We start from the raw sequence: 144,179 nt of genomic DNA, 5'->3' as shown, positions 1-144,179 counted from the left end.
ACCACTGGAGCCAGGCTCCATTTCCATCCTTAACATAGGTAACTGGAGATAATTGTCTCATAGATTTTCCTGCCAGGTCTGGCTTGGAACTGTGATCCTCAGATCTCTGCCTCCTGAGTAGCTATAATTACAAGTATGAATCACCAGTGCCAGGCTGGATCTTCAAGCAACTGGTCAATATTAAGCAAAGAAGCAACGATTCCTGTCCTTCCTGACCTGACCCTTCCACAACCTCATCTTGTGATTATGCTTTTTTTCTTTTAAACCTAGGACCCTCTGAAGAAGAGTTGCTTTTCACACAGGTGAAGGGCACCTTCCCTTCAAAGAAAAAAGTCCTTGCAAAACACAACTGGGAAACATGGCTACAAGAAAACTGGGAGGACTGCCAGGTAAGGGCCTAGAAAGGCCCATATTCCCCATTATTTAAGTTATGACTTTATTCTACAGGAATTGATGCTTTGAGCATAGCTCCAGAGCACTTTCTAACACACATGATGTTTGCACCTCTGTCTCTTTATTCCACCCTGCTCTTTATTATGATATTACATATGTTGTAGCTTTTAATTAATTAATTGATTGATTGATTTTTGTGCCTGTACTGGAGCTTGAACTCAGGGCCTGGGCACTGTCCCTGAGCTTTTTTTGCTCGAGGCTGGCTCTGTGTCACTTGGATCACAGCTCCACTTCTAGCTTTTTGGTATTTACTGGAGATAAAGAATCTGAAAGATCCTGTCTGGGCTAGCTTCAAACCACAATCCTCACATCTCAGCCTGTTGAGTTGCTAGGATTGTAGGTATGGGCCACCAGTGCCTGGATCTGGCTTTTATTTTATACCATGAAATTTTGTCAGGAAAACATTGCAAACAACAAAGAAGGAAGTTGTTCCATTCAATTTCAGAAAAGTTGTATTTAGAACAGTAGTCTGTTCTAGTGAATTCGCAGTATAATCTGAAGCCCCTTCATGAAGCATCAGGGTAAGAGTTTTGATCACCTGGAGTAGCCAGCCATGTGCACATGAAGCTATCCTGTAACAAATGAAATTTTTCACTGGTGTAGGTTATATGAACTGAGAGTTCTTGAAATCATTGGCCTGACTGAGTTGCTAGCGCCAGAGCTACCTCTGCAATTAGTCAGTCAGACCACTAGCAGTGCTATAGTCATGGGACCACTGGGCTTCCAATTCCAGTTCTAGCAAGAATATTGGTGCAGAATATTGAATATACAACTGGGAAAGACAAGCATTGGGAGCAATAAAAGGCATGAATTAACCTCTGCTCATTAGAGATAGAAAGAGACAGACAGACACAGATGAAGTTAGATGAAGACTTTAGGAAGTCCTCTAGAGATGAAAGTGAATTTGAAAGCTCATTGTGATGTCCCTATGCTTCCTTTGATTAACAGCTTCATCTTGCATGTAAGAGAAATATAAAATTAGAGGCTGAGAAGGAACTCCAGGGCAAAGGCTGGTCTAAACCCCCTCCTTTCAAATAAGAAAAGGAAGTCCAGAAAAAAGAAATTATTCTCCCAAGTTTACATAATCTGTTAGTAGAACACAAAGTAGAGTGTGTCCAAGTGTGATATTTTCTGTTCTTTTAATTGTCAACATTTCAACAAGAATGTATACATACTTATTACTCAAAAATTTAGTCAGGTGTCAGTGGCTTTCATCTGTAATCTTAATCTTAACCCCACCTGGTTTGAACTCAGCCCAGACAAGAAAGTCCATGAGACTCTCATCTCTAATTAACAAGCAAAAAGCCAAAAGTGGAGCTGTTGTAGAATATTAGCTTTGAGCATAAGAATAGACAAGCAAACTAGGAGGATCCTTAGTTCAAGCCCTGGTACTAGCACACACACACACACACACACACACACACACACACACACACACCATACACATTTTAAAAATATAAAGAGTATGCTCAAGGTTTTGACCAACAGTACAATATCTGTACTTTCAAACATGAGAATATTGCAAGACCAATGGAGCTTCGCTAACAAACTCTCATAGAAAAATTAATTAGGAGATAATTGTAAATCAGGAAACTTCTCTAAAGAGATAGCATCTAATATACAGAAGATATAAAATTTTATAATTTCTCATTTTATTTTAAATATCTTTTATAATTTAGAAGAAATGGAGCTTTTAGTATCACATTTTGTAGTATTTAATGTATAGAGCTATCAAGACGTTAATCTTTTTAGAGAGATCATTGTCATGTTTTACTAAATAACAAAATGTATTTCATTAATATTGACAAGGAGATTGTCATTGTGTTTTAGATTTTTTACTAATAACTCCTTTATAAGAGCAATTGGTGGTAGAAGAGAGATTAAAATTTTAGGGTCAGAGTTTTCAAGAGCAATGTAACTGCCAAGTATAGTGTTAGTTTTCTTTTCATCAAAGTTGCTTGATGTTAAAAGATAACATAACATATCCACCATCTTTAAAGTGTATGTTGCCACTTATATATATACACATATATGTACATATATAAAAGACAACATACATGTGTACATACTTATATTGCATGTTATATATTACATATACATATATTGATTTCATCTATCATATATTACATACTATTATGTTGTACATACATACTGACTTCATACTATATATGCTGATTCCATATATATGTCTACATACAGTTCTTTTCATATATATGTGTGTGCATATATACATGTTTCCCTGTTTTTTTATACAAAAGCACAGTTTTATCATTTGAATGATGCTATCTTATATTGAAATCTATGTAAATATGATTTGTGTATGATTCCAACTAAGCCTCCTGATGACTAATCACTCAAACCAGTACTTCTCATAGAAGTCTATTCATTCTGTGCTGCACCCTAACAAATATACGAATCTTTTTGATGGTCCTTTCTCCTCTCTGAAAACCTTGTGTACCTGTGAAAACTGAATAAGTGCTTTTCCTCCTGTACTTGGATAAGCCCTGTAACAGAATTATGAATGTCTGCTCAGATGATTATACAGAGGACAATAGAGGAGATCACAATGATACATTTAAATGTTGCATATACCCATTTTTAATTAATATCTATTTTATTAACAAATTACTTTTTTCCCTTCTTATTTGTTTTTCCTTCAGAATTTGAACATTTCATTTCAGGATTTGGGGGATCTATATCAGGTTGAAAATTTTAACAGGATTCTTCGAAGACTCATTCGAGTGGAAACCCTGTGGTTGGTGGATAATTCACTGATGGATTTAAGTGCCATAAGATTGCCATGGTAACTAGTCATCACATTAAGTTTAATTCTTACCTGTTGAGTGCACCTGACCATTGTCTGGATCTAATCTTTTTCATCTTATCTTAGGCAGTCAGATCTTAAAAATGAAAACTGATGCATAAAAATTTACATATCAAAATGTCATATTTTAGAGGGGGAAAGTCTATCCTTTTCCAAGGTGATAGTTTTCCTACTAATTGTTAGGAAACTGATTTATAATCAGGGACTTAGTGAGCAGAGATTTTGCCATATTTGTTTAGGTATATCCTGGGAAATGCAATGTCTTCACATTTACATTATGGCAAAAGATTGTAAGTGTTAGCTATCAGTATTTAGACATTAGAAGGTTGTCAAGACAAATACTACCATCATCAGTACCACCATTACATTCTAATATAGGGTAAAAGTTGGTATCGGACTGGAAGCAGAAAAAACAAAACACCCAAATTATAAAATTATTATGGTTTCCCTCAGTCACTGGAAGATCTGAAACTCCTGTAGTTAATGATACTTTGTCTCTCAGGCTTGAGAACATGTCTCCCTAAGGCAAACTTGACTTCTGCAGAAGGGTGCACCATCAGCCAAAACTCTGGCAAGCAAGCACCCAGAGCAGACAGGCTGCTCCCCTGTTTATCCCTAATGCAGCAGGCCCCGCCCCTCTGTTCCCATTGGCTGAGCTCAGGTTCACAATCTGCTTGTGGTTGGCTAGTTTGAAAAGGCCAAAATGTATTTACATAAGGTGACTTTGGAATTGCATTAATGGAACACAAGAAATCTCAACATATACCAGCACTGTCTGCTGTGTGTCTTAATTCCATCTTGAAACCAGTTTAAGACAAAACCTTACTTGTCAAAAATCCTCCCTTATCCCCAGAGCAGTTCCTCTTTTCCTTAACAAAAGCCAAGCCACCAGGCAAAAGGAATTTTCAAGCAACATACTTTGATAGGAAAGACAGCTTTTCTCACCAATCTCCCCCCCCCCCTTTTTTTTTATTCTTCAAACTCTTTTAATATTAGTCTCCACATGAATTAATTCCACAACACCCAATTAAAACCATGAGAACATTCTTTGTAGATAGCTACTTCTGCTTGGCCAGGCTCGTTGGAGTGAGCTACTGTAGCAGCCAGAGTCAAAAAGGAATGAAGGAAGTCAAACCTCCATGGAAGGAAAGGGTGAGCTCTGCAATCTGATCCAGGCTGATCCAACAAGGAAAAAACCCAGTGCAGCTAGCTACACCTGGGAGGGGAGGGGATGAGGTGGGAAAGGAAAGTGAATGAATGCACTGTGTGCCTGACAACTCATTCCCAGGTTTGGTCATTTTCAAAACCTCTGAGTCTTTAGAATACTTCCATAGCATTTAGGTCTATTTCTTTTTTTGTTTGTTTTTGCTCTTGTTCTTGATATTGTCATTTCAACTCAGGGGCTCAATCTTGCACTCTACCACTTGAGCTACACCTCCAGCCCTGGTTTTTGTTTTTTGTTTTTTGGGTTTTTTGGTGGTTGTTGTTGTTGTTGTTATTGTTTTAATCAGAGGGGTTTCCAAGCATTTCTGCTCAGGTTGGCCTTGAACCATGATCCTCCAAATCCCAGCCTTCTGAGTAGCTAGGATTACAAGTATGATCCATGAGTGTCAGGCTGACTTTCCTTGTTTTTTTAAATAATGGATTTAAGATGGATTTAAGCAGTGAAAGTAAAAAATTCAAAAACAACTTTGTACCATTACAACAATTTCAAAATTAAATCTTTATTGAAAAGGTGAAGAGCAGGAGGGTTCAGTTACATTAGTAAGGTGATGAGTGCATTTGTTTTGAAGCACTGTTACCCCATCCCTCATTTTCTCTTGCTTACTCTTCCCTACTCCCCTCCCCCCACCAAGTTGTAAGGTTCCTATCCAACGTAGTGTCAAGTGAGTATCAGTATTGCACTACAGCCACAATTTTTTTTAAGACTTAGTGTCACTTGGTGTCAACTTACTTGTAAAACTGGAAGAGGGACTCTTGGAATTACTTGGGATATTGAAGTATGCATTAAATTTATGGACACACGTTGATATAAACCACAATAAAAGACTAGTCACCATATCTATAGCATATCTTGGAAACTTTCAATGAGATAGCATGGACTTGGATCATATGAACCTGGCTTCATTCTGATGAATAGATGCTTGAAAGATTTGCTATTTTATGGGGCCAGAAAAATGGAAAAGTAGGGGAAATAATCACAGTCCTTAAAAGAAAACATTTGACCTAGTGTCCATTGTCTCCAAATATATTCTCTGGGTCATAATTCTCTTTAGAAATGAGACACACAATTTCAAATTCCTCCATTGCAGTTCATATTTACAACTTCCCACCTGGTATGTGAAGACAGATGAACACCATGCATTCATGTCCATCACCTCCTACCTTTCTCTCCCGGAGTCATTGCCCAGTAGGTTTGTGGGTCCCTCTCCCACTTATCCCTATCAGACAGCCACTGACACTGCCTGTGGCCATCTGTGAAGGGGCTATTCTGAGAGAGACAGGAGACAGGAGGACTTGCACTGACAAGTGGGTTATGACTGGTGAGCAGGAAGAGAATGGTATTTAGAAGAGGATGGAGAGAGGAGCTGGGAGCTGTAAGCAAAGGGACTGGGCTTTCATTTACAAAATATCATGGCACTAACATGTTCCTAAACATGTATGTAAACCTGGAAAGGAACTGATATAAAGGTTTTCAGAATTATGACCAGGCCTTCATAAAATATACCTATGGCAAAGGACTTGGAAAAGACAGAGCGAATGAAGCTAATAAATAGGAAAAAGAAAGTGTTCATCAAAACTGTTTTTCTATATTCCCTGTGCTGATATTTTCTCTGGCTCTAACTACATCTTTACCACTAGTAATAATAGTAATTATTATTACATATTACATATTGTTATGTGTATTATATGTTATATATGATACCATATAATATTATACATTATATACTATATGTTATCTATACTGTGTATTCAATCATATGTTATATATTATATAACAATTATTACCAATATCCTTATAAAGTCTAAAGACAACAAATAAGTACCTTGTGTTTCTCTCATGTTGTCAGACCTCAGCTTACATGTAAAGAACTTCTTTTCCTTAAGGCAAGGTGCTAGTAATAGATTTTGACTTGTGCAATTATGGTTTTAGGCAAGAGTACTGAGAAACATAATCTATCAGAAAAATATATTGAACGTAAATGCTTAACCCACTTTGCTTCCCCTGAGGGTACTGTTTAGTTTCTTTTTATATAAAAGAGGAAATTTTTTTCTGATTTAAAATGTTTTTTTTCTCAACATTGACTTTTTCTTTTTGATGTGGAAAAAACAGAAAGTAACTATTTCATTACTCAGAGGCAGTATTTTCAGCAAGTGATATCTCTTTTTTGTTTCCGCTGAGGGAATTATATGAAGCTATTTACTTATTTAGGACACAGCAACACCTACAAATACGCTACATATTTAGCCAAATATGCTACATATTCAGTATGTACATTGGCCAGAAAACCTAATTCCTGAACTCAGCAAGCTTGTGGTTTATGGGTCCTGCTGAGGTTCCTGGAATATTTATTCTAAACATTTCTCATGGTTTCAAAAACCACATGGACAGGAAACATTCATTTCTTCTCTAAAGCTTCATGGTGGTAGTCAGGGAGACGCAGGCTAGGCCTCTGGGTGATGAAAGCTAACCATCTTCTTTAGGAGACCATTTACATTCTGTTTCTAGCTGCAGAATTTTAAATATGAACAGAAACCATCTCACGTCTTTCAAACAACTGCCAAAGGTACCTCAGATTGAACACTTATCTCTGGCTGAAAACCACATTGACACCCTGGATGGCCTCTCCCGTCTGCGGAGCACTCCATTAGCGTCTCTCACTCTCAGGAGGAACCCCTGCGAGTTTCACCAAAACTACAGGAAGCGGTAAGGCTCCGGATGCCATTAGTCCCCTCATGCACTTCAGTGAACCGTATACTTCCAACCCTATTGCATATAGTACACCTCTTGTTTCTTTTACTTAAAAAAAATTATTGTCTGTTTTGATTATCTTTAGTTCACTGTGCAGAGAGGTTTAATTCAGCATATCAATTTGTGAGTAGAGTGCATCTTGATCAGTGTCACACCTTTCACCAGGGTCCATCTCTCCCAATCCTATTCTACCCCTCCAGTTGCCTAGCTCCATTTTCCCACACCTACGTTGAATATTATGACTGTATTCACCCACCATTGCCTTTCTTTACGTGTGTGTGTGTGTGTGTGTGTGTGTGTGTGTGTGTGTGTTGCTTCTGGCTTTAATGCGGGGCTCTTAGTAGGCTTTTATTTGTTTATTTATTTATTTATTGCCAGTCCTGGGACTTAGACTCAGTGCCTGAGCACTGTCCCTGGCTTCTTTTTGCTCAAGGCTAGCTACTCTGCCACTTGAGCCACAGGGCCACTTCTGGCCTTTTCTATATATGTGGTGCTGAGGAATCAAACCCAGGGCTTCATGTATAAGAGGCAAGCACTCTTGCCACTAGGCCATAATCCCAGCCCAGTAGGATTTTTTTTCAATTGATAACAAGTGTTCTACTATTTGAACCAAACCTATTTCCACCACTTGTTGAAATCAGTTAGAAAACACCTTTCATTTTTGTTATGTGTTGAACACTTCCTGTTTATAATATCCTGTACAAAACTTTTACTTCGTCTTTTATATTTCATAAATTATCCTTAGTTCATACCTGTAATTCTAGCTACTCAGGAGGCTGAGATCTGAGGATCACAATTCAAAACCAGCCTAGACAGGAAAGCTTATGAGACTCCTGACTCCAATTAATCACCAAAGAGCTGGAATGAGAGCTGTGGCTCAGGTGACAGAGTGATAGTTTTAAAGTACAAAAGCTCAGGAACAATCCCCAGGCCTTGAGTTCACACTCCAGGATTGGCACACACACACACACACACACACACAAAAAAAAAATTATTCTCCCTTGATTAACTTATAATTATGGTACTGATTTTGTCATGTGTTTGTGTGTGTGTATGTGTATGTGTATGTGTGTGTGTGTGAGCATATGCACATTGTCTATCTGTCTGGATGCTGTTTCTTAGCTTTTTCCATTCAAGGCCAGTGATTTACCACTTGAGGCACAGCTGCACTGTGGCTCTTTTTTTTGGGGGGGGGGGGCAGGGAGGTAATTGAAGATAAAGAGCTTCATGGATTTTCCTGCCTGAGCTGGCTTTGGAACATTTTCCTCAGGTCTCAGCCTCCTGAGTAGTTAGGATTACAGGCATGAGCCACTGGCACTTGGCAAGAGCTTGAATTCTAAACTGGCATTTGTTCCCATTGCCTCTTCTCTGAATGAATATGTCTCAGAGAGCTCTAGATTATCTCTAGGGCCAGTCTATGATTATATGGCTTCATCCACAGCCAGTTTCAATAACAGATATAGTTCTTCCCCTCTTCCTTTCATAAACTGCTGTTTCTCCACCACAACCATTCTGTTTCAGAGGCTTTCACAGTGTTAGGTTCTTCACCTCCTGCCGCACTGTGAAAAATTGTCAAAATCAAAATTCTAATCTTTGTTGTTACTACATAAATCTCATTACTGGAGCTGTCTCCCCTATGACCATGGTCTGAAAGCAAAATTTCATGTCAGTGCTCATAAATTCTCGTTGTTTTTACATAACAGTGAAAATTGGCAGCATGATTGCTTTGATATTGAACTAATATTTAACCATAATAACATTTTGAAGTTTAAAATGATATTTTCCACAGTCAGAGGAGATTTCACTGGACATTTCAACATTACTCATAAGAGAATATATTCCTAGTCATAAGGATAATTTAAGATTATTTCAGTTTTCTTCATTTATACAAAGGATTTTATAAACCATTTTGGTCCCAGCAGAGACATTTTCCTTCTTTTAAAAAATGCCTTACAACAATGATATTAAGAATGTCTGCAAACTGATATGCCCTGAGGTGTCAATATAATTTTGTCTTTCGAATTCATGATGTGGATATAAACTTATGTGGGATGGAGTTTCTCCTAAGTTTTGTTTTAACTCAATTGCATTAGGCCCAAGATGGATGTACACTGCTTTACACTGTATAAAGGTAGCCTATGTTGGCTCAGATTCTGAAAGATGGCTTTGTAAAGAAAAATGTGATGTTTTAAGCAGGAAGAAAGGATTTCTGAACAGGTAAAGTTCAAACTTCATCCAAATTGGAGTTACCTAGTTAGTAACACACACTTTAAATGTGCTAATAGTATTTATTTTGTCATTGAGTATCAGAGCCAAAGATCTGGGCCAGATCACAACAACCCTTTCCATATTATTAAGCAAATTTAGCTTTTCTTGATCATTATCATCTATTTCTGTGACTTCGTTTACCTCCTCCCCTTTGATTCAGATCCTCCCATAAGAAGACAGTGTAAAGCAAAAAAAGAGGAAGGACTAAAGGATAGTGATAATTGTGTAAGCTCCTGTAGGTGGAGGGTAGCCCCTATACCTGGGCAACGTAGTATTGTTTCATCCCAGCCTGGTGTTTCTTAAATCAGGGTAGATAGGAGTTCCCACCATGGAGGACTGAGGTTTTAATCTTTACTCTGTCACATTCTTCTGTTTTGTTTTGTTTTTTGGGTTTTTTTTTTGGCCAGTCCTGGGCCTTGGACTCAGGGCCTGAGCACTGTCCCTGGCTTCTTCCCGCTCAAGGCTAGCACTCTGCCACTTGAGCCACAGCGCCGCTTCTGGCCGTTTTCTGTATATGTGGTGCTGGGGAATCGAACCTAGGGCCTCGTGTATCCGAGGCAGGCACTCTTGCCACTAGGCTATATCCCCAGCCCCCACTGTCACATTCTTCTGATCTTGGGTACATTACTTAAAATAGAGACTACAAATCAACCCAGTTGGGCAGCTGTAGAGATGCAGTGAGATAATGTGCAACAGTGTTTAGCTCTGAGGAAATCAGGCAGACCTTGGGAGCTGGTGTGGAGGCCAGCATCACCAGGAGTTGGCCTAGCAGGTGTGCTGGAAGGTTGAAGCCTGTTCATCTGTGAATCTGAGTCCTATCAATTCCTCTGCTCTGAAACCCTCAGAATTCCCAGTCTAGGAAAACTGATGGACAGAAAATACTGCCACTGAACACTGCCATATCTATATCTATATCTATATCTATATCTATATCTATATCTATATCTATATCTATATCTATATCTATATATCTATCTCCATTGTTGTAAAGGATCTACTCAAAGGGTAGCTTTGTGATCCTTCATCTGAAATATAAGCTTCAAAAGCACTGTCAAACCATGTTGATGGGGCTGGGGATATAGCCTAGTGGCAAGAGTGCCTGCCTCGGATACACGAGGCCCTAGGTTCGATTCCCCAGCACCACATATACAGAAAAAAACGGCCAGAAGCGGCGCTGTGGCTCAAGTGGCAGAGTGCTAGCCTTGAGCGGGAAGAAGCCAGGGACAGTGCTCAGGCCCTGAGTTCAAGGCCCAGGACTGGCCAAAAAAAACCATGTTGAAAGTGAGCTATATAACTTGTGGGCAAGAATGGGAGGGAAATCCTGGGAGAGAGCCAAGGAAGGAGTAACATTGTCTAAAAAGAAATGTACTCATTACCTGATTCATGCAAAGGTAACCCTTCTGTATGTCACCATTATTATAGAAAATTTAATAAGTGCTGGCAAGAAAAAAATATAAGCACAATCCCTTTATCTCTTAGATATCACTAAGAAGCAGGGGATTGCTTCTTTTTCTCTAACCAACTTTTAACTTATAATGAGCACGTTTATCAGGATCTCATTCTGTTTTACAGATAGTCGGTTGACTAAATCCACTCATTGATTTTTTTTTCTTTATAGGACTCCATAAAATCTTGAATGCGAGTCTCTTATAAAAACAGATGGTATGAAGTCTTATTTTGTCTGATCAATACTTAACTCTCTGACAAAATATTTCTTAGATCCTGGAGAGGGCAAGCTACAGCAGGGCCCTCTGCACAGTGAACGTGAGTGGTTCTTTATTTCAGCACACTATAAAGACAAGGAAGAGAGAAGCCAGGGCAGCCACCCTGCCTTCTGGTAACAATTGGCAAAGCCTATTGGTTTATAAAGAGTAAAGGAAAGTAGCATGCTTTTCTTTGATGTAGTTACTTTTTCTTTTTTTTTTTAACTTTTGCTTCAGAGTCTTCTCCTGTTTGCCAAACTTAAAGATGCTGGATGGGATCTTGAAGCAACCAGAAGATTGTTTACCCCAGGAACCCCGTAGGTTTTCAAAACTATGCATTGTATCCTAGTGGACTCTATACAAAAAGAGAACACTCTCCACTGCTAAGAAGAGCTGATGCACACAGTGAATGCAGGACTAAACAACAAATCTTCTACCTCTAAATCATGTTAGGAGAATAATTTGGGGAAGGAGTGGATACAAATATCTGAGGCTTAGTGGACCCTATGCTCAATGTCCCAACTGCATGCCTCAGGCACTGAACGTAAAAGAAGCTACCAACACCACAGTCTGGGTAGTAGATAAGTCTCAATAAAACTCCATTCAAAACAGAAATGTGACTAGTGCAGGCTGCTGATATCTGATCTAAATTGTAATCCCGTGATTGTGTTTGCCAATGCTCATTTACCTTGCCTTTCTTCTCTCTCCTTCCCTCCCTTCCCTCCCCTCTCCTCTCATCCCTTCCTACTTTCCTTCCCTCTCCTCTCTTTTCCCCTTCACCATCTTCTCTCCTCTGTTCCCCTCTTTCCTCCTGCTCTCCTCATCTTTCCTCTCCTCTTCCCTTCTTTCCTCTGTGCTCCTCTCTTCTCTCCTTTCTCCTCTCTTCTTAGAACTCCTCTCTCCTCTTCCCTGCTTCTCTCATCTAATCCCCTCCCTTCTCTGCCCTTCCTCTCCTCCAGTTCCTTTCTCTCCCCCCATCCCCTCCCTTTGTCCCTCCCTCTCCTCTTCTCTTATTTCCCCCCTCCCTTCCCTTGTGAAAGATGCTAACAAGATAATAAGAGAGTGGCTGGTGGCACCTACTGCTGCTGCTTGTAGGATTCTTGATCTTCCTGCCATAGCCTCCGCTCTCCCAATCAGCACAGTTGTGTCCATTCAGGGACCACAACAGTAGCTTGTTCTATTACATGTGTCCCCTCCCTGAATCTGCGAAAGGCAGTGAGTGGATAGATGACAGTTGTAGAAAACTGTTCACAGTTAGCAGAATTATCAGGTAGGATGCATCTGTAAGAGTTTAAGTGCAATGTATTACAACAAAAACGTGAGACGGTAGTATTGGAAACCAAAGTGAAGAGGCAAGAAAACTGAGCAGCCAGGCCATTTTTTTTTTTTTATTGTGTTAGGTAGTTAGAATTGGGTTTTCTGTTTTATTTATTTGTTTATTTTCAATGAGAAACATTCTAACTGACGAGATAAACATGGGTTTCATACTGGGAAGGTCACGAGCAGCCAGTGGATAGATTCATGGATATGGGTCCCAGTCCGTGTATGGCAATATTCCTAAGAGCCAGTGTTGCCATTGCAGTATCTTGTTCTTAGCAGGCAAAGGCTCAGTGGCCAGAAGCCCAAAGGGGATTTGACTTAAGTTTCTGATGTCTATGGCAGAGGGAAGCTGGGTGCAGAATGGCCTAGATCTGAACAACAGTAGACCTAAAATGTGGTGTCTGAGCTCACTGGAGGGGTGGAAGCACCAGCCTTCACCCTGACCACCATGTCCAGTAATGCCATTCTGTGATTTCACCCATGTGTGTTTGTTCACCTACCCTTGGAATTCTTCCTTGCATCTTCTGGGATGGCTGGAGACCCAAGTCATACCTTCACTGGATCTTAGCATGTCTGAAATCACACTGGAATATTCAGAACCAAAGTTATGCCTATTGGAAATTGGAAGCCTAGTTCCGAAAAACGGTGGACTTTGGGGAACAATCTAATTCAACTTGTTATCTCTTCTCTCATTTTTCTCTCACCCTCTCCCCTCCCCCATTCCCTCTCCACCAGTTGTACTGTTGGATTACAGCATAGAGTTTTGTAAGTATTGCTGTTGCATTGATTCACCTTTTACCCTTTATAATGTGTATACATTACCTAGCATACCAAAATCAGTTACAGTGACATCAGGGATAAAACCATGGGGAAGAAAGACAAAATAAAATGGCATAATTTCACATGGTGAGTTGAACATAACAACAATGATAAGCCACTTATTTCCATAGCTTGCAAGATAAATAGAAAGCCTACAGATTGGGAAAAGATCTTCACTGGCCATACAACAGACAAAGACCTCATCTCTAAAATATGACATAGAACTCAAAATTTTAAATTTCTCCCAAACAAATCCTCAAAGAACCAACTGCCCCATTAATAAGTGGGCTAAAGACCTAAAAAGAGACTTCTCTAAAGAGGAAATGAGAATGGCCAAGAGACATATGAAAAAGTGCTCAACATCACTGTCCATAAAACAAATGCAAATCAAAACAACATTGAGATTCCACCTCACCCCAGCAAGAATATCCATTATCAAGAAAAGTAATAACAACAGATGCTGGAGGGGATGTGGCCAAAAGGGAACCCTACTACACTGTTGGTGGGTGTGTAAACTTGTTCAACCACTCTAGAAAGCAGTATGGAGGTGCCTCAAAAGGCTAAACATAGAAATCTCCTATGACCCAGCAGCCCCACTTTTGGGCATCTATCCAAAAGATTACAAGCAAGACCACACTAAAGCCACCAGAACAACCATGTTCATCGCAGCACAATTTGCCATAGCTAAAATATGGAACCAAGCCAGATGCCCCTCAGCTAATGAGTGGATCAAGAAAATGTGGTACATATACACAGTGGAATTCTATGGCTCTTTCAGAAAGAATGACATTGCCCCATTCGTAAGGAAATGGAAAAACTTGGAAAAAATCATACTAAGTGAGGTGAGCCAGACCCAAAGAAACTTAGACTCTATGGTTTCCCTCATTGGTAATAATTAGTACATTTCTAGGATAGTCCTAGCAGAGGATCACAATAGCTAAATATCTGTGTACATACAAGCACATAAGATCATGCTAAGTGAAATGAACTCCAAGTTATCATGTCTAATTTTGAGTCCAGATGGACACATGTAGGCAGGCTCACAATTGTCTGTATGGCTCAGCTGTGAATGATTTCATGGATTAAATAGCTACAACTCTCTGAAGAGTTGAGGAGCACGGGTCAATTTGTATATTAGAAAAGAATCAGGGTGATGGGACTTACTCAGTGCATGAAGAAAACTTACAAACTGCCTCCTGGAGTCCTTCCTGGTGCCAGACAATACCTACACCAACTCTGTGACATCCAGCAGGGATTTCTAGTTCATCTTTGTACAAATTAAATTATTTAAAATATCCAAGCAAACTATGTTTTGTTCTAGCCTGATCCTTAAGAAGTTCTTGCCAATATTGAATTGATGTTAGCTACTACAACTTCCCAATTAATTATTTAAATTGATCCATTATTTATAGTAAATCCTACCTTGTAGATAATTTTTCTTAGCATCCAATTCTTGGGAGTATCCCAATATTTTATCTTTTTTTGTACACTAGAATGTAAATCATTAAGCTATTGTGGGATCAGGAAAATAGGGAGATGAGGGGAGGGAACTAGAGAAAGAACTTTATTCTCTTGAAATCTTTTAAGCTTTCAAAGTAGAATAATCCTAGCATGAATCTCCTATACTAAATTAAAAGAAAAATTCAGCAAACCTGTTTTTCACATCTTTTAGAAGTCATCTACTTTCAATGATTATTTCTTTCTAGAATAGAACAATTATAACTAATTGCTTGTCTTTATATTACCAAACAGTGTTAAAGGATGACCAACATTTTAAAGGGCCAATTAGAGCCATGAAGCAAAATTTCTAATTAGCTTTAGTGTTTGGGAACGGATGCATCATTTTTTTTGAATCATGCTGGTGTTTATTTGTTTATCTACTTTTTCCCCTCTCAGCAAAAGAAGTATATCATTCACGTCCTTCACAATTTTATAAAAGGTCACACCAACCATCTACTGGCACTTTATAAAATCCAAGTGAAATCTGTGTCTTAACAATACTTCTCTAAACTCTCAGAGTCGTTGAGTAATGCCTACTTTCTGGTACTTTCCACTTTATATTTTAGAGGCTACTTATTTTGGGCAATGTCTACCAAAATGTAAGTCATCTTGCTTCTAGTGTGTAGAACTGTGTGGTTTCTTTTTTTTTTTTTTTTTCTTGCCAGTCCTGGGCCTTGGACTCAGGGCCTGAGCACTGTCCCTGCTTCTTCTTGCTCAAGGCTAGCACTCTGTCACTTGAGCCACAGCGCCACTTCTGGCCGTTTTCTATATATGTGGTGCTTGGGGAATCGAACCCAGGGCTTCATGTATACGAGGCAAGCACTCTTGCCACTAGGCCATATCCCCAGCCCCAACTGTGTGGTTTCTTAAGAGTATCCAGTTGAGTAGGTAAAATCTGAGTGTATCTTTCTTGACATTGGATTTCTGGTGTTAGGAAAGGAATTAGTTGTATCTTATAAGTTTCAGAGTCATCATAAACTTCTCCTTGGGAGATGTCATTCACCTTGGACTCCACTGAGCTCACAGCAATACTTTTGAGGTTCTTGTCTCTTCTATTCCATCCAAGGAGATGGAGTTGAATTGCTTCATGACACAGCTGAATTCTCTGTAGATGGGGCTTGCAAGAGGCCTTTCCTGATCTCATCTTTCTATGCCTGAAAAACGTATGACACCAGCTTTTTCTGTCTCTGCTTCTGTCCCTGTCTTCATTTCAATGACTTTCTAATGTTCCTCTAAGGTTAAAATTATATGTTAAATTTATATGATACAAAAAATATAGACATATACTAACCTAGGTCAAGATTTATTATAATATCTTAATTACGACTTAGAGATAGCAGTTACACAGATTTTTAACCTATTGGCATTGTGATCGTAGTTAGGCAAAAAAAAATTCTCTAATCATATTTCATAACAGAAAGTTCTAATATAGGAACTAATGTGAATTTGTATTTATTTTGTTGTTTTGTTTTTGCCATTCCTGGGGCTTGAACTCAGGGCCTGAGCACTGTCCCTGGCTTCTTTTTGATCAAGGCTAGCACTCTACCACTTGAGCCACAGTGCCAGCTCTGGCTTTTTCTATATATGTGGTGTTGAGGGCTTCATGTATACAAGGTGAGAACTTTCCCACTAGGATATATTCCCAGCCCCAATTTGCATTTATTCTTAGATGAAGCTATGTTGTTTGTATTTCTCTGTCTCTGACTCTGTCTCTCTGTCTCTGTCTCTATGTGTGTGTATGTCTCTCTCTCATTCTCCCCCTTCTCGATTGTTTCTACTCTGGAAAACCTTGAGTAATACACTGGGTAGCTAGCTCAGACATCCATCTATTGTCTGCTTTCATGTTTTTCTCAAATTCTTCTTCCCCCTGGCTATGGAAAGTAGTCTTTATTGTGGTTTTTATGTTCCTTCAAAATGAAGCATACTCTTCATCTCCCCTTTTCTATGCTGCATTGACATTCCATATCTGAATCATCAGCCTTTGACTTTTGGTACTTAAAAGAAAGATTTTGTAATTAAAAAAAATTCCTTTTTGCTCTCTCAAGTGCCTAGTCCCAGCAACTGAAGGTGAAGCTCTTAAACTCTTTTGGCTATGTACTTCTGAAACTTTCTTTTGAAAATCAATGCTAATTTTTTTCTTTTATTAAAAAAAATCTACCCCCACCCTAAAGCAATGTATGCTTCCATGTCTATGTGTACATAAGGCAAAAAAGAATCGTGGAAAGTATCTTTTTAAAATGCATCAGTTAGCTGCAAGCTGGTGGCTCACGCCTTTAATCCTAGGTACTCCGGAGGCTGAGATCTGAGGGTCACAGTTCAAAGCCAGCCCAGGCAGGAAAGTCTGTGACACTCTTATCTCCAATAAACTACTCAGAATACAGGAAGCAGAGCTGCAGCTGAAGTGGTAGAGTGCTAGCCTTGAGCTGAAGAGCTCAGGGACAGTGCCCAGGTCCAGAGGTCAGCCCCACCACCGATCAAAAAAAATGCATTATTAACAATAATATTTGCACATTATTTTTCTCTATGAGAAATTGGCAAAAAATGGAGATTTCTCAGACCTGAGTTCAAAATAATCATCCAAGGACTTGGGAAAAAATAAACACCTGGTCTCAACCCCAAGAGATATGAATGGACCCAGAATGAGGTTTAAGGGTCACTACCTTTGCTAAAGCTTGGGTGACTCTATCAGGTGGAGTGCAATCCACACTTAGGGAGGCAAAGCCATAGAGTTGGGTTCTAATTCCATGTTTTGCCTTCAAGTAATGGTGAGACTCAGGATTCATATGAGAAATGTCAGTTCATTTTCAAAGTGTTTAATGAACTTTCCATCTCTGTTATGGTTTAGGTGTGGGATGTCCACCTTAGGCTGATATAAAGGCTTCGTTACCAGCCAGAAGGTGGCAGTATTTTGGGAAACCTTTGGAGGTGGGTCTTGGGTGGGGGAAACGGTAGGAGGGGAGTGCCTTTGCAGGATGTCCTGTCTGTGGCCCTTTTCTGTTTTATTCTTTGTTTCTGGCTGTCACAAAATGAGACACTTTGCTCCTCTATGCCCTTCCTCCATAATATCTGTCCACGACAGTTCAGAAACAATAACAGAGCTTCTCCACCCTGAACAAGCCAGGAACCAAGGTAGATCTTTCATCCTTTTGTTTTGTGCTGGGCATTTTTTTTTTATCACAGTGACTAAAGTATCGCTAAAGCGATATTATTCCTACTGAATGGTTCAGCAAACTGGGACTAATTCATCCAGCTAAGAAGTGTTAGACGGGGCTGGGGATATAGCCTAGTGGCAAGAGTGCCTGCCTCGGATACACGAGGCCCTAGGTTCGATTCCCCAGCACCACATATACAGAAAACGGCCAGAAGCGGCGCTGTGGCTCAAGTGGCAGAGTGCTAGCCTTGAGCGGGAAGAAGCCAGGGACAGTGCTCAGGCCCTGAGTCCAAGGCCCAGGACTGGCCAAAAAAAAAAAAAAAAAAAAAAAAAAAAAAAAAAGAAGTGTTAGACGGAGCTGGCACCAATCTAGATCATATGACCACCAAATCAGTAGTCTTGCTATCTCACCTTCAATATTTACAGCATGATTCTATCATGTTTCCACTTATATGCATTCTCTAAGTACTCTAAGTGTATTTTCTTAGTCAGGATGGAACTTACAATAGACCTAGAAGGGAATTGCTGCTCAGCTGGCAACATCAACGCCCCAAATAGTCTCATTCACTTTACCTCATGCCTAGACAGGAAATCCATCACCATCATCATCATCATCGTCATCGTCATCATCATCGTCATCTCCAGATCCATAAAGCCCTGCACTGCTATTCCTTAAGTTATCCTTTGCAGTAGACTCTTAGAAGACTTGAGAAATTCAAGGACCTGCAGAGAAGCATTTCACACAAGAGACACAAGAGGAAGGCAAGAGAGAATGGGCAGCATGGCATGGGGCTGATTCAAGATGAAATGTGAAAATACAACTTGATCTTCTATAATTTAAAGAACCAAACAAAAGTTTGTCATTGAGACATATTTCCAAAATGTCCGCAACTCAGTATTTCTGCTGTGTCAAACACAGGCTAATTTAAGATTTAGTACTGTAGACCTGAACCAATCATTAGAATAAGTTACCTGTCCTTTATGTTCCAAGAGAGTAAAGGTTTTGTAAGCTATTAGACAAAGAATTACCATATGATCCAGATTTCCCGTCTAGGTACCAACCCCAAGGAAATAAAAGCACACATCCCAAACTTTTATAGAATATTTATAATAGCCCAAACTAGATACAACACAAGTGCTTACCAACAGACAGATGGATAATCAAGATATAATATACTTATATGATGAATGAAATTGGGAGATACTACAGGATTCAGTAGAGATGGGTTCTATCAGATGCATGAATTTCAAGGCACCAAATTCAATAGAAGAAACCAGTGATAAAGCTCCAATCATATGGCTTCAACTGTGTAAGATGATTAGAACCAACAAATGTATAGAGACAGAGGATCAGTGCATGTGCAGGGTTAAATGGGGAAAGTAAAAATAAGAACAAGATTCCTTTGGGGGAATAGTGGAGGTGATCTAAAATTAACAGGAGAATTTTATGGCATGCAAATCACATAGCAATAAAGTTGTTAATGAATAATATGTAGACATGGGAAGAAAATGATTGGGTACATGCAGTACGATTTTAATTGAAGAGCCTTTGTGATAGGAATATGTGAGTTTTAAGGTCTGCAGCTTTGCTGTAAGTTAAATTTAGGATTTTAGAATGAGGCAAATGATGACACTCCATGAAAGATTATTCCAGAACTCTTTGGGGAAATCATGACTAACAACATTATGCCCAGATATTATCTACAAATTCTGTAGTCTTAAATTCAATCAAAATACAGGACCTGAATGGCAAAATAGTTAAAGCTCTATAGTCAACCAAGGATTCTGATTCACAAGTTACCAGATTTTGGCTCATTATCTAGGACAGCTACTTGCACTGTTATTGGGGGGAGTGAGGGGTAGTAAACAGAATTTTAGTCTTACTCACAATGAATGAACCCTGGCATAGTGTGCTGCCCCTGGATTGAAGGTGTGAGCTGTGAAATGAGGATGTTCACTCCTTTCACACATCTTTTAAGAAAGGATGTGCCTGATCTAACCACACAGGCCTTTGAAATATGGGCACAGAGGCAGAAACAGAGGAGCCAGAGATCTGACACCAGACCTGCTGTCATCTTTCAAGGTGGAGGAGCAGCTTCGTAGGGTTAGGATTGACCCTTGAGGACATGCAGCAAGGAGGCCACATCTCTACTGTCTCCAGGAACCAGTAATCACCGGGGCAGGCTAGAAAGCATATTCTTCTCTTGAGAATGCAGCCAAACACAGGCCTTGAATTTAGCATGATAAAATCCCAAATAGGTAGCCAAGCTGTAAACTTCTGCCTGGACTTCGGGCTTACAGAGAAACATGATCTCTTAGATGTACGTGGTCTAGTGGTCAAAAATTGTGGTAATTAGTGAGGAAGAAGCAGAAAACTGTCAAGAGTGTGCTTCCCACACTTAAAAAAATGAGAAAAATACCACTATCTACTTTATAAGACACTTTGTCCTTATCAGTCAAATCAAATAATAGTAGAAAACAGCAGGGTTTTGGATAGGACATGTCTCATTTAGGTTGGCTCTGGTTATGATTATTATTGTTAATGTTACTAAGAACAGGCAGGTACATCAAAACCTCACAAAGTAATTAGAATATTGTACAATACATCCATAGCAAACTTAACTTACTTTTTATTCATATGATACCCAGAATATATTTGCATACCCAGAGTATGAACAGTATTTTTTTCAGAGCTGAAGTTTGAGCTTTTATGCAAAATCTGATTCCTCTCCATGGTGCCTTTCTTACTGAAAGAAATCACTCTCAGACTTTAAATTCATCTCAACCTACCTGTCAAATTTTGATGATGGGTGGGAAGTGGTGCAGACAGCAGGGAATGCTCTCATTAATGTCGCTAGGACATAGCATTTTAAAGTGTATATATTGACTGTAAAACTGAAATGTTTCTGCCAGCTCACAGAGCCAAGGTGTTATTCATATGACAGGACAAATGTGACCAGCCAGAATGAAGTCACCCTTATAAAAGGGACTGAAGAGCTTTGTGTCAATGAATCCCAGCTACAGATTACTACTCGGCAGAGCCAATATCCATATTGTAAAGCTGACATTTTGCAAATGTGAACTTGTGCATATCTGGAACAGTACAGCTCATGAATTCTCTGGTGGAGTTGTCTCCAGCCTGGAGGCAAAGGTCTTGCCAATCCTTCCTATGCTGGTTAGGGAAGGCTAGCCTGATCTTCAACACTCCATTGTTGCTGTTTGTGCTTCATCAAGTTACCAAACTTCCACTTCTCCATCCTTATTATTATCAAATGAGGGCTGCATCTACTCCTGGGCCTCATGGTTTATCAAAATTAAAACAACTTCAAAAGTATCACAGCATTTTTAAGCAATTGAAATGAACAGAAACATACCATCAAGATATGGAAAAGGCATCATCTTTTCCAATGGAAAAGATGATCTTTGCCTCTGCCCTCACATGCCTCTGCCTCTGCCTGTGAGGGCAGAGGCAAAGATCCCCAGAAAAGCTACAGAAATTGAAGTGCTAGAGCAAGGGAATTGGAACTTGCCTTCTCAGGCAAGATCAGCTGCCACTTAGCTGTGTGGCTGCTTTTGAGGAGAGGCTATTTCATATTTAGTGAAATTTTTGCTCCTAAGAGCACCAGGTTTACAATTTGTTACCAACAGATTGAGGTGATACAGTATATACTCAGTAAGTTAAAGACTTGTGTAGAGTTTCAGCTGGGTGAATATTCACTAAGTATAAAAGAGCATGAAAAACACCACAGGATCTCCATAACCTGAAATGGATTACTGCATGTACATGCATTAATACAATGGAATGGAATCATCTATCTTTAAGATAGCTCCAGAGCCAAATTTAATCTTCCTTTGGTGAAGATCTCAGTATCTGCATGATCTCTATTAGGCTATTAAAAAACATAGCATGAATCATTTCTCTACACTTTGGTTGTTGGTGCATCCCAGCCTTGCCCTATTCCTAATCTTACCTCATCTTAATCCTGAGTTTGTGATACAAAAGCAGAGGGATTTTGATCAGATGTGAGATTTGTATTGATCAGTTGCCTGGTTCAAGCATCCAGGACAGAACACAGTATATAGAGGGAACTATTGATGTTAGTGTTTGAATTCACATGTACCATTATTTCTTAGGAACATTTTACTCACTGGAACAACAGAGGCAATTCTTTCTACTTGACAGGGTTTGTTTGAGTCCTATATTCATTTAAGTAAAGTACATAATACAAAATAGACTTGTAAAAATTGTAGCTGCTTCATTTTCTTCTTCCTTTCACAAATGATATATTCTAGACTTGAGTCTATTCTGGGAGAGATGGGAAAAGGGAGATGACTGTCTCCATAATTATTTTAGGATTAGAGATAGACATATTCTATCTAGTGATTATACTAGACAGCTGATTAATTATAACACAAACAAAATATGTTGTCACAGCAGTAAGAAAATTAAGCAAGGTAAGCAATAAGAGATTGGAAACAAGGATTTAATTTTGAGATCAAATTTGGAGCCCAATTAAGTTGATGTAGAAAACTAATATTTCATTCATCTCGCAAAACATCTCTAGGCTTGCTAGTGATTAGCCACAACCTCTTTTCCCATCTCCTCTAATCAATAACTGTCATTGTGTTCTTTAACAAAGTGCCAAAGAAACAGCTCAATATACTCCAAGAAGGAAACAAATCACATCTTGTCAGAGAAACCTGATTCTGGATTCCGCCCCATAAAGTAGTAACATAGTCTGACCTTTAAAAATACATACTTAAGAATTCTGGTAAGATCTTAGGATGAAAGGTTATTCCTTTGTCTTAAAAACTAATTATATTCTTTAGAAAGGAAGTTATGCCAACTCATGTCAATTTATAACTGAGAATGCCTCTTTGGTCATTATAATGGGGAAATCATCAGTCATCTGAAGATATAATTACCTGAATGTTCTCCTCTCCTTGATCCTATTTTGATTTCTGAATATTGTCAAATTCACTAAAGTTACAGGTCTTTAAGTTAGTGCTAAGGTACTTCACGGTGACATTAAAAAAATTCATAAGGGATCTGGCACTGGCGGCTTAAGCCTGTAATCCTGTCTACTCAACAGGCTGAGATTTGAGGAGCAAGGTTCAAAGCCATTCTTAGCAGGAAAGCCCATGAGACTTGTATTTACAGTAAAAAGCCAGAAGCAGAGCTCAAGTTGCTCAAGTGCTCAAGTGTTGCTCAAGTGACAGAGCACCAGCCTTGAGCTGAGAATGGCCCAGAGACATGTGAAAAAGTGCTCTACATCACTGGCCATAAAAGAAATGCAAATCAAAACAACATTGAGATTCCATCTCACCCCAGTAAGAATGTTCTATATCAAGAAAACTAACAATAACAAATGTTGGAGGGGATGTGCCCAAAAGGGAACCCTACTTCATTGTTGGTGGGAATGTAAACTGGTTCAGCCACTCTGGAAAGCAGTATGGAGATTCCTCAGAAGGCTAAACATAGAGCTCCCCTATGACCCAGCAGCCCCACTTTTGGGCATCTACCCAAAAGACCACAAACAAGAACACACTAAAACCACAAGCACAACAATGTTCATCGCAGCACAATTTGTCATAGCTAAAATATGGAACCAACCCAGATGCCCCTCAGTAGACAAATGGGTCAGGAAAATGTGGTACATATACACAATGGAATTTTATGCCTCTATCAGAAAGAATGACATTGTTCCATTTGTAAGGAAATGGAAGGACTTGGAAAAAATTATACTAAGTGAAGTGAGCCAGACCCAAAGAAACATGGACTCTATGGTCTCCCTCATGGGGAATAATTAGCACAGGTTTAGGCTAGTCACAGCAGAGGATCACAAGAGCCCAATAGCTATATCCTTATGAACACATAAGATGATGCTAAGTGAAATGAACTCCATGTTATGGAAACAACTGTTAGATCACTGTTGTAATTACATTCAACATGCCATGTGAAACCATAGCTCCTATTGTTGATGATCCTCTTGTATCCCCTTCCTGTGGTTGTACCTGTACTATCACTGTATCTTATCTGAGTACATTGGAAATTGTGTATACTGGTATTAGAACTAGGAAAGTGAAAAGGAATACCAAAATCGAGAGACACGGGATAAAAAGACAAACGTCTACAAAAGCAATACTTGCAAAACTGTTAGGTGTAAATCAACTGAACAACTCCTGGGGGGAGAGGGAAAGGGGGAGGGGGAGAGGGGAATGAGGTAGGAGGTAACAAACAGTACAAGAAATGTTTCCAGTGCCTAACGTATGAAACTGTAACCTCTCTGTACATCAATTTGACAATAAAAATTTTAAAAAAAAAAACATTAAAAAAAAAAACGCAAGCAAGAGCATCAGGCTTTGAGTTCCAACCCTAGAACCAGCACATGCACACACACACATACACACTCACACACACACACACACACACTAAAGCAAAAATTCATAGTGGTGGTACCGACATATTTAACATTTTAAAAGACAATATAGTGATATTTGCCCTTTGCCAGATGCTCTATGAATGGATGTACAGACTACATAGCATTCCTTTAGATGTCATCCTAAGACAGGATTCAGGTTTTCTATCATTTTTGTGTCACCATGCCAGATTCATACAAAACTGCGTTAGACCCAGAAAGAAGGATAGAGGTATAACTTTTTCCAAGTCCTTCCATTTCCTTACAAATGGAACAATGTCATTCTTTCTGATAGAGGCATAAAATTCCATTGTGTATATGTACCACATTTTCCTGATCCATTCGTCTACTGAGGGGCATCTGGGTTGGTTCCAGATTCTCGCTATGACAAATAGTGCTGCGATGAACATTGTAGTGCTGGTGGCATTACTGTGATTTTGTTTGTGGTCTTTTGGAGAGATACCCAAAAGTGGGGCTGCTGGGTCATAGGGGAGTTCTATATTGAGCCTTCTGAGGAATCTCCATACTGCTTGCCAGAGTGGCTGAACCAGTTTACATTCCCACCAACAATGAAGTAAGGTTAGTACAGGTTTAGGCAAGTCATAGCAGAGCATCACAAGGCCCAATAGCTATACCCTTATGAACACATAAGATGATGCTAAGTGAAATGAACTCCATGTTATGGAAACAATTGTTATATCACAGTTGTAACTACTTTCAACGTCCTATGTGTTTCTGTAGCTTCTATTATTGATGATGTTCTTGTATCACCTTCCTGTGGTTGTACCTACACTATCTCTGTAATCTTATCTGAGTATATTGGAAACCGTGTTTACTGGTATTGGAAGTAGGAAATTCAAAGGGAATACCAAATTTGAGAGACACAGGGTAAAAAAAGAGAAACAACTACAAAAGCAATACTTGCAAAACTGTTTGGTGTAAGTGAACTGAACACCTCGGGGGGGGGGGGGGAAGGGAAAGGGGGGGAGGGAGGGGGGTATGAGGGACAAGGAAACAAACAGTACAAGAAATGTATCCAATGCCTAACATATGAAACTGTAACCTGTCTGTACATCAGTTTGATAATAAAAATTTGAATTAAAAAAAATAAAGAAGATGAAAGCCAAAAAAAATGGAAAAAAAAGAAGGATAGAGGTGACTGATTTGATTATTGGGACATACTGATGAGTATTCAAACAATGCAATAAAATACTTTAATTTCAATTTATGTATAGCAGTTTTCAAATGGCTCCCTGGATGCTAGAACACAAGTCCTCCCTAAGATGCTTGGACCAAACTACTTAATACTGTCAGATCTGTCTTGTAGACAAAGGCTACTGCTAGAGAAATCTACTGAAATACCGAGGGGCCCACTCATGAGTGGAGAACATTTGGTACCCCCTGTACAGCAGCTTTCGTCCAATTTGTTATTAGGCTTGGATCAATGTTTTATTTCGAAGGCTTTGTATCATCGTCACCTGCCTGAAGGGGCTGGGAAGACTGGAGCTCCCTTTCATTGAAGCAGAGAAAGTTAAAATAAATGTGAAGCCATTACGGTGGTTTTAGCCTAGTGGGGAGTGCTTGCTAGGACTCCTGTAATCTACTTGTCACCTGAGGACAGCCATCTGTTCTTACAATCTCATTTGGCTACAATCTCATCTCTTTCCATCAAAAGAATTTTGATGGTGGATAAAATCAAAATGCTGTGGGGTTGCTTATTATATGTGCATATTTATAACAATATAATTATATACAGATATATAAGATGTAGATACTGTTATTATTTGGACCCAACATACGACCGACCGTGTAGATTTTTTTTTAACTTGAGAGGTTTATAACACTCAGAAATCAGTCTGTTCATGGGTCATTTACAAATGAAGTAGCATATTCCAGAACAAATACCTAGACTAATGCTCACATTAGAAGGCATGAAAGTGTCTCAATTGTGGTGAAGAATATCAAATTCTCCTCTGTAAGAAATATCATACATATTATTTCTACAGGTGATATATGAAGTACGTATTTAAAATTGAATGTATAACTATTTTGTCATAGAGTCAATATGCTGTTTTTCTGTGACAGGGAAAATATTGATTTCTATTATTCTTCAATAAATACAGGATAGATAGAGAATACTCTGGTTTCATTAAGAGTAAAGCCTTCCTCAACTACACATCTCTTCTGCAGTCTTGATCCCATTTACATAGTATTTTTCTGCCAAATGGCTTCACTCAAAATTCTTGGGAGAAAAAATAATTGTAAGACTTGACACAAGAGAAACATATTTTTATATTCAGTTTTCCAAATTCCTTTTTTTCTTTCTTTTGCCATAATCAGAAAAACATGTGGAAGTCTTAAATTTGGGTGCAACTTATCAGAAGGGGCAGGAACATGCATTTCATATGTCATCTTTAAGAAAAAAGAAGGAATAGATTGACAAAAGTGACTGTATTGTATTTCCAGCAGAAGAACCAATATCTAGCTTCTGCATGAGCAATCCCATGGTGAAATTAAAATCATTCATCCCTGTAGCTATAAACACTAACCTTCCATGCCTAAGGAGAAAAAAATATAAAGGAACTTTCTAGAGCAGCTTTACAAAATAATGAGAAGTGGGAATTACTCCTGGTCTATTTTTTTAGATGGTTGGTTTCATAAAAACAAAATAATTGATGTGCCAACCTGAATGTTCAAAAGTCTAAAAAATTCTTCACAAAGCCTACTAAATAGACAATGACGTATCTTGTCGTCAATCAGTTTTTAGAAAGAGTTATATGTCTTCATTTTATAAAGCATTATATTAGTTGAAGACTGCAAACAGGTGAAGTAACAATGGCGTTGTTAGAACATTCTTTTCGGAAAGAAGAGGCAGGGTTGTAAAAAAAAAAGTGACTGAGTGTTTTGTTTAAAGGAAATAAAGTGTGATGCAAAAGGAAAAGCCAACATTTCCATCACTGCAAGCCTGTAGTTTTTGTACCCTAAGACTGTGATCTAACCTACTGTGTGTCTTGAAGGATTAGAGTAGCTATTATAATATGAGACAGGCAATGATGGTCAAAGCAAAGGCAAAGCAAGTGGCTGCCTCTCTTGCATCTGAAGTCCCTTTGACAGAAGTTAAAATGAAACTTTCTCTTGATGATCACAATCACAATTTTTGCCACATTGGCACTATACTCACGTGCCCTACAATGTTCCCAGCTTAGGTACAGTCTCTCCCTTCTCCATAGAACAACGTGGAAAAGGTGACATTGATCAAGATGCATTGCATTCATTAAATGCTTTCTTCAATGGCAACTTCTACTTAAAGATAATAAAGTAATTATTTACATAAAAGAAAAAAATGGTTTGTTAAAATTACTTTAGAGTAACTGAACCCCAAATAGAGATGGGTAGCAAAAAGTTGAAGCTGAAATATATAGTAACTTGGAGTCTTTGAATCTAAAGTTCCCATTTGAGATGGAATGAAATAGACATGGAAAGACAGCAGAAGACATAAGGGCAGAAGACAGTCTGAGCACGTGTGAGTAGAGAGGAATGAGTGGGAGAACCAAGGAATCTAAGATAATATGCAAATTAACAAAACAGCTGATGGGATGGGATTAGCCACCGGGTTTTCTAGATACCTGGTCAGATGTGGTGAGAACCAATGCTGGGAATGTGATCAAGACTTCTAGGCTGTGCAGATAAACCACAGCAAAGCCACAAACCAGCCTGTGCTTAGCAGGCAGCAGAGCTTTGAATGGTCAATCATCTATTTTTACTGTGTTGGCTTAGAATCAAAATGGCTTGACTTTACCAATAATTGTTCTTTCTCTTACCCACTTCTAACCTAAGCACAGCACTTAAAGCCTTGGCATTCGATAGGAAGCTTGTGCCCGTGGTGTATTCAGAGCAACAGCTCAGAAGATGAGGTGAGAAAATGTTCTGGGAGACCACATCTGAAGGATGGAAGACAAGGCTAGCTTGAAGTGAGAGGATCACTTCAAAAATTACAGTGTTACTGCGTGCCAGTGGCTCACACCTGTAATCCTAGCTACTCAGGAGGCTGAGATCTGGGAATGGAGGTTCAAAGTCAGCCCAGGCAAGAAAGTCCATACTTCCATCTTCGATTAACCACCACTAAAACAAAAGTCAGAAGTAGAGCTGTGGCTCAAATGAGTGTGGAAGGAGCATAAAGAAAAAAATCAGGGATTGTGACCACACCGAGTTCAAGGCCCAGAACAAGCAATACTAAACAACAACAACAAAAGATTTGTTAAACACAAAAGAAACTAGACTTTGATTTTTTCTTTCTGCATTAAATATGTTGTTTGCTTTTTCTCTGGCTTTGCATTGTCTGTCTCTCTCACAAATCACATCCTGTCTTCCTTCTTGCTTTTGAAATGTGTAAATTAAATCCAATTGAACATGTTTGATTTTATGTTTAGCTACCTACAGGACACTAGCACTGGTAATACTGAAGTATAAAAAGTAAAAAGCAATCTCTCGAAGAATTTATGATCTATTCAGAAAGAAATATGCTAATTATACTAATTACACTACACTTGGGAACCATAGATTAATCTTCATTTAAAACAAATAATACAAAACACACAAAAGTTATCCAAAAAAAGGAAACTAAAAGTATTTTCCCACATTAAAAAATGTTACTCACTTTGACTGAACCCAAATGAAAATTAATTGTAATTTGGAAATTCTTCCAACTTGAATAAACTGGAAGTTTTTAATTATTGCTCATTTGAGAACCAATTAGATAAACGTACCTGAAAGAGTAGGAGACTTAGAGACTTCTACAGTTAATTAAGAAGAGAAATCACTGAACACTCATTATAGTGTAAAACTGGATTTTGGTTGTTTTATTTTTTTTTTTTGTTTTGAAGTTGAATAGTCAGTGAGGGACAAGGTAACAAACAGTACAAGAAATGAATCCAATGCCTAACGTATGAAACTGTAACCTCTCTGTACATCAGTTTGATAATAAAAATTTGAAAAAAAAAGTTGAATAGTCAGAAAGCAGCATTGCATGTCAAGTTATAAATATTGCTATGAGAATAAATATTGCTATGATAATATTTTTAAGATAATATTGGCTTGAAATAAAAAATTTCAATACCACTTCAGCTAAATAATAGGTTATTCAAAACCCCAGGAAGCCAAGTACATTTTTTTTTAACATAAGAAGAACTACGACTGCATTTCTTCTGGTTTATTGATATTCCTATGTTCTAGTATAAGGAGCTTTAATATCCTGTACTCCAACCTCTGATGAAGAACTCATGGATGTTACTCGGGCAGGACCACCACCAAATCTTGGTGGATCTACCACCAAGATTATGGCCCCTGGCCCTGGTAGTGCTGGAAAACAATTTAATTTCTCTGCCAGTCTCAAATGAACTCTTTCATATTTGTAATCATCACCACCACCACCAAACAAGTATTCCTGATGCTGTTACTATGTCAGATTAATGACACCATCAATGTATTGATCTAATTTTATATTCAAGAAGTAGAAATAGTCCAACTAGGAAGTATGATGGAATTCTAGCAAGTACCGTTGTTGTTGCATATTTTGTGGTTACCAAGATGGAATAAGTTACAAATCATTGTAACAGTGGCTCATCTCCACATGTGTTGAATGTAAGCATTAATAATTATGTATACACATAAAAGTTGCAAGAAAGAAAAGCAGAGATACAAAGGTACACCCTTCAGTCCTCCTTCCTGCAAGATCACAGCATTGGTTTACTCATTTTTCCTAACAGCCCAAAGCCAACATTTAAAAACATTTCACAAATCAAAAAGTAACTCAATATGAAGCTCAGTGTACAACTGCTCTACTGAATGACATTCTCTATTAGAAGATATGTCAACATATTGAAGGTGTTTTCATACAATGTTGGCAACATGCATATTTATTACTTTTTTAAACAAACCTAGACAATGTAGAAGTGAAACATAATTAACGACAAGGAAACATGAACAAAGCCTTCTCTTTCGCCCAAGGTATGGTTTAACAAGATTGGTAAATTTCATTACATAACAGTTCATTATTATATTCACATTAAGTATGCTCAAAGGAAATTCAAAATAGGACATAGAGAGTTGATTTGTTTCTGTTCCCTTTCAACATTTCTTCTGACATGGTTTTGAAATAATGATAAGATTTTGATTTTAGTTAATAAAACTAATCTGTCTTCTGGAATGAACACTAGAAAAATTTAAATATACTAATAATGCAGGGGAGAGTTACCTTTGCACTTCAGAAATTTTGCACTCACAGTATAAATGCAGCTATCACACAAGAAGAACTGTTTGATTTAGTAAAGATACTGTTGTCTTTCCCTCCCCTGTTTTGAAGAATACTGGCAGGACAGCTTGCTTCAGCCTGAAATGAAAAGGAATCCTGTAAACAGCCTTACAAAAAGACAAATGCTAGCTGCAGAAACTTTGTATAATACAAAAAGCGAAAAAGATAAATGACGATTATCTAGCTATTAGTAATAATTCAATACAATTTCTTTTTTCCTCTCTCTTTGTATCTCTGTGTCTGTCTGTTTGTCTATCACTCTTTGAAGCCCAGAATTCAGGTCTCTACTTGGCAAGCACTCTGTCATTTAAGCTATGACCTCTAATCCCATTTCTCTCATTATTTTCTGAATAGGGTCTCACTGTTATTTATGACTAGATTGGCTGGGACCACTGGTCCCCTAGTTATGTTTCTGTCACAGCTGGTGTGGCAGGTCACTAGTACTGTAGTGGGCTTTTTTTAGCTTAAGATAGTGTCTCAATGTCCCAGGCTGACCTCCAACATAATCCTCCCATTCTTCACTTCCAAAGTAGATGCATTACAGGTGTGAGCTAACAAGCACCTCTTTTGCTGGTATTGGTGATTAATGCCACATTCCCAGCCCCAAATTTCTTTTTTTTTTTTAACAGTGTCACCTCCTTCCTTATTCCCTCCCAGTTTTTCTTTTTCCTCTTGATTTGCATCCTCCACAAGTTGTATAGCTCACTTCCAACCTAGTGTCTAGTGGGTTTCACTGCTGCATTGGCTCACTCGATGTCCCACCATTTGTGAGTTTCCCCTCCTCAAATCAGATACACTTATATACAAGACAAAGGTACAGAAATCAAAAATATTTCATAGTCATCAAGATGCTGGGTCTCTACCTGGAGAAAAAAAACCTCACAACTGGTTTCACCCTCAGGAGAAGATATTTACCTGTATCTAAGATGAAGGGCCTATTTTATTGGTACCAGTCCTGGTCCTTGAATTTAGGGTCTGGGCACTGTCCCTGAGCTTTTTGGATCAAGGCTGGCCCTCTACCACTTAAACTGCAGCTCTATTTTTAGTTTTTGAGGGGTTAATTGGAAATAAGACTTTCATGGACTTTCCTGCCCAGGTTGTCTTCGAACCATGATCCTTGTATCTCAGCCTCCTGAGTTGTTAAGATCACAGGCATGAGCCAGGGGTGCCTAAGTAAGGATCCTTCTTACTAGAACAGATGATGAAATCTAAAGTGCTGATCTAGAAATCTGATTTTTCCAGATTTAAATCCAACACAGGTGCAAGTTTGGGAGTTTTTAATCCACTATTTCAAGTTGAGCAGTATATTTGAAATATCATTCATTTCACCAATGAGAAATAACCATGAAATGTTTCTTATGTTAATTAACTCATTCCTTACTGAAGCAATATCTCACACAGTGGTTAGACACTCGTGGACACTGGATTCCTAGTCAATAGCTCCCAAATATTAACTAACCACTTGCTCACTGAATACTCATCATTAGACTACTTCCCAAGTGTCTTCAGGTTGTAAATAAAAACGAAGACATAAATATTAATCATGTCTATGATAAAAGATTTAAAGGAAGGTCAAAATAACTAAAATATCTCTCATCTGCTATTACAAAAATTAAATGAAGTAACATGATATCTTGAGACCCCCAAGAAAGTTCTAGGTATTATTTTAGGTTTTAGGAATATGGAATTGAGCAAGAAAAATCCATGTAACCTTGAATATGACATCTACAGTGTCTAGTCACTGTGCTCCCAACAAATTATTCTGTTATAAGGGACAAATAATTGATAATTCTGCTGCCATCAATAAGCTACTGGTGATGATGGGTTATGGATTTACTGTACATAAATGATCATCGCTGCTGATGATTACTATGTATGCAGTGTTACATATACACAAACACCAAAGACACACAAGCATTTTTTCTGAACAACACGGTTGGCTGATAGCAGTATTCAGAAATGTGAGTATGGAGGAGCTGGCTTAACCCTTCTTTTCCCTGGCATTTGAGCGAGATCCTATGACTTTTCCTTCTGTTCCTTACTCTTCATTTTTAAAAATATATATTTCCTTAAAGAACATTCTAGAAACTGATGGTATTAGTTGACATCTCTAATACCAAAGAGGACCTTGGGTTGTGGATCTCACGCAGCAGAGCAACTTGAGCCACTGGTTTCTGCTACAGGATCTTTCCCTACACAGTGGTTACTTGGTGTGGGAAACCTTTGGTGTTTCTGGTGGATTACAGCCCACATTGTATGAAGTTCAATGTATTGCTGTTTTGTAGATCACTTTGTGGAAGGACTCAGAATTCTGTCATGGCCGTGGGTCTTTCCGGGCCCTTCTCCCAAGACCTAAGCCTCTCCCATATTAAGTGGGCTGTTCTGGGTTCGGTTAATTTCGGAAAAATAGGCAAGAACACGACTTTTGGGGGGAAGCTGCTCCCATTTTTCTCACTATCTTTAATATCATTTTGCTTCTATATTGAGAAATACCTGTGTTCTTACCACACACAAACACACAGAAAATACTAAATATATCTGGTGTGAGGACAAACTAATTAAATGATTGTAATTTTTGTGCAAAAAAGAGGTATGTATATAAGATTATAGGCCTCTTCATTCATGAATCATTAAATATATACATATATTAAAATATTATGTGGTATGCCATATATGTTTAATTTGTCAATAGAACGTTAACAAAACAAAGAAAAAATCAGTGAGACATCCATTTCCTATGACTGTACTTCTCACTGGAATGTAAACACATTTTGTCTCTGTGAATTATCAATATATGTCCAGTGCCTAGACCAGTGCCTGGCACAAAGTGGCTGTTTAGTAAATATTGGCTGAAGTTACTCTGGAAGATATTATTGGTTATATCTTCTTTCTTTAATCCCTTTCTCTTCTCATCCTCCACTTCGTCCTAGAGCAGTCGTGAATGCTACCTCCTCATAGAATCCTCTAGAAAGCTTTAACCATTTCAATGCTTTGGTTCTACTCATACTAATGAAATCAGAATTTCTTGAAACAAGTGATAGGCACAGGTAAGCTGTCAAAGCTGCCCAGTTGAATCTAAACCCCACTGAGAAGGTCGGAGTCACAGATACATGGTCCTTGATTAATTACCTCTGCATATCCCCTCCATATATGTAGAGGTTTGATCACTTGCTCCTTGAGAAACAGCTTTCCAAACTATGGAGATACCCTTAGGGAGAAATCATCCAATATGCTCCAAAATGCACCCACATGAACAATATCATTTGTTTTTTAAGTTGTCAAGTGAGGAAGGTAAAGAAAATACTATCTTCTAAAACTAGAAACAAGCTGAATCTTAATGATTTCCTCCACGGATAGGAAAGGCTATTCACAAATTTTTTTGTCTGTTGTATGAATTCAAATGAGCAGAAAAATGGTTTCAGTTTATCATTTATTTATAGAAATATGTCAATATATTATGTATATGATATATGTATATATACACATATACATATAATATTTATATGCATATAATATATACACATATGGTATATGTATATATGTCAATACATTATTTCTATATGTATATATAGAAATAATAGAAAAACACAAAGGGAAATCTGAACATTGGGGCATCAGCCATTCCTTTAGGAAATATCCACTAATAATCTCTTGAGTTCCTATAATGTTCAAGCTATTGCTCTAAAACAAGTTGAGCTTTTCCTGAAACTTATTTTGCAAAGTCCCTGCTCTTTTTCCCATTCATGGGTTCTTGGTGCTCTCTGGGCCTTCCTTTACCAGGCCTGGCTTATACCAGTGCTAGAGGCACCACAAAAAGTACAGGTCTATTCACAGTGTCCCATTATTTGAAAGACTTAATTTTCCTTAAAATTCCTGTGTCCTACTTTCTTCACACTTTAAATATTGTCTCTTTCCTCCTCTAACAGACACTTACAAATGGCTCTGTCAAAAAAATATCAGCTCCTTTCATGGACCCCCAAGTTAACTAGAAGCCGTTCATGCCTGTAATTCTAGCTACTCAGGAGTTTCAGATCTGAGGGCCATGGTTCAAAGCTAGCCCAGCAGGAAAGTCCATCAGACTCATCTACTGTCAACCACCAGAAAACTGGAAGTGGCCCTGTGGCTCAAAGTGGTACAGTGCTAGCCTTGAGCAAAATAACTCAGGGACAGCACTCAGGCCCTAAGCTCAAGCCTCACAACCAAACAGGGGAAGACAAAAAGGAGTAGACCTCCTGGCCTTCATTTCACACCTGTCTGTCCTGAGAAGTTATCCTGCAACCACCTTGTATTCGAAGGACAGGACTGATCAATAACATCTTTCTGAGAGATTAAAACTGCCCCCGGGGACAGGAACCGTAGCACCTTAAACACTCCCACAGAGGAACGATTACTCATGATAAGGATGGCACACCCGGAGCAGGAGGCGTCATCTGGTGGCAAACAGATTACTCTCCTAGGGGGACATCAGGATTAATAACTTCTAAACCCTTCTGAGAGCCAAAACTGAGATAATAACCATCCAGGTTACACAGTATCCGGACCAGCTCAATGATATACAATTCTCTTCCCTCTGTCTCTTTTTTTCTTTACTTTGATAAAACCTAACGCTTAGTTCTGTAGCTCAGAGCTGGGCTGTGATGCTTATTTGCTTCATCCTGTAGTATTCCTTACCACCATAAACCGCATTCTCTACCTTTCATGCTGGCTCATCTCTTTATTTGGCCTATTGGAGTGATCAGCCAGATTTGTCATATGGAATTGGTTCTTAGGACTCCTAAGACTCTGTCTATACTTAGCTCTGCTAAATTTTAATCAGTGTGTTTTGGCTCCTTGAAAACAGATTGAAACATGCTAAGCAATAATACCCTATTAACCACTGGGTGAATAAAGCTTGAGGACAGAGGTCAATTTTCTTCTTAATCTTCTCCTAGAAATCCCACTTGGTATCTCTAATGTACTAGAAACTATTTTGTTTTCCTCCTTGAGGATGAAGAGATCCATTAAACTCTCATTTTAGGAAGTTGGGAACATTTGCTAGAATTACGAGAGATAGTTTGAGCCACTGAAGAAATCTCACTTGAACAATCTAATGTCCATAAATGGATAGCATTTTCCTGAAACAACCAATAAAGATGCTTCAAGTCAAAAGTCATCAGTGATGAAAATGTAGGCAAAATAGGCACACTGTTCTAATGATTTTTTAGGAACAGACTTAATTTCCTCCTGGAGAATTATGACATTATTAAAAAGCTAATGAGATATCAACCATCCTTAGAAGCCTTTAATCCCAAGGATTTATATTACACAATTAAAGTCATTAAAGAACTTTAAATCTTCATAGGCATTTAAATTGACATAGAAATGATAAGGACTTTTGTTTTCTATGTAGTTTCCTTGAAAGAATTTGCAGAACTACAGATTCTAAGTAGAAATTTAAGACCAATAATTTACATTATTTCTCATCTTCCAACATATTTTGGGGGGATGCTATATACTGTTTCTTTGCTTTCTGAACATTTATTGTAATCTTAAATATTCTAATAAGACATGAAATGAGTTGGATGATCATATACCCACACTTGCATGGGAAAATCCTGTTTTGTCATTCATTTCTCCTTTGTTCTGAGTTCATTATCAGCAGCATTCCATGACTCTCTCATAACTATCCTACTTGGGACAATAAATTATATAGTTCCCCTATTACTTTTACCTGAACATCATTTAACCTAATGTTTCCCAGCCTTACTTTACCACAGAGGCTTCTATCCTGTAGCATTTATCACCCTCCCCGGAAAATGCTGTTTTATAGCTTTTCCTAATTAATACTTAAGATAATATCTGCCATTCATTTAATTTTATGAGAATTTATTCTTGTCCTTTCCTTGATTGTGACATAAAATTCATATGTAGGAACAGATGTAGGCAAAGAAAAGAAAGACATATTGAGGCATGTGGGAGAAGAGCAGCAGGATGAATCTTGTCTGTTTTAGGTTGAAAACACAGTTAATTGTAGCTATGGAACATCTGGTCTACCTCCTTCAAGGGAGCAGAGCTAATGCAGCTGTACCAGAGTAAGCACACTGGGTAGATTACATCTGCAATCTGTAGCAACAGGTTTTGCATGTCCTTACCATAAACCCTAAGTCCACTTTCTCCTACTACCTATTACCTGTCACCCTCTCTCAATGTTACTGAGCAAAACAAAACTCTAATGACCAATATACTGTGGGAAAGTTACTCTCATGGACCCACATACGTTTCCATTCAATGTCCATCTTGGCTTTGCCAAATTGGGGAAAGAAATCATCATAGTTTGACAACTTCACTTGTTCTACAGTATACATTTTTGTCTGTGGTTGCAGACATCCAAGAAAGTATGGCTGGTCTGAGACATCAATGGCAACAAATGATTCCTCTTTAAAGACAGACACATATAAGCCAGCTATGTTCAGTAGCTGTTCTGTTTTGCTTGGGCCAGTGTCACTGTGGAAGACAAGAGAGGGGCTTCAGAACTTCACAAGGAATTATTCAAACAAAGAGCAACCATTCACCATACCAACATCATCAACATTGTTCAGACTTCTACAAGTTTTGCATGATTCTTTTTGATTTGTTTTATTTTGACAAGGTTTCACTACATATCCCATGCTGGCCTAAAGATGGATCTTCTCATGAAGTTCTCTTTCAGTTCTGCCTCCTGAGTCTGATTCAGTTTTAACAACAAACTCACCTTGAGGATGTCATTACATTAACATTGATATTGTAATAAAATAATACTTGTAACTCAGGCTCAGAAAGACAGAAGGCATATGTTTCCTCTGTATGTGGATATTAGATCCAAAGTATTAAAAAAACACACGAAAACATGTACATGGCCATATACCATATGTATTCACAATAAAACTGACTAAAGTATGGTATACACAAGGATAGAATTCCATAGTACAATCCCTTGGAACAGGTAACAGTTTAACAAAAAGAATACCAGGAACCTCAAACATGTCTTATCTAAAGGGGCAGAGATGAAAGAGAGGAGGGTAGACACAGAGAAACAGATGTGAGAATGCAGTTGTAATACTCAGGATACATACGTATAAATGGAATTAGGGAATGTTTGTGGGGGGATCAGAGCTATTGGGATGGAAGGGAGGTAAGGCAGGAAGATAAAAGAGGTAGCATGATTGAGATGCATTGCATTCATAAACTGACATGTTGAATGAAACACAGCAATTTAAATGTCACAAAAATGATTTCAAAATAAGAAAGTTAATTGCAACTTTAGAAGAGTTATTTATGACTATCATGTTACCCAGAGTTCTCTAGAAGCCATTTTCTAGAGTCAGTTTGGTTCCCCCACAGATTTTTCCAGTGTTGTACTATACCATGCTAATTAATTGTTTATACTGATTTCCCTCATGAAATCAGCAGGTACCATTCTAAACACATTCCATGCACCTATTCATTTAGTTCTCCAGACAACCATCTGAGGTTGATACAAATATTACTTCCCTTATTTAGATCTGGGGAAACTGAGGTGCAGAATTTACTAGTTTGTCTAGATAATGTCTTATCTAATAAGAAATACCCCTGTCTAAATATAGTATACTATGTTTTTATTTAAAAAGGTTTTCAGAAGTGCTATATATTTTATAGCTTCTAACATCTCATGTTTTCCTTTAGGTACTACAAGAGAGAACAATAAACATGAAAAATATTTTAACTGACAGTAACATTTTCACATAAATGAACTATCAATATTCTAACGAAAATGTGCATCAGGCAAATGAAAAGTTCAATAACTGTTTCAGGATTCTTTCTGCTAGAGTATGCAGAGATTGTGCCAACATTCCCTAAAAGTGGTTAAGTAGTGAGTTGCTTTCTAATTCATTACCCTGTAGATTTCAATAAAAAATAAACAATACAATTCACATAAAATTAAGTACTACTTCAAATACATGAATATGAGTTGTATATTCTGAGTAGCATTGATAAAAGTGTTAAATTTTTTCATTGCAAAAGTTAAATAGTCCCCCTTCTTATCTCAAATTTGTGTCTACCCAGGCACCTGGAAATAGATTGGGTCTTTGCAGATAAAATTGGATAGATTAAGGTGAAGTTGTACCGGATTTGATTAGGTCATAGGACTCATGTCCTTATAAGAAGATGATTATGTGTCAAGACAGAGATGCAGAGGTACACAGGGAGGAAGTCAAGATGGTGACTGGAAGGAAGGAACTGCAAGCTAACGCATGGCAAGTGTGGCCATCAACCACCAGAAATTAGGAGAGAGGTAGGGAGACAATTCTGCCCCTTACAATTCCAGAGGAATCAACTTTTCCAACACCTAGAGTTTAGATATCTATCCTCCAAAGCTCTGATATAATTCATTTCTATTGTTTTATGCTCACCCTTTATTTGTGATAGGCTATTATGGTGGGCCTAGGAAATTGATATGCCTATTAATGTCAAATTTTAATACTTGTTCATTATAAGAAATTCCTAATACATCAATTATTTAGATAGTAGTATGAAAACATTTTATGAGCAGCACCATTTCTATTTTAAACATACATGTTCTTAATTTACCTAACATAATCTCTCTTCAAAGCCCTACTTGAGTAAACTTAAACTTTGAATAAACAATGCGGTTCTTTGTCATTACACAGTAATATGAAGCTAGTAAAATATTTTCTCCATTACCATGAATAATGGATTGTTTCATTCCTACCTCACAGATTATGCTTTAGTCTTCTCATATTGTAAAATTAATTTTATTAGAACCCTTGAAGAAGAATGAAAGCAACTTACTTTCATTTTTTTCCCCAACAATGACCTTGCCTTTTCAGTTGTTAATAAACAGTTTGGGAAATAATTTCCAAAGCTGCATTTTATGCACTCATTAGTTAAATATGAAATGATTGCGTACTAAATGTGGTAATTATTTTATGAGCAAGTTAAAACAAAGACATTGCTAAGGTCAGGTCTGATATATGAAGTCATTATGTAATGATAGCCAAACATTTCAACCATTATTGGCTGAAAACAGTCCCTCCTTTTGTATTCTCAGAATCTTTGGATTGAAATAATAGACAAAAAAATAATATATTTATATTTTGCCTTTAATATAACTAGTTACCAAATGAAATTCTGAAAATGTCATGTAATTACATTTAAAAATAATGACAGTATTAATTGAATGTAATGTGTGGATGTATTTTTTCTCATTTTTTTAGTAATATATTGACTTCCTAAGAAATATCAGTTAGTAGCTTAGGTGTTTTTCTAAGCTACAAGGAGAAATATATGACTTTAACCTGGTACCAAAGTGATATTTGGTGTGTGAACTTGTTTGCAGATATTTGCACTGGGGACTTAAGTACTCTCTAATCACTACATGAGTCTTCTTGCTGTTGGCATAGCCTATTGAATGAAGGGTATCCTGGAAGTGAATCTCTGGGTAAATAACACAGAAAGAGATAGGAGACATGTGTAGGATGAAGGTTCCAACTGTTTTATGCTAGCCATGAAAATGACAGCTCTTTAATTTCTTATATGTAAGAGAAAAGTATGACTATTATTTCCCAGCAGAAGAAAAAGACATAGAGAGGCAGTATAATAAACAAATGAGGGGGCTGGGAATATGGCCTAGTGGTAAAATGCTCGCCTTATATACATGGAGCCCTGGGTTTGATTCCTCAGCACCACATAAACAGAAAAGGCCAGAATTGGCACTGTGGTTCAAGTGGTAGAGTGCTAGCCTTGAGCAAAAAGAAGCCAGGGACAGTGCTCAGGCCCTGAGTCCAAGGCCCAAGACTGGCAAAAAAAAAAAATTAGTAGATACACATATGACTTCTCTTCAAGTTTCAGGCTGAGGACCATTATCAGTAAATGTTCATATCTCCATTCCACGTGTGGCTCTGGGTCATTAATTTATTTCAGATTCTCAACTTTGTTCCAAAAAATACAATGCTATGCAGTTTTAACAATATCTGTGTAAAATTTTATGGTTCTAAAAAGTTTGGTATTAAATGAGGAATGTCTTCATCACATAAATAATTACATTATATAAAAAAGTGTGACCTCAACCTTTTCTAAGTCAGTTTGTTTGAACTGTCATCCCATTATGATATCAAACGAGATAAGGTTGGGAAACCATGGAATAATGCTGGCCAGTGTCCTGCTCATCCTTTCCATGGAAACTTGGCTCATAGCAACAGGACCCCAGCTTGGTGTCCTAGCCTGATAGTGTAATGAAAATGCGCACTGGGGTGGGAATGCAGGAGGCCAAAGCCAAGTTTTCCTATAAGCAAGGAACACATAATTCTTCAAGAACTAAGAAAATACCAAAAGGCTTAAATCTCACATAGGTGCTCTGTCCTGTGTATAGACAGAAATATTAATTCAGCTCTTCTGCCCTCAAAAAATCAAAGACATTTATAGACATGGTGCTGCAGGAGGGAAAAACAGAAGGACATAATTGGCCTTGTGGTCTCTCCTCCATTAGCTTTGACTGTGCCTGGGTAAATGGAAACCACATGAGTACAAAGAGGGAGAACAGAAGAGTCTCTAGGGACCGTTAATGGCCACTACTAAGTAGACGTGTGGAAAATCAAGGTAATAAAGTATTCATCAAACCAAGATGAGGACACTGTTGGGATGTAACTGACACACATGACATAGACCCTCTTCTCCCTGGGTAATTAAGACTATGCAAAAATATCACCATTAAATATCCATGTAAAATATTTTTATTACTCTACTTACAGCTAAAGGTCAATGAAGTAGACAACCTGTTGTGCAATGGCTCTCCAGTCTGTGGCCCTCCTTCTTGTTTTCCCTCTTGAAGCAGCCAGCATCTTGTAGCTCTTTATGCCAACAGTGCCCCAGAGCCAAATCCCAAGGACTCAGTGTTATACATTTTGACTCTGTGGAAAGATGGCTAACCCACATCACGCAGAAAGTGAATGATGCCGAGGGGCTGGGGATATGGCCCAGTGGCAAGAGTGCTTGCCTCGTATACATGAGGCCCTGGGTTCTATTCCCCAGCACCACATATACAGAAAATGGCCAGAAGTGGTGCTGTGGCTCAAGTGGCAGGGTGCTAGCCTTGAGCAAAAAGAAGCCAGGGACAGTGCTCGGGCCCTGAGTCCAAGCCCCACGACTGGCCAAAAAAAAAAAAAAAGAAAGTGAATGATGCCAAGACGTTATGCCTCATGGAGGGCTCCAAAGAGTCAAGTTTAACTAAGAGAATTCAAAATATTAGTAAGTTTAGTGAGAAAAAGAGAAAAACCTAAACTAGAGAGTACATGCTACAGATTTTCATTGATATTTGTGGCCACCCAATGTGAGAAAACCAGGGTGAATGCAAATACCAAGGCCCTAGCCTTGGCTATCTTATGTTATAACTAATACTATGTAAAAGGAAAACTTTAATGTGTGTGTATGTGTGTACATATTATACAAATACTCTTCCTAAGTTAGAAGTGAATATTTCATTTTGCAGTCACCTCCACTGCCCCCCAAGTGAATTCAGTCTACTGTTTGTTTTTTTATTAAACTTTGTTCTTTATTGTCTAAGTATGTACAGAGAGGTTACAGATTCGTATTTAAGGCAGAGAGTACATTTCTTGTTCAACTTGTTACCTCCTTTTGAAGTGAAACACATTCCTTCCTCTTCTAAAAGCGTGTCATAGTCCACAGTACACCAACCTAGTTTCACTTTTGTTCACCAGCTCTTCTTCCTTTCAGTTACCTTCATAGAAAATAACAGCTTCCGCAGCAGTTTTGGTAACAGGAAGACCACCACTGAGTTGTCCAGTAAGAAACTGTTCAAACTTAAACATTGGCCTGGCAAGTACTAAGGTCACAGTTTTTTTCCTCTAGGTTTCTAAGAAGTGTTTGAGTAATAGTTTAGGTAGACACTGCTTATGAACAGGTTTGTGAGCTTAGGTTGCCGTCCACATTGTAAATCAATAATAAGAATGGTTACTATGAAGTACCGCCCCTTTCCTGGCAATCACCAAAAATAACAGAAACAAGAGGCTGAATGAAGAAGCTGCTGCTTTTGCCTTGTGGTTTTTATTTGCTGGTATTCACCTACATCTTCATTTTTATTTCTTTGCACCACTGGAGTCTGAATTCAAGACCTTGCACTTGCCTGGCTGGTGTTCTTACCACTTGAGTGTCATGCCTCCACCCTTGCTTTTTGCTTGTTATTTTGGAGATGAAGTCTAGGAAGTGTTTCTGCATGGGCTGGCCTCATACTATGACTATCCAGATCTTAGCCTACTGAGTTTCTGGAATTACAGACATGAGCCACAAGTGTCCTCCTTACGTGATTATTTTATGTCTGTATAGCATATTGCTTCATGCCTCAAAAGTTTTATGAAGTGCCATGATGCAAATCTGAATGAACTGCTCAATTTTCTAGGTCTAGGTTTTCTCTGGGGCTCCCTGGATTGAGTGAGTGGTGGTGAATTCACAGGCCCACTGGCCTGTGTGGCCATAAGTCATAGAGAAGGCTGCACAATCCTTTTTTATTTAGCTCAGATGGTTATTATGTTTTCCCTAATATGCTATTAGTTTCCCTTAGGTCAAATCCATTAAAGGTAAAACTTGCCTGGTTATTTTAAACTAAGAATGCGGGTGGGACTGAGTCATCTTTGCTTACTATTCTCTGATTGGCCAGAACTTAATTTTTCTTGCTAAGCAGACTGTTTCAAATCACTGGAGATTTAACAACAAATCCTGCCTTTAAGTGCTTTAAATAGTTCCTACATGGAAAGATCTGATGCAGGTCAGCTACTACAGAACAAACTCGAGAGGAGAAAAATGAAAACTCCACCTTTCATCTTCAGGTCTCTAAGCTAAGGAGTAGTTCCAAGCTTCCACATGCTCAATGAGACTGAACGTAGAGGCAGAGAATAGAAGCTGTGAAGCTGGATGGGTCTGAAGAAGATTCAGTGATCTTCAGCCCCTACTTGAAGGTTGGTCTGATTAGTACTTGAGCAAAGGAAGGCACCAGAGCCCAGGGCAGTTGTTTAGCTGTGGGAAGCTAGATCTTGGTGCAGCTGCCCGTCTCCACAGCTCACTACGGAGATAGGTGTAGATAGACGAGTAACTTTGTGAGTCACTCACCATTACCCTAGCACAATACTTCAACCAACACTGCCGTAAACTACAGTAAAACATGAAGGCCAGGGGACTATTTGTAGAAACTTTCGTTTCCTTTATATGTGTACTCATATTCTTACAGTGTCATGGTATATTTGTTTCTTCTACTCAGAAATGGAAGTAATTGAACTGCCACATGCTCTCTTTGGGGATTCTATGTGACTCTGTAAAATCCAGTTTACAGGCTTGAGAAACATTGTTTGGAGGCAAAGCAATTGATTGCTTTATGAGCTTCTGTCTCTAAGAACAGAGATTAATACAAATCTCGACTCGCACAATTCCCAGCTGCACTATTCTGAAATTCCCCAATGGGAACCTGGGCAAGACAACTGTGTCTCTTTTTCAGCATCTGTAATTAAGAACAATGGAACTTGTTGAAATTATTTTAGGAAGGGCAAGGAGTGAGAGTGATAGAGAAGAAGAATGAAGAAAGCAATGACACTCGGCTTGTACAATTAATGTATGTGGGTTCAAAAAACTAACATTGCTGTCCTCATATAAAAGTGAGTGGGTATGCACGGACAAATGGAAGCTTACTTAGGAAGTTAACACTGTGGTGTCCTAATCAATGGACACACACTTCAGATGTGGCCAAGCAAAACCAATTTTTCTTTTTTTGGTTCAGGTCCAGTGCCTTGAACACAGGACCTGGATGCTGTCCCTGCCCAAGGATAGCACTCTATCACTTGAGTCACAGCTCCACTTTCAGCTTTTTTAGTGGTTAAACGGAGATAAGAGCTTCAGAACTTTCCTGCTCCAGCGGATTTCAAACTGTGATATTCAGATATCAGCCTATGGAGTTGCTAGAATTACAGAAGGGAGCCACTGATGTGGGCAGCTGATCCAATCTTGAAAGGGTCTCTGGGTTGGGATTCAACCCTGGCTTAGAGGTTAGGATCATTTGAACACTTTTAAAACCAATTTAATAATGCTATTTTTAATGATCATATAATATTATACCTCTTATTTTGGCCTCTTTTTATGTGTTTTGGTACATAGATAGATATAGATTTGTTCACCCCAGAATCAGACCTTAGCACCCCCAAAATTTCTTTTATATACTCTATTATTTTGAAGTCATAGTGTTCTCATAATCCTTAGTCAAGGCTATTGTGACTGGTTGACAAGCTTCTTGAAATACAGTACCCAGTCTTCCGGAACTTCTGCTTCAGTTAGACGCAACCAGAGCCTGTGACCTTTTGACAAAGTTTACTCAGTGTGTTAATTAGCTTTCCGTCTCTCTGCCTAAAGATCTGAGACAGTCGGCTTATAAAGAGGGACCACTTATTTCAGCATAGAATTCATTCAGTCCATGGTCCCTAAGCCTTCGGAGCTGTGGCTACCTGGTACAAACATTTTGGCAAAACAAACTTACAGATCTGGTGATGAATGAGAAGCCGAGAAAGACAGGAAATGGCAGAGGTCCCAACATCTCCTTCAAGGAAAACCTTGCTCACCTGATTTCTGCCTCTTAAAGGCTTTTGGTCTTCCTGAAGACTCAAACCTGTGACATAGCATCTTCAGAGGTCACTCCAACCCAGACTGGATATGGGGATTTCATCAGAGCACACACTGCAGCAGCTGCTACCACCAGTGCTTCCAGCTTTCTTGATTGTCACCTCAAACTAGCACTATCTACTTAGACACCGTGAATATTAAGGGATATTTTTTCATTGAGGAACTTTGGAGGAAGTGTTGTATAGACATCTCTACCTTCTCAGCAGGAAGTAGGAGGACCTGGCAATCTCAGCATCCTCAGCAGGACAGAGTCTCTGAAGGGAAGATGTAATCATAGCCTTGGACTAGAAGTTTCCAAAACTCTGTTCCTAGGGTATGAGAGTAAATCCTTCACGCCTCATGACCTTCTAGAATGCCTATGAGGGCAGGTGTTCTGACATCCACGAGCCTTCAGAAGACTATGGACAGTCTGTTTCTAGTTCACTGAAATGATTTTCATTGAGGAGTTGCTGGCCTTCACTTAGTTTGCTCTCCTGTTCAGATGCTGGGGCAGGAATGGTACCCCTTTCACATTAATTTTTAATTTTTGCATGTTGGTTTTTGTGTCAGTACTGGGGCTTGAACACAGTATCTTCTACTCTTTCTTGCTTGGCTTTTTTGTTCAAGGCCGTTGCTTTATCACTCCTCCACTTCTAGCCCTTTTATGGCTAACTAAGAGAAAAAGAGTCTCAGAGACTTTTCTGCCCTGGCTGAATTCAAACCTCGATCCTCAAATCTCAGTCATCCATGAACAGCTGTGAACCTCTGGCATCTGTCTGAGGTCCATCCATTCTTTTTTTTTTGCCAGTTCTGGGGCTTGGACTCAGGGCCTGAGCACTGTCCCTGGCTTCTTTTTGCTCAAGGCTAGCACTCTACCTCTTGAGCCATAGCACCACTTCCGGCTTTTTCTGTTTCTATGTGGTGCTGAGGAATCAAACCCAAGGCTTCCTGCATGTTAGGCAAGCCCTCTACCATAAGTCACATTCCCACACCTACTCCCCCCACCCCCCGCCCCATCCATTCTTAATATACTCATTAGTCACACAACCAAACAGGCCAAAGCAAATATGCAGCCTGTGTGCAAAGCACAGCATGGGCACCTAGAGATGATAGCTGGACTGGTCCAGTGGAATGCAGACCATCTGTCATGAGGGACGCCCAAGGAGAAGGAAGACCTGTCCCCAAATGGTTAGTTCATTTTTAAGAGTGGGATCCAGGCATCACTATTTTAAAAACTCACTAGATAGATAGCCAAGGTTGAGCTGCTACTAATATCTGCCAAAAGTCATGTAATAATGTGGAACAAATAAATCTGCTAACATCCACTCAATTCATTAGGTTGAAATCCATTATCCCCCGCTGACCACATCAAAGCCTGGCTTGTCAGAGAACAGCTGATTCAATGTCCAGGTCCATTGCCCTGCTGCCCTGTCTTTACCACTGTCCTTTCTACTTTTGAGTTTAAGCCTGCTCAGATGCATGAGTCATCTATTGCTGTGGGCTCTATTACTCCCGAACCCACATGAGTTAATATTTATGACCTCATGCTTTGTGTGGGCCATGAATAATCTAGGATGAATAACATGAGTGGCTTTGGCTCAGGGCTTTTCAGGAAGTTGCAATCACTGGCTTGACTGGAGCTTGGAGGATCTGCTCCTTGCTTACTCCTTGCTCTTGTAGCGGTTGGTTGGAGGCTCCAAGATTTGGGTTGATTGCTGGTCAGAGGCCTCAATTCCTTACTGAGAGGATAGAAGTCTCCTTATCAGGCTGTTTGGAGAATTTTGTGACACAGTACTTGGATTGCCCAAGAGTAAGTGATCCAAGAAAGATTGCACGAAGGGAGTCCAATTATTTCTTGCAATTTGTCATCAGAACCCCACACGGTTACTTGATTGAATTTTATTTGCTTCAAAATCAGTACATGAGTTTAATCTACACACAAGGGAAGGAGAGCTACTTAGATTTCATCTCTTGAAGGGAAGACAAAGATATTGTGAACTAGTTTTCAAATGATCAGAAAAAGTATCTGGCTAGGGTAAGTGAGTATAGACGGTGTTTTGATTGCTTTTAGTTTTTAAAAGTCTCAGTCTACTAGGATGTAAAAACTTAACAGAAATCAAGTACTTAGTAAAAAAAATCCAAAACTAAAAGCCTCTTATCCAAGCAACAGTGGCTCATGCCTGACCTGTCATCCTAGCTACTCGTGGGCTTGAGATATGAGGATCACAGTTTGCGAAGCCAGCCCAGCAGGAAAGGCCATGAGACTCTTATCTCCAAGAAACTACTGGGGGGAAGCCGGAAGTGTGGTGGCTTCAAGTGGTAGAGCACTAGCCTTGAGCAAAGAAGCTCAGGGACAGCACCCAGGTCCTGAGTGCAAGCCCAAGAACTGGCAATTGGTTAATTAATTTTTTAAAATCCTGTCCTAAGCTGATACACAAATGTGACTGTAATGAATGAATGAATAGGCACCCCTTCTAACTGGTACCTATGCTTTAAATCGTAAAAAGAAGGGCACACCAGATCAAAAGATGCCATCTCATCGTGTTCTAGCTCATGTTTTCTAATAAAACTGCTGTGTAGAAGGCATGTTCTTTCTGGAAAATGCTGGGTAGGTGTTAATAGATAAACAGAAATGTGTTAGAAGATAAACAGAAATGACATTTAATTTCAAGCTCCATTAGTAGCCTATGGGGAATGGGGAGTACAAGGTCAGCCAAGACGTTAAAGGACAAAAATATTTCATTTCCAATTATTTAAAAATGGCATACAAGTACAACTGCTGAGGTGAGGTCCAATGCTTGCCAGCTAAAAATGGAAGGAATTATAACAAAGGAATAGAAAGCCTGAGTACCTGAGGACCTCAAACTCCTGTATTTTCCATGGAAATTAATGTTTGCAATCACAAGCTTTGGACTACAGAGATGGAATGACTCTAGTCTGTGGCCCCACAGTGGCCTGATCTTGGTTATAGAAATCTGTTATTACATTGAGGCTGTGTTCCTTCCTTTATGGCAGCTTTCTCTATAGCAGAAGAGTTGAGTAAGTTCAAAAGAGGCCCAAGACCTTGAAATACTTCAAGAAATACTGAATGGCCAGTACAGAAACAGTTTGCCAATCTTCGGAGTCGAAAATGAATGGAGACAGACCAGAATTCATAACTTTATTACAATAATCTCTAACATTTTACTACTAATTTTCTGGGCCTCAACTACAGATCTATGAAAGAAGGTGATAGGTGGAAAAAATGGTACGTAATTACTTATTTAAAGTTATTAGAGTTGGGTGATATGACTAAAAGTCAAAAAGTATTCCCTTTGTCACGTCAATACTGTCATTTTCCATACAAAATTAGAATGCTCTAGTCAGTTTTCTTTAGTGAGTTTAGAAAGCTCCAACCAGCTTAAAAGGGGGGAAAAAAGGAAGAAAGAGAATTATCAGAAAAATAAAATCAAATGAGGTCAGGAATTTCAACAACACTTGCTTTCATTTTTCCTGGGATTTGAATTCAGAGGCTTCCTTGATTGCTTTTTTTATTCTGGATCTTTTTTCTTGTTGTTGTGTTTGGCATCATTCTTTCCTGCTGGAAATGTGTGTTTCCTCCATGAGATGAGGCCTGGGAATCCTGGCATCTCTAAAGGTAGTAGGGCTACTCTGGGACAATGGCCCCTTTCCTCCAACCATCAGTATGGCCCAGACAACAGGATACAAAGATTAATGAACAGTCCTGTGGTTCATGGGATGCTGTGAATAAAAAGCAGGAAAGGCAATGGTGTGCTGTTGGAAGGACAAATGGATGGAAGCGCAGTCTACACCACCCCAACGAGTCCTCTTAAAGGTCAGTCCATTAAACAAGGAATTTCAGAGGCTATTTCATGGAGTCCTCAACTTAGGCCTCTGACTAGTCATAATTGTTTAGTAAGTATATTCGGATTTTCAAAACCTATCTGGTTTTTACAACTCTATTTACCTATTTCTTAAGAAATTCCCTAGGCCCAAGTGATGCATCAAAGACAGATATACAATGCTGCCACTTCCTCCCTCTTTCTTAGATCAATGCCTATTCCTTGGTTCCTCCTCAGACACTAAGCTTGACATAACACTTCTTTCTGGACACTCTTTAACATTTGTGGGTACACAATTTAACATGTACCTTCTTAGTTTATGAAACTTACAATGAGATGCTGACCAACGACCCATCTATCCCTGAACATATTTGAAACTCATTCTCCACTCTAACATTCATTGGTTGTAAGAAGTCACAATTATTCCTATTCCATTTTCACAGGTAAGGTATAAGATATTCATTTGACAAGTACCTATTGAAGATTCACTAACTTTAATAACATCACTGTCTAGCTGGGCGTTGGTGCTCACGCCTGTAATCCTAGCTACTCAGGAGGCTCAGATCTGAAGACTGTAGTTCACAGCCAGACTGGGCAGGAAAGGCTGTGAGACTCCAACCACCTAAAATGCAGAAGTGAAGCTGTGTTTAGTGTGTATAGTGCTATCCTTGAGCTAAAAATACTCAGGGACAGCACACAGGCCTCATGACTGACAAATATAAACAAATAAACACACAACATGACTGTTTAGGACATGAGTGAACAAAAAAAAATAGCATGTCTATCTTCTCAGAATCATGGAGTTTATAGACAAGTTTGTGGACTGCTTCCATACCTTGTGATATACAAGAAATTTTATAGATGTTATGGGATGAAAAACTTAGTGGCAGCTGAGACCCAAGAGTGGCCTGGCTGGTGGGGGAGGGGGGAAATGGGGCAGATTCTCCCTGTAGGAACTGTCACAGCAAGGACCCAAAGCAAACACACAGGCAAAGGACAGGCAAGTTCATGAGGGTTGAAGAGTATTTCTGAGGAAGGTGGTGTTGTAAACACACCACACTGCAACTCATGAATTAAAGGTACTACTCATGAATCTTCAGGTGGCAAGTTATTTCCAGCAAGGTCAAATAAAAAGGGAAAATTGTTGCCTCATTAACCAATCTATGAATAGACTTTGCTGGCAACTGATATGGCAAGATATAAGGAGACAAGAAAGTGCCACAACTCGCACCTCTGCTTTGGCTTTTTGCTTCTTTCTTTTTATGAGGTAGATTTATTCTCTACTTTTGTAGGCAATTTTCATCGAGTGCATGCACACAGAAGGCTGTTCGCTTTGCTTCAGACTGCAATGTTATATCTGAACTAATAACAGACTGCAAAATTTAAAAGATTTACCACTTGGTTTTTTTATGGCTTTATTGACTATTACCAAGTTTCAATATGTTTCAAATAATTAAATACTACAACTGAGACATTAAAAATACAAACTAATTTACCAAAATAATTGTATTCTGAGCATTATGTACAATATTATACATTTTACATTACACAGGGGGTTTTTATACATAAAGGTAAGATTTGATTTATGATTATTAGAAATCCAAAATATGTTTGAACATACCATTTCTAGGCATACATACACAATAGCTTAACTGGGCTAATCAAAACCATACATAAGTGTGGTTATTAAAAAAATAAAATTACAGTCCTGATAATGGTAGAAAATGAAACTTTTTATTCTTTTCAAAGTACTATTTAAAAACCATACATCTATGAATTATATACCCTAATCCTATATATTTAAAAATATTTATGCCTGCAACTGAAATATGTCTATTTCAGAGGGAATGTTTGGCTATATTGATTTTGTTGTTTTTAAGACATAGTCATTAAAAATGCCACATATATAGGCAAAGGGCAGACAAATTCCCACAAAACAGACAAGCGAGAAAGATCTGTCCTATCACCGTGTACCCAGTTTGCTATACAGCTGTGTAAATAATCACTAAGTTGTGCAGTTTAGTTGTGCCTTCATTTTCATAACTGTGATCAATGGTATTTATTCAGAGGCACAGGGATGAAGGGAGCAGCATCTATTACTGTGGAGAACCCGATGTGGGTAAGTGACTTCAGAAAATAAACGTACTGGGAGTGGGTGATCAGAGAAAAGCCCATACACACGCTAACTCAGTCTTTAAGCATGTCACCAGTCCTTCAGAAAGTTGAATATGTGGAGACATCCTATTTGAACAGTGCATGCCAGATTGGGTCATTGATAAGTTTTAGTATCATCCGGCTTCTAAATGCCATTCCTCTCAAGAAGAACAATGGTGATTTTTTTTTTAAAGTAACCCAACCATGTTTCTAACTGATCTGACATATTTGATAAAACAACTTCTATCCAAAATGGCTTCCCAATGGCAAGGTCTCATTCAAGAGACTTGTGGGCCAATGAAAATTCTACCAGAAGAGTTACACTGGGACACTGGAAGAGCACCAGTTAGTGAGCTGGCCATTCTCCTTAGTTTGAACAGCATGTTACAAGTACTCCGGTTTTTAAGATCCTGTATGTTATCAAAGGCAACAGAAAGCTAAATCCAAGAGAAATGAGATACAGAGTCAAGGCTTGCTTTCTGGTATTTCTTATTCATGTTTGGTTTGAATATAAAAGACATCCTAACCTAAGTTATCAAAATATATCCATAAAAATGTATGAGCGTTTCTAATACAAAAGTTACAAAAGTCTAAATCCTTAATTATCTTTGCAATTAAATATCCTAGAGTTCAGTAGGCAGATTGATTTTAGAGCAGCTTGAGCAAACGTGTGCTGGCTGAGCCTTGTCTGGAAGCAGCGCTCGGCTACATTTCAGCCCTGCGGTGGGGTTTCTCGGCACCTGCGGCCCCGTCTTCTTCCTCCTCCTCTTCCTCCTCATAGTGCTCCTCTCCACCTCTGAGGCGGTTGTCTGCTCGAACTTCTTGTTCTTCTCTTTCATTATGTTTCTCGTCCACCTTACCGTTGTAAACAAACAAACAAACAAAAACACAAGAAAAATGAAGAGATAGAATGTACCGTAATGTACAGCTGCTCATGGCAGCTGCCAGTGGCCCACCCCATCCTAGCCACTCAGGAGGCTGAGACCTGAGGACCAAGGTTCGAAGCCAGCCAGGACATGAAATTACATGAGACTCCCATCCCTAGTAAACCGGCAAAAAAGCCTTAAGTATAGAGCCATGGCTCAAGCGGCAGAGTGCCGGCATTGAGCCGAGGACCCGAGTTCAAGCCCCAATACCCACACAAAACAAGTGTAAAATAGGATGCAAAGTCATCCTTGTAAGTTAAGAAAAATGATCCTTCAGGCAGCAGAGCAATAACCGCTCTGCTCTGAAGGTTGACAGAACTTCTGCTAAGTCCAGGTAGGTGTGTTAAATTCAGGATCACCCCAAAGGGTCAGGGAAAGCCACATGGTAGAGCTTGCCCCCCATGGCACATACAAAACTCCTGTCCAGCGTGCATGCCTTTCCCACCCCCCCAAGCACGCAATGAAAAGATGCGGCCTACATTTTCATCATTTTCACCGTAAGTCTCTTCAGCATTGTGCTCCAGTTCCCGCTTCTTCTCTTCAGTCAAATCTTCCTGAACCTAAAACAGACCACAGATCCTAGGTCATGCTCTGGACACTGAAACACGTGCACCAACATGTCTGGATTCCCCAAAAGTTCATTCAGTACTGTAGCACCAACGGAATGGAACCAAAAATAAATGTGAAAGCAAGATGGAGGTCCCACATTTGGCTCGTCCATTTAGTGTAAAAGAACATCTGAAACACTTCTTAGAGAAAACACTGAAGGGTGGCGTTGGGAGAGATATAGCGGGGAGAACGATGGAATGACACCGACGTGGATCAAGATGCACTGTGGTTGAAACCCCTTCGTACGTTAAAAATACAAAAATACAATACAAAGTAAAAAAAAGCCCAAACCTAGGCAATCCCTCTGTCTATGTAAGGAGTAAGGTCGTTTTTTGTTTGTTAATTTGTTTGGGAATGTGGTCTTACAGTTGCCAGGCTGCCTTCGAACTGCTGCTCCTCCTGCCTCAACGTCTTCAGTGCTGCTACTGGAGTGTGCCACTACTCTCGGGACACCATTGTTTTTGTTGTCAGTCTCGACCACATAGCAATACAAAATGACTCAACCTGTCTCAAAGCCGTCCCCAACGCTCAGAAGTTATCTCAATATTGACACACTGGCAGCTAGACTATTTCTTCTTCTTTTATAAACCAAATTATTTTTAAAATTCTAGACAGCCTACCCTGTTACCTTCACTTATCACCCGTGTACATCTCTAAAAGTACTGCACATAAGTTACCACGCCGGATGGCATGCTAGCTTCTGACCTCTGGGCCACACTTACACCTGGAAGTCTTAGTAAAGGGGTTTGATGTCACTTGTCCTTATCCTGGGCTAAACAAACACCATGAGTTACCTGAGCTTCCCCCCCATTCTTTCTTTCTTTTTGCCAGTGCTGGGGCTTGAACTCAGAGCCTGAGCACTGTCCCTGGCTTCCTTTTTTGCTCAAGGCTAGCACTCTACCACTTGAGCCACAGCGCCACTTCCGGCCTTTTCTGTTTATGTGGTGCTGAGGAATCAAACCCAGGGCTTCATGCATGTTAGGCAAGTACTCTACCACTAAGCCACATTCCCCACCCTTCCCCCCATTCTTTTTCCCTCCATGCTATCAAGTTGTTGTGTAGGGAGCTCCGTGCTCTGGGTTCAGTTCTGTGGGGCTTCATAGCCCTCCAGCCCCCACATTTTCTATAAATGGGAATTATACATATGAGTGAATTCCAGCTCAGATGGAAAGCCAAGGGTGCTTCCAGAGGCGATGCTAGCATTTGGTGTTTCTCTTCCATCTGGGGCACACCATGTCTGTTTCTCTGCCTGTGCTTGCCCAGTGAGCAGGGCTGGTGACAGCTGAATCCTCCAGGGTAAATCCCCTGACCTCTGCTCACCCCGGATACCACCCACCATTGACAGCCACTTGAATCAAGGGAAGATTAATTATTCTAATTAAAAGTCACAAAGACGATAACTTTCTAGTTTCATCATACTTTCTGCCCTCATTTCTAAGGAAATCGCCCTTAATGGCTATCCGTTTGGTATACTTAATAATGACATTTTAAAAAATGAACTGGGTGAGCTCTAATTATGACTCAAAATAAACAGTCATGAAGCCTTCTGCATGTCAAGTTTGAGTGGTGTGTAATTCCTCCAGGCCACCTTGCACCTGACTTCTGGCAAGCCCAGCTCTGCCTAGAGATGAGGAGCAGAGGCTTGAGAAGAACTCAGATTCCCAGGTTCCACCACACATGAGCCCAAGGGGAAGGCAGGGTCCAAGGATTTGTATCTTTCAAAAACTCCTCGAGGTGAGCTGGAACCAAGGTTGAGACCACAATCACTGAGTAACAACAGATGCTGGGTGAATCCCAGGAGACTCGCCCAGCTGTGAAACTTCTTCTCTACCCTTGGAATCTGTCATCAAGAACTTAGCTTCTTTACCAGTTGCCACGATCATCTTAGTCAGCAACCACTGATGTAAATGACTTGTTTATTTAAAGAGAATCCACAAATGAATATTCAGTAACTTTCCAGCCACACAGACACATTAGTTTAATATATCTTTCATGTTTGGGACTAAAGTAATTCAAAGCCATCTTAAAAGTAGTCTTAGAAAAAGAACAAAGTGCTATGGTAATTCTAGTTGATCTTTAAAAGATACTTAAAGTAGTAGCCTGAAGCCAAATGTTTGATGATGGAGCTGCACCAATTGTGTCATGTGTCACTGGCAGCAGCCTTTGACAATCTCCTGCAAAGCTGGCACTGTGTGTTGTCAACTATATTGCAACACTCTTCCTCCTCAGTCCTTACTTTCTCCATGGAACTCTGAAGCTGTAGGCAGTTTGGAGAAATGGAGCCTGATAAGTTTAGTAAATGGCCAAAACAATGTGAGGCGGATCACTGGATGTGAAATGGGCTCGGTCAAACCTGCCACACATAGTTAACACCCTTGTTTTCCACATGGAAGATGTTACGTGAGTGGTCACGCATGGGTGGTGGCTGGCAGTGTTGGTTACAAGGATGGCCATCCCCACTCACGGAGCAATAATTAACAGGATGGTTTTGGCCAATCAGAATCGGTCAATGGAGCCGTGTGGGAATGTGTGCCTGTTTGGCCCCAGGAGGTGAACAAATAACCTTGCAGGGCCCTCTCCCAGGTGTGCCAATTCAGTCAATTCAGTCAGGGAGAGGAGAGAAATCCTGAGGTTCAAGAGAGATCAAGGATAGACGGGGAAGAAGAGGCAAGAGGGGTAGGGAAATGAAAGTCTTCAGATTTTTCACTCTGAATAAAGTATTTTCCAGCACTTTACCCTCTGTCTTTTACAATTTACTTTGCACTAAGGCAGCACTCTAGTGGGGGCTGTTTATGACGTGCACTGTTTGCTCAAAAGTAGATAAAATGTCTAGAATAAAAGCAATGTGGGAGGCTATAATGGCAAGATGCCGAGGAGAGCTAAAGTAAAAGAAGGGAGGGGTAATTTACCCTTGGTAAGTCTGCTCTGACACTTGGAGTTAAAGGAGACAAAGCAGGGCAGTGACATCCCATTTCATTGCTTTCCCAGAGTTGCCACAATGTCCTCTCCCTCTATAAACTCTCTCACACACAGACACAGACACACAGACACACACACTTACAAACACCATAGCGTGTCTTTTCCAAGCAGTGGAAAGATGTCAAAACTTATCAGCTTAGGAAAGATCAGAAAAAGACAACACAGCTAAAGCAGTAGATATTTGGGGGACAGAGAGAAAAGTTACTGGGGGAAGAGAAAAGGCTTGCTGGCCTTCCTCTCCCCCACCTTCCCACAAAGGTTCACCTGCAGCAGTCTTGTCCTGTAGGTGGGGCTGACAACTTGATTCTATGCCAGAGAGAGTTAAAAAGTGGAGATGCAGACATGGTTATAAGAATTCTGGGTAGGGAGCCATCAAGGATAAGAGCATTCAGATCTGGGTTTAGGGGAGATCACTGTCAGTTCAGCAGATTTGAAGAGGGAGGAGTTGGAGGGGGGGTGCAGCAGGGAGAGGGTGTTGAATTTAGGCTGCACTGGCCCAGAGCAACCACCTTCTGCCTTCCACCTCCCCTCCTCCCTTCTTGCCTCTCCTTCCTGTCTTTCTATCCTCCTTCCCTCTTCGATCTTGGGATCTCTCTTCTCCATCTTAACTGAATGCGATACAAAAGTAAAAAAGGAATCAGTAAATATTGATTAAATTTTTATGTTCCCCCTCTTGAATTTTTAAAACAAAGCCAAGGTTGAATCTTTTCTCCCTTCATCCATCAACGATTCCCAGTATCTGACACAGGGAAGCAAAATAATATTAGTCTAGACATCCTGTTATTCGAGAAGCCAAGATGAGTATCTTTACTTCTTGCCAGATGTCTTAATATTTCAGGCTGCTGCATTCTCTAATGACATCTCTCTGCTAAGATGATAAGACAGCTCAAGGTCCTGATGGAGATGCACAGCAGGATGAGAGGAGAGAGGATGCAAAGATCCAGTCCAGGAGAACCCTGGAAGGCCAAATATCTTCCGGATTTGAAATTTCTAATCCAGAGAGGGATTTCGTTCCCCTGTTCTTGTAATCTTCTAATCAAATGTCCATTGCCATGGTCCATCTTCTCCCCAAGCCTCCCTTTCCTATCTGCCTATGTCCTTTTGACCCCTTCCATGGGAGGCATGTTGGGGTCCACCTGGCTCAGTGTGGTTCAGGTTGGCAGAATGGCAAGTTTGGATCAGTCTCATGCATTCAAGTTTCCTACCTCCTCTTCTCCTTCTTCCTGGTACTGCTCATCAACATTATCCTCCTGCTGGTCTGGATTCCCTGCCATCTGTTTGGACAAAAGGGAAAGGTCACATGACTGTTTGAGATGCGTTTCTTATAGTGACAGTAGATGAGCACACCACCTTCAAGAATACACCGGAAACCATGACAAGGAAGCATTTCTCACACAGAGCACAGGTATCCCGGTTCAGGCAACAATCCCCAATCCACAAGCACAGCAAATCTCCTCTCCACACAGGCAAAGATTAGCCTTTTCCATAAACTAACACCTCTGGCCATGAAAGAAATGCAAATCAAAACAACAGAGATCCCACCTCACCCCATTGATAATGGCCATTATCAAGAAAACTAACAGTAATAGAAGCTGGAGGGGATGTAGCCAAAAGGGAAACCTACTACACTGCTGGCAGGAATGTAAATTCCTTCAACCTCTCTGGAAATTAGTATGCAGGTTCCTCAAAAGACTCAAAATAGAGCCTTTGACCCAGCAATCCCATTCATGGGCATTTATCCAATATACTACAAACCAGGCCACACTAAAGCCACCAGCACAGTTATGTTCAATGCAGCACTGTTTACCATAGCTAAGATATGGAATCAACCCAGATGTCCCTCAGTGGATGAATGGATCAAGAAAATGTGGTATATATACATAAGGGAATTCTATGCTTCCATCAAAAAGAATGGCATTGCCCCAATTCATAAGGAAATGGAAAGACCTGAAAAAATTATATTCAGTGAAGCCAGGCCCAAAGAAACAGGTTATATGGCTTCCCCTATTTGTAGTAATTAGACTGTGCCTATACATCTTCAAGTAAACAAAATAGATGGTAGAAGGCCAAAAAAAATTACATTTGGACATGATAAATTAGACAGGACTCTTAACCTTCACATAGTGAGACCAAAGTAGTATAACCTTAAGAGAGGATAACAAGGGCTCAAAAGCTATATGCATATGATCGATGATGATTATTGAAATGAACTCCAAGTGGAAACAAAAGGTTTTTTATTTTACCTTTTGCCGTCCTTTTTATTCTGATTTTTTCCCTTTTGTCACTGTTTTTGATTTCTGTACCTTTCGTCTTATTTTGTTAGCTTATCCGATTTGGGGAAGGGAAGGGGAAGCACAGAAAAGGCAGGATAAAAGGGTAAATAATTCAGCAGTGATACGCACTAGACATTATGTTAGAATTGAACTATACAACTTGGAGGTCCCGTAGAGAAAAACCTGGGAGGAAATGAGGAAGGGGGTGATCCTGTTCAAAAAGAAATGTACTTGTTACCTGACTTATGTAAAAAGAATTTACTAGAATCCTCAGGTTAAACCCCTGAGTGGCGTCTGCTTACCACCAGATGCTCCTCCACCTCTGCACGCTCTTGCCTTCTGTCGCTGTGCTTCTGTTCTTCATTTTCATCTGGCAAATTATCTTCTCTTGCTTGCTCAGCTTCCTCAAATTCATCTTCGCCTTGGTTATTGGGATCCTCTGCCGGATTGATATCCTCCACCGCTGCCCTCTGTCAGGTGTTAATAAAAAAAGCCCCCGCCACTTCAAGACTGAGATTAAGTTGAATTTCATTTGAAAGGCCACACGGGCAGAAAATGACTCTGCTGGATTCTGTAGACCTATCTTCACCAAATATCTCATTCTCAAAAGATAAAACCCCTGCTTTCTCTGTTAGTTTCAGGAATCAGAATGACATATAGCAGTGTTTCCTGTCTGCCAATGATTCGAATGTAGTCCTCAAGGCTACTAACAAGCAATTGGAACCACACTGAACAGATCAGAAACACAGAAAATAAAAGCCAGAGGGTCAAGTAGAAGGGGAAACAAGTCAGGAGTAATTAAGATGGTTGAATTAGATGAGTAAATAAAAGCTTTCCTTGCTAAAAAAGAGTTTTATACGGGTGAACTTGACTTTGCCAGGAATAATTGTACATGTAAGAAGGTGAAAAGTAGATGATGAGAAGGAAGATCGACACCAGAAAGAACCCTCAAAGAATCAAGACAAGAGGGCTGGGGATATGGCCTAGTGGCAAGAGTGCTTGCCTCCTATACATGAGGCCCTGGGTTCAATTCCCCAGCACCACATATACAGAAAACGGCCAGAAGCGGCGCTGTGGCTCAAGTGGCAGAGTGCTAGCCTTGAGCAAAAAGAAGCCAGGGACAGTGCTCAGGCCTTGAGTCCAAGCCCCAGGACTGGCCAAAAAAAAAAAGAAAAAAAAAATCAAGACAAGAAATGGGTGAATTCTATAGTAAATGCCCTACTTGTAGCATGGAGCAAATGTTTTTACTAACAAACATTACCAGCTGAGTGCTGAGGGCTCATGCCTGTAATCCTAGCTGCTCAGGAGGCTGAGATCTATCTATACCCTGCAATTTTGAAGCCAGCTCAGGAAGAAAAGTCTGCAAGACATCATCTCAAATTAACCAGAAAAGTATCAGACAGGAGATATGGTTCAAGTAGTAGGGCACCAATTGTAAGTTAAGTAAAGCAAGGTCCTGAGTTCAAGCCCTAGTATTGGTACAAAAAAAGAAAAAAGAAACCAATGAAACTGAGATGTTGCATTGTCATCTTTGGCAATAGATTATGCAAAATATCCCCCCAATCTCATCTCTGAGGAGGAATTTTCCATTACTGTTTCCAACAAATGCCCTTCAAAGGCTCAGCTGAGGAATTCTTTCAACTGTCCACTTCAGCCGCGAGGTAACACATGCACAAGCCAAGGCGAGCCCAGCACGCAGAGGCTGAGGTGGGCAGAAACCGCAGTACTTGTGGGCATCTTCTCCCAAGCCCCAGGTCATCTCCAGGACACCTGGTGAACTGGCAGCTGCTTCAAGATGTGAAAGCCACATAGCAGGATTTGCTCTCAGCATTCTCAGGCAAGGGGATTCTACATTTCAATTCCCTCCAGAGCCTTGAACGTGTTCAAGAGCTCAGGATAGCTCAGCTGATCTATTACAGCACAGCCCTGGCCACTGGCTTCCTTCATTCAAGTGCAAATAACGCTCTTCTCAGCAAGGCCAAGTCTTAAGACTTCACCTTCACACCTACCTAATTACTCTACAGCCTTTTGCCATATAGGATTCTTATATGTGACATCAATCATTTCTGTGGAGATATAAGAAAAATACACCTTCCTCTTCAGGAAAAAAAACTTCAAAATATCTTCTTCTACAGTGTTCATGAAAATGCACAGACTAGCTCCACGTCCAATCAAGTGGTCAGTATGTGATCATAGCCTACAAATAAAATGGTTAGGACCCAGAGGGAAAGTGAGACTAACTACTTCTAGTTGAATGATGGTATGTTAGCTGGGCGCCAGTGGCTCACACCTAGAATGCTAGCTTAGCTACAAGGCTGCGATCTGAGGATTGGGGTTTAAAAACTGCGTTGGCAGGTAAATTCATGAGACACTCATCTCTGATGAACCATTAAAACAAACAAACAAACAACAACAAAAATAAAGGAAATGGAGCTTTGGCTTCAAGTGGTAGAACACCAGCCTTGAGCAAAAAAACTAAGAGACTGAACTCAGGTCTTGAGTTGAAGCCTCTGTACCTGCACAAAAATAAAAGAGAGAAAGGCAAGAAAGTAAGAAAGGAAAGAAGAAAGGCAGAAGGAAGAAAAGAAGGAAGGAAAGATGGAAAAGAAGGTAGAAAGAAAAGCAAGAAGGAAGGAAAGGGAAGGGAAGGGAAGAGGAAGGAAGGAAGACAGGCAGGCAAGCAGTATGATAAAAAAAAAAAAAAAAAAGGCCAGGCCTCCCAAGGTTATTCCGAAGAACAAACCGATCACTGGGAGAGTAAGGCCTCGAGATCATGAGCAAAGCCCACAGCAGTTCCCAAACTAAGTGACTGCAACGCGTCTCCATCCCCCGCCCCCTCCATCCAGCTCATGCACACTTAAGTGTCTGCAGCCTGATCCTTTCACTCTCCCAGGACATTTACTGCCTCAAACGCTCCTGCTAGCTCTTGTTCATTTCTGAAAACATTTCCAAGTGAGGATTCCTGCTGTACACCTTCCTGAAGGCACATCTCAAAGCAAGCCAAATGGCAAAGCTCACCCATGAAGTGGCTCTGGGCACCTAGCAGGAAGATATGCTGGACAAGGATCTTCCTCTCAATGCCCTGCATCAGGACAAACAGGGCCCACAGGATGGCATAGTCTGAATGCTATAACCTTGGGGGTTGATCTATTATCCAAACATGATAAAAGAGCTAAAAGAGTTGCAAATGTCACCTCCACATCGGAAAAGAATAGACTCAATCAACATTGGCTTGCCTATAAGTAGGGACAAAGGCCCTGGAACATCCATTTGAATGGGGAGAGAGAGGAGTCTCTTGTTATTTTCTTGGTAAACAAAAAGTACAAAGCCAATTAGTGAAGTGTCTGTTTATCTTCTAAATTTTGTATACCATGTTGTTTCGTGAACTCAAGTCATTTCATGTCTGCAACCACAAATCCTTGCACACGTTTATGAAATTGGCCACTGGATGGCGAGGAGGTGAGAGGCACAGGACACACCTGAAGGAGTAGTGGAGGGTCCAATTTGCTCAGGAAAGGTTAATTTCCTTTCCTCTGGTCACCTGATCTTCCCTTCTGTCTGCCAGAGTGAATTCATGGAACAAAACCACTCTATTTTTTTTTTTTTTTGTCTAGGTAGCAGTGTCCGTCTAAAAGTTATCAAAGGGAAAAACTTTTGATTCCTCCCCCCATTATGTACCTTGAACCTAACCTCATCCCTCCAGTCTATACCACTGTTGGCAGTTAAAAATATTGCTCATGTGTAATTTTGCAGTCGTCTTCCTCTGCTGTGATGAACTCTCTCTCTCTCTCTCTCTCTCTGTCACACACACACACACACACACACACACACACACACACGTGAGGCCAGGGTGTAAGTCGCACACCATGTGGTGTATACACGTCATTATCTCCTCATGACTGTCTGTGTCAGGAGTAGTGGGGAAGATACTTACATCGGCCTCTGAGTCTGGGTCAGCTTCCTGACGTGCTGGGTCCTGAGGCTCTGGTCCATTCCTTGGGTCTTCTTCAGCTTCATCTTGGTGCTGGTTATCTCGTTCATAGGCTGGCAAAACAAACAACTAAAATCGATCAAATGGGACCCGTCCCTTTCAATGAGAAGAAAGGCCATCAATGGGCTTTTCTAGAGACCAGACCACCAAATTTCTCTTCCATCTCTGTTCATTCAACACAAGACTGTGTATTAACCTTGCAGAACAGAATCTGATTCATTTCGCAGCCTGTGCGTCCAATGAGGTAGGAAAAGTAAGTCAGGCTATTCTAACCTTGTAAATGATATTTTTTAATAACAAAGGCTCAATTCTTTTTTCTTGTTAGGGCAAGAAAACAAGAACAATCAAAGCTTTTTCCAAAGAAAGTCTAGTCCATTGGACATCACTGAAATGAACAACTAATGGTTCATTGAAATCCATGGAAAGAGCAGATATTTCAAAGAAGTAATGTCATAGCTGGGTGCAGTGGCTGCCAACTATAATCCTAGCTTCTCAAGGAGCAGAGACATAGGGGACCACAGTTTGGGGCCAGTCTGGGCACCAAAGTCCTTAAGATTCCATCTCAGTCAATGACTGCCTGTGAACTTGTCCCCCTAGGCTATGGGAGAAGCATCAGTAAGAGGAGGCATAGATAAGAGGATTACAGTCCTGTCTGGTCAGGGCATGAAACTCAATAAAACAATAGTCTCACTGTATAATAACCAACACAAAACAGGCTGGTGGAGTGGCTTGAGTGGTAGAGTTCCTGCTTAGCAAAAGCATGAAAATCAAGCCCCAGAACTTGAAAGATACAATAAAGAGCAACCTCATCTGCAGAACTCAAATGCAAATGCAGCTCATCAATGCTCTGGGCCATGCTGATGACGACAGCACTGCGACATGTGTCATGTTTACACATGGGCTCCCTCAGACACCTCGTTGCTCCTTCTTGAAAAATGGTAAAGAGCACACAGACAAGGAAGATGCTGCTTTTTAAAGGGAGATTCAGGAAAAGTTAAGTGCACGGAGAGCATTTAGTGCAGAGCCACTAAGATGCAGGGTTAAGTTACCATCAGGTCTCTAGTGCACGGAGGGATTTATTAAACAAAGAAGTGAACAGACTGTTCTCTGGTCTCACTGATTACAGAACAAAAGAGCTTAAAGTGACCCACGGGGACCATGAAAAAACTATTTCCTGACTCTTATGGCTATAAAATATCACAACCGGCTGCCAACATAGTGTGCCACTGCCTTCCGTTTGACTTTCTAGAAAAGAATAAGCCCGGAAGCATTAGCAGCGCCCAGGACACGGCTACAGTTAGCTCCATTATCACAGGAAACAACAGCTGACAGATCAGAGACTAGACTCTTGTCATCAATGGAAGCTACTAGTAATTTAACTTGAAAACCCTTCAAAGCAATGAGGCCAAGACTTCCAAGGGAAAGGGGAAGTGGAAAAATTTCCCACAGACTCCTAAGCCTAAGACAATTGGTCAGAAATCATTATTCGGTATACAGCAATCTTCACAGCCGGTGGAAAGTGTGAAGAGAAGAGAGAGATTGATTCTAGTAGTTTTCTCCACTGGTATACACAAGATGAAGACTAGTTAAGGACACTAATACACAGGCCGACTTTCCACTCACTGGGGTGTGCCTATAGCTTGCAGATGGTATGGAATATTGGTTCATTGATAAGAATACTACTATCAAGTCATTTGATTAAAACCTTCACCATGGGAGAAGCCTTACCACCTCCTTCTTCTTGTATGCCCTGGTCCTCGGCTCCCTGGACGATATCATTATCCATGGCATTATAACGAGTTTGTTGCCTGCCGGGGACATAAACATCATAGGGCTAAATGGACACAGGCTGACAAAGGTTCTTTGCGAAATAGCAATACACATGATGTTTTTCAATGCTTTTGGAAAATAACATCGTTAAGTTAAAAAAAAATCTCCCATCTACAAGATAAGATATAAGAAAGATTCTAGATTAGCATACACTAAGAAAAAGAAAAGTAAAATAGTAGGTAGTTAGGAAGGGGAAGGGAGAAGGAAGAACACTGCGATGATGGGTGGTCAACATATTTTATGCATATGTGAAAATGGAATAATGAAGCTTGCTGAGATCGGTTTGGAGAAGAAGGAAGGAGGAATGAGGGAGAGCGACAGAGTTTCACCAAGGTACGCTGTATGCATATATGGACATGTTATAACAAAACTACCCCCCTCTGCACAACTAACTAATTGATGCTACTAAGAAATATGGGGGGGGGAGGATTTTTTAAAAGATATCTTTAGAAGGTAAAATATTTCTCTAATGGCCAAACCAATCTAAAATTAGCACAAAACTGACTAGGCTAGTTGGAGACTGAAATGATGATTTTGAAGCAGGAAACCACACACACACACACATACACACACACACATACACACCGGCATTTAACTTAAGTACTTTCTCTACCTTAGCTACATGAGCCATATGAGCCCCTCACATTCAAGGGCCACATCTACCCAAGGTTGGCCTTGATGCATTTATAAAGGCAGAGGAGGGGCTGTCTGTGCCCACCAGGGGGAGGGGCGCCTGCTACCTTAGCTGTTGCCGGCTGTCCTCTGGCTCCACCTGCCTCCTCTGAGCCATCTCTCTGGCCAGAAGCTGCTGTTGCTGCTGTTGCTGCTGCTGCTGCTGTCCAAGGAAATGTCCTTGCAGCCTCTGCTGGTGTAGATACTCCTGGTGCTGCCGCAGCTGCTGGGCCTCCTGGTCCCTTTGAGCTGCCAGTCTCTGCTGCTCCAGCTGTTCCTCATAAGGGGATCGTGGTTTGATATCTGGCCTGGCTGAAAGGTATGTCCGTGCCTGGGGCAGAACCGGGGTGGTGTGAGCAGGAGGGGGTCAACCATTTTGTTTCTTAGGACAAACTCAGGGGCAAAGTTGGCTTTTTTACTCTCCTACTTGTCTGGTGACCAATGAAGCTACACACAATCCTCAAACTCCTACTTGCCAGATTTCTCTGAATGGCCCTGGGTTTCTTGGCACATCTGATCCTCCTCCTTTGCCCGTATAAAGGCCTTCTTTCTGTGGGCTCCGCTCACATGGAACACAGGGCACAGCACCGGAAATGGATTTCAATTCGTAGTTAAATCCATGTCCACAAGCCTCGCGAGTGAGCGAGCACTTGGTAACTTCACATTAATTGGGCAATTTGTGAGGCTGAAGCTTTGTCCATGAAGAACTAAAGACCTACGGATGCCAGTTAGCTCCAGCAATGTATAAAACAATCTCTGTTTACACAGAGATGATGGTAGAAGTAATAGTAGTAATAGTAATAGTAGTAGTAGTAATAATGATAATAAAGTTGAATCCCAGATTACAATGGAAAAACAAAGAACAGATTTTCTTCAAACAAGCCAAGAATGGGGGAAAAGATAACAATGGTCTGATTAAAGGAAAATTAAGACACAGTACTTCTTAAAATGCTGTTTTCACTTGAGCTGTGCATCCTTGTCCTGTCATCTCCAGTGAACAAACACTCTCACACACAATATTCTCAGCAGAAGGCGGAGTGGATGGGGATTTCAATGGGAGGACGGGAAGGCTGCTTGCCACAGTGGATGGGCACAGGCCCATAGAAGCTTGTTGAGGCTAAGCGTGCAAGAACGTAGACAATGGACAACTAGAGACTTCCCATCCACCTGACCTGAAGTTGCAGGCAGAGAGTCTGATACCAAACACAGCTTTCATTATACATGTGACTGAAGAGTCTGGCACCAGTGGCAAACGCCTGTAATCCTCGCGACTTATGGTCTGAGGTCTGAGAATCGAGATTAGAAGGCAGCCCTGGCGGGGAAATCTACAAGACTCTTATCTCCAATTAACCACCTAAATAAAAGCCAGAAGTGGAGGTGCAGCTCAAGTGGTACAGTGCCAGCGTTAAGGGAATAACTAAGAGACAGTGCTCAGGATCTGTCTTCAAGCCCAATACTTGTACAAATAATGAAATGAATAAACAAGTAGCTGGAGTACGGCCAAGGCCAGGTAGCCCACTGCTAGACTGTGGGGCTTTTAAGTTTCTCTTAAGTATTCACTGTAATGATGACTGCTTTTTATAAACATGGGAAAGGCACTCCTGGTGATGTTGTGGAAGCAGAGTCTAAACAGAAATAGGCTAGCACACATTCCAAGTGGTCCTTTTATGAGAGTTTTTGATTTAAAAAAAAAAACAGGAAAAACAACAACAACCAACAAGCCAAGTGCCAGTGACTCACTCTTGTAATCCTAGCTACTCTGGAGGCTGAGATCTGAGGATCACAGTTTGATGCCAGCCCTGGCAGGCAAGTCCATGAGACTCTTCTGTCCAGTTAACCACAAAAAGTGGATGTGGAGCTGTGGCTGGAAGGGTAGAGCACTAGCCTTGAGCAAAGGAGCTCAGAGACGGGGTCCAGGCCCAGAGTTCAAGTCTCAGTACCAGCAAAAACCAAAAGCAAACATTTCTTTCAGATTCCCCTCTAAAGATGACCAGGCAAAAGCCAGTAAACTGAATGCCCCTAAAAGGACAGAAAAAGGGGGGCAGTCTTGACCATTTAGACCTCCCTCCTCCTCCCAGTGTGATTTAAGCACAGGACGGAAGCCAAGTGGGACTTTTACGCCCCACCTTACTAGGGTGGGAATGGAGTGTCTACGGCTGAACACCGTGTTGAGGAACGCTACTCGCTCACCACTGGCAAGCGCTCTCTTCCTCCACCTTCCTCTACGTCTCTGGGCGTGCAATTCATACTCACGAAGCGACATTTCAATGCCTGCAAGGCCTTCACGGAACTCATTCCATCTTTCAAAGGTAGTGGGGGACCCGGGGAGGGGGAGCACGCACCTCAGCCCCAGCTCCCCCCTGCATAGGGTGGGCGGCCTCCCGCGGGCGTTGCTGCTGCTCCTTCCATTCCGGGTCCTGCTCCTCTGGCGACGGGTCGTGCTCCTCCTCCAGGTGTTCCGCCTGCCCCACCTGCTCCATCTCCTCCTCTTCCAGGGCCTTCCTGTGCTCCTCCTCCGCCTGATGCTCCTCTGGATCTCGGGGCTCCACTCCGCGTGGGTTCCCTTCTGCCTCCTTCAGGGGCGGAGGAACAGTTTTCCTTTCATCCATTCTTCTAGGCAATGCTTCATTTTTCTGCCACACTTCATGATTTCGAAACACCTAGGGACAAGCCCAACATGAGAAAAGGTGGTGCTCTTTTGTTTCAGAAGCAGTCATAGAATTTCTTCATTACCACATTTTAAGGAGCTACAACATAAGCAAAATGCCCGAGACTGGAAAGAGAGATAAGCCTGACTTTTTAAAAAATGTAAGGGTAATGCAGGTGCAAGTGGCCTATAATCCTAGCTACTCAGGAGGCTGAGAGCCCAGGACTGGGGTTTGAAGCCAATCCGAGCAGGAGAGTTTGACAGACTCTTATCTCCAATTAATCATCAAAAAAGATAGAAATATAACTGTGGCTTAAGTGGTAGAATGGTAGCCTTGAGCAAAAAAGCTTCGGGACAGTGCTCCAGCCCTGAGTTCAAGCCCCAGGACAGACAGACAGACAGACACACACACACACATACACACACACACACATAAAATCACTTAATTCTTCTCACTGTATAATCTCACTTATAACCTGGAAAGGAAAACTTCAAATCAGGAAACATCTCTGGAGCAACCAGGTCCCTCAAAAGCAATGTAGCTAGATTTAGGCAAATTGAAACGTGAAATGCCTTTTTTTTTCTGAATAATTGCTTATTTATTGTCAAAGTGATGTACAGAGGGGTTACAGTTAAAAGTAACAAGAATATAATTACCAAACTTGGGATACTGGAGTTTATCAATTGTATACTAGGGGGAAAGGTCATTCTCAGCCATTTGAGGGCAGATTGTGGGGTTTCCATTTCAGGTCAGCCCTCAACAGTATGGCAAAATAGTCTGACACATGAGTGCCCTGGCTTACAGGAAATAGTTTTCTAAAGAACCCTTAAGTGCTTTTCAAACACCTGCCATTTATCTTCACAATGCCCTGGCAAAGACAGAGCAGATAACTACTATCTCCAAGCCACAGATGGGAAAATGAAAGCCCCGAGTCATTAGACCATTAATCCAGCAAACCGGTCATCATGCCGGAGCAGAACACAAGAGACTCAGCGGTCCTGTCATGTTCTTGAAAGAAAGGTCTAGTGGCTAATGTTAATACTCAGAGACAGAGAGGAGAATGTAGACTATGTTTGTGAGGAATTCTCCCAACCACGAAGACACTGAGACCATTCACTTCACCTTAATTGCCCCCAAAAGAGTCTCACGTGTTCATTAGTCCCGTAAGGTTGTCACATTGGTACAGTCATCTTAGACTTTTATTTTTTTAAAAAAGACTGTTGGAGGGCTGGGGATATAGCCTAGTGGCAAGAGTGCCTGCCTCGGATACACGAGGCCCTAGGTTCGATTCCCCAGCACCACATATACAGAAAACGGCCAGAAGCGGCGCTGTGGCTCAAGTGGCGGAGTGCTAGCCTTGAGCGGGAAGAAGCCAGGGACAGTGCTCAGGCCCGGAGTCCAAGGCCCAGGACTGGCCAAAAAAAAAAAAAAAAAGACTGTTGGAGGAAAGATATCCATAATCTTCCCCCACGCCCCTTTCTCTCTCCTTCCTCCCTTTTTTTAAACTGCATTGGTGATTGCAGAGAGAACTCTGATGGTACTGGAGTTTGAACTCAGGGCCTTAGGTAGGTGCTTTGCTACTTGAATCACAACCCCAGCCCTTTTTGTTTTAATTCTATTTGAGATAGAACCTTGTGCTCTTTTGCCTGGGGCCAGCCTCAGATTGCAACTTTTCTGCCCCTGGCCTCCTGTGTAGCCGAGATGGGAGGCACACACCGCCATGCCTTGTTATTGGTGGCAGTAGGGTGTCACTAACTTGTAGCCAGGGCAGGCCTCTGGGTGTGATTTTCTCCAGTTTCTGCCTTCCTGAGGTTATAGGCATAAACTACCACATTTTGAGGCTAGTACGAACTTGGATGTCTACCTTTGTCCTACTTCTGACACACATTCAAGCAAGGCTTGATTTTCAGGAAGACCATGAATTTCATGTTTTGGGCCTAGCACCCAGATCCCAGGCACTGTTGTCTTTTTTTTTTTTTTTTTTTTTTTTTTTTTGGTAGGGCTTCAACTCAGGGCCTGGGCACTGAAATTTTTTGCTTAAGGCTAGTACTCTACCATTTTGAGCCACAGTGCCACTTCCAGTTTTCTGGTGGTTAATTGGAGATAAGAGTTTTATGGACTTTCCTGCCAGGGCTGGCTTTAAACTGCAATCCTCAGATCTCAGCCGCCTGAGTAGCTAGGATTACAGGTGCGAGCCAGTGGCACCTCTACCCAGGCACTGTTAAAATGGCAACTTGAATAATTTCGATATGTCCTTTATGGGCCTAATTCAAATATATTAGTTGTGAGGCCTGATGGGGCTTGACAGGGCTGTCCTACAGTATGCTCACAATCAGATAAGGTCAACCTTCCTCACTCTACTCAAATGATGAGAAAGAAAAATCAACTGAACTCCAGCTACTCAGATACTATAGCTCCTTGCAGACTAAAGGAACCCCCCCAGGAATAAAGAGAAAGCCATTCCGAAACGCCTTTCCCAGCAAGCAATGCGGCAGTAATTCTCAAGGTCCCCTCCCTGGGCCAGCTAACTCGATTAGAACTGCACATCCTCAGGCCTTACCCACTAATGAACTGAATCTGAAACTGGGCCTGAGCAGTCTGTCTTAACAAGCCCGACTGAGGATTCCCACACACACTAAATCCCGAGTGCAAGGGTATGAAGGCTGCGTGAGGGAACCCCAGGACGGTGACTGGAAGAGGGGTCCAGCCACACGTACTCTGCATCCCTTACCTCCTGCAGCTCTCCTGCGGGCTTCTCCCTCGCAGGGTCCCCATCTGGAGGACCTGCCACCTGGGCAAAGGTACCATTGTGCAGCTCTGCAGAGTCAGATTTTCGGAAGCTCGGAATCCTATTCAGAGTGTCTTTCAGTTGTTTATATTCTGCAACTTGAGTCTGCATATAAATTGCACCATTTGAGGAGGAGGGAAGAAAAGATATCGTTCACATATGGGCATCTCAGTTCAGTGGGTGAGTAGGAAAAAAAGATAAGACTAAATATAAGTTAGGAAAATAGGCAGATGGTTTTCACGCAAGAGTTTTTCTTCCTCAGCCATGCTTAACCTAAATGTTCTAGCACATGCAAACTAGAGTAAGAATGAAAGAAAACACAAAAATATGTCTAAGACAGCTGTTAGTTTACCATGCTGCATGAAACAAAGGAAGAACTTGATAACTTCATAGTATTATAAATATCTTTAAAAGATAGGTATGTGATGACTTATAACATTAAAATCTACTTAAATACACATAGTTATGCCAATGCAGAAATCTTTTCCCAATAGCTTCTGAGCAACATTTCCTTTCTTCCTTCCTTCTTTTTCCTTCTTTCTTCTCTCCCTCCCTCCCTCATCCCCCCTTCTTCTGATATTGGAGCTTGAACCAGAGCCTTAGTTTTACTTGGCTTTTTCCTGTCATGGTTGGGCACTACCACTTGAACCACAGCTCCACTTACTTTTTGTTGTTGTTGTTGTTAACTGGAGATATGAATCTCACTGTCTTTCCAGCTCAGGCTGGCTTTGAACTGTGATCCTCAAGTATCAAGCTCCTGGTGCTCAGCTGTATTTTCTTCTTTTAAAGTGAACAACTCAGTAATGCAGGTACAGGGCTAGAATAGACTTATACAGGTATTTCTGTGCCTTTATGTGTGTTGTTTGTAAGAGTATACACTATCTTCTGTGTCTACCTAACTCCTCATGTATGTCATCATTATTTTCCAAAAGCAGAAACGTCATATGCGTAAACACACACTAACAAAAATCCATACATAGCACACAGAAACATTTTAGCACAAGCTCCCTTTGTAGGAGTGCCTCCCTCTGCTTGCTGGGCAGAATAGATGCATGGAGCTTGAACTAGCCTGCCCTGGTACTACACATCCTCTTCCCCCCCCCACCACCACTGCTCCTCCATGCCAAGGAAGAGGAAATAATCTGCCTTTCTAATATTCAGACAAAGCAAGATGTCTGCCTGCTACACCAGTGTCACAGGAATGCCTTCAAGTAGTTTCTGACAAACTTGGAACATATCAGAGAAACCTTATCACAGATATCTATCGAAATACGTTGAGGGTTTCAATGTAAGGCATGCACTGATGATGTAAACCCATTAGGACATGCACTTGGGACCCCCACTTTAAAAATTATGATATACAAAAAATCTATGTCAAGGCCCACACACCCATGATGGCAGGGAAAAGTTTCAGAAACACACCTAAAAGTGTGAGTTCAAAGCCAGGAAGACCTAAGCTGCAAGCTTGGTTTGGGTTATTCATCTTAATTTCCCTCTTGGCCTCAGTTCACTTACTTATCTAGTTACTGACTGCGTTATTTAGTTATGAAAGAGGACAATGTCATATATCTCCCCTCAGTTACTTTAACTGAAATTCTCAAGTGTATTTAAAAATCAACTTGTGCAGACAGAATCTCATAAAATGCTTAAGTGAGGTACATGGATACATGGAATAGTATTTTTTTTTTCCTTGCGATCTGGGGAAAGCTTTTCCATGGTGTTATGGAATAAATGTGTCTCTCCAAAAATCATCTACTGAGATCCTAATATCCAGTGTGATGGTATCAGAAAGTAGGGCAGTAGGAATCATCAGGGCATGAGTATGGGCCCTCAGGAATGGATTTAGTGCCCTTTGTATGAAGGGGCTCCTCAGAGCCCTGTCTGGATCTTTCTACTATACGAGGAGGTTAAAAGAAGCCAGGTATCTGAAATCAGGAAGAGAGCGTGAAGGAATCAACCACGAGTCCCCCCCCACTGTAGCCTCCAGATGTGGACACATATATTTCTGTTGTTTCTAGGCCACCCCATCAATGACGTTTTATTATAGCAGCTTAAATTGACAAAGAGTAAGGTTCTAATGAAGGATTACCCTTTGATATGGTGTATGTATTTTTTGAAAAAGAGCAGAAGAAATTTGGAGTACTCACCCCACCACCCCAAGATAAAGTTTATAGAAAAGTATGTCTTTCATTAGTAAACTCCACCAAACTGCTATTACAGTTACTAAATGATTTAGTATTGACAATTGAGCTATATAGTTTAGATGTCTATGGACTTTTCACATTGTTGCTCAGTTTCAAAATTATAGTCTTTAGAGCAAGCACATTGTTCAAATCTACTCACCATATTTTGTAATATAAAGCTTCTCCCCAAGGCAAGTAATAAATATTTGATTAAATCTCATAAAGAAGGTTTAGAGTAAGGTGAATTTAACCCATACACATGTAAAAATTACTATACATAGGAGTTTAGTTGGAAAGACACCCAATTAAAAAGCATTCCCCAAATGCAAGGTACTACTGTTTCTGAGATGGGCAGGGCTCAGCATATTATACCTTTAAATAATGTTAGGAAAAAATTACAATCTCCCAGTAAGAACAAATAGCTAGTTTCCCTGTGCCCTTTTCTTATACCTCCTTCCACAAGAAGAAAATGTGAGAACCTGGTTTAACAGGGTGACTAGGCCAGCTGCTCAGGTTGCTTTCCTTCTACAAGAAAGCAGTAAAACACTCAGCATGGAATTGCTTGATGAAGTTCCCGAACACCGGCATTTGTTCATTCAGCACATATATCCTGACATTGTTCCTTGTACTAGGGCTATGAAAAAAAAAATAGAGATCATGACCTCTGTTTCTCCTTCATTGACCCTGCTTTTCTGTCATTTGGCCAATACTACAAAACCCATGGCTGCAATGCTGAGAACCAGAGAGAGAGAGAGTAAAGAGAAATTCTGACAATGAATTGCTTAGGTAGCTAGCATCATAAAGCCCTGCAGCTCCTCCGAAGAATCAGCACCGATCAGAGAGCTGCCAAAGACCCAGTGCAAGTGATTATCATTACTGCAAGTTAGCTAAGGAACAGCGACTTCATGCCAGGACTAGTGAAGGCAGAGCCATAAGCATCTAACAACCAGTGCGGTCGATCATCAGAGGTTGATTTGCTATCCTCTTGAGTGAAATTTTAAAGCATGCATTGCCATCAGGATTAGGAAAGCTGGGTCCTAAGTAAGGCACGGACGAGTGGCATGCGCAGAGAAATTCAGAAACAGGAAGCCGACTTCAATGACCCCACTAGGCTGCTGCCTTCCTGACCTGTGCAGCAGCCAGGGCACTCTTGTGGTCTTCCAAAGTCACTACAAGTTGTTCGTGCTCCGAGAGTAAACTCTTATGCTGTTGCTACACACAGGAAAAAGAATTTGACATGTTGAGAGTCATGGGAGGAGACAGAGCCTTCTTCAGTGTTTGACCAGTCAAACATGGCTTGTTTATTCGTCCACGTGTGGTTGGAGCGGTACCAATGGAGTTGAAAAATTACCGGAGAGAGAAGGCTACGAGTTCTGTAGCATCCCCAAATGTTAAAAGTGCTACCCTAAAAGAACCATTTAGAATTGAAACGCAAATCGTAAAACGGAGGCATTACCCATAAATGTTTGCAAATCAAAACCTTAAAAACGCAACCATGCGACAGAGGAATAATGTTGTCGATAGTAATGAAAACCTTGATGTAATCAGACTAGCCAGAGGAAGTGAGAAGAGGATCAGGAGACATCCGGTCATGCCAGGCCCACAGTCACAAGCTGCAGGTGTAAAGCACGTCCGTGAGGAAGTGACTCGCCCAGCCATTCTACAGAGAAAAGCAGCGCGAGCCCCCAGCCACATTTTACCTTGACATCCTGAAGCTGTGTATGGATGTCTTGGTGAGCTTTCCTTAGTTGCCTATTCTCTTCTCTCAAATTGTACACCGTTTCTGTGGCAGAGAAAGAAAAATCGCACATCAATACTTAAAAGTTTCAGGCTTTGGGTTCTATTATTTCTCATATCTGAAGCTTCACACAACTTATTCCAGAGCTTCTGTTGGAATCTGACACAATAATACTTCCCATCAACAAAGCCCTCGTGCTGGGCCACAGCACAGATGGGCCTGGTCCGGCCTCCTGACCTGTGTATAAGCAGAGTCAGGAGAGAGAGAGCGCGCTTGAAATGAGTTACACATTACAGAAGGAAGTCAAGGGGTTTATTTACTTAGGAGTTGAAAATGAAATACTTCTTTTAATAATGAAAAAACTCCCTTAGGAATAAACGATTATAGGCAAGGGTTGTCTCAGACATAATTCTCTTTTGCAAGTTAAAAATAAACTTATCTCCACGTACAGACCCCATTTCTCCTAGCATGACTAATTTTTGCTGCCCCTCCTCCACCCCAGGTGCTTCAATGACAACAACAGAGAGAGAGAGAGAGAGAGAGAGAGAGAGAGAGAGAGAGAGAGAGAGAGAGAGATCGATCTCTTACTTATCTGTCAAAAAATTCAAACTATTGTTCACATTCCTCTGATTGATCTGTTGACCACCCCAAATTCAGCAATAGCTATAGGGCATTTCTTTCCAGAACTACAAGGCGGGAATGGAATTCAGAATAAAGTCCTAAACTTTCCTCTCACACTCTGGCATCCTGCTTCCCACTAAGATTCCATGCCCACCTCTCTCACCTTCTTATATCTAATCTTCTGTCATTCCCTGTATCTGGACACAATACACTGAATCTTGACTACATACACATACATATACACACACACACTATATATATATGCATATATTATATGTAATGTACACCATATATATTACATGATATATAATATAAATATATATTACAAATACATATATATAATATTTGGGCTCTGCAGTGTTGGTCTATACAGTATTTTACCATATTTGGATACTCACTGCAGTTTAAAAATAAAGAGAATAAACTCTGGCAACATTATCCCAATTCTTGTTTGACAATGCTCAATAGAATTCGATGTTGGCAGGGTGACTCTATAACCCATTGTCCAATGGGACACGCTTCTGAGAAGGAAGAGGGTGCTATTAATAATTCAGCTGAGGCAGCAGGTGTAAGCCTGGACCATGCTGGACAAATTGTTCCTAAATGACAGTCGTAGACCATAGATGAGAGGCCACACACTGGAGCACACCAGCACTGAAGACTTCTGTCAGCACACGCATCCCTGAAATAGCCATGCTTTTAAAGACATGTCAGACTGCAAAATCAGTAACAGCGACTCCTGTGCTTTCACTGAATTCTCCAGGCTAGTTGGCTGACTATAGCAAGTCTCTACTTCTAGTTGTGAGTGAGGCTAACACCAAGCCTACCTCACAAGTCATTAGGACAATTAAACACAATCATCCATGTGGTGTTGACACACAATAGGAAGGTATTTGTTTAGTGTCAGCTGCTATTTTCACACATTAGCAGGTTAGCCCTCCATTAGGTCCACTAAACTATCAATGACTTCTTGGACTGTGCATGTTATGGAGCCATTACCAGCCTGAAATGTTCACAAAATGCTTTAACGGACTCTCCCCAGCTTGAGCCACCATTGAACAAACGTGTTGATGTGAAACTGCTCATGAATGTGTTAAGCATGGTGGCTTCAAGTCTTTGTCTCTGAGAAAGTTTCCTAAGCACGGTTCTCTCTCTCTCTTTCTTCCTCTTCCCCCCACATTCTCTTTCTAGCACTCCCTTTTTTGTCCAGGACGTATGAGTATTCAGACAAGGTTGTTAGGGGGCTGGGAATATGGCCTAGTGGTAAAGTGCTCGTCTCCTATACAAGGTTGTTAGGCTGAATTACATTAGTAATTGAACTCACGTATACATATCCTCCTATTTTCCATGGTTCTGATTTTGTCTATGTATATGGAGTTAAATCTCTACTAGTCACGATCCCTATTTTTTTCTGAATGAAGAGTAAACAGAAAGCCTACTTTTGTACTATTGCTAAAGTTAAAGTTTCCAAATTATAGAATGTTCTTAAAGTATGCCAGCAGTAATCAAGCACCAAGAAGCTTTATCACTCACTAATTAATCTACTTACTATGTAATTAGTTAATTAGCTTTGGGGTTTTAGTTTTTGGTTGCCAGTTGTGGAGCTTTAGGGCCTGGATGATGTCCCCGCGCTTTTGTCCTCGAGGCTGACACTCTGCCGCGTGAGCCACAGCATCACCTGCGGCTTTATGTTATTTTATTACTTTTGGTAGTTAAGTGGTGATAAGAGTCACACGGACTTTCCTGCCCAAGCTGGCTTCAAAACGCAATCCTCCGATCTCAGCTTCCTGCATAACAGAATTACAGGCGCGAGCCACTGGTGCGCAGCTTATGTGTGTTCATTTACTGAAGTCACGGAAATGCTAAACGGGGCAGTCATGAGACAAAATCTCTTCTCACGCCACATGCCACGTCAGCTGGTGCTTTCGGGACTCCAGGATGCTTGGCGTCTCTCTTCCTTGACATCACCTTGGGGAGGACCTCCAGGGTTGAGTGCTTCTTCCAGCAACCTCTCACCTGCCAATCAGCACCAAGCCATGACCCTCCCTGTCCATCTCACGGGCTCATCTGCCGGCACCTGGTCCAACTCTACTGAGAACATCTTAACCCTTTGTAGAATTGCCCCCAAAGACCGCTTAATACCTAGATGCCCCTTATTCAATCTTTTCCTGAAATATGCAGAGATGAAACACTGCACAAAAATAGTATAGAGAGCCCCTCCTGCCCAGCACCCGGCTCTCCTCCGGGAGCCCCCCGAGTCATGAGCACACGGTTCTCACACAAGTACACTGTTGGCAGGCAGAATCACTCGGCCATACACCTTATTTGCACTCCACTGTTTTGTTTTGTTTTGGGCACGCACCATGCATGTATCAGGCTATTTATCACATGCTTTTGATTGTAGAATTCACTGGTCTCTTTTTCCAGAATTCAGATAAACCCAAGGCAGAGGAATTTTGTTCCACTTTGCTATGAAATGCCTGATGCTGATGTTGCTATTAAGCAACCAGGAATTATTCTAGCAGCTTTACCCGAATGACAAGGCCCTCCCGCCTGCCCTGTGAGGCGGATACATCTCAGACTGTCCCAGTTTTACAGATCAGAACAAGGACATCTGTGGCAGAGTTACAACTTCTCTACCATCACCTAACTAGTCATTGAAAAAGCCAATATTAACAGCGGTTCATAAATACAGGGCCTGAGATCTACGTCACATCTAGAAGCAATCAAGAGGAAGTCCCGCTGCCCTATCGGGGACTTTCAGAAATGTGTCAAGCCATTTGGGGATGGCGAAAGGACAGAGAATACTGAGAGCATTTGGTAAATGGGGAAATAAGGAATGCTGAATGTCTAACAACATACATTAAAAGAACTATCCTACCCTCCATGGAGTAGGTCCTTCCTGCTGAGATAGAATCAGATACATCAAGTCCTCTGCTCTGCTCTCCTCAGCAAACCAAACAGATAAATAGCAAGCATTGCCGAGAAGCAAGCAGGTCCTGAAAGGCTCACAGACCAAATGTAAACCAATTTCAGATGAACACAGGAAAATCAAAAGGCTACTATTCTAGCAAAACATCGATGAGGTCGCATATACATCAAAACCAACTAATTTGATTTCCAGGTACCTTTGAACTTAGAAAGTTCTTGTTCCTTCTCTTGCTGAAGCTGCAAGTATTTCTGCTTGTGGTCACTGAAAGTCCTGCTGAAGTCTTCCCCTTGTCTCCGGTGCTCCTCTTCCAAGTCACTGTGTTGCTTCTTCAGCTCCTCGTGTTGACTCTGCAAGGGGAAATCTTGAGCAGGGCTTGCTCTGGGTTCTCTGAATTCTACCATGCTAGTTCCTTAGGGTGGCCTTTCTCTGGCAAGAAGGTAGGGAGCAATGAAGCAATGGGCTTCATTGTTCTCAGGGTCTGGTCACTTGTGTCGCCCCTCTCCACGTGCTGGTCCATTTGTATAAAGAGTTTGAGAGTATGGCCCAAAATAATGTTCCCTACTTTTTTTTTTTTGGCCAGTCCTGGGCCTTGGACTCAGGGCCTGAGCACTGTCCCTGGCTTCTTCCGGCTCAAGGCTAGCACTCTGCCACTTGAGCCACAGCGCCACTTCTGGCCGTTTTCTGTATATGTGGTGCTGGGGAATCGAACCTAGGGCCTCGTGTATCCGAGGCAGGCACTCTTGCCACTAGGCTATATCCCCAGCCCCTACTTTTTTTTTTTTTTTAACATCATTGGGAACAACTAAAAGTTAGCATGGGATGAATTTGAAGAAATTCCTAGGGACTGTAATTACTGTGGAGAGGAGGGAACACGAACAGCATCATTTCCAACCACAGACATTGAAGAGCTCCTCCTCCACTTGTGAAACCAGCTCAGGACACCCAGGCTCACTGGGAGTCCAGACAGGATGGTTTCCAGGACACATCTCAGGTGCCCAAATCTGAAGATGGCCACACTTTCAATGGTGGAAGCAGTATGTATGACATATGCACATCTTCCCCCGTACTTCAAAGCATTTTCAGGTTTGCTTATGATACCTATTGTAATGTAAATTCCTTGTGCACCACTGTTACGTTGATTGTGGTATTGAGGGAAAACAGTGACAAGGCAAAGTCTGTACACTTTCAGTACAGATGCAATTTCTTTCCTCCCTGAGGATTTTTAAAGTGTAAAGGAGTGTAAACAAATACCAAGTATTTTAGAAATGCATGCTGTGTACAGTGATAAGTTACTCATCCTCCTAGCCTGGCAGAGGTAATCAATCTTTCCTTCCCTTTCTCCCTCCCTCTCCATCCTCTCTGTCTTCCTCCCTCCCTTTCTTTCACCTGCCTTCCTGAAACACCATAGTAAGTTTTGCCCTAGGACCAAGGAAGTAAACTCTAAATAATAAATGGCATTCCTGTGGTGGTAAATGTACATTTACTAAATATGAGAAATATAAAGGAAGCATATTAAGAGTTTTACAGTCTGCAGTCTGTCTAAGCAAGAAAACATGCAGAAAACCTCTGTCAGAAATTAAGAAAACAAAAATGATATATCAAATATGTCTTCTGCAAACAGGTTAAGATGTTTACAACCATATGTAATTGAGATATAAGTATATATTATTTTTAGCCAAATGACTTTAATATGTCTACTACGATATAAATCAACCTTCTAAAAGCATAATTTAATTATCTTAAAGGCCATTGGTTAGTTCTCATATTACCTAATCCTTTCTTTCACTCACAGAAAATAATTTTAAATTACTTACTTTCAACATCTGATGCTGGACATTCAGTGCACTATATCTGCTATTAGAATCTTGCTGTAAATAAAAAAAAACAGTCAACAAAAGATAATTCATCTGGGTCCTTTACTAATGACAGCTTCAAGTGGTTAACAGAAGATTTTCATTTCTCCCACAGTGTAAGCTAAAATGACTTCTACGCTTAAAACTGGATGACTCTCTGGTCATCTCTTTATTCAACTGAAGAAATGAACCTTTCAACTTCTCACAGCTTCTGGGAATGTGGCTTAGTGGTAGAGTGCTTGCCTAGCATGCATGAAGCCCTGGGTACTATTCCTCAGAACCACATAAACAGAAAAAGCCAGAAGTGGCTCTGTAGCGCAGGTGGTACAGTGCTAGCCTTGAGCAAAAAAAGCTCAAGGACAGTGCCCAGGCCCTAGAGTTCAAGCCCCAGGACTGGCCAAAAAAACAAAACAAAAACCAAAAACAAATACTCACAGCTTGGCTAAATTTTGGCAATAAAAACACAGAACATGGTGTCATCAAATGGTAAATTGATATGGGTCTTACAAATAATTTGGTTCAGCTTCTCCTATTTGGAGAAATTGAGGCACACACACAAGGAGCAACATCTGAGACATAGTCACCCACTCAAGAGCGGAGACAGAGGGACGTCCATTACGGCCAGACCTCGCAAGCATCGCATGGCTAAAGGGAGGGAAGAGACAAGGTACTTTCTCCCCTCCAACCCTAACTGGGAAACCCTACATACATGATTTGAGCCCAGTGAGACTGCTTTCCAGAAAGAGATTAAGAAAGGATAAAGGATTTGCCATGGAACAGGGCTTCACGAAGCAGCAGAGCTGGGCAGGACGCAAGCCGGCACCACTGGCTGAGCTCCTCGTGGGAGTCTGTGCCGTTCACCTCCACAGCACCTGCGCTTGAGCTGGGACCCAGTCCTGGCACTTGCAGTGGTCTTGCTCTCTTACTTTGCTCACTTATTTTTACCCAGCTAACTCTGCTGCTTTTTAAAAAACAATCATTAGCACAAGTATAACCTCATGGTTATGGGTTGTTCTTTGTTCTGTTTTTTTAAAATTTTTACAATTTCTATAATTAACTACTTTTTTTCTTTATCAACTTCTTTTATTGGTTTATACTTTCATTTGTGAAAAATTATATTAGGAAAAGTATAATACAGCACATACAGTTTTGATTGGGGTTTTGATAGCAAGTAAGAACCTCCTAGTAATTGACATTGCTCAGTTTCAATGTCCCCAACCATTAATGTTTTGTTCAGCTAATGCTTATGTATTTCCTTCTTTCCTTCCTTCCTTCCTTCTTTTCTTTACCTTTTTTTTTTTTACTAGAAAACGAAAGGATTGGTTTTCTTTAATTCATTTGGACGTTAAAAATATTTGTCAATGTTGACATCATTCCTTTCTTCCTTAACTCCTCCTCAAGTGTCTGTAAATGCCTAAGGTTTTTGTTATACATAACCACCGGAAAGATAAAGACAGCATTAGGTGGTACAGAAAGGGGAGGTGACAAACATGTCAATAAAAACAATTTTCTCTTTACTGTTAATCACCGCAGCTATTCCCAATGTACCACTATCAATAAAGTTAGGTTTCAAAAGAACCAAAGTTATTTTGGTGGCACCTTCCTCCTAGAATTTTTATTAACAATGGACAAGTATACCACCACATACAATACCTACTACATAGACTGTCTCCTACAGCCCTAGGGATCAACAGTCAAGAAGAATTCTCAAATGTTTTTCAAGTTTGATGAAAACAAATTAAGGAGGAAAAAGACAATAACAACAGCAAAAACACTTACCCTTCCTTTATTTAGTGTTTCCTGTGCTTCTAACTTATATACAAGGAAATCTAGGCGAGACAAAATTAAAAAAAATATAATGCAAATTAACTCATCGTGGAATGCTTAACCACCTAGAAGAATATAGGTTAGCTTTATTCAGACTTGCAAAACTGTTTTAGGTTTAAAGCTAGCCATCTGGTGGGTAATCTACTTTATCTCAATGCTTTATCTCACTGGTTCACAAAGCACTGGGGGAAGAAACACAGGATACAATCTTCCTCCCTACTTTATAGCTTTAACTACTCTATCAACCAAATTCATGTTATAACCAACCGATTAAAAATAGACTTAGGATATCTGTAGGGTTAACTCTCTCTAGAATTAAACAGGAAAACAGAAGTATTTCAGAAGGCAAATGTGATCTAGGGTTGGTTACCCACTAGATGGCACACTAAAATACTTCTGGGCCTTAATAGAGAAATAAAGCCATCTGAGCCATCTTCACCGCTCTGAAAACTTTATTATCCACTAGATGGCTCTATAAAATCACTCTGCATTTGAGACAAGGGAGATTCAATCCTCCAATCCTTTGAAGGACTGCCTTCACCCAGGCTCCATCTAGCAAGCATGCTCAACAGCACTGACCGCCCTGCTCCCCCTTCCCTCCTCCACCAAAGATTCGGACGGAAGCCCTCACCAAACCCTCCAAGCACATAGAAAAAAGAATGCAGATCACTTTCAATCATGATCTGGAAAATGCCCTATTCTTTATAGGAAAATTCCCATACGCAGCAACAGTATGACTCTTAAAACCCCTATTGAATGCTTTTTTCAAACTGAATAGCTGTAACATGAAAGCTTTCAGGAGATTAAAAACAGAGTCTAATTCAAAAGGCCTAGGGTGTCCAACTCCTCACATGAGTGTGCATTGGTGTAGGTGTAAAAAGCACGGTGTTGTAAACAATGCCTTGAATTCTCCACTCCACCTGCGCAGGTGCTTCAAGGTATTAGTGAAAGTCCTATATAAAAATCAGATCGGGAGCCATTCTTTATTTCTAAAATAATATGTACTGCCAGTATAGGAGAACTCCATCAAGTCAGCACAAACAAAATGAAGGAGTTCAAATCCAATCAGGAGCAGAAATTATTATTGCAAAGTTCCTAATGTATGTCTTGAGATCTCGCTCTCTGTTCACTTGTAATAACAGCTTCAGGTAGATTAGAAAACTACCTTGGCAAAAAGAAGTCATAAATCAGGTCTATAATATTTCAAAGAAGTGTATGAGAAAAGCAGAATACAAATAGCATTATTACTCACCTTCCTTTGCTTTCTTATGCTCAAGTCTTTCCTTTTGCAAGGACTTTTCTAATCTTGATCTGTGTTCATATACAACTAGGGGGAAAAAAAAAACAGTTCAAGTTTGTCTTCAAAGAATTAAAAATTCTAAAGTACAATACCCATTTTCAAAATAGGAGGAAGTAGTTTCGGCTCTTGTTCAGCCAGGTTCTGGTGGCTCATGCCTGTAATCCTAGTTACTCAGAGTCTGAGACATGGAGGATCATGGTTCATTCTTTTTTTTTTTTTTTTGCCAGTCCTGGGGCTTGAACTCAGGGCCTGAGCACTGTTCCTGGCTTCTTTTTGCTCAAGACTAGCATTCTACCACTTGAGCCCCGGTGCCACTTCTGGCTTTTTTTCTGTTTATGTGGTGCTGAGGAATCGAACCCAGGGCTTCATGCATGCAAGGCAAGCACTTTACCACTAGGCCATATTTCCAGCCCCGTGGATCATGGTTTAAAGTCAGCCTGGGTGGGAGGGGAACACTAGAGATTCTAGCTTCAATTAACCAGCAAAAGGCATGCTGGAGGCATGGCTCAAGTGGTAGAGTACATTCCAAGAGAACAAAGCATCTAGTCAAGCAAAACCTATGAGGCCTTGAGTTCAAAACCCCATAACAGAAAAAGTACATTTATTAGAGGTTTCAGTTTCTGGGAGAATAATCACAATCATATTACTGAGCTTAATTCCAAGTGAGTCCTGGACAAATGCACCTCTCTTTGCCAGAGACTTCCTCCTACTGACTCTTAAAGGCAGGTGTCTCTGTGACAGCTGGAGTTTCTTCTTGAGCAACGCTGCCCATGCCAAAGTCTCCCACCACTGTTTGCAAAGCAGATCCTTCCTCCCACAGCTCTACTTGTGGTTCTCACCAGAAGTGGCGCTGTGGTGCTAGGAAAGTATTTGCACTACTTAAGATGGTATGCTTCTCAACTAAGGCTGCTCAGACCAACTGGCATGGAAGCCTCATGCTAATAAGACAAAGAAAGCCTCTTGTCTCTCAAGACAAATGGGAAGCAAAGAAACTGGAAAGGGCTGGGCTGCCTCTCCAAAGAAGATATCAAGATGTCTACCCTTTGCCATGGTCAGAAGGAACTAAAGCACGGATGCTAATTCTTGCTTCTTGCCTACTATCCTCCCCGTCCAGCCACCAACTCTGAAGAAGGCACATGGTAAACAGGGGAAGAAGAACGAATGTGTTCCAGGGAGAAAAGGCTTAGTGCAGCTCTTGTACTCGACCCTGGCTTCAGATGTGAAGCAAACAGAAGATGGTGCCAGGCACTAGTGGCCCACACCTGTAATCTTAGCTACTCAGGTGGCTGAACCCTGAGCATCACGATTCAAAGCTAGCCCTCGTTGGAAAGTCTGTGAGACTCTTACCTCCAATTAACCACCAAAAAGCCAGAAGAGGAGCTGTGGCTCAAACTGTAGAGCATAAGCTTTGAGCACAAAAGCTGGAGGGGGAGGCAGAGGCGGTGTGAGAGGGGGAAGCCTTGCCTTTGACAGCATAAATATTTTCTTACACTGGACTGTAGGCGAGGTCATCATTGCTGAACGGACACCGCATCTATTGGGATGAGCTACTGAAAGATTTGAAGTCTGAGAGAAGTCAGACGAGCAATGGAGCCTGTCTCAGACTCCCCCTTCCCCTGTCCCAGGAACAGAAGCTTAGCTTGAGCTCAGTGTGAGCAGGCAGTGAGGGCAAAGGAGAAGGAATAAATTAAATTTTGGATGTTCCCTTTCAATCTGTTGGCTCAGCATTAGGTCAACTATGATCTCATTCCTGGGCGAGCAAAGGCAACCCAGAATGTTGTTCCATTCTTCGTGCAGACCCAGGCTTCCCATGGCGACATACAATTTCCTCACCAGCCACTAGCTGGCTGAGTCTAATACACAGCTCCCCCACCCCCGAAGTTGTTCTGGTCTCAGCAACCCGCCCCCCCCCCGGCCCCCATGCGGCCCCCCTTGCTGCCACAGGGCTTCTCTGCCTCCCCTCCCGTCCTCTCCCGGTGCTCACAGCTGCTGGTTGCCAGTTACTGCTGCTTCCCTTCCTACACAATCTTCTGCTGGGTCCTGTGTTTCCCTGCACTGCGTGGGTCATCGTGTCATCCATTACCACCTCCCCTCCCAGGCTTCCGGACGATTCCTCTCTGCATAGCCTACACACGGCACTGACCACAGCCCCTGGAATGGCTGTGACCTCTCAGTCTGGGATGGGGTGGGCCCCTCGCCAGGTCATTAGCCCACCCCATCACCAGGAAGCCCGAGCTACTTACGAGACGATCCTATTATTCTAAGGGAATTCACTGCAACTCCACATTTATGTATTATTTCCTGGCCTGGCTAGAGAGGTGTGAGATTGGACGAAAAGTAGTTGTGTTCTAAAAACAGCTTGGTAATAGGCCTCTTGTTGGGAAATTACATTTTTCAACTATTTATGCATATGGAAAACAAGGCCCTTGGTCAATTTCTGAATGCCTAAGAGAACCAAGAAAACTTTTAAAGTTTGTACTATTAGCCCTCATCCTGAATGGCAGGAAAAGAATCAGCACCGTAAAATTCACATGCGTGTATTCACTGAGAATTTCACATAGGCAAAGAGATCTGTTAGAATACTGCCATGTCCTAATGCCTGTATCCGCTAACCTCACCTCCAACCCCAGTCCACCCTTTATGAACTGGGCAGAGAGCTTCAGAAGCACAAACCCAGCAGGGAAAGAGGACTGCTGGTGGACTAACGGGATATGCAGCAGCCTGGAATACAGGCTGGAAGCAGGCCCGTCGCTTTCCAAGTGGGGAACAGACACCATGCTCAAGACCCTGCTGAAACAAGGCTGCAATGGAAACAGCAAGCCCTTCCCTCTAGACATCCTGGAGGCAGGTCAGGACCACAAGGGGAAAGCAAGCCCAGGGAGCAACGCTACAGGTGATGACGGTGGTGAAGACGATGATGGTAATTATGATAGAATGACAAGGGAAGCACAGGCAAGAAGGGATACATGAAGGGTTGTTCACCTCTAACTATCAAACATTAAGAGGAAGCTATTTGCTAAACAGGACAACTGAATTGACAGGCTACAGTCCTATGGGATGGTCTTTTCAATGAACTCCAGGAGCAGCCACTGCAACCACTCTGTTTCAGACGCACTGCTTAGGCGCACAGGAGAAGATGCAGCTGGGATGGCTTTTGCTGAGGAAGCAGATCAAGCACCAGCAAGATTTCATCTTCAATAAAGGGGAGGATGCACGGGACTGAAGCACAAGAGCGCAAGGGTGAGGAGTGTGTGTGTGGGGGGGGCGGTGGGTCCATTCCATTCTCTGCCCCATGATTGGTCAAGAAGACAATGTGTCAGCTGGCTGTAATCCTAGCTACTCAGGAGACTGAGGTCTCCTGTTCACAGTCAGCCCAGGCCGGAAAGGCAGTGAGACTCTTATCTCCAGTAACCTACTCAGAAAAAGCCAGAAGTAGAGCTGTGCTTCAAGTGGTAGAGCGCTTGCCTTGAACACAAAGAGGCTCAGGGTTAGTGCTCAGGCCTTGAGTTCAAGCCCCAGGACTGGCAAATAAGTAAATAAATAAATAAGAAAAATATGTCAACAGTTGGTCTGAATCAGACAATTGTCCTGGATAATTTTGTTCTCAGCGGGAGTGTACACATTCAACAGATGAGTAGTAGTGTGTCTGGAGCACGAGAAGATCTGAAGATAAACTTTCACGAATAACCTAAATAAAGCCTATGTAATGTCTACACATCTGCAAGAATGCTCGCACAGTATGGTCTGTATGCAAAGATCCCGGGTAATCTGAGACATATACAGAAACGCACAGAACAGCATCCCTTATTACAAGCTGTAAATCCAGATGAGAGTATTTTCTTTTCCTTTTTACAAATACAGTCTTTTAAAAAACAAGATGTCATGAACAGGCATAAAGCACATATTCATAAATCAAGAAGCAACTCTACTATTACTTCTATCTTACTCAAGTGCCAAAGCCATTGTTACAATTCTACTCCTAGGGTGATACAATGAAAGAATTCACAAATAGATTGAGGGTTGGTGTTCAGCTTGGAGGGAGGTGAAGGCAGGGCGCCGTGTATGAAGTACTTCTGATAAAGTGCTTCACCAGGTTCAGGAAAACAACCCAATAAGGGGATCATGAATTCTAAACTAAAGAATTCACACTAGGTAGAGGGTCTGAGCATCAACACTGGAAACAAAAAAGAGAAAGGGCCAGGCTCACTCCTGTAATCCTACCTACTGAGAAAGCCAGCCCAGATAGGAACGTCTGGGAGACTCTTATCTCCAATTAACCACCAGAAAACTGGAAATGGCACTGTGCCTCCAAGTGGTAGAGTGCTAGCCTTGATTGAAAAGGCTCAGGGACAGCTCCCAGGCTCTGAGTTCAAGCCCCACAACCGGAAAACAAAAACAAAAAAAAACAGGGAAAGAGGTAAGGTCAAGGTAAACAAAATAAGACAGAACCTGAAAGCACAGACTTGGTACCTAGGCTCAAACATCCACTTCTTAAAGAGCAAGTAGCTGAGCTTCTTTGCACCTGAGTCTCCTAATGTGATACATGGTGATACCAACCAGGCCTTCCTTGTGAGGAATTTAGTGGTCAGTAGGATGGTTATTTGTGTGTGTGTGTGTGTGTGTGTGTATGTGTGTGTGTGTGAGAGAGAGAGAGAGAGAGAGAGAGTGCAAAAGGAGTCAACACACAGTTCATCCCTGACTGTCATTTGTTGGCTTTACAATGGCACAAAAGCAATAAACTTCTAGTGGAAACTATGCTATGACTTTGGAATTTCACCCAGCACTGGTGATGTGGAGGTGATCTATGACAGTGTCTTGTCTCTTGTGATTCTGGACCCTGCAGGGCCCAGCTGCTGCCTCTGTCAGTCCCAGGACCTAAGGGTTCAGAACTAAACTCGACACTGAACTATGCAACTAACTTCCTATATTTACCAGGTTGGGTATATTAAATGCATTCTCAACTTAGTATTTTCAACATATTAAGGATTTATACATGACTCCATTGTACATAGAAGACAATTTGCATATTGAGTATTTAGAACAGGCATAGCACAGGGTAAGCACGGTGTAGTGCTAACATACATTTTCTAATACCAGTGATGACTTAAAATTGCTAGAGAAGGAATCGGAAGATCTCTCATAAATCCTTCCAACTCGATAATTAACAGTCTAACAATACAAAAAGTACTAACAGTGACAATATGTATGTGTATATGAATAATAATATGCATATATACATACATACACATGTGTATGTATACTCACACAATAATACTGTTTCTTTTTGCTTAAGAAAATCTCTTAAAAACAAAGAAAGCATTCGGGTGCCAGAAGCCCATGCCTGTAATTCTACCTACTCAAGAGGTTTGAAGCCAGCTCCAGTAAGAAAGTCCTTGATACTCTTCTTTCCAATTAAACACCAAAAACCCAGATGAGTCACTCTGACTCAAGTGGTAGAGTGCTAGCCTTGAGCACGAAAACTCAGGCCTTGAGTTCAAGTTCCAGGACCAGCATATGCTCACATATATGTGGGGCTATGTGTGTGCATGCCGCAAAGAAAGCAAACAATTATCCTATGGACTACTAAAGTTGATAAACCTTTTTTTTTTTTTCCATAAAGGCTGAAGGGTGGTAAAATTGACCAGATAGAATCTTGGTGCCTATATAGCTATAGCAAATTTCACTATTAAAGTTCTCCCTCCTTAAAACGAATTCTTTCACCATGCATTTTTCAGGCATTGGAGCTTGTGATTTATCTACATAGGTTTACTGTTGCTAGAAGAAGGATTGCTAATCAATCCTTGCCACTTATCTCAATTTTTCTATTTATACTCTGCAGCCAAGGGCATCAGTGAAGATAAATAAAGCTGTTAGAACCTCTCCTGCAAAATGGCATATAGTAAATATTATTATAGCACCAAACAAGTCTAAGGACAAAGGTTAAAAAAAATAATGGGGGCTGGGCATATGGCCTAGTGGCAAGAGTGCTTGCCTCCTATACATGAGGCCCTGGGTTCGTTTCCCCAGCACCACATATACAGAAAATGGCCAGAAGTGGCGCTGTGGCTCAAGTGGCAGAGTGCTAGCCTTGAGCAAGAAGAAGCCAGGGACAGTGCTCAGGCCCTGAGTCCAAGCCCCAGGACTGGCAAAAGAAAAAATAATAATGGTTCAAACTCTCCAGTCATATTCTTCAACGGAGAGAGGCTAACTTTGAAAGACTGCAAGAAGAGGTTTCTTCTTTAAAAAAAAAATACATCCAAGAACTTAATTTTTAAAAAAATTCCAACTTCCTACAATAATTTTCCATTTTAACTCTGACTTCTGTCTGAAAGTCACAAAAGAAATAAATTGAATACATTCACTCTGGGTAAAACACACATCTATGTCAGTTCTGAGCAACCCGGTCCCATCATGAAATAGACGGTAACGTTCTGGAATTCAGAGGAAAACTCTTTCAGAGTTTAATTTAAACATTTAATTTAATTTTTAAAGTTATTTTATTTTTTAGGTTGGTAGGATGAGTTCATTTCTTTTTTAAATTTTTTATTGTTATTATAAGGGCTGTGTACAGAGAGATTACAGTTACATAATTGTACCCAAGGCCTAACATATGAAACTTTAACCTCTCTGTACATCACTTTGACAATAAATAAGAAAAAAAAAAGATAATGAGTATGTTTCTTGTTGAACACTGTCACCCTTACTATTTAACTTAATAGGTGTGTAAATGCCCTAAGCCAACGAAGGGCTGTGTTTACTTGAATCAACAGCCTCAGGAATGTTTCAGACGTGACTGTAACATCATGCTTTATCTCAACAAAACAAATCCACGTTGCACAAAAGTCTTACAAGTGGTGAAGGGATTAGGATTTGTAAGTAACTTTACTGTTGTTTTATGTGTGATCAAATTTAAAAATGATCACATTTATGTTTTTAATCATGGTAGTTGAATAAAGTGAACAGCAAAATGGACAACCAATATAAAGGCAAATAACTTGAAATCAATATACTCTCCAGACCATAATAATTCTGAGATTTTTTTTTCAAGCATTTTAGGTTGAAAATCAGAGATAATTATTCTATTCTTCAAGAATGCTGTTTGACTGAGGTTCTAATTCTCCAAAAAGTGGAGAGGCCCGCCAATGTTCTACACCATTCTCTTCTGTAGAGAAGTTAAGTGTGTCATACGCCATGAAGACAACAGTAGGGATGCATTTCCTAGGTTTCTCCCTGCTTTCATAATTTCTTCCGTTCTTTTTTTTTTTCTAGTCCTGGGGCTTGAACTCAGGGCCTGAGCACTGTCCCTGGCTTCTTTTTGCTCAAGGCTAGCACTCTACCACTTGAGTCATAGCGCCACGTCCTGCTTTTTCTGGTTATGTGGTACTGAGGAATCGAACCCAGGGTTTCATGCATGCAAGGCAAGCACTCTACCACTAAGCCACATTCCCAGCCAATAATTTATTTTTTTAAGAAGTCTTAGAATAGAGATGTCCTTTAAAAACCCATGCAAGACAAGTAAGTCAAAGAACAAAGAGCTATCACCATTTTGAGACACAGGCTGAGCCCCTGTCTGGCCGTTAGGAGAGAAGGAGGGGAGTCTCTAGGCAGCCTTTGGCTCCAAACTCTGTATCCATCTACAGAACTTTACTCTGACCTTTCTCAGTGTCATCAGGCCACACTGTTTATATCTGCCCAAGCCTTGGTCCCCAGGGTGGCTTTGCCTAAGAGACTCAGGAATCTTTAGGAGATGAAGCCATTGAGATGTCATGACACCCCTGAGAAAGGGAATTGTGGGTCCCTGGTTCATTACTCATTCTTCTGTCCCCCCTAGCTTGAGATGTAAGTGATTTTAAGTCTATCACATGCCAAACCACATGCCAAAAACACAGGGCCAAGCAATTAAACAGACCACAACCTTAAAGAGTATACACCTTTCTAAGTCAGTCATCTCAGGTATTCTGTTATAGTGACAGGAAGCTGACTAATTCATGTCTAAACGATACAACCTTTTCAGTCTGCTTCACAGTGGAAACTGGATAAAATTATTCACACTTTTCTACATGTTCAAGTCCACGTCTAGGGGCAATAACTCCCAATATCGTCCTGTCACAGGGGGAACAGCGCCCAAAGCTCTCCCGAGGCTTTGCGTTTCTGTTCGTCCTGCTCCAGTCCTTCAGCTTCTTGTGACTTGCGACCCACGCCATATACTCTCACTGTGGCATCTCATGGAATTGCCCCTGGGCCTCATCCTCCTCTCTTTGCTGATGGATGTGTAAATTTCTGTCACTAGTAGAGGAAAGTGTTGGCAGTGTCTATTAGTGCTGTTGGAAGCTTAAATACATTACTCCTAAGCCAGGAATCCTAGCTACACATGAGGCTGAGGTCCAGAGGATTGCCATTTGAGGGCAGCCCTGGAAGAAAAATGTGTGAGACTGTCTCCAAAATAACCGGCAAAAAGCCCAGGATTGGGGTGAGGCTCAAGTGGCAGAGTGTGAGATAAGCAGGCATGAGGCCTGCAGTTCCAAGCCAGGTATTAGAAAAAAAAAAATACGCCATTCTTATACAAGTACTCAACCAAGTACCCATTTGTTTACTGAGAGTCCCCAAGAGAGATGAAAAAGCAGCACTATTATATTCTCATATTGGGACCACCACAGCATCTGTCATAACCGTATCTAGCAAAACAGATAAATTGAGGCTGCTCAAAAACGAAAATAACATTTAGCAACCTAACCAACACAATATACCCACACGGATGAATTTCGTAAATGGAATGCTAAAGAAAGAAGCCAGACAGAAAAGTGGCATGCTTATTGAGTGATTCTATTTATAAAAAGTTCAAAACCCAAGCCAACCTCATCTACAGTGACAAAGGACCAGAGACTGCTTACGCTGTGTGCACAAGGGCGGGAGGTCAGACAATGTCTGGAAGACAGCCAGGAGAAACACTTTTGGGTGGTGTGTCAATTTTTTTCTTCATCGTCTGAGGGCTGGTGCTGCTATTTGCTTTAAAACTTATTGAGGTGTATCCTCATGTACGTCTGGGAATGTATAATTTGATTATCAAAAGTCTCAATATTAGGGATCAACAACCCATTTATATAAAAAAATCATAGTCCGGGTTCTGTATAGTCATGCAAATAAGGTAACAGCAAACTACAGTACCACACACATTTGGATTGGTTGGTATTTTCTTGCATCTACAACTTTCAAATTTCACTCTCTTCAGATGCTTGGCTGACATCTGTGTCTGTGTCAACTTACGTCATTTCTTTTAGTCCTCTCACCGTTTACAAGGGTGGATTTTTAAAATATCAATTTGTTTTTAAATTATCGTTAAGCTGCCTGAGTTTCCTTTGAACCATGACCCCTCACATCTCAGCCTCCTGAGCAGATGGGATTGCAGGTGGGAGCCATCTGCTCATTTGTTCACCCTTTTCTACAGCCCTGACTCCTGAATGTATGTGTTTTGTTTGTTCAGTTTTTGTGTGTGAAAAGCCCGATTAACAAGGACATTTCGTATACTCCATAACAAGGACACATTCCTGTATATAAATACTGACATTAGTCTAAATGTTACCTCAGCCTTCTAAAAAAGAGATTTTTGTCAGGTGTGCTCCATAAATATCTTACTGCATTAAATGGGGTCATTTGGTGCTGATGTGTGGAATAAAGTAGTAGAAAAGGCACACAGCAAGATCAAAGTGTTGTGGAGAACTTGTAACAAACTCCTCCTTTTCTGAGGGGTAATTTTACTAGAAGGGACTCTCTTCTCATACATGCACATAGCATGGTCATAATGGACAGTGGAGGAGGACTGAACAACAGCAAAACATATTCAGGAAGAGGAATCACGGTACCCGAGTGACTGACTCCAAATGCACTGTGAAAAACAGATACCAAGATGAAAGGTAGTGCCAATATTCCAGTTTAGCTCCTGGGTGAAGTGTGGGCCCAGAACCAAGGAGAAGGAAGAAGAGGTACACGTGCATTCCATCTTAGACATGCTTCAGGTGTGTCTGGGCTACCACCTCGGCACAGAGATACATAAAGAACAACTGAGGAATTCTCAGGATTCTAGAACTTACCAGAAGATCAGAGCCAAGATGACAGGCACAGACCACCGTGGTTTGTATAAAAAGAAGTACAGTAAATTCAATACCCAGTTGGGATCTATGCAAAGGTGCATGACTCGATGCTAAAAGAAAGAATAATCTTGGATGATACCAGGTTTCTAATTAAAGCTTGTGATTTGCCATTCCAACCCCATTCTACAGTTAGAATTCAGATAAAATCTACTGAAAATAACTTAAATGAGACTGAGACCGATTCACTTGCAAGGGGGAAAGAGAAGGAAATAAGAAACAGACAGAAAAATAGGAGACTGTGCCAAGAGATGACTTCATGAAGATTTTCAAGCATTTTGGGAAAATAACACTGGTCTATGGAGCCAGGATTCCTTATGCCTAACAAGCTGACACTAACCACTCCCCCCCCCCCAACCTCACCTCTCAAAATCTGTTTCCTCATCAATAAAATGAAGGAGTTGCAGAGCTCAAGCACTGACATCCTTCCTATGCTGAAATTCTGATTTGAAAATGTGTATTTCTGATAAAGGAAACATGCATAGATCACGCTCCACTTACTATGTGGGTTTTTTTTTCCGTTCTGTGACTTGTGAGAGTTTGAGATACACTCAGTAGAAATTATACTTGGATCCTGAATTTTGGTCTTTTCACAGGCAAGCAGGATGCTTGCTGTAAGGCATGCTGAGGCGGAGAGCTGACGCTCCCAATCAAACACGGGTCTTAACGGTAAACAATAGAAGCTCTACAAAGCCTTGTTTGTATTGCCGAGCTATGATGTTGAGTGAGATGAAGTGTATTAAATATATTTTTACCTTGTAGTGTTCCCAGACTCTGAAGACATCATCAAAATGTAAGCCTGTTATGATCTGACCACCTATAAAAGCATCAGCAATCTGCAGTTGATTTAGTTTTGAATACTGTTAGTGATATAAATTTAACAAGAAAGGAAAGGTTCATCTTAACAGAACACTAGGAAAGGCTCTAATGGTTTCAAATATGGCTTTTGACAAGACTATTTAATGTGTCTCTCACAATTTTCAGTAACTTGAAAGTGATCATATATAAATAAAGGCACAGCATATGCTTAAGGTATCTACCATTAAAGACTATGCTGTTCTATACAACGAGAAATGCAAACCTTTATCTTTTCCTGACCCTGAATGAATAATAAACACAGTAGATGAACATAAATACAAATGGTCTAATCACCACCATTGGCTCTAATGACTGCACTTTGCATGCTTTGCATCTTAGATGCATTCCATTTATGCTTCCCATAAAACCTCCTCTATATACTAGGAAACAAGCAAGTATATATGCTAGACAGACGTGGTATAAGGGCAGGAGGATATTAGGTATTCCTATATGGGAAAAACAGAGTTCTGCAAATGTCTAATTGCATGTTAGTACAGCCCACAAGTCATGGTAGAATATGTGACAAGTGCTACAGGTCCACAAACATGCTTTAATTTTTTAATCTGAAAAGTATGAAATGCCCCCAAGTTTCATCATTGGTAAGATAAGGCCTTTCCAGCGACTTCTAAGGTCTCGTGACCTGCTATAACATTCTCTGTTTTTCTGACCTGGCTTAACAGGAAAAGGTACAGACATGAGCTGGTAGTTTCAGATCTGAGGGCCTAACTGTGATGTCCAGAAAGAAGACCAGCCTGATTCCCAGTCATGACCCAGCAGAGACCTACAAGTTAAACCAAGAGGAATAAGAGCTTTTTCGCTGAAAAGCTTGAGACCCTCAATGCGAGCTAACGGGCTAATGGTCCTCTACCTTTAACTTATGCCATGTCTCTGAAAATGATTTTTGGTAGTTGTAATTGGGAAGTTGGTGAAAACAGCAAGTACAAGCACAGAATATCCTCACTAGCTCCAGGTTCTATCCATTTGAAAAAGAAGAGCGGACATTCATTATTATACCACATATTCACTTTCAAGCAATAGAGTAAAACTACTTATAATCATAGCCCTTATACCAAGGCCCATTAGCACACTAGACATTTCACCTTCATTTTAAATCATTTTCACTGACAAAATATAAATGAGAGTTTCTCATGGAGAGCAATCATCTTACCAAAGATCTCAGTACTATCCTTTATTACCTGGTCGATAAACACATCATTTAGAGGTTAAATGTATCTGGAGATGAATACTCACAGATTCAGAGAAAGTCCTTCAAAACACACTACAATAATAATTATGATAAATCATGCATTACTAGACTTTGGCAGTTTATATACAAGAAACTTTTAAACCCAGTTCATAGATCATTTGTGGGTGAACAGGCAAGGAACTAATTACTAGTCACTTCCACCTCTTCATTACAAGAGCTAGGACCTTCCTTCAGCCATTAGCTCATCTTATATGTACAGTACTGAAAAATGTATTTACTGAAAAAGCATTGCACTGTGTGGTGATCTAGTGTGGTCTGTTATCATTGTTCAGAATTTCCGAAGTTACTTTAAAAGTAACAATATTTGAGTTTTGTGTCATTCAAGAGACTGAGAGAAGGAAATAATTATTCAACTTTTAACTTCGCAAGTTGTTTCTACACCTTATACTTCTCTATCCTCCACCCCATAAAGCTGCATCAATACACCTATTAAGACAACCTTTAATTCCCACTTAGGTGGGGTTCCTTTTTTTTCCTATAGAATCTTCAGATCATGATCATTTTTGTTATTGTTGTGAAGGACTCGTGTGTGTGTGTGTGTGTGTGTGTGTGTGTGTGTGTGTACACACACATGCACGTACTCAAGAGCTTAGGTGCTGTATGAGTTTTGCTCAAAGCTGGTGCTCTACCACTTGAGCCAGAGCCAGAGCTCCACTTCTTCTTTTTGTGTTTTTTTTTCAGTCCTGAGGCTTGGACTCAGGGCCTGAGCACTGTCCTTAGCTTCTTTTTGTTCAAGGCTAGCACTCTACCACTTGAGCCACAATGCCACTTCCGGCTTTTTCTATATATGTGGTGCTGAGGAATTGAACCCAGGGCTTCATGTATACGAGGCGAGCACTTTACCACTAGGTCATATTCCCAGACGCCACTTCTCTTTCTTTTTGGTAATAAGAGTCTCATGACATTTCCTGCCCAGGCTGGCTTTGAACCTCCCAAGTAGCTAAGATTACAGGCCGGAGACACTGCTGGCTTAAAACTAGCCACATTTTTCAGTTATTTTATTTAAATTTGGATGTGGGAGGATTTGAACTCAGGACACTGTGCTTACTAGGCAGGCACTCTACCCCTTGAGCCAGGTCTGTCAGCACCTAACTTTTTTAAGTGTTAATTTTATGAAGATAATTCTGGGGCTTCTTTATTACTTATTCGTTGATGAGATAAAAATGACAGCACTTACAAGTAACCCATCCATTAGTTTCACAGATTTATAAACTAAGAATTCTATCTCTGATCCAAGCAGTAAAAACATCAGAAAAGCCATTAGCTGTTCTTAAGACACACACACACACACACACACACACACACACACACACAAATAAAACATAAATTTAAAAAAACGCCACCTCAAACTCTTGTGTAATAGTTTAAATTTTTCCTCAAAATGTGGTGAAATCTTAATCCCTATTACACATTAGCAAGGGTTAAGTGCTAAATGACAAGGTTTGTGGGCCACATCTGCGCAGGCCCCTGTAACTCAGCTTGCAGAATTCTGTCACTATGCCCCTGGCATCTGCAATAATGACTTGGGTGAGCCCAGGTAGGGATTGAGCTCTATGCCACATTCATTGTCAGTATCCACATGGTGCTAATTCTGCAAGAAGGTGGGGAGAGGGGCACAATGCAAGAGCTCTGTGTCCAGAGAAGGCTCCACTAACATATCCAAAGACTCAAGAGACAGACTGGTGGCTCCTTTAGGGACTTCTATTAGTAGAAGTGCAAGAGCCCCCACTGGGACAATGCCCAGCAGAGCAGCAGAATAGAAACAGCCTCCGGGAGTCTGTACCCATAACCGGGGAAAGCTGCATGCATTAGACTCCAACTCAGGAGAGCAGCTGGGCAAACAGCACAGAAGAGCTATCCAGGCAGGGACATGGCTGCCTGTAGCCACAGGGGTCAAACTCTTGCCAGGAAACTGGGTGTGACATCACAGGAACGAGTGGTTCAGCTTCAACTTAATGTCTTCCTTGTTGGGTTCTGGACTTACTTAGCATCTGTTACCTCTTTGTTCTTATCTATTATTTCTCTTCTGAAATGGGAATGTGTTGCCATCATTTTTTAAAAATTAGATTATGTATTTAATCTCACAGCTGGAAGGGAATTCTCCTCAGGATAAATTCTGTATTGGTCTCATTCCTCTGTGATTTAGATGAGATTCTTGACTTGTCTTCTGAAGTGGTGCTGGAATGATATGACTTTTAAAACTGCTGAGACAGAGGGACTATGTTGTTCATATTACAAGGACATGAGTTTGCGGGGGTCAAATGCTATAATATTAACGTGGCCCCCAAAAAATGGTTATAAAAGGGCTTAAGACCCCAATTTTAATACCTCCCCCCTCCTCTCTCTTCCTCTCTCCCTCCCTTCCTCCCTCCCTCCTTTCTTCTCTTTCCCTCCCTCCATCTTTCTTCACACAGGAGAAAACTATTCCCTCATCTTGCTTCTACCATGGGATGTTGTAGCAAGAATTTTCATGACACATGTGGGCCTCCAACCTTAGACTTCCAGAACCATAAGAAATATTTCTTTCTTTATAATTTATTCAGTCTGAGATATCCCGCTATTACAGCATAAAACAGAGGAAGATATCCTCTGATCTAAAAGTATGTGACAAAATGCTGATAGAAATCAGTAAATCAGACCTCCACTAAATGCATCAGAGACTATAACAAGGACATTTGAGAAATAGAAAGTAAGGCCAGGAGTCATTTAAGTTTCTGTAAGGCAGAAAGGACAATTCTACATTATTGCTATGAAATATATATATGACATTTATGGATGGAGCAGAAAGCCAGCATTTCCATCATCCTTCCAGAGTTTCATGACTCTGAAAAGTTTTCTAGCCTATTATTCCCCTGTACATATACAAAAATAATTTTACCCTTCTTTTAAATTCAGAACTAAGAAATAAAATGCTAGGAGTTTAATTGCTCATTCTTCCCCCCCCTCACCCCCGCTTTATTGTCAAAGTGAAGTACAGAGGGGTTACCGTTTCATATGTAAGACAGTGAGTACATTTCTTGTTCAACTTGTTACCTCCTCCCTCATTCTCTCCCCTCCCCCTTCCCCCTTTCCCGCTTCCCCCATGAGTTGTTCAGTTGGTTTACACCAAATGGTTTTGTAAATATTGCTTTTGGTATCATTTGTCTTTTTAACCTTTGTATCTCAATTGTGTTTTTTTTTTACCAGATAGTGGTATTGTATTATAAATTCAGATTAAGAATGGTAAAAATGCATCGCTGATAATATTGCTCTAGAGAATTACAATAACTTTCATATACAATGTCTTTCCTTACAATACAATACAATAACATACAATACAATACAATAACTTTCCTTACAATGTCAATGTAGTTAAAATTAATCTGTTGACAATCTTTTGACACTTCATACATGTATTTTGTTCTGTTTACTCTCCTTATGTTGATGGAGAAGAAAGGAAAAGGGAGGACAGGGAATAGAAGGGGAAGGCTGGAATGGAAAGAAAGGAGTCAACAAAAATTATAATTTATGAACTACTCATTTGATACTTCAAGAAAATAAAGCAAATAGAATTCTGTTAATATTTGGCCTCTTAATGGTTCCATTTTTTTTAATGAATTCTGAAAACAAGTATCCTTTACAAGTCAACGTTTTGCAGAATAGTGTTGAAAATAATCTGATGAATATGGAACCAAGGCAACTTGAAGGGAAGGGTAGGGGGGTGGGAAAGATGGAGGATCATGATGAAAGGGTGACATTGATCAGGATGCATCATTTTCATAAAGTGACATGTTAAACTGAAACCCCATTGTACAACTACTTGAAGATAATTTACTATTTTTTAAATAAATAAAAATTGAATAAGTAAAAATCTGTTCTTTCTCCTGTAGAGATTCATTAAAACACTGCAGTGTCTTAACCTACACATTTTTAAACCAAGAAGCCCCATTGATTATTTTCATTTATTTTTCCTATTCTTTTTCTAAAAGTTTAAATGGAAATAAAAATACATAAAGAAAAACAGCAACTTAAGCTAAGAAAAAGATCTCACATCCACTTGCTTTGATTCTGTAAATTAAGGACTACAGGCCAAATTTATAGATGTTACCTCTCGTCATTGAAGTTATGAATGACAGTGTTCTCGCTCTGTTAAAGTTCTACACAATCATAAACTAGTCTTAATTTTGTATCAGTTAATTAAGATGAATCTAATTTTGATGTAACTCAACTTAGTGATTTCTTTTGCCATTTGATTTCTGCAAGAAAAGGTGACCAGTTAGTTCTTTGTTAGATCCAAGGAACAATACACATTTAGCTGAATCTTCAAACAAATACTATCTACTTTAGCAATAAAAGATGAGAGGCCATTTGTACCAATGAAGCAAAGTAATTAATACAAGTTGGAGTGCTTTTGAATAATTTAATTAGAGGCAGAAAGGATTTTCCCTGCTTGATTTCTCTTCTTTATCTCAGGAAATTTCATGACATAAGACCTTTTGATACAAACTCAAAAGCAATGTAATAATTTAAATACAGAGAATCCATTCAGAGAGAAGCTAATATATTTTTTAATTTAGCACAAATAAATTCACCAGAACATTCAATTTCCATACTAGTCTCAAGTATAATTGAGTTTTGCTGTTTTTATGTTTATAGTCTCTCAATAAAATGAATTAATGATGGAAACAGTGGCCTTTCAAGGATCATCCTAGAATATGTGGCATGAGTGAAAAAAAAAAAAAGTCTGCCAAAAACATCATGACTTATAATACGCTAGGCTTACTTTGCTTAATGGAGACTATAAAAGGAGGATGTTAGAGCTTTATGTCATCTAGACTTTTACTTTCTAAGAGTCACTTAAAACATTCCATCAGCCCTGGTGAGTTTCAACTGAAGCCACTGAATATGAAAATGAAACACTAGTAAGATAACTCCTTGTTATCTTTTATTGAAGCTGTAGTTTGTCAAATGTAAATGGTGGGTATATCTAATTGTTTCATAAAATCCACTGTGTAGTAGACACAGTACAAATGCTTTCAAGATGTTCAGGACTCCAGACAACAAGTACAATCTTAATTGTAATAGGCAATGGCATTCATAGGCTAAGTGGCAGCCCGACTCACCAAAGGTCATCTCGGAACTTAATTAAAAAGTCCAAATTTGAGCTCAGGTCTACACTCATTTCAAGTTTGGTGGAAGTATGTAGCTTATCTGTCTTGAGCTAGGTATTCACATTATGGAGTCAATAAAGTCTCTGAAGTAATAATCTACCTCTCCAAACATAGACACAAAGAGAATATATATAATTCTGTATATGTATGTACGTACGTACATGTACACACACACACACACACACACACACACACACACAACTTGGAGGAACCCAAAAGGAATTATTTTCACTCTTTTCTTTTTTTCCTTGTGTGACAATCCTAGGGCCTGAATTTAGGGCCACAGTACAGTTTCCTGAGCTTTTGTGTTCACGGCTGGTGCTCTACCACTTGAGCCACAGCTCCACTTGTGGCTTCCTGGTGGTTAACTGGAGATAAGTGTCTCATACATGTTACTGCCCCACCTGGCTTTGAACCATGATCTTCAGATCTCAGCCTTCTCAGTAGCCAGGATTACAGGTGTGAGCCCCTGGCACCTGGCTCCTATTTTTACTGTTATTTTACAGTAGCACAATTAATAAATAAATGCCAATTTTCCAACCTATGGAACCATGTTAAATTCTCTACTACCAGATTATTATTTAAAAACATTAATTTCTGCAACCATCAAGAAGATTCGTATGTCTTTATTACTTGAAAGCTTATTTATTCAATGGTTAAAGAACATACTTTGCAAAACTGAAGGCAGGAATGGGGAGGCGGAAACAACTTTACACATCTAAGAAGTTCCCTCTCCTCTGTGGTGGTTTTCTACCCTAAGATGATCAATCTAGCCCCAGCCCTGTACTTATATAAGTCAGCTTTCAACAGTGACGCTGACAGCTTTCTCCCCACTCTACCATCCAGGGCTGCCATTACACCAAGTCGACAGAGAAAGGCTTCATGGCTGGGGGAGTCAGCTGGGCCGGGGGAGTGCGGAGGCCAGCATAGTGGACTAGCGCTTGACCTAATGAGGGCTTCCAGCTCATGTCATCCATGATTCTCAGCCTTCAGGCAAAACTGCAGGAGTTCTGCTAAACTGGGGGTAAAACACTACATCTTCAGTCAGTAGAATATGATTAGCCTTCAAATCACTCCCTCCTCCTCCTCCTCTCCTTCCTTTCTCTTCCTTTCCCGCTCCTTCATTGTACATTTTTCCATTTATTTTCATCACGAAGGATCTCACTATATATCCCAAGCTGGCATTGATGATGACCTGTCCGGCCTCAGCCTCCTGGGTTCTAAGATTAAAGTTCTGCAAAATTCCCTCTGGTGGCACCTACCTCTGTCATCTTGGACACCCATCCTTTCTAAGCTGCGTTCCTTTTATCTATAATGTTAAGTGTAAGGGATGCTTTAGTAGATGACACATAAAAAAGATACACAACAAATATGAGCTGAATTTAAAACAGGTAAAGAACAGAAGCTCCTTAACTGTTCTGTGAATGTTAAATGGTAGAAATGTCTCTGAGGAGACTCCACCAGAATGGCAAGATTCTGATAGCTGGTAAAGACTGGTCCGCTAGAAAAACAAGGCAACATGGCAGCCGGAAGAGGTCTGTGCTGATGTAAGACTCTAGGGACAGAGAAATCATCCAGAAAACCCAAGACAGGTGCCACAACTCATGTCTGTAAGCCCTGTTGCTTTGGAAGCAGAGATCCAGGAAGAACACAGTTTGAACTCCTGCCAGGCAAAAAGTTAGCAAGACCTCACCTGAAGCAATTAAAAAGTAAGCTGGCCACGGTAGTGCATGCCTGCTATCCCAGCTGCAGAAAGGACAAAATAGGAACACTGTTGTCCAGGCCAGCTCAAGGATAAAGTGTGATTCTAGTTGAAACTTAATTAAAGCAAACAAGGCTCAGAGTTTGGCTCAAATAATAGAGCACCTTCCCAGCAAGCACAAGGCCCAACTTCAAACTCTTGTACCTTCCTTCCCCCGCACCCCCAATCCAGTCAATGCAGGCAAATAACCCAGTTTTGTTTGGTGTCTAAAAGGGATTGCTGACTGCAATGATTTTGCTACTGAGTGAGTCACAAGGGCGGGTAACCCAAGAAAATATGTGAAGGAGTGGAAAGATGTGGGTAATTAATGGATGGCTTAGAACTATAATTAAGAAATTCCTTGCTCTGAATGTTTTCTTAACTTCCCAGGACATCTTCCTGTAAAACACCAATGGCTTTATTCTTCTCAAAGACAGAAGCCTGGGAGCTCTGCTATCACAAACCCCAGGGAGGGAGGGCTACCGAGTGCAGCCATTCACCTCCAGAGCAAGCATGCACCCTCAGGGCCAGGCCTGAGGATGGATTTGCCATGCAGACCAGTTCCTGCACTGAGCTGAAATTCAACTGGCATTATCAGGTGACCTAAGCTACCCTCAGGGTCTCTGCTCACAAAGGTGTCTGTAAGACGCCTCCAGTGCAGGAAATAAGGCGGAGCATCCTCGTGGAAACAACCTGGCTGGCAGCAATGGGTGCTATTAACAAAGCAAGCATGGGGTGTGTAGCACTGCTCCAAAGCCATTCATGGTATAGCAATCAGATACAAAAAATAATAACAACAACTTTAGCAATGTACTATATTAATTTTATTAAATTATACTACAAGGTTGTTTTTTTTTTAAATTTGATGAATACCAGACACATCAAATGCCACAAATAACCAAGAAAAATAGAATTTCCCTTAACAATTATTCTGGGGAAAAATAACCTCTGGCATCATCTTATTGTTTCTATGTTCTATGTAGTCCTTTTTTCTTTTCTTTTTTCCAGTCCTGGGGCTAAACTCAGCCTGGATACTACTGTCTCTGAGCTTCTTTTGCTCAAGGCAAGCACTCTGCCACTTGAGCCACAGTGCCACCTCTGGCGTGTGTGTGTGTGTGTGTGTGTGTGTGTGTGTGTGTGTGTGTGTGTGTGTGTGTGTATTTCGAGTAGTTTATTGATGATAAGAGTGCCATGGACTTTCCTTCTCCAAGCAGGCTTTGAACCCTGATCCTCAGACCTCAGCCTCCTGAGTAGCTAGGATTATAGGCATGAGCCACCAGTGCCCACCTGTTCTATATAATTCTAGCACGGTTGATTATTTCACTTTCCACCACAAGATTAGATGAAACATTTTCAAAGAAAGACAGAATGGCAGCAGTAAGAAGCTGACAAAAGCAAGAATGGTGCATAAAGGTAATCGCCATTCAGAGACCTTATTCTATAGACACCGATCTACAGGTACTTAGTGTGGTAAATCTCTTCCTGCACTGAGCATATATAACAAAGGACACTCTCATTTCTTTTTGGTCTCTTCAGTTAGGCAATTTTTGAAAATATATAGCTAAACGATTTACTATTTCTACTTTTGTAGACCAGGTTTCCTGTTTGGGGGTGTGTGATGGGAAGCAATTCACGCACAATGGTTTCTTTTTCTCTTATATCCTGAAAAGGTTAAACCCAACAATAATTTCATAGAACAAAATTATCACAGTATGGGCCCTAAACTATCAGATGCGAATTTTATTGTGTAGCTGCCTGCAATTCACATATATCTTTCAGCCCTGTCATTTTTCCCTCTTCGTTTTACTCATTCTCTCAAGATCGACACTATAATCTTGCATTTCTTCACTGAAACAAACCCCTGAGATTAGAGACATCCAGCCCAGCTGCATCTGGATCCAGGAATCTAAGGAAACCACAAGAAATAGCAAACATAATATTGTTGTTGCCTTAAAGTATTTTGTTTGGACTTCATTCCTTATGTAGCAATAATTTAACTACCTTTTCTGGACAAAGCCTTTGTACAAGGTTGAAATCTCAGGAGAAGGCTGAATTAAAACAAAAAACCCAGAGATGAACAAGTTACAGGGAGGAACATTCTAGAGTATTTGGCCTGAGGATCCCCAAGAAGGGTGTGAGTTTGGGATGTTGTTGTAACAGCTAAAAGACCCAGGGAGCTAGAATCACCTTAATATTGTCCAATAATGTGAAAAAAAGCTAAAATTTCCTTTACAGAGAGGTGAAAAGTAATATTAATGTATCTTTACAGGCAATGATCTTCAAAACCACTGGGCTACCATGTATGGGGATAAGAGGGAAGCAAAGAAATCGAGTGAAAGCCAGCTTTACTGATCCAACCATGCTTTTTTTTTTCTGTCAAGTTCTATAGTATACTAGACAAGAACTGTCCAAATAAAATTGTACAACTAGTAAAGCTTAGTAAGAAGCAAACTATGCCTGTACTTTAAAACTACAGTGCATTTAACTCTGAAAAGAACTTTGATCCATAGCCAGGTGCTGGTGGCTCACAGCTGTAACCCTAGCTACTTATAGGAGGCTGAGATACAAGGCTCAGTTTGAAGCCAGCCCCAGGCAGAAATATCTAAGACATTCATTCTGTAGCTGGTCTAATTTCTAAATATAAACTACAATATACTGACTAAACTAAACCATGTGATAATTGTGTAACATCAATTGTTTCTACAAATTATCAGGCCCTCTTTGAAGTGGCAGAAAGTATCTCGTCTCTCAAAATGTGCCATGGACTCAAGTAGGCACCTTCAGTAGGTTTTTAGTAACTTCCCTCCAGAAATGCACAGTGTAACTACTATTGGGAGATGGAGACAATATGACGTAGCAAAAACCTGACTTCGAAGATATCACTAAACTAGAAATAACTACTTTTGAGTACCAAAACTTTCACAAGTCCCGCTCTGGCTGACAGAAATCATGTGTTCATTTCTTTGAATATAAAGAAAGTTTCCCTTCTGATGCGCACTTGTAATATGGGAATAATCTTTTCGAGAAATTCAGTAGAACAGCTTTTTTGTTTACAGATATATTTTGTTCATTTCTAACATAATTTCTAAACTATATCAAATCCTCACAAGCTACAAAAGTAAAATGTATGAGATCTTTAGGGATGCATTCTAAGAATACCACAAGTGTTTGCCCTCCGTGGGTGATAAAACAGACCTGTGCAGTTTCTAATGTGTGCCACATTGCTGAACATGGCTCACTAAAGGTAAAGCTAAACAATCAGAATTTTAAAAACACAAAATCTTAGCCCAGAAGCAATCATAGCACCAGTGAAATATTTCTATTACCTCTGAAACATTCTTCTCGAAGGCCCAGTAGGATCTGAAACTTCCTGGAAAGGAAGCATGGCCCAACTGGCCCAACTGAGTTCTGTCAACTTGTCTCAGGAAATTAATTTAGTAAAAGTCAACTGCTGGGCCGTAAAAAATAGAATTACAAAATTCTATTTATAAGCTTACATTTTTCCACAACCCCTTTACCATTTCCAGATGGAAAAAGTGTGTCTCAAGTGAGAGCCATGGAACTTGAAAACAGATAAACTAGTTCAAAAACTGGCAGTCACTTGCACAATTTATTCCTTGCTGAAAAACACCACAAATGTTTGGGCCATAAAGTTCTGGTGACCACTATTGTTTGTGTCATATGATCATTATAAAATGTATAGGACATGGACGAGATTAAAAAGCATCAGCAGAGGAGCAAAGTTATTGTTTTACATTAAGAAGAAGTCACTATCATTTTTAAATGGAAAGATCTTAAGCAAAATAGTTGCTAGGCACATCCTTGAGATGCTAGTCTTTAAAAAAAAAAGAAAAAGCCAAAAGAACAAAAATACTGGGGTCAGCAACTGATATCTAAATGGCCATCAATAAAGACAGGGAACATTGTGACAGACTTACACAACAGCAGACCAAGAAACCAACGAGTCAACTGTCTAAAGCTATTTGTAATGTTTGGCATGGATCTCACTGAGGCCATTAAAATAAACTAGATACGAGAGTTCATATGGTTCGAGAGTATATATGGTTTGATGTTGTTTATTTACAGTATAAAAACAGGAAGAACTACTCCAAGCACATTTGCTTTAGGAGCAATAGAGAGTTAGGAACTGACTAGCTGCTAGGATGTTGGTTTTGTTCTGTATTTTAACCTACCTGCTGGTTAAACAGATGCACATGACAACTTATCAGGCAAATTGCACACAAACATTGCTTTTAAGCATCCAAGTTCCAACTTCAAGTTTGACACATAAAAATCAAAAGGGATTTACTTTAATTATGATAATTTTAGTCGAGCTGTCAGTGTGGCCAATTTTTTATCTGTAGTGTTTCATTTAGAAAAAAAAAAACAAATTTAGAAAACAACACCACAGGTCTAATAAGAAGCTAAACTTAGAGCTATAGTAAGTAGCTTTAAAGAGACACCTGCAAGTATTATTTTTACACCACTTTTAAATAGTTATCAAACACGGTGTCATTTTGTGTATGTTAAAATATTTTGTTACATAAATCGATCAGTGAAAATTATATAGTCCATCTCACTTAAAATAAAAGTCTTGATAAATCCTAAGATTAATTTCAAAACTTAAATTATCTTATTAATGAAAATATACAATATTTTTCTACTCTATTATACAATATTTTTTCTGTTCTTTTCTTGTATTTATTTTTTTGTCTGTTTTCTAATATGGGGTAATGAATCCAGAGTCCGGTGCTCCTTTGTGCTTTGCTTCTTGGCCATACTTCTACCTTTTGCTTTGTATTTTATTTTTGAGAGACAAAATTATGCTAACTTTGCTGAACTGAAACTTACAATCTTCCTGCCTCAGATCCTGAGTGGCTAGGATTACTCTGCACTGCCCAGGGCTGCTAAATTTTCTCTTACCTAAAATCACTTGTACTTTTGCTTTTGGTCCTCCTGCCTTAGATTCCCAAGTGCTGAGGTTATAGACATGGACTACCACACTGGGTGATTAGATCACACACACACACACACACACACACATACACAGAGAGAGAGAGAGACAAAGAGAGAGAGAGAGAGAAAGAGAGGGAGAGAGAGAGAACGAGAGAGAGGGGGGTTATATTTGTTTATCTATCTATATCTATGTATAGACATATATATATATATATATATATTGCCAGTCCCAGGACTTGAACTCAGGATCTAGGCACTGTCCCTGAGCCTCTTTGTGCTCAAGGCCACTACTCTACTACTTGAGCCACAATGCCATTTCTGAGTAGTTTCTTGTAGAATACCAGTCTCACTGACTTTATTGCCCAGGCTGGCTTCAAACTGTGATCCTCAGATCTCGACCTCCTGAATGACTAAAATTACAGGAGTGAGCCACCAACACCTGGCTCACTTTAATATTTTGTACTCTGAAAAAAAAAAAAGAAAGAACATTTTCCTCCAGGAGTCTGTGACATTATGTGACAGTGAACAGATTCTGAGAATTAGAGGATAAGTTAGGGAACCCGTTAATCACGGAGAAAATGTGGCATGGCAGAATTCTGCTAACAAATTCCAGATTTGCCACCCACAGACTTTGTGGCTTCCAGCAAGCCAGCCCTGTCCATAGGAAAAACTCTCTGGAACAGCTGTAGCTGTGACTGCTAACAGCCACAGGTACACACATGGTCAGTGTGTGCACACCACGGTACATGCCAATGACATCCCGTATAACACATCAGTTAAGCTGAAATGTAATACCACAAAGACCAAGTTATGTCTCACAGAAACACATTTCACACCACTGAATATTTAAGCTCACATCACGTCATCTTAAACGTTAGAGCTCAGTGCTTGGGTGGACCTCGCTCGCTGCATGGCTGGGGTTGCTGTCACACGTGACCAATGGCTGCTTTATTAAGAAACACAGTTGTCAAGTCATTCTGCCACTGAGACTTCACTTTCTTCCCTGATGAACTCACGAAGTTATTCCAGACACAGAATTGCAAATGCAGGTGTTAAAAGAGGCCAAGGCAGTTAAAACAAATGGCCAGAGCAGTAGCAACAGGAATTTTGGCCAAGGGAGCCCCTCATAAACCTACTGCATGTGGGAAGCTGCTCAACCACCTCGCAGGAATGCAGACCTGGTGCTGTAGGACCTCACCACTTTGCCGACCAAAGTAGAAATCCAGATGTTTAGGTCACGCATCTTTCAGACACTAGTTTAGGTCACACATCTTTACAGACACTAGTGTAATGTTTTTCCACTTAGATGCTCCTGTGGAACTTTTCAGTACACTGCATGAGCCTAACCAAAGCATATCTATATGGTGATCATTTGCAACCTCTTGTTCTCCCAATCTGCCTTATTTAGAGCAGAAGTAGGACTTGAACATCTGGCAACTAAAGCGCACAGCTAGAGAATCAGTTGAGCAGAGAGCTTCAAAGCCCCCTTGGGAAGTCAAGGTGAAGGTAGAGACATTGGACAGGTTGTGGGGAGACAAATGGTACAAGGACACCACCTGGAATGTCCATGGGACACCTGTGCCCCAGGACGCAGAGGATTTTTGCAAAGGAAGGTAAGGGAGAGCCCAAGCATCGAATTCTGTATACAAGGCAAGCACTCTTGCCACTAGGCCATATCCCCAGCCCCAAGCATCGAATTCTGGATCAAGAAAAACAAACACACCATGCAGGGAGCCAGTGGCGCACACCGGCAATCTTAACTACTCAGGAGGCTGAGATCTGAGGATGGTGGTGTAAAGCCAGCCAGGGCAGAAAAGTTCATGAGACTCTTATGCCCAGGTAACCACCAAGGAACTGGATGTGGAACTGTGGCTCAAGTGGTAGAGCTCTAGCCTTGAGTAAAAAGTCTAAGGGACAGCAGGACAACAGCTAGGCTAAAACAAACAAACAAATAATCAAACAAATAAGAATGCAAAACAGAAAAGCCCAATTCCCCAGAATGACTCCCACAGTGAAACCCAATTCCTAGGGAGCCCACTTAGTTCCTCCAGGGTGCATGAGGTCCAAGAACTCACAGTATCACCCTCGTCCAACTCCAGTAGCCATGAAGAAAGTGAACAAAGATGGAGAGGTAGAGGCTGGCAGGTAGACTCCAAGGAGAACAACTCTAAGTCCAGGTGAGTTGCCAAAGGGGAGGGGAGGGTTAATAGTCTTAACTCATTGACAGATTTAAAAAGGGTGGTAAGCTTTCAGAGCTAGAGCTTTCCTTTTCATTATTATTTTTTAATTTTTATGATTTATTTCAGTATAACAGGGTTAAAGGGAAGCGAAATAGGAAAATAAGAGAGAGGGAAAGAAACTTCCTGCTCCCTGCACAGGAAATGGGAGTTAGGTCTCCTAGAAATTCCACTTTGCAAATGGTACTAAATCTTCATATGCAGTTCCAAAGTTGAGACTTGGAAACAGAGGGCTTCAATAAAAAGCCGATTTAGGAACTGAGCCATGTGAACATTAACCCCAGCAGGGCCAGTGTCCTGCCGTGTGCTTTCTGTTGTCCTACATTTACAGCAGTAGTAGTAGGGTGTCGTGTTTTGCACAGGATTGTTTTCCATGTCTTCAGTACCAAGAAATCTTTTTTTTTTTTTTTTTTTTGGCCAGTCCTGGGCCTTGGACTCAGGGCCTGAGCACTGTCCCTGGCTTCTTCCCGCTCAAGGCTAGCACTCTGCCACCTGAGCCACAGCGCCGCTTCTGGCCGTTTTCTGTATATGTGGTGCTGGGGAATCGAACCTAGGGCCTCGTGTATCCGAGGCAGGCACTCTTGCCACTAGGCTATATCCCCAGCACCCCCAAGAAATCTTTTATATATATTTTTTTCTTTGTTGTCAAAGTGTGGTACAGAGGGGTTACAGATTCATATGGAAGGCAGTGAGCACCTGTGTTGTTCAACTTATTACCTCCTTCCTCCTTTTTCCCCCCTTCCCCCCAGTACCATTTCCTGAGCATTTGCTGGTTGATTCTATAAATTCAGTTTACTAAAAGCCAGATACGTCTCTAGGATTTTTTTTTTTTTGTATGTATGGGCCAGTACTAAGGCTTGAACTCAGGGCCTGATGCTCTCCCTTAGCTTTTGAGCTTAAGGCTGGCACTCTACCACTTGAGCCACAACCCCACTTCCAGCTTTTTGCTCATTAACTGGAGATAAGTGTCTCACGGACATTGCTGCCTGAGCTGGTTTTGAACCTGGACCCTCAGATCCCAGCTTCCGGAGTAGTAGCCAGGATTACAGGCATGAGCCACTGGTGCCTGGCTAGGATTCTTTAATTGAAGGCAGGGACTGGTGATCAAATAGCCAAGGCTATCGGGGAAGTGGCTGTCCACACTGATCAATCAGTCCAGATTCTGGCACTAATGCCCCATCCACAGGGCCGAGACCAGGGAAGGTCAAATTCCATGACAGACCTCAGAAAGCGGAATGTGCCTGAAAGTAGCTGTTCTTAACATTTGTCCTATTCACTGAGGCTTAGAATACTTCATGGAAACCAGAGCTGCCACGGTACAAGAAGGCACACAGAGCTTCATGGCCGTCTCAGACCCACCTTGTACATGCCACCTCCAAGGAAGACACTGAATCACAGACAAGACAGACAGCAATGTGGTGTTCCGTAACTAGCCGTTTGTAAACAGAAGGGAATGTTGAGCTGAGCTAGAGGCCAAGGGGAAGAACAAAGCAGACTTTCTTCAGGAAGACTCAGCTCAGTGAAAGGTTCACTACCTGGAACCCTTGGGTTTCTTTCCCGACAATCTCCATGGAAGATTCCACAGACCCTCTCACATGCCACCCTGCTAGCTAAGGAGCCGCTTCTGCTTCCTCAGACAGTATCAACAGCAGCCAGCCTTCTCCAGCTGAGTCCAGACGAGCAGAGCCTAACTCAGACAGCTCAAGGAAAACTACATGAGAAAATGACAGTGTGCAAGTCTCCTTGGGCGGGGCGGGGGAGGGGGTGGGCTGCACACGAGCCGTTCATTACAGAGTGGGTAGGGAATTTTCTACTTGGGGTCTGGAAACAGAGAATAGGAAAGAGGTTACATGGCAGGAAGCAAGATATTCAAGAAAAAAGGCCCAGTAACATTTCAGCAATCTAGAGTGTCAGCATTGCAATGTCCCAACAGCCCCACTTACCAGAGCAAAACTGAATGTACAGGATTCTGAACTACAGAGTTTTACCAACTTCTCAGGGATAAGAACACACATCTCCCAGCATCTCGAATGGGGTAGGGCTTCGAGCAGACAAAATATTCTCTATTCATCTCTTAATCTAATCTGCCACAGCAATATGTTTTTACATATATAATATACTTTTATTAGTTCAATTTTTATCTTTAAGTAGTCATAGGAAGGAGTTTTAATTCAGTGTATCAATTTGTGAGTACTATGCATCTTGATCAATGTCGGCCCCTTTCATCATTCTTCTCCAGGTTTCTCAACCGCAACCCTCCCCTCAATTTTCTTAATTTTATAAACTATGCATTGAATTTTATAACTGCATTTCCTCTGGAGAGTGAGTTAGATATTAAGCTGATAAGAACAAACACTGGGTCACAGTCAAAAGGCTAGGAAACAATGAAATGTATTTTGGAAAGTTTAGTGGAAATCAAATGGAAAATAGAAGTAGCATTTTCAAGTATTGCTAATTATTAAAATATAATCAAGAAACTGCGTACCGGTGGCTCATGTCTATAATCCTAGCCAGTTAGGAGGCTGGGATATGCAGACTGTGGTTCAAAGCCAGCCTGGGCAACAAAGTCAGAGAGACTGTTATCTCCAATTAACCATCCAAAAGCCAGAAGTGGTGGTAGAGTGAAAAAGCTCAGGGACAGCACTCTGGCCCTGAGTTCAAGCCCAGTGGCAATGCAAAAAAAAAAAAAAAACCCCACAATTTATTAATTATTTAAATATAAATGCAAGCTGCATTTAGCTTCAGAAAACCACAGGGAATTTTAATTTTCTCAGGTCAGTTCCACAGTTTAAAATGTCACTCCTTGCTAAGATACTTTCAATGTAATGGTAAATTGCATTTTAGTATGCACTAAAACTTTTTCTTTTTGCAAATATATTAAGTCACATAATCTAAGAAAAATGGTTTAGAATAGAGTTTGGTATGCAATAAGTGCTCAATCAATGTTATCTTATAATGACTTTGGCAATGATGATTTTCTGCCAACCATGACAGTACTAGTCAAGTAAGTAGTCTCATTAAGTCCCCAATGGGACCAACCTTCTGTTCTTCACACCCTCAAACCCTCTTGTCCTTTGAGTACAGGCTGAACCTAATGGTTCGTTTTTAATGAGTATGTCATCACAAGAGTGATGCGAATTCTCTCCAAAATCAGTGGGGAGTAAGCACCCTCTCTTGCTCTCTTGCATGCCTGGACCTAGCAGGTCCGGCTCTCACACGCAAGGCAGCCTCCTAAAGGAGCTGGACAGGGGCTGGTCCTCTCAAACCTGCCAATAATCATATGAGCAGATGCTGAAATCCAGCTCCTTCCATTCCAGGCCAGTTCTGAGAGACACCGAGTCACCCAGCAAAGCCCAGAGGCCTTTCAATCGGAAGCGATGAGGTAATGTTTGTTGCTCTAAGCCAGTTCAGTTTTGGGAAAATTTGTCTTGCAGTAAAATAACTAATGCTTATTTGGGAAGTACAATGCTACTATAAAGGTCAGAGGAAGTGGATTTGGCCTTGTGTATGAGGGGCAAGGAGCCCTGTATATACTGGATACAGAAGTTTGATCGCTAAGAAAGCTGAGTGCTAGTGGCTCATGCCTATAATCTTAGCTATTCAAGTGGCTGAGACCTAGTGGATCAGGGTTCAAATCCAGCCTGTGCAGCAAGGTCCATGAGACTCCATATCCAATTAACTAACAAAATGCTGGGCTGGCGGTATGGTTCACGTGGTAGAGCACCCGCTGTGAACAAGGAAAAGAAGCACAAGGCCCTGAGTGTACACACTGGGCCTAGGAATGGTACACCACCCACCACCACCTCCTCCCACCCACACACACAGAGTTACTGGAAACCAGATTTTAAATCATACTGAAGTTTAATGTTACCATCTTTATATATAGCTATGTGACATGAAGTCACTTGCAGTGATATGGAAGGAAATTTCTAAACAATCTGAATTAAGTTAGTTAAGGAATTAGTTAAGGAAATTAAGTTAAGGAATTAGTTAAGGAAATAAAATAGCATAGAAAAATGCTAAAGAAATTCCATGGTTTCTTCTCAATGCTTAATACTAAACTGTGGGAAAGAGGTCAATGGAAGGAAGGAGAATGAAACAAAAAGAAGCCAGTGCTTGAGGGATCTAGACAAAAAGTAATGCCACAATGAAGAAGAGCAATGCAAATACTATCAGGACATCTGAGAAAATGTAAGCTAAGGCAAAAGCTGCTCATGTGGCTATGCAGTGTTTTGTGGGGTTTTTTGTTGTTGCTGTTGTTGTTGTTATGACCTTGCAAAGGTTAAGCGTCATCTCAGAGTTCTTCTCGGGAGCTCCCAGGAACATATCAGATCCTTACAACAGATCTGTGGCTCACCTAACTCAGTATAAGCACCAGGGAGAGAAGGACTTAGCTCTAAGAGATAAAGTTATGACTTTTTTCCCATGGAGAAATCTCTCTGCCTCTCAAGAGACCCTCAAAGTTTTTAAGAGCTACTGGCAGCTTAGACTGAAAGGAATAGGAATAACAACAGCAAAAACCAACAAACCAACAGACCATGATTCCCAAAATTCTAGCAGGAAGCAGACTGAGGAACTGCTTAGCAACAACCATTTATCACCTTTGGTAACAAGGATGACAGGCAGTGGCTCATGTCTACACTGCCAGCTACTCATAAGGCAGAAATCAGAAGGATCAAGGTTTGAGGCTAGCTTTAGGAGAAAAAACCTCTCGAGCCTCCATCCTACCCAATTAAAAGCTGAGTACAGTGGCATGTACCTTTTATCCCAGCTACATGGGAAGTCTAAATAGGAAAATCACAGTCCAGACTAGTCGGGGAAAAAAATCAAGATCCAATGTGAAAAACAAAAGCAAATAAGGCAAATGGTATAGCTCAGGCATTTGAGCTACTGATTAGAAAGTTTAAGACCTAGAGTTTAAATCCAATTACTGACCACTAAAAAAAAAAAAAAAGACTCAAAGAGTAGAACCAAGAGCCCTTACCACAGAGTCAAGAAACAATAAAGAAATATTTCCAGGCCTTGATCTTTCACCCATGTGGATTTTAGATGTGCTATGGACCGGTGCACATTTTCTGGCTTTAGATCCAGAATATCTAGGTCATCTCCTATGTGTCCTGGTATCCAGCAGTAGACACTAATGGTGCTGAGAGAAGATAATTGGCTATTTTAATTTCACAGACCAACAGGAAAAGGGGAACATAACTTGAAGAGATATACTGAATGAACTTTACCCAAGGAACTTAAGTGACATTGGGTCAAATGTGGAAGATTTCTGAATGTAGGGCAGATACTACCCTACATAAAGTGAAGAGGGTTTACTTTTCATGTTCTAATGAAAGTGAGGCTTGATATTAATATTATTTACCATATATTAGCGATTCAAACCTCCAAACAGAGTGGAGAGTCCTTTCAAAAATCCCTCCATGTTTATTAAAAAGTATATTGACACAATAGGGCAGAATCTGAAGACTTAAAACATTAACACTCACTAATATAAAATTTGACATACATATTCAAATGAACTAAGAAACCAAATAGCTGTCAGCTGTCCAATTTAAATCTATTTATAGCATTTACTTTTAGTATGGTTGCTATTGTCAACATAGCTCATAATGTCAAGCTCTCTTAAATACCTAGTAAAGGGATTTGAATTCTGGGCCTTGCATTTGATCCTACTAATATTTACTCTCCTGCATAGTTAAGATAACTGATGTGGGTCACTATGCCTGCCTTTCTATTGGCTGACATGTGGGCATTGTGAACTTTTCTTACCTTGGCTGGCCTTGAACTAGGATCCTCCCCATCTTAGCCACCTGAGTAGGTAAAATTATGAGCATAAGCCACTGCCCTAGGGTCAACTATCTTGATTGGAAAAATGCTTTTGTTATTGCATCAAAAAGTCCAAGGAAAATAAAGCAATGAGAATAAAATGTGAACTTTAAATGGAACATTGCATTCCTCTACAATGATTATAATCTTTAAATTCACTTTATCTCCAAGGAAAGCAAATTCAAATGCCCTGCAACATCGATCCCTCAGTGTGACAGCCCATTTTATTTTTCTATGTGCTATCTATCCTATTGTGACATTTCATTTATGAAAAACAGAGCAGTAGTTTTCAAATGTCAGTCTATTACAGTAGCAATTTATTTCATGGCTATGTCCATCTAGGCTATGGGCCTTTAGTAACGACAATGGCTGACAGGTATATCTTCAGTATAAGTACTCATGGACCAATCAAAACGAAGCACACCAACAGGTGGTTCAGAAAGATGTGGCCTTGTTTCAAACAGGGACCAGGCCGCTGCTTCTTCCCGTCAGCACAGCATGGCAGAGACAGCTTCTTCAGTCCGAAATTCAGCCTGAGACACAGCGGGAGACTTAACCATCCCCGAATTCAGGGTATTAGCTATAACACCTCTGTTTCTACCAAATGTGGTCAGTGTGCACCCCTCTCCAGACCTATACAAAACGTATTAGGTACTAGGAGTTACCAATGTTTTATTTTCCTTACAAGTGACTTACTGTAAAGAAAACATCACACCCCTGTGTTATAAATGAAAAATTCAATGCACGTTGCATGAATGGAAAGTAATTCTGGAAATGTTTAATGTGAACATGATATATCATGAATCAGTACGTTCTAGCTGTCCTGCTGGCAGTTACCTGAAGTCTGCTTTCTTTAGCATTGGAGCAATCATATATTTAGGCAACAGAGCCTAGTGAGAATCAAACTAAGGTGTCTCATTGATTCGTCAAAAAAAAATTTTAATCATTGAAAAGACATTCGAAGTTTCATGATGAGGTTCGATGATATTTCGGGTAGGGTCTCCCAGTGCCAAGCAGTGCCACTTGCCATGGTGGCAACTCCATTCTACACCCTGCCTGAAAGGCCACTGTCTAAGTTTTCCCTTAAACCCTCTGGTGACCCACCTAACCTGCTTTCTCAGAACCATTAGCACTGTCACAAGAGCACTGGCACAACAGTTTTGAGGTCAGTGGTGTAGCAGGGGGTCACAGCCAGGGAGTCACACCTGGCCCTGCACTTGGTGTTGCTTCATAACATCAAACAAGCTGCTCAGCCCCTCTAAGCCTCAGGCTGCTCATTCCTAAAGTGCTAGTATCATTGAGCAATGATATAGGACTGGGTGAGTCTGCAGAGTTACCTAACCATGGTAGGCACTCAATGGGTGTTATTAAAAAGAATCCCCTGTTCAGCCAGGTGTGATGGCTCAAATCTATAAGCTTAGCTGCTTAGGAGGTAGAGATGGAAGGATCATAGTTCAAGTACAGCTAAGGAAAAAAAGTTTGCGCAAATCCATCTCAACCAATGACTGGGTGAGGGGGTGCGTGTCTGTAATGCAGGAAAGAACAAATAGATTGCAGTCCAGGCCTCCTTGGACATAAAACAAAACTCTTATCTCAAAAAAAAAAAAAAAAAAACCATGTAAAAAGGGCTGGCAGAGCTGGCTTGTGTGGTAGAGCGCCTGAATTCATTCTCCAGTAGTAGGAAAAGAAGAAAAAAGGTTTCCCTTTTCAAATAAATCTTCAAACTTCTGTAAGACAAGTTACTCCAAATATCCGACTCCAAAGGAAAGCACAGTTGATCACTTTTCTTCTAGGTTGTAGGGCTTGACCTCACTGTCACTGAACTCTTTCACTGGAGACTAGTGCTGTACCACTTTGAGACACAGTGCCATTTCCAGTTTTCTGGTGGTTAACTGGAGATAAGGGACATCACAGGGCTTCCTGCCTGGGCTGGCTTCGAATTGAGATCCTCAGATTCCAGGCCCATGAGTAGCTAGGATTACAGGTGTGAGCCACCAGCACCCGGAACATTTTTCTTCTTTTACAAGAAGTTATATTCATATAATTACCAAAACCACAAACCACTTCATGGCAAAAGTCCTAAGCACAGTCTGTCCTTGATCAAATCCAACACTGGGGTGTTAATACAGAAAACAGCAGCTTTGAGACTTCTAGCATAGGAAGCAATTTGTAGGTTTTTCCTTCCCCTAGAGAGGGTCAAAAGGGTAGAAAAAAAAGTGGGAGGGTCTTAACCTTTTGGCCATGCTGGCTCGGTCCTCTGAGATGATCACATTCAGGCCAGGATTAACATGACCTACTCCACACAGAGAAGAGTGGAAAAAATGCAACCCAGTAAGGAGCAGCAGTCCTAGCCACCTATTAAGTGCTTCAAGCTTCACCGTAGCCACTTCAGGCATGCTATCTCCTATCCACACAAATGTGCAGACATCGGTGCCATTGAAACGCCAAAGTCAGAGCTGTCACTGTCTTCCTTAAGGTCACCCTAATGGGAAACACAGGTGGCACGCAAGCCACATGTAGTGCCCACATGCACGCTCCCTTCACAATTCTCTACCACTTTTTTTACACTATGAAGTTGTGAGCCTCAATGCTGGGAAAAGTCACCAGCTGTACCCTTTTGTGCTCCCTTCTCTCTTCTAGTTTAATCTCCAATCTTCCATGTCCACATCCGTCTTCTTTATTTCTCCAACCCCAATTCCTTCCACCAGTCTTGTATGCCAGCCCTAAACGAAACCATGCTAGCAGACATCAACAAAGATAAAACAAAGACAAGGTTTCTGGCCTAGCCAGAAATCAACTAAAGGTTCCCACAGAATGCACACTTCGCTTAGAAGGTCAACCAACAATGTACCATTGTTACCAAGTCATTGTGACACTGGCTCCTTAGAGAGCCGGCAAGGTCTACTTTACAGTAGGCATAGAGTTCGAATGGGCTGTAGACTCTTGGGTAAGTCATATACATTTAGTAGGATTTCATAGGAACTGAAACAGCATGTCAACATGTAGCAAAAACTTATGATCAAGGAATGAATGTACATGTTACCAAAAAAAAAAAAGCCAACAACTGAGCTTTAAAAGTATTTATTTTTCTAAACAAGAGTTTGACATTGTCTCCTTTAAATTGAAGCTGTATTTCAATGAGATTGTCTATTTAATAGACAATGTCTAACTGATGTTTCTAAGTTATTCCTTTGTCTATAAAAATGACTACACAACAGGACCACACGTGGCAGGTGCTTCAAGTGAAATCTTTGTCCTCTTAGCCCTGTGTAAACTAGTTAATGCTACATTGGCAAGCTACAATAAGCACCATTATCCTGGTTAGTCTTTACAGGGAAACTGAGTTACAAAAAAGTTAAGCAATATGTCCCAAAGCACAGAGCTAGCAAAAAGAAAAAGATTTTTTTTTAAAAAAGGAAGGTATATTCAAACCCTCTGGCACTTCTCCCCATATCTACCCATGCGAACCTACCCACCATAGGTATGCACTCCCACCACGAAGAGAAAATGCTGACCTCCTGTTCACAGAACTACTACATGCTACAGGTGAAGGTGTGAGAAAAGCCTGGGCCTGAACTGGAAGACATCTTCTGTTTTGAAAGCATATTTAGCAAATGTGTAGGCAAAGAGGTAACCAATTACCATATGATGGCTTCATGCTTAATCTAGTGACCAGCCCATGTTTTGGGCAACCCATCACCAAAGACAACATACTTAAATAATATGTGTTACTCTTAGGAACAGGAAACTCTATACTTACATGTTTATCTTCTATGTAATCTGAAATAGGAACATGGAAAACACTATGTGAATTCCTCTCAATGGATTTGGGGGCATCACAAGAAAAATGTGGATGTTACAAAATTCTATTGTAAATAATGTGATACCATAGAAATGTTGGGTCTTTAGGGGGTCTTTCTCTGAACATAAAATGCTTTTAAACATGTTAAATAGTCACCTCTTTCCCAAATCTTACTACACATGGTTACTGTCTCAGAAGTCCCACCTGTCTGCTAATCTGATAGGATCTGGGCAAGAATGACCCAATAATCACACGCTAGATCTTCCAAATGTCACAGCAGCGGAATCCCTTTTCCAGAGTCAAGCACAGGGGATTTGTGGCACTTTATCTTTTTTTCCTTGACGTACACTTAGCAACCATAAAATTAGATGACTGGCTATAAAAACAAATTTGCCTATTTCAAAATTTTATGTAGGACAAACCTGGGAAGAGGAAAAGAGAGAAACTCTCTTTCCTCAAGCAGGAAGTAATGCTAATAAGAGCTACTCTTGAACAAATTGCTCCTACTAAGTGCCAGAGACATGCTAAGGAGAGTTCCAGCATTGGTTTTTTGTTGCTGTTTTGGTTGGGGTTTTTTCCTTAGTTCTCACAAGCTTCTACCAAAGAAATCAATTCTAATCTCCATTTTATAAATAAGAGAAATGAGGCCCAAGTCACCACTAAAGAACTGCAGAAGTGGAATATGCATCGCAGCCCAGAAACCAATCTGCTTGTAATCACCTGCTTAGGATAGGGGCTGCACACAACTTCAGGGCCAACAAGGAAGATAAATAGCTGAAGTAGCTCAGTGTTAAGAATGGGGTGCTAAGGTATTCAACATTAGGATCACACTGGAATCCTTTGGGGAGCCTTCGCCACTATGGGGGCCTGGGCTCTAGCCCACCAACTACTAGGGTGATCTGCTAGGTGAATGTACAGGGCAGTCCAGCCTGAGAAATTCTGTTGCAGAAATGGTGTATGATTCACTGGGAAGCAGAAAGAGAAAAAAAAGTGTGCAGTAAACACTGTGTTGGTCAAAGGTTGTAACTACCACCGGCACTGACCTCTGTACTACTCTTCAGTATAATTAAGGTGCCAGTGTGGGAGCTAGATACATAGACGATAGATAGGACAGATAGACAGATATAATAGAGATAGATGACAGATAGATGGATGATAGATAGATGATATAGAGATGATAGATATAGATGACAATGATAGATGGTAGATACAGATTACAGAAACCCAAAGATAGAGAGATGGATAGACAGATAGACTGAACAAGCACAGAAAGGGATCAGAGATAAAACAACAGACATAGATGTGTGTTTTAGTGGAAGGTCTCTAAACTTTCTCCCTCTGCTTACGAACACCCTCTCCAGCAGCTGTCTAGAGGACGACTCTACAAAATTAATGCATGTTGGGATACTATTTAGAGTGATATCCTTTAACTGGTGATAATGTGAACATGATAAACATAGACAAACATGGCAAATGAAACCGTAGATTGTAGAACCAAACTATTTAAACCCTTTGAAGAATCATGTTGTAAAAGAAGGCCACTCTGGCTGGGAATGTGACTTAGAGGTCGAGTGCTTGCCTAGAATACATGAAGCCCTGAGTTTGATTTCTCAGCACCACATAAACAGAAAAAGCGGGAAGTGGCGCTGTGGCACAAGTGGTAGAGTGCTAGTGTTGAGCAAAAAAAAAGCCAGGGGCAGTGCTCAGGCCCTGAGTTCAAGACCCAGAACTGGGGGAAAAAAAAAAAAGAAAAAGAAGGCCACACTCACACTAAGGGCTGGTGGCTCATGCTTATATTTTGTAGTTTCTTGGTAGGCTGAGATCTGAGAATCGAGGCACACAGCCAGGCCGGAGACTCTCATGTCCAATTAACTAACAAAAAGTGGGAAGTAGAGGTGTGACTAAAGTGGCAGAATATTAGCCATGAGTGAAAAAGTCAAGCAAGAGTGCAAACCCATCAGTTCAAGTCCTACCCCCAAAAGAAGGCCACTCATACTAAACTGATCTTAATCCAAACCAGGTTCACAGAACCTCCCCTACCTGAACTGTTCTTAAGAAAGTAGAGTCCTGAACCCCATCTCTGCAGGGTGTACCCAGCAGGACTGACTCAAACATGTCACTTGTCATCGGCAAAGGAGCACCAAAGCTTCCTGCCGCTAGAAAATGTTCCTTAAGTGGCTTGCAGATGGGAAATCCAACATAAATGTCACAGAAGTCAAAAGTGAAATCATTTAAAAAGTAGAAACTTCAGGCTGCTTGTGAAATAACTATTTCCACAGAATGACAACATCAAGAGTTATAACACTGGGATCCAAGAGGAAATGACCGAAGAATAAGAAATGGTCTTTGGGCTACCCATTGAAACTAGATAGGAGTATTTTTGTTTCCTGCTGCAAAGCAGAAAGTGTGTACTTAATGACCAGCGAGTACAATTTACCACTGCTCTTAGCACTCCAGTATCACCACCAGCCAAAAGAAGGAAAGACACTGAGACTGATTTTCAAAACAGAATATAATAAATAAAGACCATGGTTCAGAAATCAGGGCCTCCATCCTCAAGTCCCAGCCCTGGCAAGCTAAGTACAGACACTAGTTGTACAAAACACTTTGTTTTCAAAATACTGACAGAGAATCAAAAGCACAGAAGAAAGCAGACAGACCCAAGTGCCTGGGATTAATTTTCTCATTGTGGTTCAGAGTGAGTTTTTGTTTTTTGCTTTCTGTAATAAATATATACTACCTCTCTTTGGGAGGGACAAGTACTAGGTACTGCTTAGCAAAAATTAAGTCTGTGTGGATCACCAAACGAAGAAACCAAAGCATAGGTCCTCAGAGAATACACTGTACATGGTGAAAATCCAGTCATTTCTGTTACTCTTTTACTTCCAGGGAATCTGGAAATAAAATCTAACTAAATAAATGTCCCTCCCTCCCTCCCACCACTTCTTCTACCAGGGGTAAATTTCAACACGTCTAAAAAAATTGTTTTAACCTAAATGTATATCCAAATAGGTTTTCCTTTTGAACCAAGTGCAGCAACATATTTTCCTTGCCAGTGGCTATATGAAGCTTCAGTAAGCTAAAAATACTTTCCATCCTTCCTAGTTGGGAAGAATGAGTAAGACCAAGCAATCAGCTGTGTATCATTTTCTCTCATCTTAAGTTGTTTTTACTAGAAAACACCCAGAAGAGCTGGAGCAAGGGAAAGGCATGTTTCATATTTGTATACACATCCACAAATAAACACTCCTCCCCCAGCTTGTCTCTGCCTAGTAATAGAAAAAGTAGTTTGCACCATTAGAAAACAGTTGGTAGTTAATCCCTCGTTAGCACTTTGTATCTCTTTGTTATTTATTTTTTGGTTAGAGACACAGCTACAGAAGTGTTGAAAACAAACTAGAAGTATAGGTAAAAAGCTATGAGAGAGAGACACAGAGACAGAGAGAGAGAGGAAAGAGAGAGACAGAGAGAGAGGAAAGAGAGAGACAGAGAGACAGAGAGAGACCCTACCTGCAGGAAGATATACAGTCCAGTAGCCTGAACTTTTCCAAAACACTCAACATCTTGCAAGTCACCTTAAACTCCCAGAACGAGCCCCGCCGCCGGCCTAAGCTGCGGTGGCCAGGGCTCATTCTCCAGAGCTGGAAGCTCATAGCCTAAATTTCCCCCCAAATAAACCATTGGGATTAATTTCTGCCTAACTTCGCCTCATTTCTTAGGCGACTAACAAAATGAATTGGAAAAGCAGATTGATTGTCTAGAAACCAGGGGGGGCTGGGGTTCTCGGGGATGGATGAGTCGCTGCCTCTGACGCCGCTGAAGGTCAGAGCACACCCAGAACCACTGCTCCCCCAAATCCCCGAAGGTCAGGGGGTGGGCACGCCCAGCGCCAAAGCCCCCCCACCCACCCAGGGGTCCCCGAAGATCAGAGACGGGCGCGCCCAGCTCCCCAAAGCGACTTTTCCAGCTGGGGCGGAGGCGCAGGGGAAAAGTTGGGTCCGGGCGGCGCGCGCCCCGTTCGGGGTCCCCACACCCGCGGGTGCCGTCGGGGGGCCCCGTACCTTGCAGCTGGGCGGAGAGGGACTCCTGGTGCTGCTGGTACTTGAGCGCCAGCGCCTCGGCTTTGCGCAGCTGGCCCTGCAGCTCGTGGTAGAGCGCCGCGCCATACAGGACACCGACGGCCAGGCCGAGCAGCAGCAGCGTCTGCAGGATCCGCTTCTGTTTCCTCGAACACATCCCGTTGCCCATGGTCCCGCGTGGCCCGCGCCCCGGGGCCGCCGCCTAGAGTAGCTGCTCCGGCTCCGGCCGCGCCCCTGGGCGCGCGCAGCCCTCCGCGGCGGATCGATCGCCCGAGCGCCCCAGCCGGCGGCCACGGCGGGACGCGGCGGGACGCGGAGACACAAAAGCGGCGCCCGCGGGGAGGCGGCGGCCGCCGGGCGGCTCCGGCGGAACTTCCGCGAAGGGGGCTCGCTCTCCGCCAGTGCCCGAGCCCGCCGGGGGGCCGTGCGCATGCTTCGGGGCGCCGCTGGCCCGGGCTCCTCCAGCCCACTTTTGTTGTGGCCCCGATCGCCCCCGCGGCTGCGAGCCCCGCGCTAGCACAGGGTCCTCCTCTCTCCACCACTTTGTGGTCAGCTACAGAAAGGGGGCGCGCAGCCCCTACCCCGCGTGCACCGCCCGGACTGCAGGCTGGAGCGCTGGGGGGGGGGGGGCGAGGGGGAACCGGCCGCCCCGGCCGGCTTTGGGGGGGCGGGAGTGGATGTCACTGACCCGGCGGCTCCAGCCTTCGATCGCCGCCACCTCCCACCCAACTTACGTGTCACCCGCGGCCTCGCATCCCGGCCAACGGGATTCCGGGAGGAAGTACCACTCGCGCCCCGCGCTCATTGGACCCGGGCGTGGAGCCGCGCCCTCCTTTCGGGGAGCAGGGCTGGGCTCCATTGGATGCCCGCTTTGTCCGTCCCGCCCCGAGGCCGCGCCTGCCCTCCCTGCGCCCCTGGCCGACCGGGATCGGCGGGGCCCCGCGGCCGCCTGGCGCCCCGTGCGCCCACGTGGAGCCCGGTGGGTGGGGGAGGCGGAGGAGAAGGGCGGGAACTTGGGGGGGCCCTGAAGGTGGGTCGGGGGGGGTGGAAAACGACGTGTCCTGGCCTGAAGCTGGGCTAGGAGGGGTGCGCACGTGTGTGCCTCAGCGTTGGGGGGGTGTGGGGGGGGGGCGCTCGCGACATAGACACCGAGAGTGGCCAAACACAGACGACAGACAGACAGACACACTGGGAGAGACTGGACAGACAAACAGGGTTAGATGAAAAAGCGATTGGACAAGGAGAGAGGGGAAGGGGGGAGGGGGGAGGTATGGAAACACCGAGGGATGAGTAGCAGCCTGGCACCATGCCCTCCGCAGCAAGCCCTGTATTTTCCCTCCCGTTCTGTGACCAATGTTTAGGACAGCCAGGCCCACTCCTCCTCCCCCCCCCCCCACGGGGCCCCAGCAGGGGAGAAGCCCCAGGATTGCCTTGTTTGCACCCCGGGTGCCAGCCTGGATGTGTGCTTCACACAGATGGCAGGATGAGCGAACCCAGGGACAGAGAGGCACGCTAGACTTAACTGCTCCACTCTCCACGTGGGGTGGGAAATCACTTTGCTCTTGGCAGAAAGGAAAGAAATGATCTCATGTATTTCCTCCGACTGCAAAGAGAATAACATTAAAACAAATCTTTCAGGCTTAAATGAGTACGCATTCATTGTGTTGCGGGTTTGTTTTATCAGTGACAAGAAAATACATCAGTTACCGTTTCTAAATTGCATTTTAAAAGCCAGCAAAGGCTTGCTTCCTGTGTAATTTTTAAAAATTAAACATCAATGAAAATAAGCAAAACAAACATCACAATACCAAACCTCTTCAGAGAAATCCCTACTGCATTTGTTCCTCTAGTGTACCTGAGAGGGGAAAACTGATGTTCTGCATAAATGATGCTCTTGTTACTGCGGTTGACCTGAATTTGAGAGGAAGTAACTATTTCTCAAGTACTTCAGTCATGTGATGACATTTATTACATTCTGCATCAATGTTATTATCTTCTAACTGGGTTTTGGTTGTCATCACAATAATGCCCTGATCAATAATGAGGGGTGAAGGCTTAAGTATGTTTTGTTAAAGACAACTTACAGATCTCCATCATACTGGCTAGTTTGTAGGTAGACTCTGAAGTTTATTGTTTGGCAAAAAGCCACAAAAATAACCTGCAACATTTACACTACTGCAAAAAGTAAGTGTACTTATCTTTTTAAAAAGACATGACGTCTTACAAGACGTTTTCATATACAAATACACCATCTTAATTATTATCGGGGAATTAGATTTTAATGCTTGTGGTCAAGAAATCAAAGTGGCATCAAAGACATCAAAGTGACTGTGTTGGCGTTAGGACCTTGTAGGTTTCACAGAAAGTTAGTTACTTGGCAAGAGGCAAATCTAGATAATAGCAACATTGTTCTTTCTAGCTCCTCATTCTATTTAAACTCAGTATAATAAAGATTGTATCTGTTGCATTAAAATGAGAACTTCATTTTAAAAGTTTCAGAGTTTTATTCTATTTTATAAATATTTTGTAGCCTTGATGTTATTGTGTTTACTGTTGTTTACATTTCCCTCTGAATTTTACTCATAGAAATTGAGACTGAAGCCGGGTGTGGTGGCTCATGTTTGTAATCCTCGCTACTCAGGAGGCTGAGATCGGAGCATTGCAGTTCAAAGTCATCTCTGACAGAAAAGTCCACGAGACTCTCCGTGTAACTACCAGAAACCTGGATTCGGCTCTGTGACTCAAGTGATAGAGGGCTAGCCTTGAACATAAGGAGATTCAGGGAGAGGGCCCAGGCCCTGAGTTCAAGCCCCCATGACTGGGGCGTGGGGGGGGGTGTTTACAATCAGAATTAATAGTAAAATAAGTAACAAAACATAACAAAGGGAAAGGAATACTAAATAACAAAAGGAAGGAAAGAAAGAGAGAGAGATGGGCACAAGTGGCTGACATCTGAAATCCTAGTTCACCAGCCCAGGCATACAAATCCAAGAGAACTCCGGGCCTGAGCTTTTTGGCTCAAGGCTTTCCTTTACCACTTTGAGCCACCTCTCTACTTCTGGTTTTCTGGTGGTTAATTGGAGATAAGAGTCTCGTGGACTTTTCTGCCTGGGCTGGCTTCAATCTGGGATCCTCAGATCTCAGCCTCCTGAGGAGCTAGGATTACAGGCGAGAGCCACCAGGGCCCAGGTCTGAGACACTCTTGTCTCCAATCAGTGGGCAAAAAGCTGGAAGTGAAGATATGGCTCAAGTGGTAGGAGAACATTGAGTGAGAAAGCAAAGAGACATCGCCCAGGCCCTGCGTTTACATCCTCCTGTCATGAGAAGAAAAGAAAATGTTTAAGAAGGAAATGAAAAGCAAGTGGAGACTGGGTATTTATTGGGATCCTTCCAAATCCTCATAGCTACAAATTCCTCACTGTTGTCTGTGTGAAATTCACTACACAAGCGCTTCCTATGGAAACACTCTCCAAATGCCTCTGAGGGAAATGAAATTTACCATAATAATCCTGGCTATACTTGAATAGGAAATTATCCTAGCTACAAAGAAAGACAAGGAAGTTCACAGAGGGATGAAAATGGATCACTCATATTCCATCAAGTATGCAGCATTTAGTTGTTTTTCAGAATCTTTGGATAGGTCTTAGGCTTCTGAAATATGATTCATTTTACATTTCTAATTCCTTCACATCTGATTTTGCACCCTAAAAGTATTCTTTACCTAAAGCTGCTGGCCAACAGTATGGAATATTAGTCATGGTAGGCCAGAAAAATGTTTTAGTCATAAAATTTGAAAGGGGAAAATTGTTACCCGAATGTATCCATGATTTCACATTGGAAAAGGCTATGTAGAGACACAGCCAATCACTAATGGTGGCAGTGTCTTTGTAAGATTCCATTTCCAAGGTGAAGTATGTTGTCAGTTTCCTGAAGGTATGAGTGGAGCGCTTTTGAGCAGGCAGCAAGGGAAAAGAATCAGGGCCTGAAATTGAATTTACATAACATTGCCTTTAGGCCAAGATAACATTTGACAACTTGGACATTCTTTTCCGCTTAAGTGAGTTTGTCATTTTAATCAAATATACTCATTTTCAAGATAGAGAAGGTAAAGAAACAAAACAGAGAGAGTGAGCTGATGTATAATTTGTCAAAACAGATTCTAAATCAAAGATTTAGGATCCTAGAGTAAATAACTTCCATTGCCCAGATTTCTTTACCTGAATCTCTTTATACAAAGGAAATTCAATATTCTTGATTGGCAAGAGAATTCAACAATGATAAAAAAAAAAAAAGCAATGAATACTAACATTTTAAAGTGGTAGGACTCTGGATAGAGCATATTATGAGAGTGCATGTCCAAGGCTTTGCGTTCCTAGCATTGCAAATAAACGATTTAGCTAGTAAGTATGTAAATAAATAATGAAATAAATGAATAAATAACTGGCTTTCCAATAGCAACAAACCCTTTCATAGCACAGATACATTAACTGAGTTAATGTCACGACATCACCTGTTCTTCATATCTTTTACAAGAACTGCATATCTTTTACAGGAATGTGCCTTTTGTCACCTCACCTATTTGCTGCTGTCACCTAATTAAACACATTTGCTTCCTCCCTCCTGGCTGTCATCTGATGTGCTTGCCGCTTTCTGTCCTCCAGTCCCCAATCGGCCACCCACTCACCCACACACAGGTTAACATTTTTGTCTTGGAGACCTAGTAGATTAAAATAGTCATAATACTTAACATACATATGTGAAAGTGGACCTGGAAAACTTGAGGGGACAGGTGGAGTTGGATAAATGGGGGAGAAAATAATGGAAGGGGTGACTGATCAAAATACATTGTTTATATAAATTCATATGTTAAATGGAAACCTCTTGTACAATATTTAAAGAGAACAATAAATAAATGGCCTTTTTCAGGACTCTCATGGCTGTCATTTCCTATTGTTCATGTAAGTACTGAAAAGAAAGCAAATTGGGGTCTGCTCCCACTGGGAAGATATTTAAAGGTGAATGGTAAATCTACTATTCCTAGGAAGAGCTTTGTAAGGAGCTGTGTCAAATCACAGGACTTCATTGTACTGACATAATTCTGGACACATGTTATCTGGGTGGAGAGATGAGCATGGATCATGGATCAAAAGACTTGACTTCACCACTTGGTTCCGTAGATGATGGCCTTGCATCGTGACAGAGGGGCTTAGGAGCCTTGAAATAGCGATTCATGATGCGCAGTGTCAGGTTCAAATCCCACCCAAGCCACAGGCTACCTCGACATTGCAGAGGAAGCCAATAACTATCAAAGTGGTTCATTTTCTCCTCTGTAAGATGGAAAGAATGATGCAATGTCGATTGTTGCAAAGTCACAGAAAACCAAACCACCAGGCTCAGGAGAGAAGAAAAACTTCAGACTTTAGATATAACCCCAAATTGTAGTCATGCTTGTCATTGTCTATATCAAATCAAATGTAGTAATTACATACTGAAGCTCATCTTCAGCTTACCCAATTAATATGGTAATATCCCATCATAACTACTAATGGAGCTTCTTTCCTTTCATTGTTGAGTAGGAGTAAATTATGACTTCAAAACAAAGCATTTTCCACTGACAGATTCATTTAAGTCTGACTTCTAATTATTGGAGTATAACTTAGAATTGGTATTTCCAAGGCACTTTAAATATCAACTTTTTTAAAGTAGTTGCTTTGCATATGTACAAGGCAAGATGCAGGACAGATGGAGGATACAGAGACAATGAACCTTAGATTCTGCTGTCAAAAGCTGGCAGATTGGTACCTATTTGTTAAAAAGCTATATAGAGTCTGTGCTTGGAAATGTAATTGCTCAAGTCAAAAGCAGAGCAGGCAAGAGGGTACATGATGTAGTCAAGTATTCTTTAAAAAGTGGCTTCTTAAATAAAGGCCATTAAGACAGGTTAATTGCAGTCGGTTAAAGCCAAGGATCATAAAAACAGTGTGTAGCTACATTAAGACACATACTTTGCTTGAAATTTCTCTTCATGTGGGACCGGATTATTGATTTATGTGAACCCATGGTGGCAAAAAGCATTGACCGATTCTATTTGGAGCTCCATGAAGTAGGGTAGGATTAGACAATCCCTATGGAGAATATAGCGACATTTCAAGGAGTATTTAATCTCTTGGTTGGTTTTAATTTTTACCTAATTTGACTGTAATTGTTCTTCAAGCTACAAGCTCCTATGGGACTTTTCCAAAGCACTCATTTATATTTTCATAGGAACAATTCCTCCTTCCATCTTCACATTTCTTCATATCATACTTAATTAAATTATATGAGAAAACTATCAAGGGCATCAATAGTTTTTGGAACTTCACTTGCTTCTACAAACAATACATCTCAGTAGTTATCTGCAGGCCTAATTCAAAGTCATTTATGTACCAGAGTCTGTAAGGTGTGAAGGAGAGAGACAGGAGGCCTCACACAGCTGCTCCAGTCCAGTGAGTTGACTGAGTGGAGATAAAAGCTCCCACTTTGCAATCACAGGCTAGTTGGTGAGGTAAACAGAGGACTCCAGGAGAAAAGGGAAAAGATGAAGTAGGAAATCAAAGAACTGAGAAGAGTGCTCTGGGAGAGGGCAGTGTGACTGCTCATATTACAAGGAAGATTTGTACAAGTCAGTCCAGTCTGGCAGTAAAGAAGACAGTTGGCAAGAGGCTAGGAGATAAGAAGGTGAGTGGAAGATAAGTGGCAAGGAATAGATAGGAAAGGAATCAGCTTTTGGTATGGTTTCTTGAGAAGGGGGGAATCAAACTGGGTGAAGCTTCAGGGAGAAACTAAGCTAAGAGAGGGTTGGTTGATTTTTTTAAAGTTCTATTTTGTTATTGTTTCTTGTTTTTTTTACAAATAGCCTATGCTTTTTGGAAAGGAGTCAGAAGAGAAAATGATTAAAGATGTAAAGTGATCCATTTAAATACAGATCCAAAGAAGCAGTCATTAAAATGTATGGTCCACTACATCTCATGGTAGTACCTAATTATAACTCATTTTCCATATTAGATGCTTGGTAAATTGTTGAATAGATTATTTTAAGAGCACTAAAAAGATGGAAATTGAAGAGATTGCCTGGTAAATTCAACAAGAAATTTATTTGACAACCTCAGGTCTTGTATGCTTGTACTTATTCATTTTGATTAAATATTTGCAGTCACAAGATGGGCATGATTTTTTTTACAGTATTACGATATCTATTTGAGAGCAGAAACTAACTCTGCTTAGAAAAGATGATTGGTCCGTTTAGAAACTCTCTGTAACTACGTTATTTACTGAATAATTTTTTTTTTTTTTTTTTGGCCAGTCCTGGGCCTTGGACTCAGGGGCCTGAGCACTGTCCCTGGCTTCTTCCCGCTCAAGGCTAGCACTCTGCCACTTGAGCCATAGCGCCGCTTCTGACCGTTTTCTGTATATGTGGTGCTGGGGAATCGAACCTAGGGCCTCGTGTATCCGAGGCAGGCACGCTTGCCACTAGGCTATATCCCCAGCCCTGAATAATTTTTAATTGTGTAAATATTTCACAATGTTGAAGGAAATAAAGCAGAATGTAAAATTGTATCAACAAAATAAACTGTAAAGGAACATTTTTCTATGCACTATAATTTTTAGGTAATTAGATGAAGAGAAAATGATAGATCAGTAAATAATCCATGATTTTTTCCAGGTAATTGTCTTTAATTGCCATGTGTACCCCTGTTATAAGACTTACTTTCTATAAAGAAGGTGTTGCTATCAAACCATCATAGTTTGGGTAAATTCTCTTATGCTGAATATCTCTTTCTATACGTTTCCCTCTTCTTTTCTTCTTCACCACTAATCTGAAATGTGACTTAAATATCTATCTCAACTTTTGTTTCTATTAATCCTACCTTGCAACATGAATAGTACATAGTAAAAATGAATAAATTTTATTGAGTGGCTATAAAAAAGAGGAATTCACAAGAGAAATATTAAATTAGGAAGGAAAAATAAAAATTCTATAGGAAAATGTGGAATAAAATTTATCTGAATTTATATCTAGCCCAACCTTGCGATTAAAGAAGCACTAGAACAAATGAGAAAGGAAGCAAAAATATTGGCCATTTTGATGATTAAGATAATTTCATTTAGGACTACTAATAAAATTCTAAAAGAGACTTAAAGTATTTGTATAGATAAAAATAGATCATGTGGGTTTTTGCCATTTTAGATGATGTAATTGTACATATGTTGTTAAAAACACTGAAGATAATTCATTTATCATGTTCACGAAGAGATACTTTATGAGAGAGAAACAACAGGAACATATGGAAGAAAGTATTCAATGTCGTTAGGAAGGGAAGAAATCAAAACAATACTAATAATCTTTTGTTACTAATAAAGCCTGCAAAGATCTTTTTTAATTTAAACAAAGATTGGTTTAATATGAGCCAGGCACCATGTCTCACATCTGTAATGCTAGCTACTTGGTAGGCATAAGCAAGAGATTACTGAGTTCAAGGCAAAGTCATATCTTGAAATAGGACTGATAAACCAGCAAACAAAAACCTCCAAAGGTCTTAGGGTTGTAGCTGAAGTGACAGAGTGCTTGCCTAATCTTCACAAGGCTTAAGTATGAAAGATTGGCTTTAATGTGGTCAAAACATTTTTTTAAAGATATGATGTAGTCTAGAAAGCAAGTTGGGAAAATAGCTCAAGCACTATGAAATATTCATACCCTTTGGTTTAATAATTTCCCTTCCAGGAATCTATCCATAAAATGTAATCTATACATAAAATACTATCTTTGGAAAACATTTTTACATGTAAACTTCATCATTTCGGAGTTAGTGTTGTGGGTTGGTGGGGTTTCCGGTGCCCCTTCCCCCCAAGGTTCAAGTAGAGTGAGATTGGTCCTCAATGTGGTAAAAGTGAAACGTAGTAGAACTTTTTTGTACCAGTCCTGAGGCTCTCAGATGCTAATAGGATTTGAATTTGTGTATGAGTTGTTCAGGAAATAGAACTCTTTTTATTTTATTATTGTTATTTTACTGTGCTGGTCCTGGGGCTTGAACTGAGAGCCTGAAAGCTGCTTTTTTAAAAAAAATTTTTCCTTATTTATTGTCAAAGTGATGTACAGAGAGGTTACAGTTTCATACGTTAGGCACTGGGTACATTTCTTGTACTGTTTGTTACCCCCTCCCTCATTCCCCCCTCCACCTCCCCCTTTCCTTCTCCCCTCATGAGTTGTTCAGTTGGTTTACACCAAAGGTCTTGCAAGTATTGCTTTTGGAGTCTTTTGTCTTTTTATCCTTTGTCTCTCGATTTTGTTATTCTCTTTCTAATACCAGTATATACAGTATCCAGTGCACTCAGATGAGATACAGTGATAGTGCAGGTACAACCACAGGAAGGGGATACAAGAAGATCATCAACAATAGAAACTACTGTTTCACATGGCATGTTGAAAGTGATTACAACAGTGATATAACAGTCGTTTCCATAACATGGAGGACATTTCACTTAGCATCATTGTATGTGTTCATAGGGGCATAGCTGTTCAGCTCTTGTGATCCTCTACTGTGACTAGCCTAAACCTGTGATAATTATTTCCTATGAGGGAGACCATAGAATCCATGTTCCTTTGGGTCTGGCTCACTTCACTTAGTATAATTTTTTCCAAGTCTTTCCATTTCCTTGAGAATGGGGCAATGTCATTCTTTCTGATAGAGGCATAAAATTCCATTGTGTATATGTACCACATTTTCCTGATCCATTCATCTACTGAGGGGCATCTGGGTTGGTTCCATATTTTAGCTATGACAAATTATGCTGCAATGAACCTTGTTGTGCTGGTGGCTTTAGTGTGTTCTTTTTTTTAAAGTTTTTATTATAAAACTGATGTACAGAGAGGTTACAGTTTCATACATTAGGCATTGGATACATTTCTTGTACTGTTTGTTACCTTGTCCCTCAGACCCCCCTCCCCCCTCCCCCTTCCCCCCCTGAGGTGTTCAGTTCACTTACACCAAACAGTTTTGCAAGTATTGCTTTTGTTGTTGTTTCTCTTATTTTACCCTTTGTCTCTCAATTTTGGTATTCCCTTTGAATTTCCTAATTCTAATTTGTGAGGTTGGTTCTGTACCATTTGAGCCACAACAGTTCAGTTCCTAGGTTTTTGTTGCTGGTTAATTGGAGATAAAAGAGTCTCACAGGTTTTCCTGCCCGGGTTGGCTTGGAACTGAGATCTTTTTAGATCTCAGCCTTCTAAGAAGTTAGGATTATGGGCCACTTCCAGCTTTGAGGCTTGGAACTTGTAATGCACTAGAATGGATGAAGGCAGAGTTTATGGAACCTTGAGTTAATACCATTAACCAGGTTATTAAAAGAAGAACATGTCTGGACCCTCCATTCACTCTTCTTGTTCTCGTCACATGAGATTTCTTTCCCTTGGACCTGTCCCTGCCCAAAATGGTATCTTCCCTAAGTAGTGGCAGCCAGTGCAGCCCTTACTAGAGCTGGCACTAAATTATTTCACTTTTCACCTCTAAAACTGTGGGCTCAGTCAATCTTGTTTCTCTATAAACTACCCAGCCTTAGGTATTTTATTTGTGAAAGTAATAAGATGAAATAATGCAGCTGATTATTGCAGGAAAGGTATAAATAATCCAAATGCTTAAACTAAGGAATAATTGAATTCAAGAACAAGAATATTAGTCCATCATTCAGCATGGCTGTTGTAGATTGGGATTATTAAAAATGGCCATCAGAGAAAGAATTCAGGTAAAAGAGAGTCATTAGGAAGAATGTCTGGGGGAGGTGGAGGGGGAGAAAATGATGTGATGTTGGAAAGAATAGCAAAATAAGAGAAAGTAATTTTTGCTCAGTCTTTCAGAAGAGCTTGGAAGACAGCATAGCTTATACCACAGAATTAAGCGCACTAAAGCTGGAGTATGTATAGACATACTTCATGTAGTCATGGATGAGAGCCAGGGTGAAGGACAAATGTCTTGGGGGGTGGGGATCACCCTGTTGTTTATATGAACAGCAATGTGACCTCCACAGCCTGAGCTGTGACTCAGAAGAGTCACAGACAGATACTGCCTATCGGAATGAGTAGAGGCGTCATCTGCTAAACCAGTATATGCAAAGAATAATTGATGAGACTGTACCATGAAATGATAATGAAACAAACCAATATTATTCAAAATACTATATAAGAGGTCCAGGTTTACACCAGAGCCTGAAATAACTGGACGAGTATATAAAACATATAACACAATGATTTCAGACATTTGACATCAGGCGATTATAATCATAGAATGGACTTCTGGACTGACTCCATAGTTGGATGTTGTGAGTTGTGGCCCAGTGAAGGTCAATATGCAGATATCTCTGGGGTATACTGTCTTACCTTCCATTGGCATATGCCCATGAGTTATCTATTTTTCCATTTTTTCTTTTCTTTTTCTTTTTTTTTTTTTTTTCCAGTCCTAGGCCTTGGATTCAGGGCCTGAGCACTGGCCCTGGCTTCTTTTTGCTCAAGGCTAGCACTCTGCCACTTGAGCCACAGCGCCACTTCTGGCCATTTTCTATATATGTGGTGCTAGGGAATTGAACCCAGGGCCTCACGTATATGAGTCAAACGCTCTTGCCACTAGGCCATGTGCCCAGCCCCTATTTTCCATTTTTTGAAGAACCTCCCTACTGATTTCCACAGTGGCTGAACTAATCTCTACTAGCAGGGTAAATAATTCTTTTCCCCGTTTCCTCGGGAGCACTTGGTATTTGTACTTGGTGATTTCCATTCTGACTGGGGTGAGAGGTAATTGCAATGATGTCTGGATTTGCATTTCCTTTACACCTGATAAAACATCAGAGCCACGCGTAGTCTTTTCTGGACTGGATGTTGTAACTATCCACTTACCTTATTCACAGGGACACTCTAAGGAAGCTTCAAAACCTACCCTTCCTTATCTTCATTGTGATGTGCAATTTGTGCTTGGTAGTCAGGAGCAGTAGTCCCGGCAAGCTGGGTAACTCCATCTTTACTACTAGAAGTATCCAATAAATACTTTCCTTATACCTATTGCCAGTCCATTTAATGAACTATATTGCTTCTTTACTACTGAAAATAAATGCAAGAATACCATAAAGTCTCATAATATCACAAAGCTATCTTTTTTTTTTTTTTGGCCAGTCCAGGGCCTTGGACTCAGGGCCTGAGCACTGCCCCTGGCTTCCTTTTGCTCAAGGCTAGCACTCTGCCACTTGAGCCACAGCGCCACTTCTGGCCGTTTTCTGTATATGTGGTGCTGGGGAATCGAACCCAGGGCCTCATGTATATGAGGCAAGCTCTCTTGCCACTAGGCCATATCCCCAGCCCCACAGAGCTATCTTGATCCATTCTGACTGCTATAAGAAAGATACCATAGAGTGAGTAATTTATAAAAAAGAAAAATGTATTGCACAATCAAAGCACCAAAAGATAAGCTGTGAATGAAGACTTTCTTCTTAAAGAATGACATTTTCTGGTTATATTCTTGTTGGGCTCTGGCTGTGCCTTTAAGGGGGCAGTCCCGAGAGGCCTGCCTCTTCTCCAGCCCTGGGGCTGCTTGGCTGCTATCCCCTCCTACCCCCTTCCGGGTTCTACCGGAAGAGAAAGCAAAGCAGCCCTGCCTTCCGCCTCGGCCACGTGTGATATCATAATGGCGCCGGGCAGAGCCCAAGAGGGTGGTTCTGTGGGCCGTGATCTCTGCCCATAGAGGAAGTGCTGTGACATCATCATGATGAGCAGCTTGTCAGCCTATCACTAGTATGCAGTTAGTCCCTCCCCTTCCTGCCACCATTACTGTTATATAAACCCCTCCCCTGAGTAAATCCAGTAGGAGTTCCAGAAGCTCACCCTGAGATGTCCACACTCGTGTCCTGTGTCAGTCTTTAAGGGACTGAGGGGAGGAGGGGCGTCTTGCAACTACGCACTTCCAAGGTTTGCACATTGGGCCGCACTCCAGCTTTTCCGCTCGGCGGGACGGGGCAGGATACATGCTAGAGTGAAGAGGGGAGCCCGACATATTCTCACATAGCAGACAGAGTAAATATGCCCCTTCTTATTATGGAAATAATGGTATTAATGAGGTTCGAGTCTTGACTTAGTCAAAACTATGTTTCGCTATGAGTAGCTAGGATTACAGGCATGAGTCAACCGTGCCCAGCTAGGCTTATTCTCTTAATATGAAAAACTCCTTGGACATTAGGTTTCAACATACACATTTTGGAGATATATTTAGACTATAGCAAGAGTTACTTTCATCAGCTCAAGAACCAAGTCTGGAAATTCACCTTTAAAAATGGAAACACACCATTGTTACCCAAATCTATCCACATCCAAGTTCTACAGAGAAATAGATCTATAAGGTTATGCATTTTTTTTCTTAAAGAAGTAGATTTAATATAAGAAATTGGCTCACATGATTAGGGAGACTGAGAAGTCCAATATCTTCAGGCTGAGTGATGCAAGATCTAAAAGAGGCAGTGAGGTAATTCCGGTAGTGTCGAAAGGCTTGAAAATCAGCACCTTAATGGTGCAAATTGCATTCTGGGTCCCAGTCTAAAGGCAAAAGACAGATTCACTAGTTTGAAGACAATGGGCTGCAAGAAAGAACTCCACCTTAACTCAAGCTTTTCTTCTATTCAAGTCCTCCAGGGATTGGCAGAGTCTGTACATACTGGGAGAGCAACCTACTGACTCAGCTTAATGATTCAAATGCTAACTTCATCTCAAAACACCCTCTTGTTGGAGGGTGTTTATTTGGGAATTTTGGGAATTTTATTTGGGAATGTTTATTTGGGAATTTTGTGGCTCAACTAAGATGGCACGTAAAATCAACTACCATATGGAAAATAATAGGAAGGACTCAAGGACAACTTCCTGCCTGCTACCTTACATCCATATCAGAATTAGAATTATCTTCCGGGAGATAATATGCAAAGAAGGAAGGATTTGAGACAAGGATAAAGATTCACTGCCTGGGATATTTATGACACATCCACAAGATGTCTTATTCTCTCTAATAAATTAGAGATACAGAAGAGGGAGTAAATGCAATTGAACAGATAGTTTGTGTACAAGGAGGAGAGGGTAAAGGAGATTTCCCAAAATAAGAGGATGAGAGAACATTAAGGAAAGAGAGGCAAAATAACCAAAGCAGAATGACAGCACAGTTTCAAGGAAAAAGGAAAGGTAAACCAGGCACTGGCGGCTCATACCTAGAGTCCTAGCTACTCAGAAGGCTGAGATCTGAGGATCATGGTGAAAAGCCATCTGGAGTCAGGAAAGTCTGTGAGACTCTTATCTCCCCTAAACTACCAAACACAAAAAGAAAACAAACAGCTGGAAATGGTGCTGTGGCTCAAGTGGTAGAGCACTAGCCTTGAGCAAAAGAAGCTCACATAGAGTGCCCAGGCCCTGAGTTCAAGCACCCAAACAAACAAACAAATAAATAAAGGTAGATTGTAACAGCCACTACAGGAAAGTCAAATATGCCAAATAATGAAAAGTATCAATAGGTAGAGTAACAGGAAGTTCGTGACCTCAGGGAGAACAAGTACAGAGGTGGGCTTAAGTAGCAAAGGACTTCTTGCAGAAGAGAGAGAGGGCCATGAAAGGCAGATGACAACGTATGCCTGTGTTGCTAGCAATGCAGGTAGTTGAGAACTGTGAGAAGGAAACTTGAAGCCAATCTGAAACTCCGTCTTCAACTAACCAGCAAAACAGCCAGTCTGCAGGCATGGTTCAAGTCGCAGAGCTCCAGCTCTGAGCAAGATAGCTGAGAAATATACCCAGCCCATAGTTCAAGCCCCAGAGCCATCATAAATAAGTAAGTAAATAAATAAATAAAATGGAAAATAAAGGAGTCACAGAGTCATAGCCATGAATCAATGAGTCAGTTGACAGTCATATGCTCCAGTCAGTGGTTGGGATGGGGAGGAAGTCAGAGGACAGAATGAAATGAGGACAAAGAAGGTTCTGTTAATCATTGGAAGGAAGATGGAAGATGAGTGTTAAGAATAGGGGAGGCAGGGAACTGGGTCCTGGATGATAATTTAAAAAAAAAAAAGAAGAAGAAGAACCTGAAATACAAGGAAAGATTGTTATATATTTTCTAGGAACATGGTGCATTCATTATTTTGTGATCCAAATATTCCTATGCAAGTTTGTCTTTGCAATATTAAGTTGTAGCCAGACACTGGTGGCTCACACCTATAACCCTAGTCACTCAGAAAGCTGAGATATGAGGATGAAAGTTCTAAACCAACCTGGACAGACAAATCCTTTAGTCTCTTTTTAACCCAAACAATGCAGAAGTGGAGGCGTAGTGCCAGAATTCAGATACCCCAAAGACCACGGAGACCAAGATCGATGCAAATGCAAAGGTGCCGTTTATTAGCAAATGCGCATTCGGGCCAATGTGCTCACCAGACGCAGCTGAGAGACGAGGGCCCTGAGAAAGGGGATCGCACACTTTTTATACAGGTGAACAAACAACTTTGGGAACTTTCCATGTTGACAGCCATCCTATTGGTCAACCTTGAATAATGGCTGGTATGTTCAAACCTAGTTCGTTAGGGGCCATCTGCACATCTGCACACTTCAAAACAGCAATGGTTTATTTCTTGGTAGGTCAGCTTGCAGCTTGCCCCCGGTCTGTTGCTTGATCAGCTACTGGGTGGGCCCCTAGTTGTGGGTTTTGTTTCCAGTAGCTACTGTGTTTTTAACTTCTCTAACTCTAACATGGCTGCTTCTTTTCCAAAATGGAGTCACTTTGGTCTCACAGAGGTGCAACTCAAGTGGTAGAGAACCAGCCTTAAGAGAAAAAAGACAAGCAAGAGCAAAATACCTTGAGTTAAATTCCCAGTACTTCCAATAAGTAAATATAAATAAAAACTTACATTCTATTATAGATGATCCATAAACATTTGAAAAAAAAGTGCACAATTGCATCCTTTATAATCTACCTAAATAATAATAATAGGTCTTCAGGTATATGGTTTCTTTTATAACAGAGTCTCAAAATCTTTTATTGCTTTACACTCTTGTTTCTTGTATTTAAAAATACTTCCTAAATCTCTTCTTTTCTTTCTATTGTATGGTCCACCTTTCCTCTTCACTGTACTCATTATACTAATAATCCAATGATAGTTTCTTTTGTCAATATCTGTTCCACAAGCCTTTCCTAAACACACTTGCCTAAATTTGATTTTTCCAAAAGGTTGATTTCATTTCCACTACTCCATTTAAAATTCTTCCATGGCCTTGCTAACCTCGGCTCTGAGCAAAATGAAGAATGAATTCTGCTTCTAGCTTAGCATCTAAGGAATGTCATAAGCTATTTTCCTTCTACTCTTCAAACATCTCTTTAACCATCAGCACTATAACCATATACCCTTATTCTCCACATGAATTCTCCTTTAAATAGAAGACTATAATTACATCTCTACAAACAGAGTGACTAATTCTAGATCATTTTGTCCTGCCTTCCTACCATTGCTTGTAACAACTCAAGAACAAGCCATCCTTTGTTGATTAAAAAAATGGCTCTCACCTCCACCATACACTATTTGGTGATTTTCTTTCACTCCACAATCACCTTTCCTATTATTAAGGTTACAGTGCATGCTGAGGGGTTAACACACACACACACACACACACACACACACACACAAATATCACTTTTAGAACTCCTTGTACAACTGATACATGCTAATTATGTTAATTTAAAAAATCTTCTTTTTTTTTTTTAAGAAGTAAACATCCCACAAAATCATGAGGCAGCCCATCTGTAATTCTGGGTGTAGTGGTGGCTACATGCCAAGTCTTCACTCTGGAGGACTTAAATAGAACTCGTTCCCAAAGCTTCTGAGAACAATCATGGCAGGGACCCATTTGCCTGCCACGTTGTGAGGACTCTGACCACCAGCTTCTCAGAGATGTCAGAGGAGGCCCTGCCGGCTCTGCCTGATGGGTCCCAGTTCACTTGGGAGAGGCCACATTATTCAGTCAGTGAGAGACAAAGCACTTGAATAATTCCAAATGGAGTAAAGGATTGAGTTATGCTTTATTTGCCCTATAGGGACAGTTAAAAAAAAAACATTTTAGAATGATTTCCACTTAAAACACATTGAACTAAACAAACAACAGTGGCAACAGAAAAGGCCTTGTGTGAAAAGAGTCCTCCTCTAGAATATGAGATAACAAAGAAGCTACTTTGAATGTTCAGTCGTGGCTGAGTGACCAAATGAAAACCAGCAGTTAGGCATTTGAATGCTGAATTTCTATCACAAGCCTGAAACAGCAAAACCAGTTTCAAAAGTTGATCATCTCCAGAGAGCAATTTTATCTGGCACCGTGAGTTCAGCTAGTAATGCGATCTTACAGACTTCTGACTCAGTATTTTTCTATTGGAATGACTACCAAAATACAGGAACTGTGAGGGGAAAATATAAACAAAAATTTAGGGTACGCAAAGTTGGGAATATGAAGATGGAGAGAGAATGCTGTTTCCTAAGGGCTTTAGGATTGTGAGCACCCCCTGAAGGCCTCTTTTTGTTATTTGTCTCTGGGTTTCTAGGTGCTGTGTGTGTTGGCATTAACAAATGATTCTCTGCTCAGCACTCCACGCCAGAGCCAGCTTTCCTGATAGCCTGGAACGTAGTCACTGCTACCAGCAAGATGAAACACGGATGAAAGGTGAAGCAGAGCCCCTCGGAAACCACATCCTGCCTCGCTTTCTTTGCTCTTCAGATAATAATGGCTCTAGGGAAGGGAGAGAAATCTCCAAACGACTTTGTTCTTTTCAAAGCCCAAGCTTTGGAAGCAAAGGCACTTCTCAAGTGGAGGGGACCCAAAACACACCATCTCTGTCTGTGTCACTGTCTTGTTATGGAGAGGATACTGAGTTTTTGAAAACAACAACAAAAAAAATCTTTCTTTTTGAAAAGAGCTATTGGTACTAGGTTGGAAAATCTATGTATGCAATAGTAGTGGGTGCTATATTTAAGCAACATTTCAGTTTGTTTCACATGGATTTTTAAATTGCAGTTTGTCTTGAACAATGCAGAATTTCAAATGCGGAAAAAAATCTGCTAACAGAAGTGTAAGGAAAACTCTGGATTTTTCATTAAGCAATTAAATACTGTAAGTAAAAAGAGTAAGCATGCCTTAGCTGAATATACACAGATAAGTAAGAATTCGGTGGTATTTTCTAGTAATTGACATGGTGGTTTCTAGTTTAAAAAAAAAAAAAGAAAAAGAAGACAAAAAGCTGTCACAAACACGAAAAGGAGAAACAAAAACAAACAGTACACATGGAACTCTGGGTTACAGATGGCACGCAGCACGCAGTGCGCAGGTGCACAGGAAATGAGGAGAAAGAAGAGGACTTGCCCTGGGACGGTCTTTCAGATCAGCTTCAGTTCCTATGGCCCATTTGCATCCAGGATCCCACCCTTCCTTCCCACAGGCAGATCAGCTTCCTGTCTGCCTGGCTCCCTCAAGCCCTGCACTGGCTCTGGAGAGCAGAAGCCATGTCTCTTACCTTTCCTGTTTATACCTCTGGAAGAAGAGAAGAGCAAGTTACACAATTCCTTGAAGTTAGGGACAGTAATTGGATATCATATTTACTTGTCTTCGTGTGTGTGTGTGTGTGTGTGTGTGTGCGCGCAGGCAAGTGTGTACCTGTTTCTAGTTCTTTCCAGCTGTTTTGTGACCTAGCTCAGCGTAGATAAAACTCAAATGCCATTAGGCACTATGTATTTTTTCCTCCTGGTTTCTTGATGTTAATTAAACACACGAGACTTGTTTGCACAAATTCCCTCTGTGTGAATGACACATACCTTCCCTTATTGGGTAAGTAGTTTCTTTTGAATTAATGCTGACAAAGTTTGGAGCTATGATAGATCTTTCAATCTTGAATAGATGGAAAATATCCAAGGTTTTTAAACAATTTTGTATCATGAGATATATTAGTTGTGATGCTAAAACTCTACTATTAATAGTAGACATTGTAATAGTAGGACATTTTTATTAATATGTAGCTAGTCATAAGGGGGACTTATTGTTATGTTTCCACATATGTATGCCATGTATCCAAGTCAGTCTCCCCCTTTTTATGGCACTCACTCTAATCACTCCCACTCCTCAAAACTAGCTCCGCAGGTCTCATTTTTCTCATCTAATACACGCAAATAAATGACTTCAACAATATTTGCCCTCAGCTACATTGTTTGCTAGCTCACACCCCTTCTGCTGGTGCCTAAACTGCCTTTCCCAAGCACAGCTTGTTTTACGTTCCTGTCATTTATTCTTTTTTGATGTTTTTGTTTTTGATCTGAGATCAGGACTTGAACTCCATACCTGATGCTTTCACTTACTGGGTAGCACTCCATCAACTGAGCCATGCCTCTGACCCCTCACTCATTTTTCCATGTGTGCATCAACTGTATCACGCAGTTCCAGCATGGTGATTCAGGTGTGCGTATAGTGTATTTTTCTCAGAAGGGCCCTGTCTGTTGCTTTCTCTTTCCCTGGCACCCCTCTAATCCCCTATTGATGAACACTTCTCACTAAGGTTCATTATGCTACTTCCATACAGAGTTGCGATGTATTCTGAGATTATTCAACACCATCTTTCTTTTTCCTTCTCCCCTTCTCTCAACTCTCTGCCTGACAAATCCTATATTTAGAATCATGTCCTATTCATATGTATATATGCACGTGTATATATGTATATGTATTCTATGAGTCGCTATATAAATCCCTATGTTTATGAGAGAGATCGAGAGGAAGAGAGAGATGGAGAATGAGAGAGTGGAGAAGAAACAAGTTTCCAGCTGTTCTTTCTTTTCAGGGACACACCCCAATGTCTAGACCTCTTAAAGTTTCCACCACCACCCCATTGTGTAAGTCTGGGAAGAGGCCTGTAACCCCAGGGCCTTTGTGGAACCTCAGAAGACGAAACTACAGGGTCCAAAAGTTGCGCAGGTAGATCCAGCTGCCCAGTGCGTGCACCCAGGTTCTTTCTCTCTGACTCTTTAGACTCCAGTGGAGTCTTTAGTTAACTGAGGAGCAGTAATGCAGCATTGTTGGGGAGCTTTATGTCGGTTTTCTTCCTGGAATCTGCATGCTGGGCGAAGGCCCCATTACTGAGCTCCACCCATATTCTCTGTCTGCCCTGTGGCCTTCTGCTCTGTGTGTCTGTGTATTCCCTGACCTAACAACGACACCATCCTTTTTTTTTTAAAAAAAAAAATATAAGAACAATAATGATTTGATGTAAAGCCACCTCAGTCCATTGCAGGATCTTCTTAGCTTATTTTTAGATAAAATCTGAAAGGATTGTGTTTACAGGTTAGGTCCTGTAGGCAGATACCGGGGTCAAGACTTCAACATGTCTTTTGGAGTGACAGAATTCAACTCACAGCACATGGTTTTACAAAACAGTCCTCATGCAGGAAGAATTGAAGTACGGCTTGCGCTGTTCTATACTTGCCACAGGCTTCAGGTTAGAACATTAAATAGTACAACGCTTCTTCAAAAATGTTTCCCTGGATCAGAGGCTTGGCTTAGCCATGAAGTCTATACCTACCAAAGACAAGGCCCCATGGTCAAACCTCAGAACCCATCTCCTCTGACAAAGCTCGTCACAAAAATGTGTCTTTGAACATTAAGAAGTACATGGGGGTAGTAAGAAGTTTCATGATGAAATAGTTTAAAGAGACAGTAGATAGATCATCATGGACTACCCTACATGATAAACCCCACACAGTGTTGGGAAAAGCTACAAGATCACTTGATTGTAGGGGCTGAACCGCACCCAGTCTTTATGTACCTGTGGACCTCAAGCACCCGGGACACATTCAGCAGATATTTTGTTAGCTGATTTCTTTGAGGCACCTGTCATGAATTCTGACGATTCTTTCTGGCCCATAAAGAGATTTTTGTCTTCTCAGACAAGAAATCGGGGATGTGGCAGTCCTAAACTGAAGTACAGATTCTGAGAAGGAATTAGTAAGGACACATATCCATCTCCTAGGCAGGGAGTTCTACCTCAGTGCTGCAAAATGGCTGCTTCATAACCATCATTACTTCTGAGATTCTGCCAAGAAGGCTGAGAAAACGTTTGCTTTCTCTCAATTCTTTCTTGTTTCTTTCTCTCTCTTCTAAACTTTGAGCAAACACGCTTTCCTGATAGCCTCACCAAGAATTCCAGCCTATTTATTTCCTACAGCATCTAGTTATTCTCAGTCACAAAAAAGTCTTCACAAGATGTGTTATTTTTAGATGCATCATTAAAAAACGATGTGGGATTTTGTTGGGAAGAATAATGAGAAAGAGGTTTTTGAGTAGCAGTATCTCCAGTAGTGTTTGACATATGCTTCTTTGTCAGTATTAGTACTGGCTTATGATCTTGATAGAAAATTTATTTTATTTGAAAATTCAAACTTTTTATATTTTAAATTCCATCAAGGGAAAAATGTTT

General features: G+C 40.9%; 1 protein-coding gene and 1 long non-coding RNA gene across 3 annotated transcripts; one reads left to right on the top strand and one right to left on the bottom strand.

Moving 5' to 3' along the window:
• Positions 1 to 51,628: 51,628 nt before the first annotated feature.
• Positions 51,629 to 123,267, bottom strand: Golim4 (golgi integral membrane protein 4). 2 transcript variants are annotated; one of them, XM_048347169.1, is made up of 16 exons: positions 122,626 to 123,267; positions 82,529 to 82,603; positions 81,229 to 81,278; positions 79,411 to 79,464; positions 77,793 to 77,943; positions 74,006 to 74,088; positions 73,434 to 73,517; positions 70,066 to 70,227; positions 67,029 to 67,346; positions 64,755 to 65,017; positions 63,913 to 63,992; positions 62,128 to 62,237; positions 58,496 to 58,663; positions 57,126 to 57,194; positions 52,812 to 52,892; positions 51,629 to 52,261 (listed from the first exon to the last, which is right to left on the bottom strand). In XM_048347169.1, the coding sequence occupies exons 1-16, from the start codon at positions 122,810 to 122,812 to the stop codon at positions 52,112 to 52,114; spliced, it is 2,085 nt and encodes a 694-aa protein (XP_048203126.1). In that variant the 5' UTR covers positions 122,813 to 123,267; the 3' UTR covers positions 51,629 to 52,111. The 2 variants fall into 2 exon arrangements, with proteins under 2 accessions (XP_048203126.1, XP_048203127.1); XM_048347170.1 differs by lacking the exon at positions 73,434 to 73,517.
• On the top strand, positions 75,822 to 76,097 carry LOC125352004. The gene is made up of 2 exons (XR_007211078.1): positions 75,822 to 75,896; positions 75,953 to 76,097. It is a non-coding gene; the product is annotated as an uncharacterized LOC125352004 (long non-coding RNA).
• Positions 123,268 to 144,179: the final 20,912 nt, after the last annotated feature.

Source organism: Perognathus longimembris, chromosome 5, assembly GCF_023159225.1.
Source record: "Perognathus longimembris pacificus isolate PPM17 chromosome 5, ASM2315922v1, whole genome shotgun sequence".
Classification (NCBI taxonomy): Eukaryota; Metazoa; Chordata; class Mammalia; order Rodentia; family Heteromyidae; genus Perognathus; species Perognathus longimembris.
The sequence above is the reverse complement of the archived record's forward strand: the minus strand, read 5'-3'. Positions and strand labels throughout refer to the sequence as shown.

Coding starts and splice junctions, on each gene's coding strand:
- Golim4 (XM_048347169.1), bottom strand. CDS start 122,812: ATGGGCAACGGGATGTGTTCGAGGAAACAGAAGCGGATCCTGCAGACG. Junction 70,228..73,433: donor GTGCCCTGGCTGCTGCACAG/GTCAGGAAGGCA, acceptor ATTTATATGCAG/ACTCAAGTTGCAGAATATAA. Junction 62,238..63,912: donor CATACAAGAAGAAGGAGGTG/GTAAGGCTTCTC, acceptor TTGTTTTGCCAG/CCTATGAACGAGATAACCAG.